Source organism: Crotalus tigris, unplaced genomic scaffold, assembly GCF_016545835.1.
Source record: "Crotalus tigris isolate CLP2741 ecotype Arizona unplaced genomic scaffold, ASM1654583v1 scf7180000017658.5313226, whole genome shotgun sequence".
NCBI lineage: Eukaryota > Metazoa > Chordata > Lepidosauria > Squamata > Viperidae > Crotalus > Crotalus tigris.
Window position 1 is genome coordinate 4,466,503 of NW_024096545.1, and position 118,983 is coordinate 4,585,485.

Consider the following 118,983-nt stretch of genomic DNA (forward strand, 5'->3'; position numbering starts at 1 on the left):
CATAAATTCAACAGTAGTTTAATTTTCTTCCATATGTGCTTTTCCTGAATTCTTAGGAACTCAATGAAGAAAATATGACACCTCTGCTAGAATATAGACAGTCTTCAAAACTTGGAGAATAAAACCCTTAATTTAATTTAAAAATAAACAAATGAAAATGTGATATGACTGACTGCTCTCGCAAATAAAACTTCAAAATTGTATGAAGCCAATGTTGCTGTTAAAAAAATTCCCTTCTCGCCCCTGTGTGTGGTATGTGTCTTCCTCAATCCTGAGTCCTCTACCAGAGGCCTGGGACTTTGAGGGTTCTCCATCTATCTTAGCTGTTCCTAGCACTGCATCCTTCTAAACAAAGAGATCTGATGTTCCTGAAATCTGTTGGAGTCACTCTCTCAGTTTAGGAGTCACAGCTCCATGTGCTCCTACCACCATTGCAACCACTTTGATCTTTACTTTCCATATCCTCTCTACCCTATTTCTCCTAAAGTAAGCCCTCCCCGAAAGTAAGCCCTAGCTGCAGTAGGATCGTCAGCCAGATGGGGGGCATGGCCAGCTGATGTTGGGAGCACTTATGGGGGGGAGGAAGATTTCTTCACACACACCCCTTACCTTTTCCCAAAACAATTCCGCTTGGCTGTTAAGGGACCGTAGAAGGGCTAAAAGGGAAGAAAGTAAGTCCATTCTTCCCTGGATTGATTTCAGAAGCTGCTGCTGCCGCCGCCTCACTAGCACCAAGGCTGGGTTGCTGGTCCTGCTGCACCTGCTGGTGCTGGAGGCTGGTGGTGCCCAGGCCGGGCTGCTCTTCAGCCAGGCCGATGGCCTGTTGCAGGAGTAGCTCCCTGTGCAGGCCATGTAGCTGCTGTACGACTTGCCACTGCCGTACCTGACCTCAGCTCTGGTCGCAGCTCTGCTACTATTCTAGTGGCACCCACAGGCCAAACACTTGGTGCACCCCGGTCTCCACCCACCTTGCTGCTGGCCCTTCTGCTCCTAGGATACTTATCAGCTGCGGCAGGTGCCAAGCGGCTGCCTGTGCTGCTTCTGGCCTCATGGGGGTTCTTTGCCCTCCTGGCCGTGCTGCTCTGGGCTGCCCTGCTGGGCTGCTCCTGCCTGGTGCAGGGTGAGTTGGCCTAGATTTTCCGGTCAACCTCCGCTGCCCTGCCAGGGCCCTTTCACCCGTGACCATCTGTGGGACCCGTGCCTCCGCCTTTGGGCTGCTGAGTGCCAGCCTGCACATCTATTCATTGCTGCAGGCACTGGGCTATGAGCTGAACCTGGCGCTCTTCGGATCCCGGTGAGCATTGCAGCTCTCATGCTGGCTATGTGATTTTGGCCTCTAGTGGCTGCTGCTGCCGACTCACCTTCCACCTGGTCGGCTGCTGCTGCCACTCTGAGGTGGCAGGGAGTAGAACTGCTTTCCTCGCCGTGTGTTTGTGGGACTAAAAAAGTTCAATCAGACCTTCCAACTTCACAAGATCTTGTCAGAAGTTGGAAGGTCTGATTGAACTTTTTTTTTTTTTAGTTCCATAAACATGCGGCGAAGGCTGAGAAATGGAGATAGGCAATGAAGCTGAAAGGCAGGTTATGAAAAAACACTTGGGGAAGGCAAGGGCATCTGGGCAGGGTGTGTGTGCGGCAATATTACCCTACGTGGCTTCAGCAGCTGTCTGGCAGATGGAGGGAAGCAGTTCCACCCCACTGCCATCTGCTTTGCCTTACTTCATGGCGGTGGCAGCAGCTAGCTGGGCAGAAGGCGAGCTAGCAGCAGCAGCCGGTAGAAGCCAAAAGCGCACAGCTCGCATAAGAGCTGCAGTGCCCACCAGGGCCCGAAGAGTGCCAGGTTCAGCCCATAGCCCAGCGCCTGCAGCACCAAATAGGCATGCAGGTTGGCGCTCAGCAGCCCAAAAGCAGAGGGTGGGTGGCATGGTTCCACAGCGGCTGCTGGCAAAGGAACTCTGGCAGAACAGCAAGGGGAGGGCGTTCTGGAGGTTGACTGGAAAATCTGAGCTGACTTGCCCCGTGCCAGGCATGAGCAGCCCAGCAGGACAGCCCAGAGCAGTGAGGTCAGGAGGGCAAAAAGCCCCCGTGAGACCAGAAGCAGCAAGGGTAGCCATTCGGCAGCCACATGGCACCCGACATGGCTGAGAAATATCCCAGCAACAGTAGGGCCAGCAGGCAGGGCAGGAGAGGCCGGGGCTCACTGAGGGCTTGCTTTGTTGTGGCTGCAGGCAAGTAGACAGTGGGACGGAGAGGGTGGGGCCGGCAGTAGCAGCATTCCCACTGCCGTCAGCCCCCGCCTTCTCCACCTCTTGTGTATGAAAATAAGCCCTACCCCGAAAGTAAGCCCTAGTGCTTATTTCAGAGCCCAAAAGAAAGTAAGACCGGGCCTTACTTTCAGGGAAACACGGTAGTTCCTCCTTCTCCACTTCTCCAGTTTCTTATACTCTTGCTTCCGGATGTTGCTATTACTTGGCACTGCTATATCTATCACCACTGCTATCTTCTGGTGCTTGGCTATTACCACATTACCTGGTTTATTGGCCAGTACTTACCTGTTTATATGGATCTTGAAGTCTTAGAGGACTTTAGCCCCATTATTCTCCATGACTTCCTGTGGAATTTTCCTTCTGGATTTGATAGGTCTATCCCACACAATTCAAGTGTTGGCTGCAAATCTGGTTGTTCTTCTAGATCAGACATGTCAAACACAAGGCCCGCGGGCTGGATGCGGCCTGGAAAGGGCCCAGATTTGGCCCCCTGGGGCTGTCCCAGAAATGGCAAGGGACCAGCCCCCGCTACCCCAGCCCTGGCCCACCGCAACCCAGCTGGGCACCTTGGAGCACGCGCAGGAAACAGCAAGCGCTCAGGGGCTGGTGGTGTGCAGCAGTAGTTCATTTGTCTTAGCCCGCCCCTCTCCTCCCAGCTTAACCCCATCATGCCCGGCCATGCCCCACTTTGCTGGGCTTCTCGTGCGGCTCTGCTTTGCCAGGCCAGAAAGGGTGAGAAGGAAAAGAAAGCAGGAAGGGTTACTGTGTATGTGTGTGTGTATGTGAGGAAGAGAGACAGAGAGATAGAGAGAGAGAGCCAGGAGTGGAAGAGTAGGAGGCGGAGGAAGCCGAGGTGTTACAAAAAAGGAGAGCTTCCTCCATTCTTCCACCCCTTCTCTTTTTTTTTTAAACTTCCTCCCACTCCATTCAGGTGCAGCTGAGGAAAAGAGCAAGGAGGAGAAAATAGGAAGGATGTGTGTGTGTGTGTGTGTGTGTGTGTGTACAAAAAGGGGATCTCTCTGTCTCTCATACACATACACACATGCACGGGAAGGTGGTGTGCAATCAGGTGAGAGAGCAAATTTGCAGATTAGCTTTGTGCTCTATTCTTGCCTCCTCTCCTCCCTAAAATCCAGGCAATAATAAAACTCTTTGGATTGAATGGGAAGTTAGGAATTGGTGTGAGTTGAAATTAAAAGGCCGAGTCAACTTTTATAATTTAATGTAGCCTTACCCAAACTAATATATTTTGGGTGTCATGAACCACAGTTCCCATCATCCTGTGGCTATGGTGGCTAGAAACGCAATGCCTTATTTTCTCTGCAGTATGTGCCTAGGAGGCAGTAGGTCTGTGGGATTTAGATGCATTTAAACATTTGTTTCTTCTGCCTAATTTATTAAATCAATATCTAATTTGAAATTAAAAGTTTCTGAGAAATCCAGGGTGGTTTACAAGAAAACTCTCAAAGACAGCTATTGTAAAGCATCACTAGCAGTGCTTAAAACAATATTAAAAGTGTGTATTTTAAGAAAGAAAAATAGTAGTAGTAATTTACTTAGTGCTGTTTGACCATAAAATGTGTTGTTGTTTTACATATGCCTGGCTGAACAGTGTGTTTGGAGTTGCCTCTAAACGAGTGAGGGTTGCACTGTTCATATTTTCCTTGGGAGAAAGTTGTATAATGGGGGTGCTGTCTCTGAGAAGGCTCTGCTTGTGGCCAGTGTTCTATAAACCAAACCAGGGGGACCATCTGGTCTAAATGGAGGGTAAACATAGATGATTAGGGGGCTGGAGGCTAAAACATATGACAAATGTTTGTGGGAATTGGATATGTCTAGCTTAGTGAAAAGGACTAGGGGTCGTGGCATGATAGCAGTGTTCCATATTTGATGGGCTGCCGCAGAGAAGAAGGGGTCAACCTATTCTCCAAAGCATCAGAAGGCAAATAATAGATGGAAACTAATCAAGAAGAAAACCAACCTAGAACTAAGGACTTGTGAAAACAACTAACCAGTGAAAAGGCATGCCTTCAGAAGTTGTGGATGCTCCATCACTGGAGGCTTTTAGTAGAGATTGGATATTCCATTGTCTGGAATGGTATAGGTCCCCTGCTTGAGCAGGAGCTTGGACTAAAGACCTCAAAGGTCTCTTCCAACTCTTATTCTTTGAGAGAAGTGCTGCCAACCTCTCCCCCTCTCCTCATCCCTTCCTGGGCAAAGAGAGAAGGAGGGAAGGAAGGAGGGGAGGGAAACAGGAAGAAAGTAAGGGAAGGAAGGAAGGAGATGGGAATGAAAAGGAGGGAGGCAGGGAAGAAGGGGAGAGAGGGAGGAAGGAAGGAAAGAAGGAAAGAAAGAGAAGGAAGGAAGGAACAAAAGGAAGAGGAAAGTAAGGAGAGAAGGGAGGGAGGGAGGGAGGGAGGGAGGAAGGAAGGAAGGAGGGAGGGAGAATGGAATAAGAGGGAGGGAGGGAGGGTCTGAGGGAAGTCCTGCTTTAGCACTTGGCCACCAGCAGCCCTATTGCCCTTTTGCCTTCCCCTGGTGGTCTACCATCCTATTGCTGAGGATGCTTTGGTTACAAAGCCGGGTTTCCTTGCATGGAGAGGGAGTGGGCCTCCCTCTGACCCATGCATTGTCCTCCTGCACCCACCATGAGCAACCAGGCCAAGGAGAGTGAGCACAGCAGCAGCAGCATTGAGGAGGAGTTAAGTGCAACTGGGCGCCCCCTTGGGGACATGCGGCTAGGCTAGGCTAGGCTAGGCAAGGCTGTGGGGTCCTGATGCCGTGGGAGCTCAAGGGCTGGGCTGGGCGCTTGACCTCCGCTGCCCAGGGCTCTGGGCAGTCCATGCCACTGTTCAGGGCCCCCGTGCACAGCCTGAGGCTCAGTGAGGCTCCTCCAGTGGACCATGCCCTGGTGCTCGCCCCATCCCATCCATCCTTCCCCACCCTCGGATGCACCCCATTCCTGCCCAGGCCCACATAGGTGCCCCTGATGTGAGTGACATGGAGCTGGCTACGCCCACCCAGTAGGCCACACCCATGCCAGCCACACCCACCCAACCCCCCCAATGGCAACCAGGATGCTGATGCAGCCCTTAATGAGTTTGACACCCCTGTTCTAGGTCTTTTTGAGTCCAGAATGTAATGTGTAGTTGGTCTACTTAAAACTGTGAGCATAGCTGCTTCTTCACTATGTTGAGATATTGGGCAACTAGCTATTTCTCAGTGAGTGTGGATGTAGGTCTCGTGTCCATCCATAGTTCCCTCATATATTTCATATATCTCTTCTCATTAGGTCAACTGTACAGTAGTAGCATTCTATCAATTCTACTTCATTTGTTGTAAGCATGTTGATTTGTTCCAGTAGCATGGTTATCATTAGATTGTCCTAGTTCTCCGTCATTCGATGCAGTGCTTGTTAATCTGGGTGATGTACAAGTGGCATGACTTCTAGTTTATGTGAGTCTTGTATCTGAAGTAGACACTTGAAGCTTTAGGGGATCTTTGTCCAAGGATCATTACTGGTAAGAAAGGTACCAGTCAGGATTTAATAATAATAATAATAATAATAATAATAATAATAATAATAATAATAATAATAATAATAATAATAAAAATAATAATAGTAAAGTTGGAAGGGACATTGGAGGTCATCTAGTCCAACCCCCTACTCAGGCAGGAAACCCTATACCATTTCGGACAAATGGCTGGCCAGTCTCTTCTTAAAAACTTCCAGTGTTGGAGCATTTACCGCTTCTGGAGGCAGGTTGTTCCACTGATTAATTGTTCTCACTGCCAGGAAGTTTCCCCTTAGTTCTAGGTTGCTTCTCTCCTTGATTAGTTTCCACCAGTTGCTTCTTGTCCTGCCTTCAGGCACTTTGGAATATAGCTTGATTCCCTCTTCTTTGTGGCGCCCCTGAGATATTGGAAGACTGCTACCATGTCCCCCCTTGTCCTTCTCTTCATTAAACTAGACATACCCAATTCCAGCAACCGTTCCTTATATGTTTTAGCCTCCAGTCCCCTAATCATCTTTGTTGCTCTTCTCTGCACTCTTTCTAGAGTCTCAACATATTTTTTACATCGTGGTGACCAAAACTGGATGCAGTATTCCAAGTGTGGCATTACCAAGGCATTGTAAAGTCGTATTAATACTTCACGTGATCTTGATTCTATCCCTCTGTTAATGCAGCCTAACACTGTGTTGGCCTTTTTGACAGCTGCAGCACACTGCTGGCTCATATTTAGTCTACTAGGACTCCGAGGTCCCTCTCACAGTTACTACTATTGAGCAAGGTGCCACCTATGCTGTACTTGTGCATTTGATTTTTCTTGCCTAAATGTAGAACCTTGCTTTTTTCACCATTGAATTTCATTTTGTTAGATAGTGTCCAGTGTTCAAGTCTGTCCAGATCCTTCTGTATCTTAAGCCTGTCTTCTGGAGTGTTGGCTATTCCTGCCAGCTTGGTGTCATCTGCAAATTTGACGAGTTCCCCATCTATCCCTTCGTCCAAATTGTTGATGAAAATGTTGCGTCCAAATTGTTGATGAAGATGGTGCTCTCTGGGCCCAGAACAGAGCCTTGGGACACTCCACTACACACTTCCCTCCATGTAGATGCGGCTCCATTGAGGACCACTCGCTGGCGTACGGCTGGTCAGCCAGCTACGGATCCATCTGGTGGTGATTCTGTCTACCCCACATTTTTCCATCTTATCAAGTAGTAGGTTGTAATCTACTTTATCAAATGCCTTACTGAAGTCCAAGTAAATTATGTCCACAGCATTCCTCTGATCCACTAATTTTGTCACTTGGTCAAAGAATACAATAAGATTTGTCTGGCATGATCTATTTTTGACAAACCCATGTTGGCTTTTAGTAATGACTTTGTTTGCCTCTAGGTTTTTCGTTGATTCATTGTTTGATTATCTTTTCCAGGGTCTTCCCAGGTATTGAGGTCAGGCTGATAGGTCTGTAATTTCCTGGATCCATTTTTTTCCTTTTTTGAGGATGGGAACTACATCAGCTCTTTTCCAGTCCTCTGGTAGTTCCTGTGCTCCAGGATCTTTGAAAAATATAGTTCAGTGGTTCTGAGATCACATCTGCCAGTTCCTTGAGAACCTTGGGGTGTAATCCATCTGGTCCTGGCGATTTGAACTCACCTAGGCTGGACAGGTGCTCACTTACCATTTTCTTGCCTATCTTGTGTTTCTATTCGGTTTTTTATGGCACTAATTTTGATAGGTTGGTCTGCTTTTTCCCTTTGTGTAAAGACAGATGCAAAAAACGAGTTAAATAGTTCTGTTTTCTCCCTGTTGCTTGTCACCTTCTTGCCACTTTCACCCACTAATGGACCAATCATTTCCTTCACTTTTTTCTTGTTTTTTACATGTTGAAAGAAGCTTTTTTTGTTATTTTTGACTTTGGTCGCAAGCCTTAGTTCATTGTGAGTCTTGGCTTTCCTCACTTCATCTTTGCAGGCTCAGGCTATTTGCTGATATTCTGACTTAGTTATGTGTCCCTCTTTCCACTTTCTATACTTGTCCTTTTTATCTTTCAATTTGTCAGAGAGTTCTTTATGCAGCCATGCTGGTTTCTTTTGAGAGCTGTTGTTTTTCTCTTTGTTGGTATTGTGCTAGACTGTGCTTTTATTATCTCATTTTTCAAAATTTCCCAAGCTTCTTGAGTTGTTTTCCCCTTGAGGATTCTCATCCATGGAATCCTTCCCAAGCCCTCTCTAAGTTTATTGAAATTAGCTCTCTTGAAGTCCAAGACTCAGTTTGACTGTGTTCTATTGGTTGTGCTTCTATAATGTTGAATTCTAATATTGCATGATCACTTCCTCCCAGGGTTCCTATGGCTTCAACACCGTCTATCATTTCATCTCTGTTAGTGAGAATTAGATCCAAAATGGCTAATCCCCGAGTTCCCTTCTCTACTTTTTGGGAGACAAAGTTGTCTGCTAGGTTTGCCAGGAACCTGTTTGATCTTCCACTTGGTGCGGAGTTTGTCTCCCAGTTGATGTCAGGGTAGTTAAAGTCCCCCATTACTATTGTGATGTGCTTCCTACATACCTTAGTTAGCTGACTAGCAAAAAGTTCATCTATTTCCTCTGTTTGGTTGAGTGGTCTGTAGTATACACCTATGGCAATGTCATTTCCCCCCCTTTTATATTGACCCAAATGCATTCAAGACAGTTTTTATCATTGTGCTCTATTTCTGTAGAGATGTAGTTATTTCTTATATAGAGAGCAACTCTACCTCCTCTTTTATTTGGACTGTTTCTTTTAAATAATTTAAATCCCTCTAGCTGTGTGTTCCATGTGTGGGTTTCATCCCACTATGTTTCCGTAATGGCAACAATATCATATCTGCTCTCATTAACCTGAATTTCTAGTTCACCCTGTTTGCTGTTCATACTCTGTGCACTGGTGTATAAACATTTGAGTCCTTTGTGAGTGGCCCTGTGTTTACTTTCTACATAACCTGTGTGGTGCCTGAGTTCCCCTATTGTCTTACCACCTATTTGGTTAGTGCACTTTATGTGGCACTTGCTATTAGAGGCTTCATTTTGCTTGATAGCAAGGTTGGTATTCTTGTCCACACACACATCTATGCTACATGCACTGATAGCCCTATAATTTTTAGATTGTCGGGTACAGGGTTGTTCCGTATCAATTAACTCACTGTCCCCGCTTTAGTTTCCCTCATCAAAGGCTGGTGCTCTAATACTATGGATATCCAGTCACAAACACAACAGTCATTCCTACCAGGATTAGAGTCCTGTAGTAGGATGTCAAGCTATGGAAAGTGCTCAGAAAAATGGAAATCCAAGAACATCTCATTGTCCTCCTGAGAATCTTATATACAAATCAGGAAGCCATAGTAGGGACAGAAGATGGTGAAACAGACTGGCTCCATGTTGGCAAAGGAGTGAGACAAGGCTTTATATAAAGGCAATGCACCACAGGAGCTAAAATGTTGGATTACAAACTGGAAAAGCCAGCTTCCAACAATGAACTGTGAATGTTACCACGTTTGTGTCAATCACAACATCTGTTTAAGTTACTTTACTAATGAAGAATCGGCACCTACTTGATGCTTATTCAAGCAGACAAACAACCCGATTCAAACAGATTAAATTAATTAAAGAAAATGGAGGTATCTCACCCTTACAACACGATGTCTGTCCATTAAGAGCCTTACATGAAACTTCCGGGAAGAGCGAAGTTACCTTTAACAATAACACATTCAGTGGAACTTACTTTCAAGTTAACAGGTTTATTCAGTCGCGAATTTATCCTGATCTTGGTTATTGGGGAAAAAATATCATTGATTACAGTTCAGAACAGAAGGAAAATTAGTTCTTCTGGGGACAACAGGCCCACAATCTTCCGAGCAGTTAAACAGGAACGCGGGGTGCCTCCACGAGAAAATCGCGCTTCACCCAGGCCCTTCGGCGTGAGGCTAGGCGCTCTCCCAAGCTCTGCCCCTTTAAGAAGCGTCTCTTCTCGCTAAATTGCATCAGGCACGCGCGCGGCCTCCGAGCCCGGGCCCACGGCCTTTCTCCCTCCTCCTTCGAGGCGCGCTCGCTGCCGAGACGAGCGTGCACGCTCTCAGCTTTTCTAAGGCGGAGCTGGGCTGAGGGGCGCGCGCTCTCGCTGGCCAGTCGCGTGGTCTCCTTCTCCATATTGCTGCGGCGGCATCAGAGGAGACGGGGGAGGGGGGACGTCGGGGTTGGGTTTCCAGGGTGGGGGGAGGAAGCCGGTGGCTCGACCCCCCCCTCGCTTTGGGTGCAGACTTACCTGAGCACAGAATAGCGGAGGAAAAAGGAGGGATAGGACTGGGTTCGGGAAAGGGAGTCGGCAAAGTTTGGGGCGGGCGCGTGTTGTCCGGGAGAGCCTGGAGGCGGGCGAACGAGGCGGCTCTGCGGGGGTGCAGATGGCTACCCAGGTGGAAGCTCTACTGCCCGCCAACCCGCTCCTGCCTGCCGAGGAACACGGGCTGGTTATCAAGAAGCCTCAAGAGAAGGGCGAGCACCTCATGCACCAAGGAGAGAAGGCCAACGCCGATGAGGACAAGGGGGGCGGCCCCGACAGCTGCAGCAAGGAAGAAGGCGGCGGCGGCGGCAACGTGGGAGACCATCTGCGCCGAAACGGGGCCCTGCTGAAGCCCCCCAGCATCAAACAACAGAAGGAGGACAGCAACCATCAGGAAAAGGAGAACCTGCTGCACCAAAGGAGCGGCTGCATAGAGTCAAACCGGCTGCCCGGAGAAGCCAGCAGCAGCAGTAGTGGCGGCGAGGAGGGCGGCGAGCAGGGAGGAGTTGGCCGCAAGGAATTCATCGAGGCCCCTCCACCCAAGGTGAACCCTTGGACTAAGAACGCCCCGGTGGCGTTAGTCACTCTCAACGGACAGTCCCCTCCAGGTGGGTAGGTAGGATGAGTCCTTTGGCGGCTGAGGTTGGCGGGGCGGGGGTGGGTTGTGGGGTGATCGGCTTATTCTGATACGGCAACCGGGAGCCAGTCATTCGAGGTGGGGAGTCCTCCCTCTGCAATATGGTGACATGCTCTCCCCCCCTTAATAGAACTCCACCCTGTCTTTGTCCATGTACGCCCACCCGGTGCTACTTCACCCGGCACTCGGTGAGCCTCTTGGCAAAAACTGATTTCGGGGGGGGGAGGGCTAATGGAGGTCGATGAGAGCGTGCTACGGGGCATTCAAAACCAAGCATGAGATATCTTTAGACCTTGATCGCTGCAAAACGCGCCCGGTGAACTGTTCCCCGCCCCCAGCAAACCCTTCTCCCTGACCGCACGCTTGATAGGAATTTGCTTTTCCCTTGTAAAGTTACGGCCGGGGGTGTATTGGATTCGTCTATATATTCACTTCCTTCCAGTTCACAGGCGAACTCTCGGTATTGCGATATGTCGGATTGTAAATGTTTAATGAGCTTGAGCGGGAGACCCCACGCCGCTTCCTTTCCTAAATAGGCCTAGCAGAATAGCGCGGTGCTGGGTGAAGTCTAAGAATATCTGGCGATGAATGTAACGCCGTCTAAAGTAGACATGCCCGAAGTCTTTGGTCTCAGCGTGAATGGAGAAGGGAGGGGGAAAAGGGAAAAAACTAAGGGGTGGTAACTGGAGCCATCCTTTATCCTGGGCACCGAGGACTTTAAACGCGTGCTGGTGTGTGTGTGTGTAAAAAATCCTTGAATTGGGAATGGGGTGGGAAGAAGCGACGAGCTACCGACAGCTGAGCCTCCTTTGAAACGGAGGAGGGCATCCAAAGCGCGTGTAGTGGAGGAGGGCAGACCCGAGTGCTGACTTAAGCGAGGCCAAGGCGGCAGCGGCGGCGGCGGGTCATGCGGCTCAACCAGGGCGGGGCACTGGGAAAAGTGCTGCATTTCGAAGGTTCCATGGCGTTGTTGCGGCGTTGTAGGCCCCAGCGCAAAACGTGCCCCTGGCGACGGTTTGAGCGTTCCGTCGCCCAACGCCTCGCCGCCCAATGGCTAGGCGTGTGTGTGTGTCGCCCATTCGGCGTTTCCTCCCTTTCCCAGCATTCCACTGCAGTAAAGGCAACGTGGTTTTCTTTGGGTGCGAGCATGTGATTTTCCCGAACTCGCTCCGAAGCCTTGCTTTTGGACTCCCTTTCCGGCCGTGTCGTAGCACGTCTGTTTTTAGCTTGGGCTCTGGGGAGAGATTCTTATAAGGCCCCTTCGCGTAGTAGTCGCGACAGTGAAGCCTACGCCTAGGACGGAAGGCAGAAAAATAGGCCTCTCTGCACCTGTATGATTACTGTAATGTATTGTCATTTATTTGCGAAAAGGGCACTTCCCCTCACGCCTAACTTGGTGCACGCTGATGGTGCAAGAAGGTCCCTAAAGTATGTGGGGCAAAGGTCTTTCAAATGTCCACGTGTGCTTATTCCTTTCTACTGTAGTTATATTGAGTGCAGATGGGCTTTTCTGTTGTAGTGGTAGGCATTTGGGCCTTCAGTTTAATAGCTGAAATGTGATCTAACATTTATCCTGGGAGGAGACTGAAAAAAGGAAAATCGTTCATTTCCTTAACTAAATTGACTTTGGGGATGACAACTTTGTCTCCCTGGTGTGATGTAAATATATAGCATTAACAAAATTAAAAACAGTACTGCATAGTTGGACAAAAGCTATGGAAAGCTATGTGGTACATTTTCTTTGCAAACATATGGTTTTGAGTGAGATAAAAGATTTAATGTAACTATAGGTTGGTACTTACGAATTTGAAATCTGATCTTTTCAGCTTTTTGAGTAGAGAGTAAAAGACTAGCAGACAAATAATTTGGAGTAAATGTCAAGCCCTCATGGTTGTTAAAATAGCTTTTGAATATTGACTATTGTTTATTGATGAATGTATGCATATGTAGTCTAACATGAATTATTCAGTTTCATTAATATATAGATTGCGTACCATCTGGTTGGAAAAGTGCTTTCTTTCTCCCTCAAATTGGGGAAAATACATTTACATTTTATAACATAACAGCATAGTGTTAAAGTGGCTTTAAAATTACAGGAATCAGTGTACTTAAGTGTTTTATCTGATACAGTAAAACTGGAAGACATGTATTAGTGCTGAGGGAGTTTAATCTGTTCAATAGAGAGACCCAGGTTCAGGTCGACTTTAAGCCATAGAAATTAGATAATTCACCCTCAGTTCCACTTACCTCATAGGGTTGCTCTTTGGGGGAATAAAATGGAAATAATCTCCACAATAAGTTTTTGTAGCTTTTGGAGGAAAGGCAGAATATCAAGCAAACAAAGACTGCTCTGTAACCTGTTTACACGAACACAGATAGGTAGGTAGGCAGACAGGCATGTTGAGCAACTCATGTAAATCTTGGCTTTAATTGGGAATTATTTGTTTTACTTTTATCTCTCCTTTATTTTTTTTCTTAAGTCAGCCTAAATGTTCCTGTCTGTTTTCCCCACAACAACCATGTAAGGTGAGTTGGCCTAAAGAGAGTAATGGCCCAAAGTCATTCAGTTGGTTTTCGCTCCTAAGAAAGGACTAGAATTCATAGTCTTCTGATTTTTAACTCAGCATCTTAGTTCCTACAACAAATATTTAAGTTCTTTGTGGGCATTTTTGTTGAAATGTACATGTTGCTGATTATGAGAGCGCATATTTAAACCAAAGTGCAGTACTATTTATTGATAAACACTTTTCCTCTTTTTTCTATGCTAGGTTCTTTGGGATTCTAGAAGCAATATCAGAAGAAATTTTGTTTCAAGATATTTTTTAGATTTGATTAGGTTCAAACTTTTAAACTCGTGAAGGGTGATTCATAATGGAAACCTGTTCTATCATCACTGCTGTTGCCAGTTCATGTACCCATGGATAGTTACGGCAACACACTTTCCTTATTCCGTTCCTTCTTTGTCTCATACAGAGTACTCCCAATACAACTAATTTAACAATAGAGAGAAAAGAAACATGGGTGTGCTCATACATTCCCGGATTGGATTAAGCAATTGGAGATTACCAGCATGGATTAAATGGATTGAATTGATATAGTTAACCAGAACATTTTTTCTTTTTTAAAGCTTGCTGCGTTATGCTATTTATTAGCCAAAGATGTACATGGGCAAATGTGATAGGAACATTTATATTTGTGTGATACTCAACATCTGTCTCTACAGCATTGAAAACCAAAAGTGCTTTACTGTTTACGAGTTTATTCTTAAACTACAAATGTGTGTGTTACAAGAAAGCATATAATACTGAAGTTTTACTTTATATGATAAATGTTTACCAAAGTGGATTGTTGATAAAAGGGGGCATCCAGTCAGAGCCAATCTGATATCAGAGCTAAATCAGATATCTATTGTTGAGGTACAATGTTCTAATAGAATACTGGACTGAAAGTATTGGAAGTGATGATAGAGATCTCCTAGGTCCATTCCTCTGTCCAGGCAGGATTCTGTTACTGCAGCATCTGACAGATGGCCATCAAGCTTTTATTTAAATACCTGCTGTGAAGTTACCTCCTGAGGCAGTTTGTTTTCTGTTGAAATTAAGAAATTAAAATATGATACAGTAGATGTTTATTCAGTGTCTTTCAGAAGATCTGAAGTCACCTAAGGGGGAAAATTATCTTGAGATTTATTTGATAATCTACTCCTAATGCCTTCACTAACTGCATTTATACCAGTGTATATAAAAACAACTTAATTTTTCACTATATGTTACAGCAGTCTTTCATCAAGGCCCTGCTTAATTTCAACAACATTGTTGCTTCATTCTCAAGCTATGCCTTGGTTTAAGTGTCATATACTAAGCTTATGATTCTTTGACAAGGGGTGTCAATATTGTATGGATTCAGCCAATTAAAGAAACTGACTAAATATAATGCATGTACTCAGCCTATCTCCTAGTAAAATAAAACCAAATCAAGGTTTGATGCATGTTTTTTTTAATATTTCCCCCCTGGTGCTTTATTCAGTATAGCTCTTCTTAAATTTAATGTCGCCTGTTAATACAAAACTAAAATAAATTTAGAAATTAATGAATACTAGGAAAGAATGAGTTTCCTAAAAGCCAGTATGATATAGTAGTCAAAGTATTTAACTTAGAAGTGGATTAGAAGCCAGATTCAGGTCCCATTCAGTTAATTGTTCACTGACAGATATTAAGTTCCTCTCTACCTTGACCTAAAATAGGTTGCATAGCTGTTGTGAAAATAATACAGATAGTCCTTGACTTATGACCACAATTGACCCCAAAATTTTCATTGCTAAACGAGACATTTGTTAAGCTAATTGTTCCCCATTTTACAATATTTTTTGCCATAGTTGTTAAGCGAATCACTGCAGTTGTTAGGTGAATCATGTAGTTTTTCATTGACTGGCTTCCCCCATTGACTTGGTTTGTCGGAAGCCAGCTGGGAAGGTTAAAAGTGGTGATCACATGACTCCGGGACACTGCAACTGTCATGAATACACACGAGTTGCCAAGTGCCTGAAGTTTGGCAAGGGCCGTAAGTGTGAAAATAGGTCACGGGACACTTTTTTCAGTGCAGTTGTAACTTTGAATAGTCACTAAATATATGGTTGTTAAGTTGAGGACCTGGATTGGAGCTGGAGGGTGGGAAGGGAAATTTTGTAGGATATCTGTTGTAATCGGAGAAAGGTTGGATATGAATATAATGGACATCTGTTTTGTTTTTTGGGTTGTTTGTTTTTTTACTTCTGAAGCTTGATTTTTTTTTTTTCTGGTACCACAGCACAATCTCCAATACCTTTGCAGTATCACAATACAGTTACACCTGACCAAAGTTACATTAACAGATATTTGGCAATCAATTCCATTGTCTGAATAAGTAAGATTAGGGTGCATAATTTATAGTGCAAATACTGAAAGAGAGGTGGGTATCTCTGACAGGCCTGCACTAGAATATCCTTTGCTTTGTGTTACCTTTAAGGGAAATGTTAGATTAGGGCCCCCATAAAATATGAAAAAAATAGATTTCTTCAATACAGGTTAATTGTGCCAATTGTTAAAATATCCTTCATGCGCTGTTTTAAAAGTAGTCCTCAACTTACGATGGTTCATTCAATGATGTTTGATGTTACAATAATGCTGAAAAAAGTGACTTAGGATGTTCTTGCATTGATGACTGTTGCAGTATCTCTGTGGTCACATGATCAATTTTTGGGCACATGGCAATAGGCATATCTTTATGATGACTACAGATTCCCAAGGTTCTATTATTGCCATTTATGACCTTCCTAGAGATCTTCCCACAAGCAAAGTCAATGAGAAGCCAGATTTGCTTAATGACAATGGCAAAAAAGATTGTGAAATTGCATGCAACTTAATGGCTGCATCACTTAGCAACAGAAGTTCTGGTCCAAATTGTTATAAATCAAGAACTACCTGTACAACATTGACAAGATTTTGGGAAGTTAGGCCATATCTTGTCAAGTTAAATCTTAAACATTGCTGTTCTGCAAAATAACTTTTTGTGTAATTTAATTCTACAAAAGATTATGTGCAATATTTGGGATACTGTTCTTGAAAGGAATCATTAGTTCACCTGGTAATATGTGGCACTGGATGTATGAGTCTGTAATACTTGCTTAATCAGTTAGATATTAATTTTAAGATCTCATTGTTCTAATATTGTTTTTCATCATGAAGAATATTATGGTACAATTATCGCTGAAAAGAAGCTAGGCTTTTTAATACTTATAAAGCTCCAGGAGCTGAATACCTTTCCCCCCCTCAGTAGTTTTATAGGATAAAGTTCTCTTTCATAAGATGTGCACAGTGTTTCAATTTGCCTGAGTCTGTTTGCTATGATTATGCAACAGAAAAATGAGAATTGAAGAATAGTTGATAGTCCTTATTGCTCTCTGAGCTTGGTTAGCCTTGCACTGATAATGTTACCTAGTTTGGGTAATGAAATGTCTGCAAGAAAACAACCAAGAAGGAGAAAACATATCTTTTCACTGTTAGGTTGCTGTTTATGAGCTATTTGTATCTGTTGTTGCTGGGGTTAGTTTTATTCACTGCTGTTTGTGCAGTAAGGATGTTTATTACATTTAATTCCTTTTAAGGAATCATATTTAGGCTAGTTTTTCTGCAAGCTAGGTGATAAATATAATTTAGCATGTACTACTACAGCTACTTAGAACAGAAAGTGGGGGAATGAGGTTGTTTCAAATTCCCATTGTTTTGATGATGGAACACTGAAAATATTTTGAATTATGTTTTGCTGGAAGAGAACCCTTTTGGAATGTTCTGATTGAGGGTTTTGTTCCAAGTTTAAAACTATAATCATTTCCCCCTCTTCATACTTGTTAACTGCAGTTTCATTTACTTTTAGTACAAAAAGGATGATGCTTCCAAAAAAAGAGTTTTATATTATTGTCTTTTTAATTCATCGTTGTCCAAGCAAACAGTTTTTGACTTAAGGGAGATAATATCTGGAGTGATTCACATAGAGTTTTTTTATATGTTGCTTTTGTGCGAAGGCTTTTGAGGTATGTAACAAACTGATAAAACCTGTTTTACATTTTTCTTAATTCTTGTTTTATTAAATATAAAAGTATGTGTTTAAATTATTGAGTAACATTTAGTCTTCTGGAATATATGAGTAATAATATATAATAAGTCTCATATTTTAAATACTTCCCTAATTAATCCATGAAATGCTTATATAACTATTCTAATTTAAGCTTAATTTATTTGAAATGATTTTTTTATGCAATCAACAGAAAGAATCAAATTGCTTAATATTTGACACAAATAAATTCAGAATCAAATGTCATTTCCCTTCCACTTTTCCCTTAACTTTCAGATTAATTTTAGATATTTTCTTTGTGCATGAAAAATAAAGTAATATTGGATGAAAACATTAATAAGATATTGTTTGGGTTTCTTTTGTATTTTTTTCAAATTATACAAAATTTCTTAACTTAAATACACCCTTCTATTTCTGTTGTGTTCTTTATTTTGTTTTTGTAGTAAAACTGCCTTAACATTTGTATGCCAAGTTAAAATGCATATAAAAAGGAGAGAATGTGATTGCAGCTGATATATTGAAGTTGTGATTCTTATAAAAGAAAAGGCTTTAAGGACCTTCCATGTTTTCAGGAAGGATTTGAAGACTGCATAGCTGTTCTGATGACTGATTTTAAGAATTAAAAGGAAACAATAGGTAGTTGTAGAGAACTAGATATATTTGGTAAAGTTGCAGGTATAAACAATTGGGTATAAGAAGAATATGCTACGCTGGAATACTCAGTTTACTGTAGCATGATAAATTAGTTCATTCTTACTGTCAAACTGTCATTTTTATAAAAGTCTTCAATCTGCAATCTTCCTTTTAGTAACTGAAGCTAAAACAGCCCTGGAAAAATGTGGCTTAATGACCACAGTAGCATCCCTGTGGTCACATAATCAAAATTTGGAAACTTGGCAACAGAGATATATTGGGCAGTTGCAGTGTCTCATGGTCATGTGATCACTTCTGGGACCTTCTGGCAGTCAATGGGGAAGCCAGATTCACTTAACAACTGTGTTACTAATTTAACAAACTCATTTGGTAAAGAGCATCCATGTAAAATTGAAATGATGATGATGAAGAAGAAGATTGTTATTCTGTCTTCAATTTTATTTTTCCCTGCTAGTTAACACTGGAAAAAAACCTTTCTTATTCTGTAGCAGTTTATTGGCTGATTTGTAATGAATATGCTTAAAGGTACTTTAAATCAGAAGACATTTTTTATTTAGTAATGCCTAACATTATAATGTTAATAAATAAAGCCAGGCATACATAATGCATTTTCTTGAGGTAGAAAATTAGTTTAGATCACTAAAGGGTTTTGGGGAAATCAATATTTAGCATGTTTAGTATAGTATTTTAGTTTTCAGTTTTTTTTTCTGAAAACCTCTTAAACATTCCCTCTGGGTTTTCAAATTCCTGGAAAGTTTATACTTGGATATTTTATTAAACTAAAGATCAGAAGAAGGGACAGAACTTGCATTTTTATATTAAAGATGGAAATAAAGCATTCCCACCACTAGCGCACTGCTTGGGTTTAGGTATTCAGTGCAAGAGAGATTTTTGTCAACCTTTTTTGAACATCTTTTTGTTTTGCATAGAATTCAGTATTGCCTATGACCATGAAATCCACTTTTTAAATATAAAACTGGACTAGCTGCAGTTGAAAGGTTCATAATTGTGGATGCCACTCATTTTGTCTTCTCAAACTGGTTGCTAATTGGATTGTTGTATAGTATGTGGTAACTTGCAGATTTTATAAATTAAAAGGTTACACACAAAATGTTCCCATACAAAACAGTTTGGAGTGGTTTCAACTAGAAGTGAAATGAATGTTTTGTTTCAGATACAGACCAGAACACAATTGTTCTGAGAAAAAGTGTTTGTCTGTAGAAGAGCAGGAGAAAGGCAAATACATTGATGGTGATGGCAGTTGAAAAGAGGGAGGGAAGGGAAAAGAAGGTGCTTGGAAGATTGGTGAGAAACGCAGACTGGTGAAACCTGGAATATCTAAAGCATCCCTCTTCTCCCACACTGGAACCAATATTAAATGGCTCAGCAGAAATCCACTGTAAGATGGTTTGTTTAGAATTAAACCAATACATTTTCTGTTTCATGCAGAAACTGAAAATTGATTATGCTAATTGTTTTGATTCTACGTCTCCGTGCTGAGAAAAGGCGTTCAGGTAAGACAACGCCCTTTTGATCTGGTAGAATGGAAATGGCTGAAGATGCTAAATGAAGGGATTGGTGTCTAACAGCAATTGACTTTCTTAGCTTTCTGTGAAAAATTGGATATGTGATATGGCAAAATGAATGAGTAGAATCTGTTTTTTGCGTAGTTTATGAAATGTAAATCATTTCAGTTTATTCTGACTAGATATTTTGTTTTTCCACTTATCCACGTCATGGTCACAGATAAAGTATTGTTACAGTTTAAAACTTCAGGAGATCATCAGACTGTATCTTTGGTCTCATTATTTATATGAATTACTTTTGTAAGGTGGGATGACTCTAAGAGTAGAATAAAAACAGAATTGAAAAACAGTTGAGTCAAGAAAAGAACAACATTTATCTTGCACAAACAATAATCTCAAGGAACCCTCCACTCTCTAGTCCAAGACTTGGAGAAAACCAGGTCTTCAGGGCTCATTGGAAACAAGGCATGTTAGGGTCATTCGAATCTCTGGGGGAATGCTGTTTGGTTGTCACTGCTTATATGATAATGTTTTATCTATTCATGTGGTTTCAGACATGTTTCTTTGAAAGCTCAATACAAACAACGTTTATAGATTTTACATAAAATTTTATATATGCAAGATGAGTTCAAATATATCAACTCATGGCATGCTTAACTGTAAACCCTCAGGTCTGTTTCTTCACACCTCACTCTAAGCATAAGCCATATTACTAAGCACATGTTTTGAGTTCATACATGACACTAAGTCAAAGTCAGGACTTCTGGTAGAGGCGTGGCAACTAAACATGTATCCACTGAAAGTGAAGATAACGATATCAAAACCCAAAGAACTTAAGTAGACCATTTCTTTGAAACCTCTCGAGACAAGAAAAGGATGGGAGATCATTAATATGTGCTCCAGATGACTGCTCTTCATGAGGAGATTGCAGTACAGTGGTCTCCTGTGGATTTCAGTGCTGGGAGATGAGATTAATAACCAAACAACAGTGGAGCCCTTTAAAGGACACTAAATTTGCTAGCCTTACTTTTAATATTTTTGGAAATGTATTAATGCTATTAGAGGTTTTTGAAATGACAAGTTTGAAAAGCTACCTGCTAAATCTATCTTCATTTCTGAATAAAGGAACAATTAATTACAGGGACTTAAAATTAATTAAAGGGGTTTAAAGAATTCAAAAAGTGGCAAAGAGCTAAATAAAATTTTCAACCAAGAAAGTTGTAGAAGGCTCAGACAAATTTGGAATTTTGAAACTTTTACTGTAAGGTGGGTGTCAAACTGCCAGCCCGTGGGCCGGATGCGACATTCCGAAAGCATGCCCATCCCATGTCCGGCAATGGAAAAATAGTCGTGATATGTTGCGACACATCAAATGACGTTGTGAGTTTGACACCCCTGCTATAAGATTTTGGAGCTAAAAACATAAAATGGCTTTTCATGGGAACCAGAATTATTTTGTCTGCTGTATGTCCTAACAGTTTAGAGACTGTGATTTCAGTAGGACCCTACAAGGGACTAAAATCCAGGGTAAAAAAAAAAAAGCCTTTAGTTTTGATTAGAATTTGGATGTATGACATATGCAAAACATTGCAACATTTGAAATACTAAAGATCTTGGAAGAATGGAGCCAGAAATTAGTTGCCCTTATAAGAACAGTGTCTTCTGCTTCTATGGATTGACTAATTGCCCTTACAAGAACAGCGTCTTCTGCTTCTATGGATATCTGCTTCTATGGATTGACACTGTTTTAAAGGATGTTATGAAGAAATGACAGAGGTGAAACAAAACTTGCTTGATGCAGAAAAAGTGGAATTAGAAACATTGGATTAAAATATGGATCATAAGACAGATGGTATTTAAAGTAGAAATAGAAGTAACAGGCCAAGAGAATGATTTGAATGGAACTTTTTTCTGGATATGCAAAAAAACCTGGCTGAAGTTATAAAAATTAAAGCGGAAATGCAAGTGATAAATCAAAAGATAATATGTAATGTTTTTATTGGATTTACAAAAGAGTCTTGTTAAAGGCTTGAAATCTATGCAAAGGACAAAAAGAATTTAAGGGATATTTTACAACAATATTTGAACTAAAGATTAAGGTTTTCAGAGATAAACAGAAGGAATATAAAGATGGCTTATTTGATGAAGGTTAAAATAAGATGTTTTTATGAAATTCTAGGAATCCTTTACAGACTAGCTGACACCAGGATTGAAAAATTAATGTCCTTTGGATTTTCTCATATATAGGGATAGATTATGGGAAGAAGAGAGATTTGTTGGTAGTCTTGAAGAGCTCCCAAACTTGTTTATGACTAAAACATGTTGGGTTTGGTTTCTGCTTACATATGACTGATTCAATATAGTTGAGTATAATTTTTGTAACACTGTATTGAGAAACCATGCTTTATGTTTTGTGCATGTTTCTAGAAAATTGGTTGACCCTGAAACATTGCAACCATCATAAATATGAATCAATTGCCAAGTATCTGAATGTAAATCACATGACCCTGAAGATGCTATAATGGTCATAAGTAAGTTTTCAGTGCTGTTGTAACAATCTCTAAGCAAATTGTTGTAAGTCGAGAACTACTTGTACTTTATCATTTTTTTTGTTTTTTTTTTGTTTTGTCATGTTTTTGACACCTTGCTAGGTAACTGGTGGTACTCGAATATTGCCATATCCTAAAAGTGGTACAATAGGTTGAAAAGCCCTGTTCTAGATCAGTGACTTGAAGACTGGAAGATATTATCCTTTCTGACGTTCCAGGCTGTATAGTCCACAAAATACCGTAGTTATATACTATGGGAGACTACTATTTTCTGAGTCTGCTACAGGTTCTAGATTATCTTCAAAAATGGCTTTTGAGAGATTACTAAGTCTACAGCCTTATTTTCCAAGAATAGAAATCAATCATGCTAGATTAACCTAATAAAATAAAAGGAATTTCAGAAGGATGGTCTTGTTTTAATTAGACATTATGCCTTGTCAATGCTGTTGGGTACCTTCTGTAGCGATTCTGTATTTGCAAAGAAAAGGTTGCTGTTAAACCTCCACAGTTTACTTTGGTGTAAACTTTTATTTAATTAAATTATTTACTTAATGAGTAAGCTTTGGTAAGTTACTATGAAGTAAGATGTGTTCCTAATACATTTTACAGGTAAATCAGCTATATAGCTTCTATAAAATTGGTAAGTATGATTTCTTTGCAAAAATGGCTGATTTTGAGCAAACCATTTTTAGAGACAAGGGGATAAACAAGTGTATTAAACCACTGCAAAACATAAGCTTTCAGCAAAAGAATTTTGCAGTCTTCATGCTCCACAAAAGAGTAAATTGTTTTGACCTTACCAGCCATGCTCCATGTGGTCTTTCAAGGTAAATTCTTTTGACTGCATCCCTGTTGGAAAAAGGTTCCCCCTTACCAAACATTTCCATTGTGTGGGAGTGAATTTTTCCTGGGAACTCAGTTTATCAATTTTATGATAGACTAAATGTCCTCAGGGTATTCGTTATCCTGTTAATATGAGAAGAAAAAGCATCTGGTGGAACTAGTACTTGGTACAGCAATATCTAGGAACATACAGTACACTTCATGTGCATCCAGTATAAAGTTAGGGTGGTATTGGCACTGAATGAGCTACTCTGCTTGTTTCTTTTCTTTTACCTTATGATATTTTTATAATGAGAAGAACATGAATACAAGACAAAACACTGGAAGGTTAGTGAGCTGGCACAGTCATGAAAGAAAATAACGTTTTTTCTTTGTAACTGGAGCTCTTAAAATATAAGCAATGCAAAAATAATTTTTCTTGTTTGAATTCATTGCCATACTATCGGTAGGTTTAGTTTAAACCAGTGGTTCTCAACCTTTTTAATGCCGTGACCCCCCCCCCCAACTGGTCATAAGTCGAGGACTAAACCGGTCGTAAGTCAAGGACTACCCAACCGGTTGTAAGTTGAGGACTTTCCCTGCCCGGGAGCGCCGCGCATGCGTGGTGCCGCCCCCTGCGCCGGCCGAGGCGTAGCTGGCAAGCGGCAGAGAGAGAGCAGGCCGACCACTGGCTGGGCCACCAGCTGGCCCAGCCCAAGGGAGGTAAGGCACCCGCCAGAAAAGAGGAAAAAAATGGCGGACAGTTTTGCTTGGCGACCCCTGTGAAATGGTCGATCGACCCCAAATGGGGTCACGATCCATAGGTTGAGAACCGCTGGTTTAAACTCTTTGACAAGCTTGTTGTCTTTTTGTATCTTACAGTATCTATGGTTGATAAGGTTTTTTGATAGGCAAGCAGTGGCAGTATTTAGTTCTGGCAGAGTGGGTGTACTCCAGTTCCCCCTTCTCTGGAACAGCATCTCCCCAGAGATAAGGATTTTGCCCTTTTTCTAGAGTTACGGAAAGCTTTGAAAACAATGCCTTGGTCCCAGGCTTGGGATTGATATTTTATTATTTGGCTAAGGTTTTTTGTTTATTTGAATCTGGACTGTCTGTCTTATTTGATGTTTTTATGTTTTTTCTAGTTTTGTATGCTGCCCAAAGTCCATTGGACATGGACAGCAAATAAATTCTCCAGCATCAGAGATGGAGAATCCACCAATGGGTTAGCTTTGTCTTCCTGCCCATTAGACCAAGTCAGCCAAACTTGCCGCGCCTGTCCTGGGCTGGCCACACCCAGTCTTGACTTGGTCTATAGCCCAAACAGACGTGACAAGCTTGGTTCCCAGTCTAAGACAGGAAATAGAGCTAATTCCATTGTTGGATTCTAATTTCTTCGACATCCACAGCCATTTCAACAGCGCTGGGATCAGCACTGTGTGAAATAGTCTGCTGGAGGCTCGAGGGGGGGGTGGTTTACCCCCCCAGTTCTCTGGGGCTATCGCTGAGGCTTCAGCTCCCTCCCAAGGGAAAGCCCTTTCAGCTGTTCAGCGCTGCAGCCAGACTTTATCCAAACCTCCCGAGAAGGGGGTGGAGATTCCTCCCTCACTTCTTTTCCTTAATTTGAGGAACCAACTAGGTTCTCCATCCGTTGGATCAGCGGCTGCTACTCTTTCAGGCCTCCTGGGGGGGGGGATCCCGAAGGCCGAAGCTACAGGCTTTCCCCTGCCAGAGCTCCCTCTCAGCACCCCTGAGACAGCTCATCTCAGGATGGAGGACTTGACGATGTCTCAACCCAAGAACACCGCCTCCCCATCCACCAGACACAAAAGGCAAAAATCCTCCAAACAGGAGGCGGCAGGTAGGATCAAAGCCATGGCCAAGACCATTTCAAGAAGGAAGACTTACAAGTTGGCATAGAAACAGGCTAGCAGAAGGCACCAGACTTTGGAGAAAGAATTGTCCAAAGTGCAGAAGCAGGCCAGGGCAAAGGTGGGGCAAACAGAGGACACGCCCTTTGATCTCCCTTTGGGGCCCTCCTCTTCTACCCAAAGGGTCTGGTTCCCAGAGGGGAATCTCCCTTCTTCTGGGGTGGATCAAGTTCAAGCTATCAACCAACCTTCATTGGCACCGAGGTCCCTCATTCGATCCCAGAGGCCACCTTTGCCCCCACGGTGGCAGGGCTCGGGGGGGCTGAGCCCGAGGGCACCCCCTCTGAGGATCATCTCCAAACCCTAATCGCTCAGGTGGTTGACAAGGCGCTTGCTGCTAGGTCCCACCAAGGGCTCAGACCCGAATCAGTGGCTTCCATAACCCCACCTTTCTTTCAGCCGGGTATACCCAAGTACCAGGGCTCCTCCTCTCTGCCCCGGTCCTATCATAGCAGGGCCTCATCTCCCAGGAGGACAACCAACCCGACATGTCTTGGTGAGAGGAGGAAGACCCCCCAGACCCTCCCCCATTTGGATGGCTATTCAACCTGGCCCTTTTCCTGTCACTGCTTCGTAGAGCCAGTTCCACGGCCAACATAGGTTCTGATCAGATCCCGCTGCCAGACCCACCGCCCACTTCAGATTCGAACCCGGTATTCTTCAAGCCCATCGTGACTCAGCACCACGTCCCTTACCCAGCACTCTTTTGGAACGCGATCCGGAAGCAATGGGCATCACCTGGCACCTTTCCCCCCCTGGGGGGAACAGACAGGAAACTGTTCAGTGCAGCGCCAGACCTGGCACAGGATCTCGAGGTGCCAACGATGGATGAACCCTTTAGCCCCCTCTTGTACTCATTTACAGTGTCGGGGGAGACATGTTAGAGGTGCTAAAGGCCGAGGACAGGAGATAGGAATTGGCATTCTGCAGGACTCACCAGGCAGCAGTGTGGGCGGCAAGAGCCGCCACCTGTGCATCCTTCTTTGCCAGGACCTCCCTTCTCTGGCTTTGCCAACGACAAGACAGGCTTCCCCGGAGGAGATACGTACTCAGCAAGACCCGAGCAAGCTTGTTGCAGCATCTGAGTACGTTTCGGATGCCACGCTACATGTGGCCAGGTTCTCATCTAGGACCATAGCATCCAACGTCTCAGCACATAGAATGCTATGGCTCAGACATTGGCAAGCTGACCCAAAGTCCATGTGGCGTCTAGCGATGCCCCCTTATCGGTGGTCAGCTGTTTGACTGAAAATAAAGACTAGCGAAAGGTGTTGGCCCACCTCACCAGACAGGCCGACAGGTGGGCTAACCCGTACACCTGTAGGCAGTCCTTTTCGGCCAAAAATGGGCGTGGGCTTCTTTCAGCCCCCCTGCCCTTCACGGCCAGACAGGATCAGCTGTCAGACAGGACTGGCCCCGCCCCAGACCCAGACAAAATTCTAGAGCAAGCGGCCCTTTCGAGGCCGGGGGTCGCCCCATAGAAGATCCAAGTGAGTCTCGAGCTGTTCTCCCCATAAGTGGCAGGCTGGCGCTCTTTGCCCACCAGTGGGAAGCCACCACCACAGACTCCTGGGTCCTTCAGACCATTCGATACGGTCTATCCCTGGAATTTGTGTCCAGTCCCCCAGGGCGCTTCATTTCTTGCCCCCAATCAAAGAACCCTGTCAAAAGCGGTTTTATGCAAGAGGCCATCCAACACCTCTTGGAGATAAAGGCCATAGAATAGGTGCCGGCCGGTCAACAGGGACGGGGATTTTACTCCATCCTCTTCATGGTTCCCAAAGTCTTGGGAGGATGGAGAGTGATTCTAGATCTCAGATGTTTGAACTACCATATCGCATATCGAAAATTCAAGATGCAGACCCTTCAGTCTATCTTGGGCAGCGTAAGGAACGGAGATTTCCTGACGTCCATAGATCTCACGGAAGCATATCTCCACATCCCCATCTCCCCCGACCACTGGCAGTTCCTCAGGTTCTGCTACGCGGGCCATCACTACCAATACAGGGCCCTTCCATTCGGCCTCTCATCAGCTCCAAGGGTGTTCACCAAAGTCCTGGTGGTCTTGGCTGCACACCTCCGAAAGTACCGTTGCATGTCCATTGTTATCTGGACGACATGCTCATCCAGTCATCCTCCCTTCAAGCCGCCCGATCAGACCTGATGTTGTTGATCAGGGTCCTTCAGGAGCATGGGTTCTAGGGGAACTTTCAGAAAAGTCAGACTGTTCCCTCCACCTGACTCCTACACCTGGGTGCCGTCATAGACACCCTCAACTGCCAGGTATACCTGTCACAGGAACGTCGGGACAGCATCCGGACTTTGGTCCCCAGGGTACTCAGGGAACACGTAGTACCACTGGTCCTACTTTCCCAGCTCCTGGAAAAGATGGTCTTGTGCATCGCGATAGTGCCCTGGGCCAGACTGCATTCCAGGAACCTCCAATGGTTCCTCCTGCCTTTCCAAAGGTTGGGCACCAGCTCCTCCAACCAACGGGTAAGGGTGCCCCCTCAGACCCTGTAGTCTCTCCGGTGGTGGTCCTCACCAGCAGTAGCCAGAGGGTCATATTTCAAGGAACCAGCCCGGCTCACGTTTACAACAGACACCAGTCTGATTGGCTGGGGAGCACACCTGCTGTCTCAATTGGCTCAGGGACAATGGTCCCAAGCTCACCTGAAATAGAATATCAATTGGTTGGAGCTCAGAGCCATACACCTGGTCCTCCGCCACTTCCGCAACAGGGTGGTGAGGCAACAAGTACTAGTCCTTACGGACAACGTGGTGGCAAAGGCCAACGTGTACTGGCAAGGGGGTACCCAATCCAGGTCCCTCATGACCGAGGGCCAGGCATTGGGTTCCTAGACAGACCAACCTGTCCTCCCTCAGGGCCGAACACATCTCGGGGGAGGCAAACTAACAAGCGGATTTTCTAAGTAGGTCGACTGTGGACCATTCCAAATGGCGCCTGCACCCAGATCTTTTTGCGGAGATAATGCAGAGGTTTGGACAACCAGTTGTAGACTAGTTTGCTTCTTCGGCGAATTCCCAACTCCCGAGGTTCTTCTCCCAGTTCCCATCTCTGGGGGCGGAGGGAGTGGACACTCTCCGATGCCCATGGTCAGGGGAACTGCTTTACGTGTTTTCCCCTCTCCCTCTGATTCCGGCGATCATCCGCAGGACGTAGCAGGAATGGGCGGAGATTATACTCGTGACCCTGTATTGGCCACAAAGGCCGTGGTTTGCCGACCTAGTGAATCTCTCCAGATTCCCCCCCATGGAGGATTCCCCTGGGTCGTGTGTCTCTCAGCCAGGGAGTTCTACAACACCCACAACCCCAGTGGATGCAGTTAGCCGCCTGGCACTTGAACGCTGGATCTTGAGCAGGGAATCATACTCTACAAGAGTGATTTCCACGATTCAGACCTGTTGGCCGACGACAAATCACATCTATGACTCCACATGGAGGAATTTTTGCAATTGGTGTGAGAGGCGGCTACTAGACGTTTTGGACTTGACAGTCCCGAGCATACTGGAATACTTGCTTGAGGGCCTCGACGGGTTTAGCACCCAATACTATCTGCAGGCAGGTTGCGGCACTGTCCACCTTACTTGCGCCAATTCAACCCCTTTAGCCCAACATCCCAGGATACGCTCCTTTCTCAAGGGCGCCACCAACACAAAACCACCCGTGGTACATAGGTATCCTTCCTGGGAATTGCCATGGGTCCTTTGGGCCCTCACCAAATTGCTGTTTGAGCCTATCAGAACTTATACTTTAAGGTCTTTGTCTCTCAAGGTCATCTTTCTGGTCTATCACGTCAGCCAGGCGCATCTCTGAGCTCGCGGCACTGTAGGTCAGGGAGGACATCTGCACCTTTCACCAAAACTGGGTGGTTCTCCGATTGGACCCTACCTTCATTCCTAAGGTCAACATCCTTTTTCATAGGGCCCAAGAAATCGTTTTACCGGATTTTTGCCCTAATCTGTCCCATGCCTTGGAATGGCAGTGGCATACACTGGATGTTCGCAGGGCGTTATGCTACTATATCAAGCAAATGGCGCCTTTCCGCAAGTCTGAAGCTCTTTTTGTTTCCTTTCACCGTGCCTCTAGTGGACAAAAGGCAGGTGGATCAAGGTTTGCATTGGGGAGGCGTATCGGTCACACTTCCTTCCAGTGCCACGTCATGTCACAGCACATTCTATTCGCAGTGCTGTGACTTCTGCGACATGAGCCGCATAGGCCTCTATCGAGGAGGTTTGGTTGGCTGCAACATGGTCTTCGCCTTCCCCATTTGTACGGTATTATAAGATAGACTGATTTGCATCTGCGGACGCTTCCTTTGGAAAAAGGGTCCTTCAGCAGGTGGCTGCTGGGGACGTGGCTCCGGCCTCCCCTGTTTCCCCCCCATTGGGACAGCGAAGCTTTGGTATGTCCCATTGGTGGATTCTCCATATCCGATGCTGGAGAAGGGGCGTTGTCTTACCTGAACGCCTTTTTTCAATACGGAGATGGAGAATCCACTCCCACCCTTAAGGTCAGTTAGGCCATATTAGGGGTCTGGGAACCAACATGTCGGATTGTCGTCAGCTGCTTTCGCCCTTGTCAAGACTGGGTGTGGCTAGCCCAGGACTGGTGTGGCAAGTTTGGCTGACTTGGTCTAATGGGCAGAAAGACAGAGCTAACCCATTGGTGGATTCTCCATCTCCGTGCTGAGAAAAGACGTTCAGGTAAGACAACGCCCCTTCAAATGAATAAATAAAAGAAAATTTGTTCTTTTAATGTAATAGTTGAAAACTATTACATGCCAATAGCTATCTTGTATTTTTAAGTGATTATTCATAATATAAGCTTTTGAACTATTTCCTAGCTATCTTAATTTCCTGGAATTTTTTAGCTGGTTTTTAAACTGCAGTTTTTTTTCTTCTTCTTTATCAAATTCTGTCATATACGTATTATAATGCATAATATTTAAGCCCTGTGCTAAGATGGGTGGCTAAATTTTACAAATAAAAATATGTGATATGGGGTAGATCAGTGATGGCGAACCTTTTAGAGACCGAGTGCCCAAACTGCAACCCAAAACCCGCTTATGCATCATCTGGTGCCGGGTAGGTGTGGCCCATTGGGTGGATGTGGCCCATTAGGTGGGTGTGGCCCATTGGGTTGGTGTGGCTGCGATGGTAATGGCAGACTGGGTGGGACTAAAAAGTTCAATCAATTCCAACTTTGCAAGATCTTTTTTTTCCCTGCAAGAAGTTGAAATTGACTGATTGATCGAACCCTTTTTTTTTTTGCACACGGCAGCAGAGGCCTAAAGCAAAAAGATTTTATAAAACCCAGTTGAAGGCCTAGGACTGAGGCGATGATGCGCGTGCCCACAGAGAGGGCTCTAAGTGCCGCCTCTGGCACCCATGCCATAGGTTTGTCATCACTGGGTTAGATCATTTGGACATTCTCTGTAGACTCTGAATATGAAATCAATGGGTAAATGATGTTACAGTTAGGAAAGAACAAAACTGCTTATCAAGTGGTATTCATTTAAACAGATCTTGACCGAAGAAGATTGAAATCACAGTCAAGATACTTTATTAAAAATTGTTAAAAAAATTAAAAATTATTCCTATCAAAATAATTTTCTGATGATTGTGGCAGTGACATCCAAAATGATACCATGCTTCCAATTTAATATTGTCTTCTAAATCATGTGTCTATCTTGCCATATTTCATGTTTAAATATGAATAATAATATTATAGAAAAGCAGGCAGAGCTGAGGGGTAGAGTTAAATACATCATTAGCTTAGAGCAGGGGTGTCAACTCAATTTCATTGAGGGCCGCATCAGCATTGCGGTTGCCTTTGGGGGGGCGGGGTGTGTGGCCAGGATGGGTGCGGCCTTCTGGGTGGATGTGGATGGAGTGGGTGTGGCCTACTGGGTGGGCATGGCCAGATCTCCATTGTTCGCATCAAGGGTACCTGTGTGGGCCTCGGCAGGAGTGGGACAGATCTGAGGGCCTCTGGCAGAAGGGTGGGACCAGGGCAAGTGCCAAGGCATGGTCCACTGGAGGAGCCTCACTGTTTCTCTCAGGCCATACGGGGGGGCTGGATAGTGGTGCGGGCTGCCCAGAGCCCTGGGCAACAGAGGTCAAATGCCCAGCCTGGCCCTCGAGTACCTGTGGCACCAAGCCTAGCCCCACTTTCCCAAGGGGGCGCCCAGCTGCACTTACCTCCTCCTCAAGGCTTACCTCCTCAAGAGCTGCTACTGTGCTTGCTCTTCTTAGCCAAGTTGCTCATGATGGGTTCGAGGGCAAAGTCAGAGGGAGGCCCATTCCCTCTCCATGGGAGGAGACCTGGCTTTGTATCCAAAGCTTCCTTAGCAATAGGATGGGAGACTCCCAGGATAGGCCAGGAGGAGGGGGCAAGGGGATGATGAAAAGGCAGCATGGCAGGACTTCCCTCAGGCCCTCCCTCTCCTTCTCTCCTTCTCTCCTTCTTTCCTTCCTTCCTAAGTACAGAGTGATGGGAAAATATTTGAGATGAGGGAGGGAGAAAAACAGGCAAGAAACGCAGCTGGGGAGGTGTCACCTTTCGTGAGGAATGAAGAAATGCACCATCACCTGGAAGTGGCCAACACATGGCCCTCACCTACTTCATATATCCGGCTTGGTGGGCTCTAGGGGAAGGGATGCCATAAGCAACGTGAGAGTTGATGTTACCTGCGCAATACTGCCCAGCCCCCAGCCTGCCCGGTTTTGGCAGGCAGCGAGGCGCTCTCCTCACAGCGCCGAGAGGCAGAGCCAGGTGGCGCGAATCTGAAAAGCACGATGCCGCCCAGCCCCCAGCCTGCCTGGTTTTGGCAGGCAGTGGGGCACTCTCCTCACAGCACTGAGAGATTGAACTGGGCGGTGCAAAACCAAAAAGAAGCATGATGCCACCCAGCCAGCCCGGTTTCGGCAGTGGGGCACTCCTCACAGCGCCGAGAAGTTGAGCCGGGCGATGCGAAGCTCGCCGCTTGGCACCTTGCTGCCTGCTGAAACTGAGCAGGCTGGGGACTAGGCAGCATTGCACTTCTCATCAGATTCGCGTCACCCGCCTCAGCTCTTGGTGCTGTGAAGAGAGCACCCTGCTGCCTGCCAAAACCGCTCCCCCAGAGCCCATCAAGCCAGATATGTGAAGTAGGCGAGGGCCATTTGCTGGCCACTTCCAGATGATGGTGCATTTCTTCATTCCTCACAAAGGGTGACACCTTCCCAGCATGCAACCAGGGGATGGGGCTGACGCGACGGGCTGGTTCCTCGCTGTTTCTAGACGGCGTTGTGGAGCTAAGACTGAATGCATTTCAGCATAGATGGCCACCACAAAATTGTACATTGTCTTCTGGCCAGCCAGGGCCAAGGCAGCGGGGGGCGTTCCCTCACTGTTTCCAGGATGTCTTCGTGGACCGTATCCGGCCCCTGGGCCTTATGTTTGACATGTCTTGCTTAGAGTCATTATATTCCAACAAACAGTCCAAGTCCATCCGTTCCTGAATTCTGTTGATTCTTATCTGGTGCCAATTCAATGTTAAAGCTTAGTCGACTAGATTGTTGTGTATAGCAGGCATGTCAAACTGCTGCCCCACGGGCCGGATGTGTCACGCCAAAAATGTGCCCATCCCATTGCCGGCAATGGGGGAAAAATAATGATACATCACGTCATGAGTTTGACATGCCTGGTGTATAGGGTTGAATAAATCTGTGCTACAACTTAATAGATGGTCCTGATCTTTTGCGCTTGACAATTATAGTTTTTAGATAACATATTTTTCTCTGCATTATCATTGTTTCAAATATTGTAATTCTTAAATGCCTGATTTTATATATTTCTCCTACTGTAGATAATCTTATGAGCCTCTAATGTTACCTATTAAGTTTTAAAATCTATCCCCTTCCAAAAAAAGGAAGCTCCATAAAGTTGCAGTTTATTTTGTGTAATTTCAAAGTTTAATTAGCACATTCCTTTTCTCCATCAGCTCCATTGCATGATGAAATTGTTAGTGACCTATGGCTATCAGGTTAGTTAGTATTAGCCTTGGAGCTCTGTAGGATTATTAAACAATAAACCTTATTAGAGCTATTTTGTATTGTTAATTATACATGAGCTAGAATTGGCATCTTGTAATTTATGTTGTGTTTTCCTATGCTATTTTCATCTGTTTCCAAAGACTTCTCTCTCATTTCCTTTCATAAATGTCAGACCCGTTTTTTTTTTTGTTTTGTTTTTCACAATCAATTATGGAACAAGGTAACACTGACATTAATATATTACCATGTTGTATTGGTTGATTTGTTGCCATGTTCTTCATTGCAATATATTTCTCTTCTACAGTCAGTTTCACTGCAAGTGGCAAACAATATGATATGTTAAATATGTAGAAGGCAGTCTGTTAATATAAATACGATCTGGGTAGTAAAAGACATGTTTGTTACATTGGAATAACAGAAGTAGAATGAGGCTTAATGCTGAATTAATTTTTTCTTTTCTGATTGTGTGTAATCAAGCTGTGTAATGAATTTGGTATTACTGGGAGTATTTGTCTGATTGTATACAGTTATGTTTTAAAATGGAGCAGTTGTAATTGTAAATTATTCCTATTGTGAATGTTATGGGGGAGGTCCAAAATGAAAAAAAAAGTTTAATTAATAAACAAAAAGAAAAAAAAACAGATTATTTTATACTGAATTCCAAAAGCAAGAGAAATGGGGTTCTGGGATAAAAATACATGTAGTCCATTACAGGTGGTCCTCAAGTTACGATCACATTTGAGCCCAACATTTCCATTGGTAAGTAAGTCAGTTTTTAAACGAATTATGCCCCATTTTATGATCTTTTTTGCCACAGTGTTAAGCGAATCACTGCAGTTGTTACGTGAATCATGTGGTTAATCTAGCTCCCTCATTGACTTGGCTTATAAGAAGCTGGCTGGGAAGATTGCTATTGGTGATCACATGATCCTAGGACAGTACAACCATCATAAATACATATTAGTTGTCAAGTGTCTGAATTTTGATCATGTGACCATGGGAATGCTACAATGATTGTAAATGTGTGAACCATTCATAAGTCACTTTTTTCAATGCTGTTTTAACTTTGAATGGTCACTGAATGAATGGTTGTAAGTAGAGGACTACTTATAAGTAAATTCCTCCAAAAGTTTTTACTTACATCATTTCAGGGATTGTTCCGGATTTTCCCTCTGTTTGCTTTTCTATTTTTCCTTTAGTTATGATAGTTCTAAGAGAAAGTGCTATCTCATATAGAATATTGCAGTTGTTGGTACTTAGGAAACTAATTTTATAATCTTACCCTTGCAGGGGTTGTTTTGTGAAGGTGTGTCCTAGTTTTTGAACAAAAAAAAACTGTTCGGGCTATATTTATTTATGAAGTGGAAGTATCTTATTAACTTAAACTTAATATCACTGGATTCTAGACTTGAACTTGTTTATTTCTGTAGCATTTTCAAGACTCCTAATCGGAGTATTTTAATTTCTCTTTTGGAACTGGGAAAAAAGTTCTGGGAAGAATTTAGAGTTGCTGGAAATGAACTGAGAAATAGGAATGCTGTATGATGTAGGATTGATATTTGTATCTCCTTTATCTTTGCTTTTGCAAATGTAATAACTTACTAATGTGTTCTTTTAATTCTTCATCTCAGATGGTGTGAAAATTAAAACTGTACTAGCCTTGGTAAAAATATGAATATTTGATTTCCCAGTTCTTAAGAAGAGAAAGAAATATAGGTCAAAATACAAACTGGAAATGCACACCAGAGTGATCTTGAAATAACCTAGTTTACATTTCTTTGCCAGTTATGTCAAAGCTTTTATTTCGAAGTAAGATACTAGGTTAAATAGCATGGCTGCAATGGCAAGTTTATTCCAATAAGAAGTCATTGTAGGTCATATTGGTTGCTACTGTTAAGAATCAGAGTTAAAAATAATCACTAGAGTACAGATCCGCATTTAGCAATTCAAATATAAAATGGAACAATATTTTAAATTCTAAGTACTATTTAATTCTGGATAACCAATATACATAAAATAATTATCCTTATTCTAGAGCAGGTCATGAATGTACAGATAGTCCTCGGGATACAATAGCAGTTGGCACTGGAAATTCCATCTCTAAGTGACATGAGCAAAAACTATGATGTCTCATGACCTTGTTACTTACCAATGGCAATTCTATCAGTCCCAGTTGCTGCTGTTAAATGAGGACCAGACAGGTTGTTAAGGTCTCCTGTGATCATGGCTTTCTTATTAATTTTGCTGTGGGAAGTCAAGCAGGGAATGCCAGAAATCGCAATCACATGACCACAGACATTAATGGCAGGAATTATGAGGAACTATTGTAAGTGCTCCTTGTTCAATGCCATGATAATATTGAATAGTCACCGAAAGCACAGATATAACTTGTGGGCCACCTACAAAGTGATTGAAATTCCCATGGAAATTCCCATGAATACCCATGAAGAGAAAAGGGATTCTCATTAATAGGCTCTATCACTTGTGTTATCCTACCCCAAATTGACTGAAATATTACAAGGTTGAAAAGTTCTGCAAGATTTCACTGCAAAGAATTGAAAATTCTTGACAAGAATTACAAATGTTTAAATGATTTGTGCCATTATTATGATGCCAATTCTTATTTAAAATTAGAGTGCAATAGATGCTCTTGCATTTTTGGTGATAGGCTGTTGATTGTTTCTGACAAGAATATTTTTAGTGCTATACGTGAGTTTGTTACAAGGGATCAGAACATTGCATAACTCCTTTCTCCAGCATGATGAGTGGAGAATCCACAGATGGGTTGATCTTGTCTTCCTGCCCCAGAGACTAAGTCAATCAACCTTTGCCACGCCTCTCTCCTTAGGCTAGGAAACCCCAGTCATGACTTAGTCTTTGCCCAAGAGAGACGTGGTAAACTTAGCTCTTAGTCTCTAGTGCAGAAGCCCATCGCGGATCAGGTTGTATTTTTCCTTTTCTTTCAATTCCCCTCACTGTGTTGAATTCAATGCGGCGCTAAACTGCTCGGATTCCCAGCATCTCTACATCCAGCCCCTTGCAATGTTCGACAAGCTAAACAAACAGCTCGCCATTTTGGACTCCCTCAGCCTGGGGGGGGGGGATCCTCCCTTAGCAGGCCATCCAGCAAATTTTCAGCAAAAATTTCAGCCTTTTCGGCAATTGCAGCGGCGGCCAAGCTAAGCCGGCCACAATTCAGGCTGGCAAATTAAGCTGTGATCTTGTGGCCACCATTTTTGTAGGCCGGGAAATTCAAATGGATCAGGCAGAAGCAGCAATCGCTGTGGGCCGCTCAGTCAGCTGGCCACATAGGAATAACCGCAACTTCCCTAACGCCAGTATCAGCCTCAGGAACATCTCGCTTCACATCAGTCACCGAAAGCGCGGATATAACTTGTGGGCCACCTACAAAGTGATTGAAATTCCCATGGAAATTCCCATAAATACCCAACAATTTCATTGTTCTTGGCCGTGATTCTGAGTGAGTTGTAGACCTTTGTGCAGGATCTTAAATGGTGGCTGTTGGATTGGGCCTAGTCACGGCCAGAGGTGACTGGGGTTTCCTAGCCTAAGGAGAGAGGCGTGGCAAAGGTTGATTGACTTAGTCTCTAGGGCAGGAAGACGAGATCAACCCATCTGTGGATTCTCCATCGTCATGCTGAGAAAAGGCATTCAGGTAAGACAATGCCCCTTTCATGTTAAGTTCTGATTAGTTCTTACTATAATTCTAGTATAGTATCTGTCTGTATATTATACCCAAGAGAGAGAAAATGAACATTGTTGAATTGCTTTTTAATCTCACATATTATGAACAGATAACTTTTTGGCTCCAATATTATACAAATTACTGGAGGGGGAAAATTACACGTATATATAGCTTTAGCTTGATTGAAATAAAATACATAGCTAGAATCACAAATATTTTAAACAAAAAAAACCAAAACATGAGGTATATTTTAATATAGGAAAATATGGTTTTATCTTGTGCCAAGCCATGATATGGCTTCTTTCATTTTGTTTTAGATTTATGAAATCAGCCAGTGACTTATAAAATATAATTTATGACATCACAAGTTGGCAATTCAGCCAATTGCAGCTTATTCAACATCTACTGCTTAGCATAATTGGTAAACCGTAATATTTGAAAATTTGTAATTAGCCATTATATTATTTTGATGCATCACTATATTTGTTGTGCCAGTTTGTTTTTCCACAGATAATTTGCTGCAAGCAACAGTATAATGGAAACATTTTTTCAAGTTACAAATTGCAATTTGAAAAAAAAAATAGCTATGCAATAACAGTGGAAGCATAATAAAGATTAAGGAAGTGAAGTTTCACTCACCTGTAATTCTGTCATGAACAATATTAATTTAACTTTCCATTTTTGACTACTGTAAATGATAAGAACTGATCAGCTCTCAGATAGTCAAGTTCAACAGTCAAGTAATGCTTTTAAATTTTTCCTTCAACCATGGGGTGGATACATTATATTGATCATACATGCACCCAAATGCCTTCACACTTAATTTTTTTTTCCTTCCTAGTGACCCATTGTAGATTACTGGACTTTACTGTTGGTTGAAACAGAAAGCTAGTATCTTGCCATCTAGCTAAACAGGTTCTTATGTTCAAGCATAATTTTTCTGCTAGACATCTTATTTTGCTGGTAAGTGAGCAAGGGAGATTACCAACATGCGTTGTTTACGAAAAATCTAAATGTGTTCTACTATATAAAAGTTTAGAAAATGCAGTGTATAAGAAAATTTGATCTAGTACTTTGCACAAAGGATCTTCATCTTTACATGTTCCATTCTTTATGGACAACTTGGGCTGCTTATAAATTCAAATAAATAAAATTGTTCTCATAAAGAGATTCTGTTACTATTGTTAAAAAGATGTAAGAGATGATCAGGCTGATGTTTCAATTGTATCATCAATTTGAAGTCCCTTTGCACCCACAAGATATATAAATCCAGCCCCCTTGAATTCTTTGACTCTTAATCTACCACCAATTTGCCTTGACTGCTAGTAGTTTAGATTCTTGTTTAAAGGTAGCCTGGAAGGATCATTTGAATAACCCTGGTTCTTGATTTCTTGTGCCTGACAAAAGTAATAATATATTCCATATGGTTTTAGCAATAATAACATATTTTCTTGTTATACTGTATTTAAACATTCCCAGTAAATATTTGATATAGAAAGTGAAATAGAAATGCATTAACCCTAGTTGATTATGCATTTTGACTTTTAATGAAAAGCCTGAAACTGTTTTGACTTCAAGTGGCCACTGAGTTACATGAAGGAAAATTAAATGGGGGTGGGGGGAGTTAAAATATGGCTATAGGTTTTCTGTTATGTGATAAAAATCCAGGTGTAAGTAATGATCCTTCGAGATATGTTTAAATTAAATTAATGTTTATCTTTGGAAATCAATGCTGCCATTAAAGGAGGGTAAGATGAACTTTATGGAAGTGCCTTACTGATTTTAGACAGTAAAAAATGAGTTCTTTTTAAATGAATTCTAAAACTTGCATTAATCCATACCTTTTTATTTCTAGTACATTGTTGCATGTAATTGATAAATAATGTATACCTTAGCATAAATTATTCCAGAAGGATAGGCCTGTTAATCTACAACAACAGCATTCTTATGGACTTAACATATCTCCTCTGGAATATGGCTTTTTGGACAATTTGCAAACAATATTGTAATTAAAGCAATTATTAATTTATATTAGGACAAGTTAGTTTGGTTCTCTCCTTCTGAAATTGTTGCAGTGAAAACATTTTGAAATCCATTTTTCAGGAAAATATTACTAGCATATATATGTTGACTGTTTATTTTTTAAGCTAAATGGTAGCAAGTTTAAAGACAAAATATCTGGGCAGCATTATTAGATACATTAAATCAGGAGCATATAATTATTTTTTGCCTTTAGTGATGGTGCCAAGCTTCAAAGGCTATTTTATTTACTTGCATTCTTTGTAAAAGCTTTTGAGGGTCAAATATAAGACAATGACTATGAATAGTTTTGAGATCCCAGGTTGTATGTTATTCTACAACTATTTTTGAATGCATGAAAGGGTTCAGTTAACATTCATGAAAGCAACCACATCTTTGTCTTTTTCAGATTTATATGGAGGCCTGAAAGATGTGTCTGATTTGAATAAAAGTGCTTTCGATATTTTGAAAGATCTTAGGAATCGTTTAGAAGTGTGCACATACAATTTAATATTGCTGTGGATAAACAAACTGAGATACAATAGAAGAACTTGACTGACATTTTAAAACATATTTTTATTACCTTGTATTGAGTAAATCTAGAACTGATTATGGAACATTTAAAGCTAGTTCAAAGGAGTAACATAGGCAATACAAATACTGTTTAATGCACTCAATAATACTTAATATTGGGAGTTTGCTTTGAGGTCAGAAAAAGTTGATCAAATCCATTGAGATTAAAACAGCTCTTTAACATAAGTTTTATGCATTTACATTTCATATGCATTTTAGTTCTAAGAATGAATAGAATGAGTAACATGGGACAAATAAATCATAAATAATGTCTCATCTCATTCCTGCAATCCTGGAATTGCTTGGCCTTCATCTACCTGCTTGCAAGAAGCACTGTGACTGAGAAACATTGTAAATATAGTCTCTAATGCCAGACACAAAATCTGCATCTTCCAAGGATGAAATACTTTCTCTGTCATGTACACAGAAAGATATGCTGGCCTTTTTGTCTGACAAAAAAAAAATTTTCAATTATTTTAAATCCTGAGGAAGACCTGGAGAAGGAACAGATGAATACCAAAAGAATGCTGGGATTTATCATCTCCTCAATGGGTTCAAAATTGAAGCATACTGGAATTCTCTGGAAGCAGGAAGCCCAGGAAAAGTGAAGCAGGGGACAGATGCTTCAGGTAGATTTTTGAAGAAGTTGGTAAAATACAAAGTCTAGTAAGAATTTATGTTAGGTGGTCTAGTCTTGCAATTAGGTTTTGATCTTTTAACTGCTAGAAAGGCTAGGCAGACTACTAGAGACTTGTCTCTCGCACATTGCAGGGGTAAATGAAAGAGCCAAATCAAGTGTCCCCTAGAAAATAGGTTGTGACAACAGGAACTGCTGAGTTGTTGGTGACAGCCAGGACCAGGGTATGAAGAACCAAAATTTGACAGGGAAGGCTATCCTGCAAAATAGTAGTTATTTATTAAATGAAATGTACTATTCTCTTTATCATTTTCACTGGATTTGTAAAAATCTGCTTCTCCAGCATGATAGATGTAGCATCCACTGATGGGTAATCAAAGCCTTCCTGCTCAGTTTTAGACTAAGACCAAACTTTAGCCACGCCTCCCTTGGGCGCTCCTTTCCCAGTTTTGTCTTAGTCTCGGCTCAGTAGGACACAACTTTGATTGCTCCTCAGATAGTTTACTTTTAGATAGTCAGAATTAGGATAGAAGGTTAGGTATTTTCTTTTGGTTTATGTTTAGTTAATCCGATTTAGCTAATAAGTGCACTAGGACTAGATTGACTTTATTTCAAGAGAGTTAGATCCACGGGCCTGCCTGGCCTCGTGGATCGCCAGGAGCTACGCCGCGGAGCAGCGGTTCAGCTCTATCAGCTGTTTGATGCTGTGGCGGGGGTTCCCTGAGCACCCGGGAGCCTTTTTTTCTTCGTTGGCCTCCGGAAGATCGGGTTCAACGGCCGAGCCACCTCATTCTTGCCTCGTGGCCACGAGGCTCCAGACGATCGGGCTGCAGACTGCCTGCGCAGCAGAAGCGCAAATCCTTGGGTGCCTTATAAATTAAGGGGGAGAGAGAACACTGGTTATAGGATCCCTTGGGCTCCCTGAAAGGGGTAAAAAAAGGGATTTGCGGAGTTTCAATTTCACATCGGTTCTGTGGCGTCGCCATTTTAGGCAGCAAGGTGACTTGCGGCCGCCATTTTGGATACGGAGCTGGGTGTGGTCACCATCTTGGAGAGGCCTACATTTAGGGCCGATCTCAGACCAATTACTCAGAGTAGCTTTCTGTGTAAGGCTCCCTAGGGGGTGCATCTGGCATTTTCTACCATTTGTCACAAGGTTTTCACAGAAGGGAGGTGCACTCCTTTAATTGGATTCTGGTTAAATCAGCTCATTCAATTTCATTAACAGATCAGTTCTGTGGGAGAATTTATCAGACCTGTTCATTTAGCGGGCGGCGCTGTGTTGCAGGGCCTGAGCGGACAATTCTAGTGAGCTGTCCAGCTGCTTGTCATTGCGGTTGTTCAGGGAGCAGGAAGCTTCCCTTTCAGACAACTTGATCGGCGTGCTTTTACCCCCACTCCTGGGCTTCTCCTATCTGGAAGGTCTAGTGCGCAGTGGCAGACAGTGATACTCCTCAGACATCGCAGAGTTCTGATGCTCCCCCCGCACAATCTAAACGCAGATCCTCAGAATTGAGCATGGAGGGAAAGAAGAAGGCCAAGACCAAACATTTGGTCACCAAAGAACCCTCCAAGGCTGCTGAGCGAGAGGCCTCGAGGAGATATCTGGCACTGGAGAGAGAATTCTCCAAAGTTCAACGGCTCAGGTCCAGTGAAACTGAAGTGGTTCCCCCTGCTTCACTGGACAACTCACCATTTGAGCCTTCACTTGTGCCATCTTATCAGGTTCCCAGAGCTTGGTCTCCTCAAGGGGGAACTGAACAGATCGGTCTCCCTCCTCCTCCTAATATTCCTTCTCCTCCATCTCCTTATCCTGATCCTTCTGTTCAGTCTGCTTCCACCAACCCACAGGCTTCTCAAGCCACTGCGGCTGGTGCTGGTTCAGCAGAACATTATGGGCACAACAGTTCCAGACCTTTATGCACCAGGCCTTTGACCAGTTTATGTCATATTCCCTGGCACAGGGGGGTCCACAGGTATCGCCTCCTCCACACCTGTCCGTTGGCCGCACTGGACATACCCAGTCGGCGGGCTCTGGTATTTCTGAGACGTCATCTCAGCTTGCAGAGGCTGATTCTGACCTGGAGACAACCGATATCCCTATGTCTGAGGATGAAGAGGTGGCTCCGGATGCAACCCCGACATCGGGTCTCTTTGATCCTTCTCTATTTAGGTCCCTTTTGTTAAAGGCATGCACCACGGCAAATATGGTTACAGAGCAGGAGCCTAAACCCTCTACCTCCACTGCACCGGAGTCAAATCCTTTGTTTGCGATGAAGGTCGTGGAGGAAAAACAGGTTCCTTACCCAGCTATTTTCCGCACTATGGTAGAGAAACAGTGGTCTTCATTAGCCACTTTGCCTCCACCCAGTAGCACGGAAAAAAAATTGCTTAATGTCTCATCCTCATTTTCTTCCCTCCTAGAGGTACCTACAGTAGACACTCCTTTGACCTCACTGTTCTCCACATCCACAATTCCTGGAGATATGGCGGAGGCCCTCAAGGCGGAGGATAAAAGGTTCAAGTTTTCTCTCCGCAGGGCTCATCAGGCTTCAGCCTGGGCAATCAGAGCTGCAACGTCCTCGTCCTTTTTCGTGAGGACTTCCATTATGTGGCTCCATGAGTTACAGGCTCAAATCCCTCCAGATCAGGTGCGTGCTCAACAAACCTTAGGTAAGCTGGTAGCGGCAGCGGAATATATGGCAGATGCATCCCTCCACTCGACCAAGTATTCAGCTAGATCTATAGTGGCCACAGTAACATCACTCAGATTGTTATGGCTAAAGCAGTGGAGGGCTGACCTGAAGTCAAGGTGGCATCTAGCTACAGACACCTATAGTGGTACCCATTTGTTTGGTCCGGTCCTGGAACCGTACCTAATAGAAGGGAAGGACAAGTGAAAGATCTTGGCTCACCCTTCTAAGAAGGCGGATAGGAAACCCCAACAAGAATTTTGCAGGCAGTCCTTTCGGGCTGGAAGTTTTTGGGAATGGAGACAGCCCTTTCGATCAAGGCAGTCCTGGGATTGGCCCAGAGGTTCCCGATCCTTTTCCCCCAGACAGGATCGCCAACGGGACCACCAAAGTTCAGGAACCTGGGGTCAATCCCAATACAAACGTCCTTCAGAGGAGCTGGGGGCCGTCCATTCAGGAAGTCTAAGTGACGCCAAATCGGATCTTCCTCTAGGTGGTCACTTAGCTCTATTCAGTGACACCTGGGAGGTCACCACCAACGATACCTGGGTAAGGGAGACCATAAAATTCGGTCTAGCCCTAGAATTCAAATCCATTCCCCCAGACCGCTTCATCCAGTGTCCACCCTCAAGACATGCAAGTAAGACCAAGCTAGTATCCATGGCCGTATCCCACTTGTTAGATATAGAGGCCATAGAACCAGTACCTCCGGACCAAAGGGGAAAGGGGTTCTACTTCATCCTCTTTGTGGTCCCCAAGGCCTCGGGGGGTTGGAGGGCGATTTTGGATCTAAAGGGACTCAACTACTTCCTAATTTACAGGAGGTTCAAGATGCAGTCCCTCAGGTCCATTCTGGCCAGCATCAGAAGGGGAGATTACCCCTCCATAGATCTTCATGTCCCAATCCGACCCCATCATCGCAGATTCCTCCAGTTCTGCCATGTGCGCAGACATTATCAGTACAGGGCCCTTCCCTTCGGTCTATCTTCGGCTCCTCGAGTGTTCACAAAGCTACTGGCAGTATTAGCGGCCCATCTCAGGCTGATGCCAGTGAGAGTACAATGCTATCTGGACGATAAAATTATCCAATCCAGTTCATTCCGCTCTGCACAGATAGATCTACAGACCACAATAGATACACTCCAGAGGCACGGCTTTTCTGTGAATTTCAAAAAGAGCCACACCACCCCTACCACTCGGATCTTACATCTAGGGGCGGTGATAGATTCAAACCTATGCAAGGTTTATCTCTCCCAGGAACGCAAGGACAGCATCAGATCTCTAGTTCATAGGATCCAGAGAGAGAAGGTAGTTCCACTTGTTCAGCTGTCTCAGCTGTTGGGGAAGATGATCTCATGTCTGGGAATAGTGCCGTGGGCAAGACTTCACTCCAGACATCTCCAATGGTTCCTACTCCCTTTCCAGAAGCAGAACATGAGTGCTTCCACACGGAAGGTGAGGATTCCACATCACACACTGCTGTCACTCCAATGGTGGGAGTTGGCAGCCATACACAAGGGGTCACTTTTCAGGGAGCCTCACAGACTCATCCTGACCACGGACGCCAGTCTGTTCAGTTGGGGTGCGCCCATACAGACACACATGGCATAGGGGCAATGGTCCAAGTCCGACCTCACACACAACATAAATTGGCTAGAACTCAGGGCAATACACTTGGCGCTTCGCCAATTCTCCAACATAGTAACAGGGAATCACGTCCTGATAATGACGGACAATGTTGCAGCCAAGGCTAATGTCAACAGGCAGGGAGGGACCACGTTTTGGTCCCTCATGCAGGAGGCCCTGGCACTGGGTCTGTGGGCAGAGTCCAATCTGGAATCCATTAGTGCAGAACACATTTCCGGGGAGGCGAATCGTCAAGCCGATTTTCTGAGCACGGCAACGGTGGACCACTCTTCAGGGAGATATCGAAGAGGTAACACTCTGAAGATTGACCCGCTGGCTGTGACCATCCCTATCATATTAGACTACCTTTTAGAGCAGTGGTTCTCAACCTTTCTAATGCCGTGACCCCATAATACAGTTCCCCATGTTGTGGTGACCCCCAAGTGGGTGTGGCCACCAATAAGAGGGAGTAGGACAGCTAGGGAAAAGGGAAAAAAATGGCGGACAGCATGGTTTGGCGACCCCCGTGAAATGGTCATTCAACCCCAAATGGGGTCCCGACCCACAGGTTGAGAACCACTGTTTTAGAGGGACTGAACAAGGGACTGTCTCATAATACCAGTCGCAGACAAATTGCAGCATTATCCATTGTTCTCACTTGTGAGAATCAAGTCCAGTTATCTCATCATCCAGCAGTTACGGCCTTTTTTAAGGGTGCCGTTAACACTGGTCCCCCTGTGGTACATAGATATCCCACATGGGATTTGCCAAAGGTGCTACAGGTCCTTACTGGGTCACCGTTTGAGCCCATTAGATCTTGTTCTCTACACCTTCTTTCCTTGAAGGTAGCCTTTTTGGTAGCCATTACTGCGGCTAGATGCATTTCGGAACTAGCCGTACTCTCGGTCAGGAGTGACCTGTGCACTTTTCTGGATGACAGAGTGATCCTCAAATTGGATCCTTCTTTCATTTCGAAAGTCAATACCTGGTTCCATAGGTCCCAGGATCTGGTTCTTCTGGACTTTTGTCCACGACTGTCTCATCGCCTGGAAAGGTTGTGGCACACATTAGACATGCACAGAGCTTTGCATCACTATCTGAAGCGAATGGCAACATTTCACAGAATGGGGGAACTGTTCGTGTCTTTCCAACCTTCTTCCATGGGTCTGAAGGTGTCATCTTTGACCATTGGAAGATGGATTAGGGCATGCATCTTTTATGCATATAAGGCTCAATTTCTCCCTGTTCCGGCCAACATCACGGCTCATTCTACACATAGCGCGACCACGTCTGCGGCCTGGTCTACCCAGGCTTCGGTTGAAGAGATTTGTAGGGCAGCCACCTGGGCTTCCCCCTCTTCATTTATAAGGTATTACAAGCTTGATAGGTTCACTGCGCCAGACGCATCCTTCGGCAGAAGGGTCTTGCAGCAAGTAGTTTCTACTCACAAATCACAAGCCTAGACTTCCCTCCCAACAGGGACATGGGTGGCTTTGGTATGTCCCATCGGTGGATGCTACATCTATCATGCTGGAGAAGGGGCGTTGTCTTACCTGAACGCCTTTTCTCAGCATGAAGATGTAGCATCCACACCCACCCTTAACAATTAGTCTAGGCAGATTTCTTACAGGAGGTGCTATTGTGTCAGACCTAGTGAACGCTTCGCCTCGAGAAAACTGGGAAAGGAACGCCCAAGGGATGCGTGGCTAAAGTTTGGTCTTAGTCTAAAACTGAGCAGGAAGGCTTTGATTACCCATCGGTGGATGCTACATCTTCATGTTGAGAAAAGGCATTCAGGTAAGATAACGCCCCTTCTCTAACAATTGGCATTTGCAGGGCTCTATATATCCTGGAATCCAGCTATATAAATGTCATCCACTCCAGGGTACTTCCTTAATTATTACTCAGAAACATTGACTCAGATCAGAAAAGTAAATGTAATCCACATACTTTATTAAATCACCTTTTAACTAAAATTTTCTGTGTTCTTCTGTACCTATGGCTAATTTAAACTTTGCAATCTCCTATCTTTTTGGCTGCTCCTTAAGCTGAAGTTTTTTTGTGGCTACATCCATATGACCAGCTTTATTATGTTGTGGAATAACTGGCTTAAATAATCTGATGTCAATTTTAAATACATTTCTGATATTCCAGTTTATGTATTTAACATAGATTTGTGTAATAGGCTGTTTTAAATCAGCTAACAAGGTGTTAACTAAATATAGTGAGAAATATTTCATTTATACTGTAAGAATAAATTATTTTTGTCATGGCTTTGTGCCAGTATGAAATTATTAAAGTTTTTTGTATTTTATATCATCTGAAAGACAATTGTAATTTAAAATAATGTGTTTCAGACTGTACCCTAGCTGGACTTTGTTCGTTTTGCTGAAATTTAGCCTGTGAACAATTCTTCGTTGTATTTATATGAGAAAATATTTCTTCCTTACTTTTATGCAAGGAATATACTGTGTAATATGCAAAGTAGATGTGCCCCTTGTCATTTTTCTTTCCCAGAAAACAGAACAGTGCCAATACCAGTTTAACTAATAACTGGTTTAAATATACTTTTAGTTCTCTGGGAAAAAGCACCTTGTTTATACAGGTGAACTGATCAATCAATTATATTAGGATTGGATTTTAAAATATCACACACTTTCTTATTTCTAGATCTTTTTTCCTCCATTCTTCTTAGCATGCACCAATATTAACCTGAACTTTGTATTGTATGCTTCAATAACTGACCCTTTGAGTTTTGTTTGGTCAGAATTTTTGAAAATCAATTAACACTGAAAGAAAAGACTGGTCAAAAAATGCAAGTTTGTAATAGTTGCAGCGTACTGTTTTTCTACAGCTAGTCTTATTAAGCAGTATTTTGAAAGCTCACAGTAAATGGATTCTGGTTAATACCATTCTTAAAATTATTTCCGTCACTTTGTAGAGCAATTTTTCTGCTGTCTTCTAAACTAGCTCAGTGTGGTGATTAACTTGGATTGGGACAATGTTCAAGTTTTTATTGCAATTACAAAACTCGCCTGGAGACTTTGGCCCAATGGTGCTCTCTCAACCCAACTTAATTTACAAGATTCACAAAGTATGGTATAATAATTTATTGTAGTTAATTAATAAAAATAATAATGAAAATAGTTTAAGTTTTGTTGTGTTACATCCCAATCCAAGCTTCAATTTGAATACTGCCTGAATAATTGTAAGAAAGTAAACATTAATGGGATTTGAATTTCCTTTTAATTTAAGGAAAAAATATTCTAATTTGGATTATGAGAAAAATATATTGTGGGTTGTTGTTGTTTTTTGCTTCTTTTAAAAGGGGGCTTTTTTTGTCTTGAAATTAAATTTCCAGTGGAAAACAGCCTAATTAGGACACCTTGTTGCCAAGTCAGATCCAAATGGTTGGAAAACTTTAGAAAATGATCTTTTCTCCAGCATGAGGATGGAGAATCCACGAATGGGTTTACTTCATCTTCCTGCCCAATAGACTTAAGTCTGACAAAGTTGCCATGCCTCCTGCTGGGCCAGTTACGACTTAGTCTAGTCTCTTGCCCAGCAGGACGCATAGTTGTTGACTCCATTGTCAGACTCTGCAGGTTGTATGAACTTTCCCATTCATGGACTTTCCAAACCTTTTCATCGCGATAATCCTCCCAGCTGCATTCTTTCCCTCCCCACACATTGCAGACATAGCTGCCTCAGGCTGTTGTCAATGGCTAAAATTCAAGCCGCTCTGATGAAGATTTCTAACCGACTGACTTCAGAACCGGTGACTTGAGAAAACGCTTAGGGAGGGCTGTCCGCAGCACAGCTGAGCAGTGGCAGTCACGGGGTGCACCGTGGCCATCTGCAGGACAGCTGGCATTTGGCCCGAAGCCTCAGCTGCCGTCCTAATTTTGGTACGCTCGTCGCGGCCACCATTTTGCGTGCCACGACGACAACCCCCCCCTTTCAATTTAAAGCATGTTTCTCTGTTCCCTTTCTCCAGCACTGGAGATGGATAATCCATGCAGTGGGTTGAGACTGTATTCCTGGCCAATCAGATCAGTCAGCCAAAGTTGCCACGCCCAGTCCTGGACCATGATTCTTCAGTCTTGACTGATCTGGCCATACAGAAAGACCGACAATCTTTGGCTCCTGGGCAGGTATAGTTCCTTTCCATTGGGGGGGATTTCTTCTAGTAGCTGAAATTGCTTAGTTTAAAAGTTAATTAGAGATAATTTAATTCAATGTAATTGATTACTCAAAATTGCCTGGCTATATTGTAAGACTCAGGAAGTCACATTCCCTACAGGGGAAACCACCCCCACTTAAAAGGGGGAAATCCCTATCTCCCCTCCCTAACCCAAACCCCAACCACCTTCCAGCAGCCGGCAGCAGCCTTAAACAAACGGGGAGGCTCGGGAGATTAATTAAGGGAAACAGCTGGCGTGCGAAGGAGCAGTTTCTTTCACTAACCAGGCTGCTCAGGATTTTTTAAACGAGGCGCCATTGTCTGCACAGCTGTGAGCACGCGCGGCTCTTTGTTACAACCGCACGTGGCACAGGCAGCCTTTTTAGCACAGGCGCAATAATCTCCTGCTCCTTTTAACACATGCGCAGTAGTCTCCTGGCAGCGGCGGCCATATTTTTGTCCAAACGGGATCTAAGGCTCCCTGAGGAAGCTAGGTTCAGCCGCTGGAGTGAATTTAATAGGCAAGCAGTACTGGGGTACTAAAGCATCTATTATTCATTCAGAGACATTCAAATCAGACACATAGCTGCTGGTTCCAGGACTTGGTGTCTTCTACCTAAAGTAAATAAGAACCTTTCATAACTAACTGTGTTTAGTTGCCTTTGGCTCCTTCCGGACCTCGGGTCCCCATTAGTGGCCCGTACGCTTCTGTATTTAGTGGTGGGTTCCAGGCATCCCCAGTCGCGTGCCTGTCCTTACCCACCATAGTCAAGCCGGGTTCCAGGCATTCCCATTAGCGTGCCTGTTCTTATCCGTGCACAGTGACTAACTCTGACAATTTTGCAGAGTCTGCTCCTGAGTTCCAGACGCCCCCAGTAGTGCGCCTGTCCTTACTCAAAGTTGGAGCTCTCCTACTACCTGGGTCCCCCCTATCGCGGCCCGGCGTTAGTGGAGAATGGAGGAAGCAATCATTCCCTCCATTGGAGCCCTGCCTTCATCCTCTGGAGCACCCGCATCAGAGGATTTGGAATCCTCTGCAGCCCCTAGAAAGGCTGCAAGGAAGTCATCAAAGAAGGCTGACAAACAGGCAATCAGAAGACACCAAGCCCTAGAAAAAGAGTTCGACAGAGCCCAGAAAAGGGCCAGAATTGAAAATAGGCAGAATGGGGGGATAGGCCCTGATCTACCGCTGGGTCTCCCTTCATCCCCACGGGCCATTTGGTCATTAGGGAACTCATCACAGTCCCAAACAGAGGGTGGGGTAGGCGAATTCTCATTGCTCTCCCGATCCCCCTCCCCACGGAGGTTACAGGAAACCCCGAGGACCATACTAACCACAGCACCTGCAGGGTCGCAGGCAATGGTTACTCCTCCTGCATTGACGGGGGATCTGCTAGCTACCCTAATAGCACAGGCAGTGGACCGTGCATTTGAGGCCAGGGCTCAAACTTCAAAAGCCAAGCCTCTAGGACTTAGAACGAGGCATCGGGAGGAAACGGAGGACCATCAGGACCTCTCCTCCTTCTCAGACTCGTCGGTCTCTGAGGAAGCTTACCTGGACCAGCCAGGTACGTCACAAGGGATTCAAATGTCTGAGGAAGAGGAGGACACCTCACCTCAAGAGCCGTCCTTCAGCGGCCTGTTTAACCCTTCTCTTTTTGTTACCATTCTGCACAAGGCTGAGGCCACAGCCCATCTGGGGCATGGGACACCAGCGGAGCCTGTCACAGTTGACACAGAGGCTGAGCCAACGTTCGCCGAAAAGGTAACCACTCAACACCGCATACCATGCCCGACCATGTTCCTAAACACAATAAGGAAACAGTGGGCAGCGCCAACCTCCCTACCGCTTCCTAGCAATGCGGAGAGGAAGCTATTTAACGTAGCAAGGGAGCTAGAGGGAACATTGGAGGTGCCGGTGGTGGACGAACCCATAGGTCCCCTGATATCGGACACGGCCATATCAGGAGATTTTGCTGAGGCTCTTAAAGCCGAGGACCGAAAGAGTGAGTCCAACTGCAGGAGAACGCACCAGGCAATAGCTTGGGCTACCAGGGCGACTACCTCCGCGTCCTTTTTCACCAGAGCCACACTTTGTTGGCTCCGTGAGTTACAGGGCCGGGTTCCCATGGAGGATATGCGCCCTCACCAGGAACTCAGCAAAATGGTAGCGGCCACGGAATATGCGTCGGATGCAACACTTTTAGCGACCAAGTTTTCAGCCAAGGCAATGGCGGCAAACAACACGAGCAGGCGCATCCTCTGGCTAAAGAACTGGCAGGCGGATACCAAATCCAAGTGGAAATTGGCTTCGGCTCCGTACCAAGGGGCAAAGCTGTTTGGTGAGGCACTAACGCCATACCTGACAGAGAACAAGGACAAGCGCAAGGTCCTTAAACACATGCTTAAAAGGCAGGACAAAAGACCCGGCTCCTGGGGAAGGAAACAATCCTTTCGTGCGGAAGCCAGGGTCAACTACTTTCAAAATTCCCAACCCTTCCAAGCTAGACAGGATAGGGAAAGACAGGGGGACAGACAGAATACAAGACATAGGCAAACGCAGGGAAGACGGCCCTTTCGGGGGAACAACCGCCCCTTCCGCCGTACCAGATGACTCCCACCCAGACCTTCCCATAGGGGGCAGACTAGCAGGGTTTGCTCCCCAGTGGGAAGAGACCACCACGGACGTATGGGTCAGGAACACCATACGTCATGGTCTATCTCTAGAATTTCTCTCAAAGCCCCCGAACCGCTTCCGCCCGTGCCCCTGTCCCACAAACCCAACAAAGAGAAGGCTCATGAACGAGGCCGTTCAGCACCTTCTAAACATACGGGCCGTAGAGCCGGTGCCTATGAACCAGAGAGACCAGGGGTTTTATTCTATCCTCTTCGTGGTCCCAAAACCCTCGGGGGGTTGGAGAGCCGTTTTGGATTTGAAAAGGCTAAATTTCTACATAAAATACCGCAAATTCAAAATGCAGACACTACGCTCCATCCTTGGAAGCGTAAGGAAAGGGGATTTTCTGGCATCGATCGACCTCACGGAGGCATACTTGCACATCCCTATCTCTCTGGCTCACCGCCGCTTTCTACGGTTTGCCTACAGGGGGCACCATTTTCAATACAGGGCACTTCCATTCGGCCTGTCATCAGTGCCCAGGGTGTTCACCAAGATTCTGGCGGTTCTGGCAGCACACCTAAGAAACGTACCAGTCAGAGTCCAGTGCTACCTGGACGATATTCTAATCCAGTCATCGTCCGCCCAGCAGTCTCGGGCGGACCTACAGTTAGTGATAAAACTGCTGCAGGACCACGGCTTCTCGCTGAACTTTCCAAAGAGCCATCTAACTCCAACTACGAGAATACTCCATCTGGGAGCGGTCATAGACACAAGGGAGTGCAAGGTGTTCCTATCACAGGAATGCCTCAGCAGCATAAAGAAAGCCGTAAAACAGGTAAGCCGCGGTCAGTTAGTGACGCTGGTCTGCCTCTCCCAGCTGCTAGGGAAGATGATATCGACCATAGCAATAGTTCCTTGGGCAAGGCTGCACTCAAGAGAACTGCAGTGGTTCATGCTCCCGTTTCAGAGACAGCAAATCAGTGCATCCCGGAAGAGGGTAGGCATACCTCTGAGAGTACGACACTCCTCAGGTGGTGGCTATCTTCAGCTCTCCTCAGGGGGTCCCCCTTCAGGGAACCAGACAGAGTAGTAGTCACAACGGATGCGAGCTTATTCGGCTGGGGAGGCCACTTGGGGACCAAGTGGACACAGGGCCGCTGGTCAGCGGGGGGAGGGAAACATCCAAGCAGATCTGTTGAGCAGATCAACAATAGATCACTCGGAGTGGCAACTACACCCGAGGATCTTCAGGGAGATCTGTCACCGCTTCGGGCTTCCCCAGGTGGACCTTTTTGCCTCTCCTTCCAATGCCCACCTAACTCGCTTCTTCTCCCGATTCCCATCCAAGGGAGCAGAGCAGACGGACGCGTTATGGAGCCCATGGCCAAAGGGACTCCTGTACGCGTTTCCACCCTTACCTCTCCTTGCGGCGGTAGTACGCAAGATTCTGCGGGAAAGGGCCGAGGTAATCCTTGTGGCCCCTTATTGGTCAAGGAGACCTTGGTTCGCAGACTTGAGGAGTCTCTCCCGCACGAATCCATGGCGGATTCCTCCGGAGAGGATCTCCCTCAAGCAGGGGGAGATCTCCCACCCAGAGCCACAATGGCTACAACTAGCCGTCTGGCTCTTGAACGGTCAATTTTAGCCAAGGGGGCTTGCTCACAGGGTGTAATTAGGGTCATACAGGCATCAAGGCGCCCCTCCACGAACCGTATCTACGAGGCCACGTGGAGAAGCTTCCAATCATGGTGCTCTAAACAGGAATTGTTACTCGAAGGGATCACAATTCCCAAGATCCTAGAATTTTTACTAGATGGCCTAGAGAGGGACCTCTCGCCAAACACGCTGCGCAGGCAAATCGCCGCCCTCTCAACTATACTTTCTGCCAGCCCCGGTGAATCCTTGGGCAAGCATCCCTTAATACGATCCTTCCTCAAGGGGGCTGCGAACATCAGACCGCCAACCGTGCACAGGTATCCATCGTGGGAACTACCACGAGTACTACAAGCTCTTACCAGAGCGCCATTCGGACCACTCAAAACATGTGACATTCGCTACCTGACCCATAAGGTAGCATTCTTAGTAGCTATCACGTCAGCTCGACGGATATCCGAGTTAGCTTCTCTCTCAACGAGGAAGGACCTGTGTCATTTTCACAGGGACAAGGTACTCCTAAGAATAGACCCTTCATTCATTCCAAAGGTCAACTCCTTTTTTCACAGATCACAGGAAATAGTCCTACCAGACTTCTGTCCAAACCCAGCTCATCCCCTGGAGCAACAATGGCACACCTTGGACGTACGAAGGGCACTAAGACATTACATTTCGCGCACAGCGGAATTCCGTCGCTCGGAAGCGCTTTTCATATCCTTCCACCCCGCTACTAGGGGCCGGAAGGTCTCATCCTCTACCATCGGTAGGTGGATTAGGGCATGCATCACTGGGGCATACCAGGCGGAGTCCTTGCAAGTCCCCAAGCATATCACGGCCCACTCCACAAGGAGTGCTGCCACCTCAGCAGCATGGGCCATGCAGGCTTCTATTGAAGAGGTATGCAGGGCAGCCACTTGGGCCTCGCCCTCTCCATTCATTCGTCATTACAAAATCGACAAGTACTCCTCTGCAGACGCCTCCTTCGGTAGGAGAGTTCTCCAGCAGGTTCTAGACCAAAGTTACACACGGGACCAGTCTATTCCCCAACCCAAGGGACAATAGGCTTTGGTATGTCCCACTGCGTGGATTATCCATCTCCAGTGCTGGAGAAGGGGCGTTGACTTACCTGAACGCCTTTTCTCAGCACGGAGATGGATAATCCACACCCACCCTTATAGACTAGGATAATAGGGTATATTTAGTGGAGCCAAAACGTCTTACTGTCAGTCAATGGCTGCGCTCGAGTCAAGACTGAAGAATCATGGTCCAGGACTGGGCGTGGCAACTTTGGCTGACTGATCTGATTGGCCAGGAATACAGTCTCAACCCACTGCGTGGATTATCCATCTCCGTGCTGAGAAAAGGCGTTCAGGTAAGTCAACGCCCCTTCACTTCACCGGCAGCTCAATTAAGGCCAAGGCTCATACTGCCTATTGCATCAGGTATCCTACTATTATTTAAGCAGGCCTGTCTCTGGAATTCTTGTCCTGACTGATACCACATTCCTGAGGAGGCAGGGTGCTCCCAAGAGCCCTCAGTAAGCGGACGCCATTTTAGATCATTGGCTTGCTGGGTGATTTGACAACGGAGGGATTCAATTTCACTGCCAGGCCACAGCAAGCCTTATTCCTCAGGGACTCGAGGCCTACTGTTGCCTCAAAGGAATACATGAGAAATTAAGTCAGAGGCCTCTCCTTTGTCTTTTATCCTTTTGCCACCTACAGCAACCCTCAGCCTAGGCCTGCATTTCTGTACTGGTTGAGATCAGAGTCTAACAAAAATTATTAAACCTCTTTTAAATCTCACCACACGAAGTGGCTGGCCTGCCTTTGGCACTGCCGCCACCACCTATGCCAGTGCGCAGGCACTTATCACTCAGGTGATTTGCCGCCACTAAGAGAGTGACGTGTGTGCTGGCACTCGCCATTTGTGGTTTTGGCCACCACCGTCAGCCTGACCACTGCGCCATCAGTGCGCTCTCAGGCATTTGATAGCCATCAGGAGCATTCTGGTGTGTGAGAGGCCAACATTTGGTCCAGCAGCCACCATTGTCTGGAGCAATTACTGGCTCTTTCCAGTATCTGGGATAATAACCACCCAGTGCTCAGCTCCTATACCTGAGGGATCTCTACCGTGATGGCAGACAATGCAGTTCCTCAGACTATGCACGGTGCTCCTGGCACTCCCGCCAAAAAGAAGCGCAAGTCCTCCAAACTGGAGGCTGCAGAGAAGCTTAAGGCCAAAGCCAAGGCTTTCTCAAGCAAAACATCCTCTAAGGCAGCTGAGAAGGAGGCCAGTAGGAGGCACCTTGCCTTGGAAAGACAATTCTCCTAGGCTCAAAAACAAAATGCAAGCGGTACGGTCCAGGCCTCCCCGGAACGAGCATGGTCTCTGGAAGGGGAGACCGGACAGGGGGAGGTCACACCCCTCAACCAGGGACCATGCCCTCAATGGGGTGGCTCCTTTGCCTAGGACTCGGGGCCGGAAGCCACATTTACGTCCACAGCAGCTGGACCCTGTCCCTTTGACTCTCACGGGGTGTGGCCAGAACAGTTTCAAGCCTTAATTGCCCAAGCTTTTACTCAGGGCATGGCCTCCTCATTTCACCAGAGGCCCAGGCCCGAATCTGCGCCACCAATGACAACATCTTATTACCAAACAGACCCCATTCCAGAATATCCGGGTTCTGTTTCCTCCAACCGGTCTTCTCAGGACAAAGAGTCATACTCGGGAGTTTAATTTAATTTGCAAATAAATTCTTTCCAAATCAGACAATGTGATTGTCTGGATTTGTTTTCTCATTTTGTCTCATAGTTGAGATCTACCTATGATGACAATTACAGGCCTCATCTTTTTAAGTGGGAGAACTTGCACAATTGGTGGCTAACTAAATACTTTTTTGCCCCACTATAACTGGGTAATACTGGCCCAGCAGGAGGCATGGCAACTTTGTCAGACTTAGTCTATTGGACAGGAAGATGAAGTAAAATCATTCATGGATTCTCCATCATGCTGAGAAAAGGCGTTCAGGTAAGACGACGCCCCTTTTCATTCAACAAGCTATGGAGCTACTTAGGAAAGAAAGATACCTGCAGCACGTAATCATCCCTAGCCAAAATAAAATATCCAGAGACGTTGCATTTTGACATAGAGAAATTTTGATATTTTAATTTTTTTTCAAGGATTTTAGTAATAGTAATAGTAGTAAAGTTGGAAGGGACCTTGGAGGTCATCTAGTCCAACCCCCTGCTCGGGCAGGAAACCCTACGCTATTTCGGACAAATGGCTGTCCAGTCTCTTCTTAAAAACTTCCAGTGTTGGAGCATTTACTGCTTCTGGAGGCAAGCTGTTCCACTGATTAATTGTTCTCACTGTCAGGAAGTTTCTCCTTAGTTCTAGGTTGCTTCTCTCCTTGATTAGTTTCCACCCGTTGCTTCTTGTCCTGCCTTCAGGTGCTTTGGAAAATAGCTTAATTCCCTCTTCTTTATGGCAGCCCCTGAGATATTGGAATACTGCTATCATGTCCCCCCTTGTCCTTCTCTTCGTTAAACTAGACATACCCAATTCTAGCAACCGTTCCTTATATGTTTTAGCCTCCAGTCCCCTAATCATCTTTGTTGCTCTTCTCTGTACTCTTTCTAGAGTCTCAACATCTTTTTTACATCGTGGTGACCAAAACTGGATGCAGTATTCCAAGTGTGGCCTTACCAAGGCATTGAAGAGTGGTATTAATACTTCACGTGATCTTGATTCTATCCCTCTGTTAATGCAGCCTAGCACTGTGTTGGCCTTTTTGGCAGCTGCAGCACACTGCTGGCTCATATTTAAGTGATTGTCTACTAGGACTCCGAGGTCCCTCTCACAGTTACTACTATTGAGCATGGTGCCACCTATGCTGTACTTGTGCATTTGGTTTTTCTTGCCTAAATGTAGAACCTTGCTTTTTTCACCATTGAATTTCATTTTGTTAGTTAGTGCCCAGTGTTCAAGTCTGTCCAGATCCTTCTGTATCTGAAGCCTGTCTTCTGGAGTGTTGGCTATTCCTGCCAGCTTGGTGTCATCTGCAAATTTGATGAGTTCCCCATCTATCCCTTCATCCAAATCGTTGATGAAGATGTTGAAGAGTACTGGGCCCAGAACAGAGCCCTGGGGCACCCCACTACACACTTCCCTCCATATAGATGCAGTTCCATTGAGGACCACTCGCTGAGTACGGCCGGTCAGCCAGCTACGGATCCATCTGGTGGTGGTTCTGTCTACCCCACATTTTTCTATCTTGTCAAGTAGTAGGTTGTGATCTACTTTATCAAATGCCTTACTGAAGTCCAAGTAAATTATGTCCACAGCATTCCTCTGATCCACTAATTTTGTCACTTGGTCAAAGAATGCAATAAGATTTGTCTGGCATGATCTATTTTTGACAAACCCATGTTGGCTTTTAGTAATGACTTTGTTTGCCTCTAGGTGTTCGTTGATTCGTTGTTTGATTATCTTTTCCAGGATCTTCCCAGGTATTGAGGTCAGGCTGATAGGTCTGTAATTTCCTGGATCCATTTTTTTTCCTTTTTTGAGGATGGGAACTACATCAGCTCTTTTCCAGTCCTCTGGTAGTTCCCCTGTGTTCCAGGATCTTTGAAAAATATAGTTCAGTGGCTCCGATATCACATCTGCCAGTTCCTTGAGAACTCTGGGGTGTAATCCGTCTGGTCCTGGCGATTTGAACTCATCTAGGCTGGACAGGTGCTCACTAACGATTTTCTTGCCTATCTTAACTTGTGTTTCTGTTTTGTTTTTTGTGGCACTATTTTTGATAGGTTGGTCTGTTTTTTCCCTTTGTGTAAAGACAGATGCAAAAAATGAGTTAAATAGTTCTGCTTTCTCCCTGTTGCTTGTCACCTTCTTGCCACTTCCACCCACTAATGGACCAATCATTTCCTTCACTTTTTTCTTGTTTTTTACATGTTGAAAGAAGCTTTTTTTGTTATTTTTGACTTTGGTCGCAAGCCTTAGTTCATTTTGAGCCTTGGCTTTCTTCACTTCATCTTTGCAGGCTCGGGCTATTTGCTGATATTCTGACTTAGTTATGTTCCCCTCTTTCCACTTTCTATACTTGTCCTTTTTATCTTTCAATTTGTCAGAGAGTTCTTTATGCAGCCATGCTGGTTTCTTTTGAGAGCTGTTATTTTTCCTCTTTGTTGGTATTGTGCTAGACTGTGCTTTTATTATCTCATTTTTCAAAATTTCCCAAGCTTCTTGAGTTGTTTTCCCCTTGAGGATTCTCATCCATGGAATCCTTCCCAAGCCCTCTCTAAGTTTATTGAAATTAGCTCTCTTGAAGTCCAAGACTCTAGTTTGACTGTGTTCTATTGGTTGTGCTTCTATAATGTTGAATTCTAATATTGCATGATCACTTCCTCCCAGGGTTCCTATGGCTCCAACACCGTCTATCATTTCATCTCTGTTAGTGAGAATTAGATCCAAAATGGCTAATCCCCTAGTTCCATTCTCTACTTTTTGGGAGACAAAGTTGTCTGCTAGGTTTGCCAGGAACCTGTTTGATCTTCCACTTGGTGCGGAGTTTGTCTCCCAGTTGATGTCAGGGTAGTTAAAGTCCCCCATTACTATTGTGATGTGCTTCCTACATACCTTAGTTAGCTGACTAGCAAAAAGTTCATCTATTTCCTCTGTTTGGTTGGGTGGTCTGTAGTATACACCTATGGCAATGATTTTACTTTAAAAACGTGGAAAAATTGCACCTTTGTAGAATGACTGCAATCTGTATATGCATATTGCTTTAATGCAATTTTTAGCTTTTAGTTTTTAATCAGAGATACAATACAACTTAAGTGTAGTTGATCATTTAACTGCTATTCTGACATAGACATGGTCATTTCTATTTAGTTACACCTATAAGAGTTACATGGGAAAAAGGATCAAAGAAAGTATTACTCTAATTTTGCTTTTCTAATTTCTGTATTGTTCCTGTTGATTAAATTGATACAATTTAATATTGCACTTATTTTTTCAATTGTTTGAACTGTTCTGAAACAAATATGCCATACTTCTCAGACAAGGCTAAATGCAGTAATTATTATTCAAGGAATTGCATGGCCTTGGTTCTCTGAATTTCAGTATTTTTAAAATCCTAATAGTGTAGTAATTGATACTTTTCATCTAACAGCTTACAGAAAGTTTCTTATGAAATACAATCTACATTGGCTTGTGTATATTTTTTATGAGAATTGATTTTACTTGGTTGAAGATATTTGGATTCTGATTCTGCATGCTTCACGTGATGTTTGCGCGCAGTGTTGTTGAATCTGAATATTTTCCTTGGCATGGAATGGTTGTGCATTATAACTTCGGTCTCTAAGGATAGAAACATTTCACTAAAAGCCCCCAAATAAAATATTAAATTTATTGATACAATGGTGAAACAGTATGTATACTTGGCCTTGAATTAGGTATTTGAATATAGTGTTTGCTTACAGATGATTCGTTATCCAACTAGGTAAGGGCATGATGTCACACTAATATTATATAATTGGAGAACAGCAAACAACCAAACTCAGAGAGCACCAAGGACCCCACAATTCAGGCCCGAGCTACAGTGCATTTAGAAAGTATTCAGACCCACTTCACTTTTGTCAATTTTGTTATGCTGCAGCCTGATTCTACAGTTACTGAAATTCATTTTTTCTCATTAATCTATACTTAGTACTGCATAATAACAAATGAAAACAGAATTTTAAAAATGTCTGTAAATTTATTAAAAAGAAAAAATTGAAATATCACTTAGGCATAAGTATTCAGACCCTTCACAGTATTTTGTTGAAGCAACAAGCTTTGAACACCTGGATTGGGGGATTTTCTGCCATTCTTCCTTGCAAATCCTCTCAAGCTCAATCAGGTTGGGTGATGACTGTTGATGAACAGCCATTTTTATGTCCCTCCAAAGATCTTCAATAGGGTTCACGTCAGGGCTGTGGCTGGGCCATTCGAGGACATTCACAGAGTTGTGTTGTTCTTGCCTGTGTGTTTAGGATAGTTATCATGTTGAAAAGTGAACCTTTGGCCCAGTCTGAGATCCTGAGCGCTGTGGAATGGATTTTCATTGAGGATATCCCTATATTTTGCTCCATTCAGCTTTCCCCCAGCCCTGACCAGTCTCTCAGTCCCTGCTGCTAAAAAAAATCACCATACTTCACTGTTGGTATGATATTGGGCAGGTGATGAGTGGTACCTGGCTTCCTTTAGACATAGCTTTTAGAAATGAGGCCAAACAGTTCAATCTTAGTTTCATCAGACCAGAGAATCTTGTTTCTCGCAGTCTGAGAGTCCTTCACATGCTTTTCTACAAACTCCAAGTGGACTTTCATGCGTTTTGCACTTAGAAGCTTCTGTCTAGCCGCTCTGCCGTATAGCCCAGCTTGGTGGAGGGCTGTCCCATCGCCACACAGGATGTCTGGATATCAGAGTGAGTTCTTGGTCACCTCTATTACTAAGACCCTGCTATCTGATTGCTCACATTTTCGCTGAGTGCCCAAAATGTGATCATGTGACTGGGGAGGCAGCTGCCAGAACTTCAAATCGAGGTCATAAGTACCTTTTGGACGGTCCATCAGTACTTTGAATAATAATAATAATAATAATAATAATAATAATAATAATAATAATAATAATAATAATAATAAACTTTATTGTCATTGTATGTGTATACAGTATACACATACAACGAAATTTACATGACACCCAAAGACCAGGTCCCACACACATAATCCCCAAACACACTCCCACCCACCACAATTCCCTAGCCCTAAAACCGCCCAAACATCCACCCAACAGACCAAGTAATACTGTCCAACAGCTCACTGATGGTGGTCCTTTAGTTCATTATTAAGTGCAATCATAGCTCTGGGATAAAAACTATTCAGAAAACGTGTGGTCCGAGTTTGGTTGTTAAATGACATTCAAAAGTTGAAAATTGCTGTATTTAACTTTCATGACTGTCCAACTCAGATTGATTCAGGACAACATGCAATGTCCAAATTAAAAGTTACTAAAATACATATCAAAATCATAGAATAAATTTGGGTTCTGAACAGAATTTTTATAAATGAAATTTTGGTGTATTCATCTCTACTCATAGGCACACCCACCCACCCACAAATATGCATACTAATCTGCGTGTTGCTCTCAATCTGGCCTCCTGAAGATCACATTGCTCTGATTTCCATTGTAGTTTGTCACTCAATTGAAACTTTGCATTTTCTGCACAGTTGTGCAGTTGCACCTTAGTAGAGATGCAAGATGTCTAGTGAAAAGAAGATTTCTCCGGTAGAGATTGGTGGTTGTCATGGAAGAAAGAGCAGAAATGAAGCATTATTAGCATTCTGATATAGTTGACTCTGTTTTAATGGAGAAAGATCGTTCTTGGCTTTCCTTGACTGCCAGTCTGTTCAGAGATCATGTATTTGAATAGGTAATAATTAACTGTTAACAAGTTTTTCATTAGAGGCCAAGCTGCATATGTGCACGAAAACAGAGCCAGGATTGTAGGAAGAGATTTTGTTTACTTTTTTTCTTAAAAAATAGTGTTCTTAGGCCAGCGGTTCTCAACCTGTGGGTCGGGACCCCATTTGGGGTCGAACATCCATTTCACAGGGGTCGCCAAACAACGCAGTCTGCCATTTTTCCCCCCTTTTCTTTAGCTGTGCTATTCCCTTTTATTCTATTGGCTTTTGAAAGCCAATAGAATACACTCTCTTGAATAGAGTCTAATTCTATTGGCTTTCAAAAGCCAATAGGAATTGTCCAGGCTATCTCTGCCCTGCTGAGCCCGCCAAAAGTCCCATTCTGCAAACGGTGCTGCAAGCTGTCTGCAGCGAAGGCGAGCTGTCTGGAAGTTTCCACCCCTTCCTGCTGAGCAACTACTAAAACTGTAAGGAAAAGAGGGCCAGGGGTGGGAGGTGGGAGGCTGGCAGGCGCCGGGAGGGTTGCTGGCATGCGTGGGGCCTGGCGGGTGCCTTACCTCCCTTGGGCTGTGCCAGCTGGTGGCCCAGCCGGTGGTCTGCCTACGCTGTTTCTGCCATTTGCCAGCTACGCCTCGGCCGGCGCAGGGGGCGGCAGCATGCATGCGCGGCGCTCCCGGGCAGGGAAAGTCCTCAACTTACGACCGGTTGGGTAGTCCTTGACTTACGACTGGTTGGATAGTCCTCGACTTACAACCGGTTGGGGGTCGCGGCATTAAAAAGGTTGAGAACCACTGTCTTAGGCAGTAGTAATTTCTTTTGGATATTTTAGACTTTATTCTATCACCAAATAGTATTGATTCAGTTATTCCTGTATTGCAGCATTATTTGAAGTACTGTACCTGTATAGCAATTAATGAGACTTCTTTTTTTTTTTCTTATCAGTACAGTAGCCTGTGAGGGGAAAATACTAACGTGCATGGTTTGCATGCAGAATGCTTCAGTCCCACATTGTTTCAGATAACACAGGGATTGTAAACACAATGTGCCTAAACCTGTGGAAATGCTGTCAATTATTTTGCAGACTATTAAACTAGATGAAACAAAAAGTCTGATTCTATAGAAGTTAAGTTTTTATGGCTTTATGTGATACCTAAATTGAGACATTGCTCAAGTTACATATAAAGACATTTTTTGACAATTTTTTTAGGTACTTTTCAGGGCGGCAAGGTAGTACAACTATTAGTGTTCTCGATTCAAAACATTAGGGCTCTGTATTTCTCTGCATGGTACCAAGGAAAGTTGTTTCTTTAAAAGGTACAACATTTATATTTCTGCATGCTTTGAAATGAATTGCATAGCTCAACTTCCATTTTTGCTTAAAGTTCTGGGCAGATGCTCCCATAAAGTTAAATTTTCAGAAGGTGGTTTGCTTTATGTTCCTGGAAATGCCTTGTGACAGCTGAAAAAAAAATATGTAGATTTTCTCAAGAGTTCTAATCCAAGGTTATGATAGACAAACACAGGTGGAAGGATTAATATGGCATTCAGCTGGGAACTCTTTTCAAAAACCAGCCCACTCCTGAGTGTACTTTTCCTCCTCCCCCTTTCTTCTGTTAATAATTCTTTTACTTTTGACTGTATGCTTGAGATTGGATTAGAAACTTGGACACTTAAAAGCTAAGTGTTCATCTGAGCTGCCAACTGATTATTTTACATATAGCTTTCTTAAAAGGCAGTCAACTTTTGGATTTTCCCGAGAATCCTTTTCAGTTTCACATACTACAAATGAGGAGGTACAGTTAAGATTTCTTTTTTTCTCTCTCTCTTCTCTTGTCTTTGGAGTGGTTGGAAAGACAGAGTGACCTAGCTGTTTGTGTTTCTTTAAAACGGGAACTGGGATGCCCTTTGAATTAGAATGAGAAGTATAATCTTTTGAACAAATGACCTTGAACATGTAAATCATTACTTTGCTCTTCTCCGTATCCAGCACAAAAAGCATTTGTAGTATACAATATTAGATGCATTCTGTACTATTTATACTAATACCAAATTTATAGAGAGAATTATGACTATTCTTATTTTTTTTTAAAAAAATAAATGTGACATGTTTAACATGGGATTTATGCAGGAATAAGAAGGGTAATAGTAGATATTTTTCTGTTAGTTGATAAATCCTTAATTGAAAGATCGTATTTTCACTGCGTGCTAAAGTTTTAGAATGGTGGTAATACTGCAATACTTTAAAAAAAAGAATTCTCATTTTGCAGAAACCGGATTGTAGAGTTACTTATATTGCAGGATAAAGAACTTTCAACTTCTTTTATAAAATGCCCTCTTATTTACAGTTTTAGCACTCTATAAATACTCTGTATGTATATTCTTCTGTACTAGAATTCTGTAAGTTTTGATCCTCCAAACATACTAGAATTACAATTCCAGCATTCTATAGGGCTCCCATCAAGATGGTTTTTCCAACATATGCTGCAGGTCAGCAGTGGGATTCTGAAACTGGAACAAAATAGGAATCTTAATTATAATTAGCCCTATGTCTTGTTTCCATTTGTGGTTGCATCTGATATCTTATGAAGCATCTTGTTTTTATATTTTTATGTAATTACATGTATTATACACTATATCTTGAAGCTTGATTTTTTTTAAAAAAATGAATAACTTTTCATGGGAAAAAGCAAATGAAATTTACTCTTACACAAAAAGGTATTCTATGGGTTAGAAGATAAATTGCAATTAAAACGATAAAAACTAACGCAAAGTAACAAAAATGAATATACGTCACCTTCTCTTAAAACACAACAATCTGTCCTTCCCATACCTCATCTTATATCTAAACAAGCAATCTTGATGCCTTAGAACTTGATTTCATTTCATTTTATCTTTGTACCTTCTCACAAATTCCTCAAAGCTTTAACAAGTCTTTTTTTGTAATAATGGAAAGTTATCCAGGTCACTCTTTGCTAAAAAAAGTTGTAACATGAGACAAACCTCACTTAACAACAGTTTCGCTTGCCAACAAAAATTTTGGGCTCAATTGTGGTTGTAAGTTGAAGACTACCTGTATTATTATGTTGATTGACCTCTTCCAACTTCTGGGCACTGTATTGTTCTCCAGCATGACGAGTGGAGAATCCACCAATGGGTTTTGCTTTGTCTTCTGCCCATAGACTAACTCAGCCAAATTGCCATGCCCCCTCTTCTTGGGACCTCCTCCCAGTCTCGACTTAGTCTAGCCCAGTGGTTCTCAACCTGTGGGTCGGGACCCCATTTGGGGTCGAACAACCATTTCACAGGGGTCGCCAAACAACGCAGTCCGCCTTTTTTTCCCCTTTTCCTTAGCTGTGCTACTCCTTTTTATTCTATTGGCTTTTGAAAGCCAATAGAATAGACTCTCTTGAGTAGTCCTCAACTTATGACCGGTGGGGGGTCGCGGCATTAAAAAGGTTGAGAACCACTGGTCTAGTCCAAGAGGACACACATTCAGCTTGACTCCAGATCAGGTCGGATTTTTCTGTATTTTTCTTGCCGCTTTTAAGGGGAGGGGGTTGCAAAACAAACAGCTGTGCTGATCTATCCTCTGGTACTAGAGGTTCTTGTAAGTAGTATCTTGAATGTTAACATTTCTATAGTAAAGAATGTTATTATGCTGTTTAATCTTTGTTTGATCTTCTTTGAATCTTTGTATTAGTGTTGATGTCCTTTAGCATATCAGTTTGAGGCTGGAAGCTCCTTCTGAGTTCAGAGTTCTTTTAAAAGAGTTTTCTTTTTTCTTTTTCTATATCTATTTTCATCTTCGGTGTTCTAACAGTGAACTCTGAAATTCTTTATTAAGTTCCTTCTTGCAATCTTTGTCTTTCTTGGCTTTGTCTTCTGTTCTCTTTTTGGCAATTTCTGTAGTTTAGTCTGACACCCAATTTGCTTTTTTCTGTTTTGTGCTCTTTGGCAGTCCCATTTCACATTTATCCTTAACAGTTTCTTTGAGTTCATTCCACAATTTCTCTAATTCCCTGTCATGAAGTTTAGTACTTCAAAACAATTCCTGCGGTTCTCCATGAAAATGAGTATATGTTCAAGATCATATTGCAGAAGGCTGTTGACATTCTTTAGCTGAACTTGGAAGTTGCACATGAGCAATTTGAGATCTGTTCTGCAATCAGCCTCCGGTTAGGTCTTTGCTAATATAACTGAGCTTTTCCCCCCCTTGTACATAATATAGTTAGTTTGACTTTTGTGTACTCCATATGGTGATCTTATATGGCCATCATATTAGTTTTTGAAGGTTGTTAAAGTGGAGAAATCATTTAATTGGCAGAAATTAATAAGTCATTATCCTGCTTCACTTGGTTTCACTTGGTACAATTTAACTACATTTTTCTCCTTAATATTTCCAATTTTTGCATTTCAATCTCCAACATCTTGATTGCAGTTCTGTTGATTTCAAATTGCATTTGATCATTTCTAAATGTGATATATGAATAAATAAATTATAAAATGCAACCACCTCTTCCTCTTCTACATCAATACTTGGAACGTAAACTTGGATAGTTTTATTATTAAAAGGTTGTCCACAAAATCTAATTCATATCATTTGGTCATTAAATGCATAAAGTATTTTTTTTATTATCCTTCCTAACTAAAGAAAGCAGTGTTGTTCCTCCCCCCCCCTATTTTAAGCAATAGACAACATGATCTTTAACTGAAAGTGACGAATTTCAGTCTGCTGAATTTGCTAATGCCTATTACGCCAGTGTCTGGTTGGTTCAGTTCTTATTCCAATATGTTGAACTTTCCCACATTCATATTTCATAGGTTCCACTTTCTCATTATAATTGTCTTTGCAGCTTCAAATTTTATTTTCCTGCATAATAACAGCAGCAAATTAGATGTTCAAAGGCTTTATCTACTTTTGTAATAAACACTAAGATCTTCCTCAGTAGCATGTTGAATGACTTCTAACCTGGGCGACCCTTCATCTGCAATGTATCGTCAGTCATATTATGCTTTCTATCCAGCAGCTTTCTTGGTAAAATACAGGAGTAAGGTTTACTGTTACCTTCTCCCATGTAAAATGAAATTATGGCTTTGTCATTGTTGCTAAAGTGACTGTCGACCTCAAGCATCTTCCTGTATCACTGATAAATACCTGGTTGTTTTAGCTGATGTCATCTGAGATGACCTTCTTGCCTTGGGTGACCCTGCTGTGATTAAATATTCTTGGCATACACTGTCAGTGTTCTTTGTCTCCCCCCTCACACCATGATGAGGTAGCAAGCAGAACTGGGGGAGGGGAAGCAGATCTGTTATTAATATTAGACCAGCTATTATTTTTTATTGTCTTATGTAGAGTTTCCTTCTTTTATGGTATTAATCCAAAATTGGGACGGCACTAATGGTATTTAGTCTTCTACTTATAAATGCCTTTATACTAATTTTTAGTGAGAAATGTTTTATTGATTGGCCCCAAATTAGACAGTCATCAACAAAACTTAGCAAATAAACATTCAGAGGAACCACCGGGAAGATAGCAACAACCACTGCCTGTTGTTTCAAGACATAAATAAAAGGTTTTTGCTTTTCTGGAATCCTTGAGAGAGTTGCATGCTTATAACAAACTTGGGTTGTTGTCCTGTGTTGCTAGATAAATAATTTATGTATTGTCCGTATCAGCAAAAAGTACTCCTATAATGTAGACATTCTATGGCAATTCTGTTTTTCAGTTGCACATTCTTTGCTATTGTTACTGTAGTTCTAGATTTATCATATTAGTTTGTTGTTTTCTGCAGTTTGATCTCTTTTGGGTGTTGATGTTATCTTACTAACCTTTTTTAAAAAAAATAAATAATTGTAAGCATTTAGCAGAAGATTCTGACACATACTGAGTATATGTTTATGGAATACATGGCGACAAAAAATTATATCACAGATTGTTAGGACTGCAGAAAAATCCTGATTAGATTTATTAATATTCATTATATGATCGTCCTAAACAGAAGTAAGACAGCATGTAGTATCTATAGTGTGGAACAGCTTAACACTCTGTCCAGAATTGCTGAAGTGCAATGGGCAGTCTTGTGACCCAGAATTGGATTGGGTTATATTTTAAGATGCACAGTTGCCTGCTGCAAAGCAGATTTTAGACATGCTTCATATCAAGGAGCTGTCCTTAGCTTCTGCCATTTGGATACAGTAAAGTTTCCTACATCTCTTCTGAGAGGATATCTTTTGTAATATGGTTCCATGTGGTGCAAAACTTAAAGGGATGCATATAAAGTAATGAAGTTGTGAGTGAAAAGGTTGGGGGAAGAGAGATTGACGTAATTTACATGTGAGAAAAGTAGACAATTTTGGAAATGGTGTGTGTGTGTGTGTGTGTGTGTGTGTGTGTATACATACCTACATACCTACATGCACTTTCTGTTTTCAGATTCAGCTTTTTATTAACCTCATCTCATAGTGTCATCCATGATATTATTTAAATATTTCTCTGCTCATTGGAAATAACTTCTTCCCAAACTTGAAGCAAATAAATCCCCCATATGTCATTATTCCACTTTTAAATATCCCTTCAAAACTGCATGGCACTTCTATAATGCGCTTTTCCAAAATAGATTGTGTGTTGGGCATATTCCTTTTTGGCACACTGTTTCATTAAAAGAAGACAGAGGAAGTCCATGAACTATTGAATAAAATGAATTCAAGTACTCCTTTAGCAGCACTTGAAGTTCTGTTATTTTGACAGAGCATTTACTATTTGATTCCATCAGGAGTTTTTCTTCAGAATTCTGGTGAATACAGAGTACTTGCTTTGGGTTTTGAACATTGTGAGGCTTAAGTCTAACCTTTGGAACATGAGCAACTGACAGGGAGAGGCGAGATAATATTAGCAATGAACATGTTAGTGAGTTTTGAGATACTGTATGTGCATGTGCTAAGTGGCATTTGAGTTTTTATCTAAAGTCCATATAAATAAGCAGTACAAGAAAAATTATTGCTAAACTTATATATGATCTGTTGAGAATATCGTTACAGTATAAATGCCTTAATTACATAGGCTTAAACTGACATGTTTTGCAGTTAAAAACAAGCTCTCTCTAGAAATGAGTAAAATTCTCTTAGTTATGGCTTTGAATATAACTGTTCTAGATCTGTAAGTAGTACTAATTTGAATGTGTTACTTTAGCTATCTGGCTGGAATTGATAGAAAAATAGATATGTTTCAAATATATTACTATAGGCGATGCAAACATACTGAAATGCAGTTAAAGTTGAATAGTCTCAGCTTTTTCTATGACAACTGCACATTAGTTCAAGTACAGTGTATTTGAGATTCTTATGATCAGTACAGAGAAGTTAGGAAGAAAATCATATCTTGTAGATGACATTCTACATCAAGAAATCTATGAAAAATATGGGTGTTCTCTTTTTTTAAAACCCTACTATTTGTGACATTATAAATAGCTGTAGCATTGTAATTTATAAGCTATTTCATAATGATCATATCTTATCTAGCAAGATTGTTAGAACAATTATTATTCTAAACTGATAGTCAAATATGAAAATGATAGCACATTCAACTGGTTGTGTGTTATCATGCCTGAAACCATGTGATAGCTGTTTTACAATTTTATTAACAGTTGTGAACCCTGTTCTGGACCTTCTATTCTTTTCTGTTGGTGAACAAAGTATATTGTTCAACTTTTCCTTGCATAGTCAGGTATACTGTAACAGAATGCTTTTGAAACGGAGAAGAAAACTTAAGAAAATATTCTGAAGTTTGCAGCATGATTTGATTTTGGATTTTGCCTTAGGTTGATGGGGACTGCATTAGATCTAGATATATATTAAATTCTAAAATTGTTTCTGTATTTAGTATCTGTAGAGGCTCAAATTATCAGCTTCACTGGTAGTTTCTGCCAAGAAAAGATGGTATATAAGCGTGCCTGGCTGAGGAATTCTGGGAGTTGAAGTCAATGAGTCATAAAAGGGGCAAGACCCCTGCATTAAAGTATCTCCCCCCACAATCTACCAGAAGACACACTTTTTGGAGAAAGACTTTAATGAGCCTAAACTCAGAAAACATGCTAACTCTCCAGAAACAGTCTTGCCCCCCCCCCCCTTTTTTTTTTTTTCAGTGAACAGATGCAATTTATAGCCTGGACTGTTTATCCAATCCCAGTGGATATGCAGTTGTACACATTCACTTTGGTAGAAGTTGAAGCATGACATTAAGTTTTCTTATTTTGGGGTGGACTAAAGAAGAGATATAAACCTTGCATCATGTATAACTGTCAATTCTGAAATGTGATTAGGTACATGATTCAATCAGAAATGGAAACTGCATTTTCTGTACAGAAATCTATATTATTTCAGTAATGAAATTGGTGTTCTAATGTTTGACTTTTCTCCATTTTTATTAGAACATTCAACTCCAGCCAAAGTGGTGAAAGCAGCAAACCTAAGGCAGCGGAAAGGAACCAAGGTATGTACTAACATGTTATTTTATGCAATGATACATACATTTGAGGGGTGGGGGTAGGCATGGTATATCTGAATGAACCTAGTTAGTTCCAGACAGCTCAGAAGCTAATTTGACATCAGAATTTTTAATGCATCACTTTACATTTGCTTAAATTGAATCACCTTCTTAAAGCACATTTGCAATTTAACAGTCACTCTTAGTTTTCAAAATCTTGGCTATTCTCCAGTACAGGAGATGGATAATCCACGGATGGGTTTTCTCTGTCTGCCTGCTCTTGAGACCAAGTAGCCAAAGCTTGACACGCCCCCACTTCCTGTGGAGTCCATTCTTAACTTGGTCTCTGCTCGAGAAGACTCGTTTTGGCGTGGCTCTCAGCTTATCAGGTTAGACAAGAAATCCATTGATTGATTATCCCTTGATAATTGGCTTCCCCTTCCAAAAAAATTGCCACCTATAGGAATTTAACCACAAAATTTTCTGGGGATCAGTCCTGATCTCAAACCTAAAATTAAAAAGGGGATTGGTGGGGAGGGAAACTTCCCCACAGATATCAGCCAGCCCCAGGGCTCTGGGGGGTGGAAAGGGGGGGAAGAAGGCATCAGCAGAGACTACTTGCTGAACCTTTTCCCCAACCACTAAGTTTTCCTTGGGATCATCCCTGATCCTATATTAAAATTGAAAAAGGGGGTGTGGGGGGGGGAAACTCCCCACGGATCCCAGCCAGCCCCAGGGCTCTGGAGGTGGAAAAGGGGGGGAAAAAGGCATCAGCAGAGACCACTTGCTGAGCTTTTCTCCCCAACCTTCCAAGGGATTTTTTCCTCAAATTGGGGGAAAAAATAACAATCTCCAGGTCCGGATTCAAACTTGAATTTGGATCATCGGAGATTCCCTAGCAGCCCAGGGCAACCGCGGGCGCCATTTTAGTTGCCGTTTTCAGGCAACAAAGGCAATCCCTGACTGGGATTCCCTTAAAACGTCACCAGCGCGCCAAATTTAAATCCCCGGGCACAAGCAGCTTCTGGGAGGCTGCAGAGCTTATATTCAGAGGGAAACGAGCCGTGGCCACCCTCCTTTTTAAAAAGCCGAAGCACAGGAAGGGAGTAAGCCCCAACCAAGAAACGGAGGCTAGAGAAACCTCCTGGGATCCGCAAAGCCCATTTTCAGGGAGAAACGAGCTGCGGCTGCCATCTCTTGCCAGAGGAAGGCAAACCGAGCTTAAGGAAGCTCTACATCATATCTGGAAGCACTGATAGAGGCGGAATAGGAGCGCACAGCCAGCGCTCCACCCCCGATACACACATATAATAATAGGACAAAATATAATAATAATAAAAATAAATAAATAAATTTTAAAAATAATAATAATAAAAAAAAATTTTTTTTAAAGCTAAAAATTAAGCAACTGCAGGGCCAACAGGCCTAAAGGCAGAACACACAATATTATCATCATCACCATTATTGTTGTTGTTGTTGTTATTATTATTTTATTATTATTGTTGTTCCTATTATTAGTATAATAGTAATAATATTAATAAGAATAAATTCCGCTCTAGGTGACCACCATTTGATACCTTGTTGTGTATTAAGTCAGGCCTACAGACCCTTTTGAGGTCGCCACTGATATTTTTTGCCTCCCTTTTCATTTTTCTATTGGTGCACGTTGCCTGGTCACCTAAGGCCTCCGGGCGGAACCCAAAGAGTGGTTCCAAACGTGCCTTCGGTACCTCCCTCAGCTACCGTGACCTTAGCCCAGAGAGAATATTTTTGTTGGGTCGGGTGATCACGGGAACAGTCCTGGTACTTGTTCCAATTTCGCTCCTGCCAATACTTGCCTGCCTGAGCGTCTTCTCAGTTTTTCTGGGACTGCTCAAGCGGAATGGAGGGACCCTCATTGCCTCAATCCATGAGCACGACCCCTCCATCTCCCAATTATGGCTGCAACACACCTTCTGACCAGAAGGCGGCAGGCAAGTGCAAAGCGAAGACAAAACACTCGCTCAAGACGCCCTCCAAGTTGGCGGAAAAGCAAGCCAGCCGTAGGCACCAGGCCCTGGAGAAGGAGTTCTCCAGAACGCAGGGGCAGGCCCAATTGGAATTGGTTCAAATAGCGGCCACCGAGATGGAATTACCATTGGGTCCATCCACATCAACCCAGAGCGCATGGTCCATTCCAGGAACACCACAACCACTGGATCCGCCATCTACATCAGCCCAACAAACAACCACGGCGGCAGGCACAACCACTGAGTCCAACTCTCCACCTGCGGTCACCACACCCAAAGGTAATGACATAGGGGACATCTGGGCAGATGGACGGCTAGAGGCCCTATTAACCAAAGTGGTGGACCGAGCCCTAGCACAGCGCTCCGCCCACCACGACCAGGGGCCCTCCACCTCAGCCATGCCACACTCGGAACTCCCCTCAGAGTCCTCAGGCATTCAGGAACCCGTCTCCCCGGCCCAGTCCTCCATGAGTGGTTATTCTTCACCACAAGAGGAGTATCAACCTGGGATCTCTATGTCAGAGGATGAGGAACTTTCCCCTGAGCCCCCCTCAGGGGGATTATTTAATCACAACCGCTTCCTCACGTTACTACACAAGGCCACAGCCATTGCGGACATGGGGACGGATCAGTTTTCTCAGCCGCAAGCGACAACGGCCACCACATCCAGACCCGTATTCGTAGAAAAGGTGACAACGCAACACCATATACCTTGCCCCGCCATTTTCCTGAAAGGGATCAAGAAGCCATGGGACTCTCCCGCTTCCTTCCCATCAGTGAGTGGTACGGACAAAAAATTATACAGCACTGCCACAGACCTCAATGAGGCCTTAGAAATACCTAAAGTAGATGAAGCCTGGACCCCCTTGGTCTCCCAGACAGCCATGGCTGGGGACCTAGTGGAGGCCCTTAAGGCAGATGACAAAAAGTGGGAACAAGCCTTTCGCAAAACCCACCAGACAGCGGCATGGGCCATCAAAGCAGCCACCTCGGCCTCCTTTTTTGTCCGGGCCACCCTCATCTGGTTGCAACAACTACAAACCATAGTTCCTATGGAGGACATACGAACACACCAGGACCTGGCTAAGATGGTAGCAGCCACGGAATACGCTGCAGACGCAACACTCCAATCGGCCATTTTTTCATCCAGATCCATAGCATCCAACATAATTGCCAGGAGAATGCTATGGCTAAAACACTGGCAAGCTGACACCAAGGCTAAGTGGCGGCTAGCGACCGCCCCTTACTCAAGCAACGGTCTGTTTGGGGAGGCCTTGGACCCCTATCTTGTAGAGAACAAAGACAAGCGGAAGGTCATGGCACACTTGAACAAAAGGTCAGACAAACGTACCACACCTTACTTTCGTAGGCAGTCCTTTCGCCAACTGACAACCACGCCTATCAGTCAGGCACCCAAGCCATTCACTCCCAAGCAGAACAAACCGTACGGCCGCCCCTACGACAGACCGGGGTTCCAGCCCAGACAACAAAACCAGTCGAGACGACCCTTTCGTGGAACGGGTCGTCCGTACCAGAAGACAAAATGACTCCTACATAGACCTACCCATTGGAGGAAGACTAGCTCACTTCTTCCACCAGTGGGAGCAGACCTCCACGGACAACTGGGTACTACAAACCATCCAGTCCGGGCTGTCCCTGGAGTTTCTGGTCACACCCCCAGACCGACTCATCAGCTCTCCCCTTCGGTCTATCTTCGGCACCCAGGGTATTTACCAAGATACTAGAAGTGGTAGCCGCCAAACTGAAAAAAATCCCAATACGCGTCCAATGTTACCTAGACGACATACTAATCCAAGCAACATCCCTACAGACAGCTCAGGCGGACGTAAGGACCGTCATTCACGTCCTCCAATTACACGGATTCTCAGTAAACTTTCAGAAGAGCCAGACAGTTCCCTCGTCCAGGCTGCTGCATCTGGGGGCCATGATAGACACAACCAACTGTATGGTCTATCTCTCCCAAGACCGGGTGGCCGGCATCAGGGAACTGGCTCGCTGGGTTCACAGGCAACGTTCAGTTCCGATACTAACACTTTCCCAATTATTGGGCAAGATGGTATCGGCCATAGCCATTGTACCCTGGGCCAGGCTCCACCTACGGGAACTACAGTGGTTTCTGCTCCCGTACCAACGGCAGAACACCAGCGCATCCAACCACCTAGTCAGGGTCACGGCACAAATCCGCAGGGCGCTACGCTGGTGGTGCTCTCGGGCCGTGACCAAGGGGTCACCCTTCAAGGAACCAGTCAGAGTTACCATCACTACAGACGCCAGTCTGTATGGTTGGGGAGCCCATCTGGACTCCCAGTTTGTACAGGGACGTTGGTCCGCCACGGATCTGAGAAACAACATCAACTGGCTAGAACTCAGGGCTATCCACCTAGCCTTGCAACAATTCAAAGACAGAATCAGAGGCCACCACGTTCTAGTCCTAACAGACAACGTAGCAGCCAAGGCGCACATCAATCGGCAGGGGGGGACCAGATCAAAAACCCTGATGACAGAGTCACGACTCCTATTCAGCTGGGTAGAGCCCAATCTGAAGTCACTAAAAGCGGAACACATATCGGGGGTCAACAACCAGCAAGCGGACTTCCTAAGCCGCACCACAGTGGACCCTTCGGAGTGGGGGCTACACCCGAACTTGTTCCTAGACATCTCCCGCAAGTTCGGGTACCCGATCCTCGATCTGTTCACATCATCAGACAATGCCCAGCTCCCCAGATTTTACTCTCGTTACTTCAACCCGCGAGCAGAGGGGACGGACGCTCTGAGAACTCAGTGGCCTCAGGGTCTGCTTTATGCCTTTCCCCCACTACCACTCATACCGGCGGTCATCCGCAAGCTGATTCAGGAGCGGGCAGAAGTGATCCTAGTAGCACCATATTGGCCACAGAGACCGTGGTTCGCCGACCTGATGAACCTGTCTCAGTCGCCCCCATGGAACATTCCCCCTCATCAAGTGTCCCTACACCAGGGAACCATCAGTCACCCGGAACCCCAATGGTTACAACTGACCGCCTGGCACTTGAGCGCCAGATAATGGCACAGGAACTATTCTCTCCCGGGGCCATTACCATAATTCAAGCTTCACGCCGTCCGGCAACAAACCGCATTTATGACTCCACTTGGAAAAATTTTTGCCTTTGGTGCAGGGAACGGCAGTTTGACTTACACAAACTCTACATCCCTCAGATAGTAGATTACCTCTTGGAGGGACTAGACAGAGGCCTCGCCCCCGCGACCATCCGCAGGCAAGTGGCGGCCTTGTCCACCCTCCTCACCTGCACGGATTCGGTTCCCTTAGCTCACCACCCCAGGATCCGCGCCTTTATCAAGGGCGCCTATAACACCAGACCTCCAGTAATTCACAGGTACCCGTCCTGGAAACTACCGCGAGTCCTTCACGCACTCATTCGGTCACCATTTGAACCATTGGCGACCGTTTCCTTGCGACACCTGTTGCTAAAGGTGGCGTTCCTGATTGCCATCACATCGGCCAGACGAATTTCGGAACTGGCCGCACTGTCAGTCAGAAACGACCTATGCATTTTCCACAAGGACAGGGTGGTCCTTAGGTTAGATCCTGCCTTCATACCGAAGATGAATTCACTCTTTCACAGGACACAGGAAGTAATTCTCCCAAACTTCTGTCCAAATCCAGCACATGACCGGGAGCGGCAGTGGCATACATTGGACGTCCGCAGAGCCTTGCGGCGTTATATAAAGCGTACAGACCCTTTCCGCAAATCGGAGGCCCTATTTGTGTCCTTCCAAGCGGGCACCTTGGGGCAGAAAGTTTCCGCGGGCACCATTGGAAGATGGATACGAAGTGGTATCGCAGAAGCTTACAATGTATCATCCCTGCCGCCCCCAAGTCATCTCACGGCCCATTCCACCCGAAGCGCTGCAACTTCGGCGGCATGGGCTACCCAGGCGTCAATCGAGGAAGTTTGCAGGGCCGCGACATGGTCCTCGCCTTCCCCGTTTATACAACACTACAAGATAGACCGCTTTGCATCGGCGGACGCCTCCTTTGGTAGGAGGGTCCTCCAGCAAGTTGTCTCAGAGATCAATCTACCGGCCTTATCTGTTTCCCACCCCTTGGGACAGTGAGGCTTTGGTACGTCCCATCCGTGGATTATCCATCTCCTGTACTGGAGAAGGGGCGTTGGTCTTACCTGAACGCCTTTTCTCAGTACGGAGATGGATAATCCACACCCACCCCAAGGCCAGCAGGCCGCTAGTAGGGAGCTGAGAGCCAATACCTCGTCAATCATCAGCCAATTCGCCGTCGTTAAGAATGGACTCCACAGGAAGTGGGGGCGTGTCAAGCTTTGGCTACTTGGTCTCAAGAGCAGGCAGACAGAGAAAACCCATCCGTGGATTATCCATCTCCGTACTGAGAAAAGGCGTTCAGGTAAGACCAACGCCCCTTTTAGTATAATCCATAAAGACCAACTGTCTGCTTTACCCCTGAGTCATTTATCAAAAGCTTAAAAACACTGCTATGACTTGGTTCTTTAAGGGAACTTTTTTCTTCCTTTCATTGATAAAATTGCCCATTCTTATTCTTGTGCTTTCTGTCTTTTTAACTATTTAGGAATTGGTATTAGGAAAGATCTTATTACATGGTCACCATTTATTCAAAGGTAGAGAAAAAAGAACTTTGTCAAAAACTCTTTAAAAGTTCAAGTATGCAGTATCAACAGGCTCTTCTTGATCCATGTTGATACTCTCAAAAATCTGTAGAAGATTTGTGGGACAGTATTTACCCTTCCAGAATCTGTGCTGATTTCTATGGTGTGTTTTAATATTAGTTTTTTTAAATTACTATTTCTAACAACTTATTTAGAGCAGATATTGATGACTGACATATAACTTCATGAATCTCCCCAAATCCTTTGTAAAAGTTGGTGTTGCATTTAGTATCTTTGGGGTTCACAATTTAGTTCTAATAACTCTGGTAAATACTGCCCAGAGCCCCTCTCTGAGGGAGATGGGCAGTTAAGAAATCTGAAATATAAATAAATTAGATCAGCGTCTAGGGTTTATCAATCTAGTTCTAATGTCTCTCTGACACAAAAAGCAGACCTTTGCTTCTACAGGATTCCCTGCCTTTATTTTAATGCTGTATTATTTTATTTATATATCATATTTAAAGACCATCTATCTGAAATATAAATAAATCAGATCAGCGTCTGGAGATTTGTCTCTCGAGATGTCCAAAAACATCTTGTAACAGTTTTCTTAGTTGATTGGATTCCTTACCTGAGAAGAGTCAGTATGGGTACATACATTTATCCCAGATCTTTTATAATGAAGACCAACTGGAAAAAAATTTGTTTACTTCCTCTGTAATCTCTGCATCATGCTTGAATATTTCTTACACTTTGGGATATCCAACAACCCAACCTGGCCAGATTTTTGTTCCAATTATTTTTTTAAATACATTCTTACTGCCTCCTGTTATTTTTTCCTTTGCTTTCCTCAAAAGATCATGATGATGTTCCTTTTCCTTCTGCATTGCTTGTTAAAATTTGACATCTCTTAAGGCAAAGTTTGTGCCTTTGCATTCTCCTTCAAGATTTTTATTTTTTGAAGGAAGTTTTGCCACAGTCTGGGTATGGTAGTGCTAGAGAGCATTGCTGGCTTCTTTCTGTACTTAATTGACCTTTTCTGACATTGTGAGTTACTTTCCAATTAAAATATAAGCCATTGTGCTTTTGAAGAACATCCAAACATTATGAAAAGATATAATCTTCTTGGCTCTTCCTTTCAATGTCTCTTTTCAATGTTCCCCTAATTTAGAAGTTTCCCCTTTCATACGCATACTTGACTGTTGGATGCTGTTTCCTATTTGCATTTATGCTAAATGTAATAGTACTTTGGTTATTTCCAATTACCTTTTGTTTCCTCAAACATTTTGTATCAGATGATGGAATTAAATCATAGATTTAGATTAAATGAAATTATTCTCCCGTCTAGTTCCTCCAGGACCGTCTGAAATATTTAGGAATTTGGACTTGTGGCCTGAACATCAATTATTATAAAAACATAGCCTTTGTTATTATAAAATTGTATCCTTTTGCATGGTTGATTTTTTTTCATCATCTCACAGTTAGCTAAGAGGGATGAAATTCTTTTCATTAGCTTTATTTTACTAGTTTCTTTTTAAATACCTGCTGAAAAGTTGACACACTTGTTAGTTTCTTCAAATCCTATCCTTTTCTGCTAGTTATTTCATGATAAGTATAGGACATGGTTTCTTTTAAGGACCTGGTAAATAATTAGAATCGCTAATTAATGGAGCAAAAATCTGGCCAGGTTGGATTGTTGGATATCCCAAAGTGTAAGAAATATTCAAGCATGATGCAGAGATTACAGAGGAAGTAAACAAATTTTTTTCCAGTTGGTCTTCATTATAAAAGATCTGGGATAAATGTATGTACCCATACTGACTCTTCTCAGGTAAGGAATCCAATCAACTAAGAAAACTGTTACAAGAGATTTTTGGACATCTCGAGAGACAAATCTCCAGACGCTGATCTGATTTATTTATATTTCAGATAGATGGTCTCTAAATATGATATATAAATAAAATAATACAGCATTAAAATAAAGGCAGGGAATCCTGTAGGAGCAAAGGTCTGCTTTTTGTGTCAGAGAGACATTAGAACTAGATTGATAAACCCTAAAATTCCTAGCAACTGTATCTGATAACACCACAGTGTTCCCATATTTAGCCAAAATTGTACAACTGTACTTCTGTTATTTTGACTGTGCCCATTCAGCTTCCCTCTCCACTTCTAATCACTAATTCTGTAAAATCAGTTCCCTCTTCAGCACAGCAGGACCTGTATTTATGCTGAAGTCACCCTTTAGAGATACTACCTACTATGGATCCAGTTTTTAGTCAGGAGGACTTCTGGTCTTCTAAAGAATTATTATTTTTTCATCTGAACAGTGAAAAATTTAGAGAGGGCATAGTGCCTTACCTCTTTATATTTATTAATTATATGATTTATATGGCCTCCCAATCAAAATGCAACTCTAGGTGATTAATATTAAAAGAAAATACATTCTACTTTCCACCCAGTCCCTTAAAAAAAGTAATAATCACACTGAGATAAGTTCAGTGCTCAAGGAAAAATTTGGCTCTTTAAACACTGCACAAAAGGGCATCAAGGTCAGGGCCATCCAAATTTTGTAGGATATGCTGTTCCCTAAGCCAGGTACTATGACAGAAAAAGTACACTCCCATTAAATGACATGGTTTAATAGATGGGACTAGATTATGGCCACATTGCTAGATAGAGTTTGCTGGATGAAGGGAAGACATTGGAGACTGGTCTTGCAAATACAATGGCAATTTGCTGTGAAAAGAGAGATATATAATAAGATGTTAACCAGCACCTTGAATTGTACCTGGAAGTCCACTAAGAGCCAGTGCAGCTCACAGAAGAGAGGTGATATTTGGGTAAACTGACTCACACCTATAATTCGGAATTCTGAACCAGGTGCCGCTTTGGAATGGTCTTTAAAGGCAATACCATATATTGCAGTAGTCCAGATGGAAACAATCAATCAAGATATGAGTGATAGTAAATAGGGCCTCCTAATTTAAGAGGAGCAATTGGCACAAAGATACATCTGTGCAACAGTTCTCTTAGCCATAGCTGTTACTATTTCTTGAAAGAGAGTAAGATGACCTCCAAGAACATAGGAGGACTAGCTCTGTTAAGGGATACTACCCTGTTCAGAGCTAAAGGTGTTAAGTTCTTAATTCAGTTTTACCAGAGTTCAAGTTGTAACTATTCCTTTTTATCCATGCTCCCACAACCTCCAGACATTGAAAAAGCATTTTGATACATCACTTTGTTCAGCCAGGGTGGAGATGTATAGTTGAGTCTCATCAGTATATGGATGGTATCTGGACCCTTGATGTTGGATGATCTCATCCAACAGCTTATAGATCAGTGGTTCTCAACCTTCCTAATGCCGTGACCCTTTAATACAGTTTCTCATGTTGTGGTGACCCCCAACCATAAAATTATTTTCGTTGCTATTTCATAACTGTAATTTTGCTACTGTTATGAATCATAATGTAAATAGATGACATGCAGGATGTATTTTCATTGTTACAAATTGAACATTATTAAAGCATAGTGATTAATCACAAAAACAATATGTAATTATAAATTGTGAAATATTTATTTCTAATTACAAATAAATGAAATTTTGTCTTGAAGCATGGATGCCGAATCACACCTTCAGCTGCTCCACTTATGGCTCTGAAGGAGACCTGACCTTTTCTCTTCTCCCCTTGCCCTACAACACACACACACATACACAAACACATTTTCCAGGGTCATGTGATCGCCTTTTGCAACCTGACTAGCAAAGTTAGTGGGGAAACCAGATTCACTTAAGAACCATGTTACTAATTTAATCTCTCTCTCTCTTCTTTTTTTCTCTCTCTCCCTCTCTCCCTTTTTCTCTCTCCCTCTCCTTCTATTTCTCTCTCTTTCCCCCCCTCTCTTTCTCTCTCTCCCCCCCCTCTTTCTCTTTTTCCCTCTTTCTTTCTCCCTCTCTTTCTCTCTCCTTCTCTTCCTCCCTCCCTCTCTGTCCGATCGGAGATTGATTTGGAGGGGCGGAACTTTTGACCAGTTCCGACCCTCTGTTGTGGAGGTTATTGACTGGGTATGAGCAGTCTGGGAGGTTTGGGCGACCCAGCCAGCCTACAAAGGTTGGAGGAGAACCTGGGATGGAAGTTCACGAAAGCCCCGAGCCTCTCTAGCTGCCAAGTAAAGCAAGCGTGAGCAGGCTGGCTGGCTGGCCGGCTGGTGCGAGCAAGCAAGCGGGTGGCACACCCGCCTCTTAAGCACGCCAGCTTCCCCGGGCAAGTGGCAGCTCTCACCTGCTGCTTTCTTCAGTCGGTGGCAATAAAGGTGGGGGCGGGGATTGGTCTCTCTCCCCCAGTGGCATTAAAAGGCAGAATCGTCGCCGGGGAGCGAAAAGGGCGAGGCTGGCTCACCAAGCTCGGAGGGAAGGAGGCTCCCTCACTTGCTCCGCACAGCCTCGCTGCCCTCTCGGCCCAGCGCGAGGGGAAGCAGCGAGGGGAAGTAGCGGGCGTCACTGCCGCGGGGGAAGCAGCTGGAGGAGGCGGGTGCTGACGGGGCCCTGGGATCAGTTGGAGGGCGTCGCGGTCATTCCCGGAAGCCTGCTGGAGTGGTGAGCTACCGAGGGCCGCTCAGCAGAGAGACGCGAGGGCTGGGACGGGAGCCCCCTCCCCCAATATCCTGCCTTTGGATTGGTGCGACTGGGAGCGCTTCGGGGCAGAGTCACCCCACCTGCCCTCCAGCGGTCAGTGAGAAGCTCCCGTCCCAGTGTAGTCCGGACAATGGGGAGGGGGCTTGGCGACCCCTGTGAAAGGGTCGTTCGACCCCCAAAAGGGCCGCGACCCACAGATTGAGAACTGCTGTTATAGATAGTGGTGAAAGCTGCTGGGAGATCAAGAAGCACTTCTTTGAAACTAGCAAGTTGAAATTCAGTTTTATTTGACAGATGCCTAAAAGTTCCTTGAGCAGTCTTGCAGGTGTTTATCCAGGCTCTCTCTCCCCAAGAGGGGTTAATTCACCTTAAACAGAGCTACTGTTTGGCAATTTGCAGATATGATGCAAGCGAATAAGCAGTTACATTTTGTCACTCTTAGCACCCCTTGGGTAATCTTTAATAAAACCCATGTTGAATCAGATTTACTCCTTATCTTTCTCCAACAGTAAGTAGGCGTTTCTTTTGTTTTTATTTTCAAAACCCAAAGGACTATCTAGGATCTAAAAGCAGCCACACAGTACAATCTGATCCAAAGCCCATTGTTTTGTTCCAGGTTATGAATAAGTTGTTCCAAGTTCTAAGACCTCAGTCATCTGAAGTACTAGAATGTTAGGGAAACCCCAGTGCAATGGACTGAGGAAATGGATCCTACCTGCTTGAGTTAGGAGATAGCCCAGAAGTACTCAGACACAGAAAGTGATCTCACTATGACAAGGAATTACATACATTTACTCCATAATCAGATTGTATCACATCGCCTCTGCCCTGAGACAAAAAAATAAATAAATAATAGATTCATGATCACAGCTGTGGGTCAGGCCTATTGCCATCATGATGGTCATGAATGCTGAGCCATGTTCAATTTCATACCTAGAGAAGCCAAGTTGAAGTGTCTCAAGTCTATGAATTTAGAAAATTCCACTGCCAACCTGGCCGCAGAATCAAGCAGCTGCATCAGGGAAGCAATAATCCCAAGTTGATCCTTCAGGCCCAATTTTACAAGTAGGGTTTTTCATCCAGATGATGCAGCATCCCTGAAGCCACAGGGTTCTCCCTGATACTGATAGCCACTCTTCCATCCATACCATGGGATCACATCTGATGCCACACTTGAATCCCACAGGGCCTAATTTCTGAGTTGGGAGGATTCCATCTCCATGCTTAACCAGGTTTTGGTTATACATGCTAGCTTGGCTCTTTCACTCACGATTGAATTTATGTAATGAGAGAAGTTTTATTACAGGCATTATTAGTGGTGCAAGCGTTCTGCCTATATGAGAAACTGCTTATCCACCAATATTTAACTGTGATTATCATTGTTGTGCTCTTGCATTCTTTGCCACAATTTTTCCCTGCGTTCTCATTTCCTGATACACTGGAAACTTTTGCAGTGTTCTGTAGGACAAGGTTCATTCTCTTCAGTTTTTTTTTTTTTTTTTGGGTGATGCTGTCATGTTAAGGATCTACTTAGTTCTTTTCATTTTTGAAAATTTTCTTTTCCTCCTGATGCAAGTCATGAAGTATTTGTAAATAAACTGGTGGCTCCCATTAAACTCTACCCACCCAGCTGTGTGTGTAAGAAATATTCAGAGAGGGAAAAGTAAATGAATCAGACAGGAAAATACACCGAAGTTAAACTATATATTCAGGAAGCTGGTCTCAGTTTTGAGGTCTGCTGCATTGGTTTTGAGTACTGAACAGGAACAGTGGGATCTTTTCTCCTTGTGTATAAGCAATAATGATACAGAATCTGTGTCACTAAGGATTCTGTCAGATAACTTATAATTACATAAAAGCCATCTGATTTTTCCTAATCTCTGGAAAATAATTAAGCCTTTCTTGTTTTGAAATGTAACTCAAAATGACTTGGAAGATTCTCTATTGCTATTGTGTAAATTTCATCATGCTCACCAGATGGCACTGTGTATGAAAAAAAAATGAATTTATTAAATGTATTTTATGATGTTTCCCATGGAGTCATCGGTAAGTTGTGCACAAATACTAGAATAAAAAATTAAAATACAGCATTACAATAACATAAAAAAGCTTTTAATAAAAAAAGTCTGCAATAAAATAGAAACACCCCTACACACAGAAACATAGGCATATACAGAATCATCCATAAGGCTCATGAGGGAGAAACCAGTTTTGGCTTCACTCACTTTTTCAAAATAATCAGCTAAGTGACATCTCACAAAAAAGGAAATTAAAATTAGAAACCAATGAAGGAGAAGTTACATACGTTTCAGGTAACTTTCAAGTTGAAAAATAAATAAGCTCTACGTGAAGCAGAAGTGTAAGTAAAGTAAATAAAGTGCTTGACTTACTACCAGCCCTGAAGTGGAAAGACATTTGTGGAGGAGCTGGGGTCTTGCGAAGGGATGGGGAATTACCTTTCATAATTTTAAAATTAAAAACTCTTGACATTCTGTGTCACAGAATATCAAATAAAGCATATATACCACAAAGGTGTCTACCTGGTTGGAATGTTCTGTTATGGTATTACGCATCTGAACTGCCACTAGAAAGAATAGAAATAGTAGGCACTTAAATCTGGACTTGTATAGAGGGTCAAAAGTTGAACTTGATTCTCTATTATCTGTTTGCTGTATCAGGTTGGTGACTTTGGGGATGCCACAAATTGGCCAACGCCAGGAGAAATAGCTCACAAGAGTATACAGGTAAGAATATATTCTGACTCAGGGGGAAAAAAAATCACATCTGTTTGGTCTATCTGTGAATTGATGTGAATGAAGAATATTCCCCAACTCAGTAAATTCTGTTGTTTAGCAGGAGTGTTCCTTATCCATGAAGCGGCTTGTTATAATAATATAATAACACCCCGTGTTATTCTCCTTTCTATCCATCCAGTATGATGCATGGGAAGGAGGATAGAAAGGAGAATAACACGGGGTGGAGAGAGGAATCCACAGTGCGTCCTCAAGGGACGAATAGACAGGATCGAAGTGGGCTCGTGACTCAGGGGGATATTGGAGGCAATCTAGATACACCCTCACCCCTTAGGGGCGACCGTATTACGGGGGAGGGGGGAACACCTTGGCCCCGAATTCACCTAATCCCGAAGCTGCTGATAGAGTAGTGTGCGAGGGAATGCAAATCAGGAACAAAAAAAGAATGTGTATTAAAGGAGGTACGCTTGGGTTACATCCTGAACAGCTGGGACCGATGACGCGCTCTAGGAGCTGGAAGCAGACGCTTGACAATGGTATATAGATCTCCTCTCACTACTTGCCTTTTAACCCTGACGATGTCAAGTGCATTTTGATGAAAGCTAGGTTGATTAAAATTTTAATGGTTGATTAAATTTTATTCTCTTAAAATACTCTCTTGGTGATCATTATTCTAGTAGCATGGACATTCCCAAGAGTTGCATTTTTACTTTTATTCTTAATATATACATATATATACACACACATACAATACATGTATGTATGTATGTATTTAAGAAGTTTATATGGCAACCATGGGCAGTTAATACCAAATTCCTATAATAATGTAAACACCTCTCTTCACACATACACAAATTAAAAACATCATACTCTAATCAGGCACCATAACAATCTCACAGCACTACACAGGTGCTGAACTCAACTCCTTTCTGGGTTGACTCTTGGGTGAAGCACAAGATTTTTATGGCTTTCTGGAAGGCTAAGAGGCATCTACAGTCGCTAAGTAAAAAAAAAAAGGCTCACATCATAAGAGCTTAAGATGAAATGAAGAGGCCTATCATCCTGTGTACCATTCTTTTTTCAACATTTTTTTTGTTTGTTCTTCCCTTAATCGTTTTTTCTTTAAAATAAATAACACTTTTTACTTGGACTTTCCTGTTTTTTATTGTAAACTATTTTGTGATGCCCGTGCTGAGTCTGTTTTTCTTGTGTATATGTAAGTGCTTGTCACTCATATATCCAAAAAAGAAACCACCACTAGGGGTCCTCACTGCTTGAATAACTTTTTTTAATCCAATGTGTTTTTTTGTTCATATAATTTGGATATAATTGGATCATATTCCAACCTTTCATTTGCATATTGCCTATATGAAACTTCTTTGGGATATAAAAGCCTTCAATGTTCTTTTAGAGAATTTCCAAATATTATGTCACAAAAGGAAGATACCAGTTGAACTTAAAAAAAACAACCCTTTTATTCCTATTAAAATCAATTTGCAGAAAGTTGGGGTTTAGAAAACTGTACATATGTGAGTACATATATATGTATTGACGGAAGAGAGGAACAAAATAGCTACATTCCACATTTTACTGACCTAGATTCTTGCTGATCTTCATGTATGCATCATTGTTATATCAAAAGTAGCATAATTAGATAATTTCAAAAATTATCCATTTAAATTTAGTCAGAGATTACCCAGGCATGCGTGTGTGGAGGGAGGAGAGAATGAACAGAAACTGCAGGAATCTCTCTTCATGCTTTCAATATAGACACTGTTTTTTTCCCTATTACAGAACTTAGTCTGAGCAACACTTTTGGGGGGCGGGGTGCTAGCTCTATGCTTAGGAGAAGGCCAGGAATAGCTCATTACAGGTTCCAGGCAGAGGATTTCCTTTTAGGGTTTCCCTGCCCACCATCATCCCTAGCTCAGCAATGCTATTCTGGGACAGAAGCCTGGAACTCATTCTAAAACCTAGCCAAAGTGAAGAGAAGATGATGTACTTAACGATGTGGCAATGTTAAGATTGCGGTCAAAAATGTGGTAATAATACAACAGTGGTTAAGAAACTGTCTTAAACTGTCTTAAACTGTCAATATGCTCTTAGCTTATTCTCTCTTCAGTGTGGATGCGACAAATACCCAGAAGTAGAGCATGAATACAAAAATGCTTCAAGCATATTTCTGCTTTGGACTTCCCTCTGTTTTGGCAGCGGAGTGTCAGCTGTACAACTTTGTAAAATGCCTTTCTTTGTCTTCGTCTCCTGCCCTTGTTTTCATTCACGAAATGTGACTGTTATTAGGTTTCAAAACGATTCAGAAACTATGGGGAAAGCCTGCTGCTATGTTATTTGCAATTATCTTTTCCTCCACCTCAAATATCTCATCTATCATTTTCAGCAGCTGTCACAAAAGTCCCAATCTCTACGGAAACTTCACATTAAGAAAAACATGAGGGAGCAGGAAAAAGGGGAAGGAAGTGATGGTAAAGAGAACATGAAAACTCGATCTGATGAATCAGGAGAAGAGAAGAATGGAGATGATGACAACCAGAAATCGGCTCAGAAGAAAAAGGGTGAGAAAAGGCTGTCCAGGGGTCTTAGCAGGTGTGCTAGTATGGCAACTTTGGACTTTTCTATCAGCATTACTGTTGGCAAGGCTCTGTATTGATAAAGAGGACTGTACTTCCAGTGAATTAGGAATTAATGACTATATAATTCAGGGGTCTTCAAACTTGGCCCTTTTATGACTTGAGGACTTCAACTCCCAGAATTCCTCAGCCAGGCATGTTGGCTGAGTAGTTCTGGGAGTTGAAGTCCACAAGTCATAAAAGGGCCAAGTTTGAAGACTCCTGGGCTGGAACTTTGAGGACCAGTCTCAAGCACCATTCATTCAGTGCTATTGTAAGTTCAGCCAGTCACTGAATAAGTGGGTTATTAATCGAGGACCCCCTGTAGTATAGAGAAACAGTTTTCTATTATCTTGAAACAATATAATTTAAAATCTTATCAGAGAATGTAAACTACAGTCTATTAGAAATATATAACTTTGCCATTTCCCCCCATGCTGATTCATTATCTTGTAGCTTAGTCAATATCAGTGTACTATAGCAAACATTATTTTTTCTCATTGTAAGCAAAGGTACAGGACAAAAGTAAATCTCTGCCCTCAGAAAAGACATGAATTTATGAACTGAAGCTTGAACAATATTGTGGTTCAGTCTTTCATTTTAATATATTCCTCAGCAGGCACTGTTTTCAGGACTCACAGTAGAACAGCAGTAACAGATTGTGTTATTTCTAGGCCAGCGTTCTTATCTCCTTATCATAACTGTTTTTTGAAATCTCAAGTTATTCATTGCTGTTCTGGGAGTCTGAAATATTTTGATAGTTGGTGTCTCAGGTTGTTTAGAATTATGTTGCTTTGGTGTAGAATAATACATTCCTTTGAAGATTAGTCAGGCAGTAATTTCTGTATTGTAGGCAGCAGACACAAATGGGTACCCCTGCAAATAGATATGAAGTCTGAAGTGCCAAGGGATAAAACCGCTTCTCGTAACAACAGGCAGAATGAGCAGCATCGGCATCCTTCCAACAACCGAAGTGAATCAAAAGGTATGAGTTGAATATCTTTGAAAGCAGTAAAATTAACACACACAAACACACACACACACACACATAGTTGTGTTTTGTATTGTTTATATTATAACATTCTTTTACCTTCCCTGTACACAAATGAGCAAAACATTTCTATTTTGAAATAGGCGACTTTGAGTATTCTGACAAAAATAAGTTTTCTCTTCAGTAGTGATGACCTGGTAAAGTCATTAGAGATAGTCCTTGCTTACCAACTGCCTTTTTTAGTGACCATTCAAAGTTACAATGGTTAGAAAAAACAGGTCTCATATTTACAGCCATCATAGCATCCCACGGGCACGTGATCACCATTTGCAACCTTCACAACCAGCTATGAACAAGCAGAATTAATAGAGAATGTGATTGCAGTCCCATGATGTCTCATTTATTACTGTGATGATTCACTTAATGACAGAAATGAAAGTGTAAGGCTAATAGTCACATGATTTTCTCATTTACTGACTGTGTTGATTCACTTAACAACAGAAATGGAAATGATATTGTAAGATTGGCACTATCAGGAGTTTTGGCTTAGTGACAGAATTGCCAGTCCCAGTTCTAGTTGGTAAGCAAAGATTACCTATAGCCAGTAAAGTAGCAGATACGGGTTTTTATTTTACTCCCATTGGCTGAAATTAGTTGAAGGGAAATACGTAGGTTCGAGGTACAGTTGATTAAGCGTATACTAGAGTCAATTTTGATCCAAAAACCTATAAGACTGATAAGTGAGCTTTATTGCTGGCTTTAAAGTGTTGTGGAGAGAAGTAATAGCAATGTTGCTGTCCTTGTGTTTTAAGATTTCAGATTGTAAATCAAAGTGTATTGGTTTCTTCGTTGAGCCTTACAGGCATATTGCCTAATGCAGTCATACATTTTGCTTATCCATTAAACAGAAGCCTTAAGCTAATAAGTACCTACTTGAATTTTTATGCTTGTTTTTCCGGGCAATAAGGATTTTATAGGGAAAATCAGTTGTTGATCTGTTAGTTGGTTGTTCAACTTGGTTCAGTGGATATTTTCATGAAGACCAAACTACAAAAGTTTTGTTTAATTGCTGATTCCATGATTTGCTATGGGCATTATACATATGTTTTAACTGTGGGTTAATTTTTTTAAAATCATCCTTTTGAACATGGATTCCTACTTCCATGTTTTTGCAAACCTGTTCCATATTGCAAACCAGTTGAAATGTTTTGGCTTTTCAGTCTTTTGGAATACAGAACATCAACCCTCTTTGAATTTTTTTTTTGATTTTGAGGATTTTTCTCCCCATTTGGCACACCCCTGCACCCATTGATTGTTCTAAACTGACACATGGTTTATAGCAGTGGTGGCGAACCTATGGCACCCGTGCCAGAGGCGGCACTCAGAGCCCTCTCTGTGGGCACCTGCGCCATGCCCCGGAGATGGCAACCATCCCTCTTCAAGCAGCTGCCTGCTAACTCACCAAGGTCCCACGTGGCCAGATGCATTCCAGCATGGCTGGTTTCCCTCCCCCCCTCGTCCCATCCCTCCTGGCCTCACATGCTCTCCTTTTCCCAGGCATGACCCACTGCATCGCCTCTTCAGCTGTTGGTTATCGGTCCAGCTCAGAGGCGGCTTCTCTGAACTGCTGGCGGCAGGCTGCGGAGCCCCAGAGTGTGCTGGTCGAGGGGCCGGCAGGCTATGGCTGCCGACAGACATTGTCGGCCCCCATGCGCTTGCTGGCCTCTGTGTGGGGGGCGATGGTGTCAGGCACCAGCCGCCCCGGCCCCTGCCTCGCCTTGCCCTGCAACAATGGCACCCCTGCCCTGCCTTGCCTTGCCTCACCCCGCAGGACGAGCCTCCTGCCCACCGTCCCACCTGTCAGAGACCCCCTGGATCTCCCCCAACCCTGCCCGCCCCCCACAGGCGTCCCTCCCCACAAGCAACATCGAGGTGACCACACCTTGGCCACACCCACCCAGTCTGCCCTGACCACAGCCATGCCCACCCAGTGGGCCACGCCCACCCAGTGGGCCATGCCCACCCGGCACCCGGCGATAAATAAGTGGGTTTTGGGTTTCAGTTTGGCACTCGGTCTCTAAAAGGTTCGCCATCACTAGTTTATAGTATAGTCTAAAATAGGGGTTTTCAAACTTGGTCCTTTTATGACTTGTGGACTTCAACTCCCAGAATTCCTCATCCAGGCATGCTGGCTGAGGAATTCTGGGAGTTGAAGTCCACAAGTCATAAAAAGGCCAAGTTTGAAGACCCCTGATCTAAAAGCTGCTAATTAGGATATTCCTTTTTATATGGCAAAGTTTCTGTTTGTGGCTAGGAATGAGAATAACAAGTAAGAAATTTGGGGTTTTCAATGTTGCTGTGTCTAGTTTAGCCCCCTTCAAACAGTGTTGCTGTGTCTAGCTAAGCCTCCCTCATCTGTATGTATTGATAGAAGTAGATTGATTCTTTTAACCTACTTGATTGTTTAAAGATGCCTGAACATGCCAGTTCACAGTCATTTTAGTGTTTTAATCTCAGTCATGTTTTCTCTTTCTGTTTATTTTGTTGCAGGATGGCATGTAGATAACAAGCATGAGCGGAATTGGCCTGACCATGATGAAACTTCTAGTGTTAAAAGCGACGGGGCAACTGTTCGTGGTGCTTTCAGGGGCAGAGGACGTGGCCGGGGACGAGGGAGAGGTAGAGGAAGAGGAGGTACTCGCTGTACGTATAATATATTCATAACCATTCTCCCATCTATAGAATATTGGTGATGCTGCAGATAAAGAACTGGCAAGCAACATTTTATTTCCACTATGAATGTCAGTAATTGAGGATAACTGATTTGTTTGTGCAGCTAAACTATAACTGACTATAGTTGGAATCAAGGTGAAAGAATTTAAAAACTTTTCCAAAACTGTCTTGGTTTTTATTGAATTGTAAGTTCCTTTTTAAACTAAGGAATAATAGAAGTAAAAATAATACACAAATATTAATACACAGTAAAAACACAATTACACGAAGTGTAATTAAAAATTAAATAATTGATACGCTGCGGTGATTATGTATTAGAGTAGGGTTGGGGAGACCCAGGTTCAATTCTACTGTCCTATCTAGAAGCTCACTAGGCATTTTTGGGCTGGTCATTAACATCAGTGTCTATTAATTACAAAAAGAAAGCTTAAAATGATTGATTCTTGCATACCCTTTTGAAAAATCAAGACAAGTAGGCAGTTCTAAAATAAACTTTCCTGTGTTTGTGGGGGGGGAGGGGGTAGAAGTTTCTTACAGTATCTTAAGTGTTTCAGTCTTTAATGTGCTTCAAGAGTCTTTCAGTTTTATTTGCAAATGATTAATAATTAAAAGTAAAGTGTACTTCAAGGGTGGCATTTAAAAAAAACATACTATAAAAGGACTTTGCAAATTGAGAATTGTAATAAAAAGAGATTCTTCTACAGATAGAAAACCTTTGATCCTCAGACAACAAATGTTTGACCTATGACGTTAGAAAAATTGTGAGGCAGATAAGACAGCTTTGTTTGGGTGTGATGTGGCACTGGTTCACAGCTTACCTGCCATGTTTTGTATCACTTGGCATCCCCCGGTACCTTTCAAGAATTTTCACAGATTGAGTGCATTGACATTTGACCAAGACATCTGGGACTGTTAGCAGATACAGCTGATTCAGAAGCAGTCATAGCTGGCACACTGAACATAAAGGTGCAAATTTGCTTATTATTGCATTATTGAATTTGGGAGTGCAGACATTCCCAAAGAATACATCAGATTTTTCAGAGGTTTAGGGGAATCCTCTTTATTCTGAATCTCAAGTCTTGTGTCTTTAACTTCCTACTGACTAGCAGCACATTTGTCATTTTTCATTGTCAATTCAGCCTCCTCCTTCACACCTTACTATTACTGAATTCTGGTAACATTATGAGTATGTACCATATTCTTGGGAGTTATGTGATAAGCTATCAGCAGAATATCATATTGGTGACACCTTATTCCAACCTCAGGGTGACCTTTCCCAACATTTTAGTTTTGATGAAGAAAGGAATGTGGGAGAAAATATAGAACCGCGTAGATCAAGAGAGGTCGTGGCTATGGTATCAAACAGTAGTCCCCTGCCTGGCTATTATATTTCATCTTGATTGTGTTTGACCAGTGCAATACAGATTTTGTTTGAGAAGGCAAGGTTTTAAAAAGGATTTTTTTCTCTTTTTCCTTGTACAGCTCACTTTGATTATCATTATGGGTATCGGAAATTTGATGCTTCTGATGGCACGCGTGCACAGAAATATACTAGTAATATCACTTACTACTTTGACAACATCAGTAGCACTGAACTCTACAGTGTTGACCAAGAATTGCTCAAAGACTACATCAAACGACAGATGTATGTATTAGTTTTGATTCTAGGAGTAGTTTTTCAGTATTTCAAAAACCATGTCAGATATTTGACAAAGCATTTTATTTCTTTGACAGAAAACTGATTTTATTCGTTAAGAAATTGCTAAATAGTCTCTTATTTATTTCTTTGTTCCTAGATATACTGTGCTGCCCTTTCCAAAATGAGTAAAATGGCAATTATTGCAGCAGCACCACAGCCTATAATAATAAGCCCTACTTATCAAATTGTTCAGGAGTAGGCAACTGAAAACATTCAAAATAATGATTGGTTCTTAAAGTGGTGGTGGCAGCAGAAGACAAGGTTATGCCCAACAGCCACTTGAGAATATAGAAGGAAAAATAATATATTTAAATGTAAGACTGTTTTAAATTGGGACCAATTTCAAAAATGATGGATATGATAGAGTAATAGTTATTATTATGCTTGAGATAAACTTTTCTGAAGTGATATTACTGTAATTTGGCATATGACACGAATAACTACTTCAGTTTCCATTACTTGCTGTTTTTAGAGAATACTACTTCAGTGTTGACAACTTGGAAAGAGACTTTTTCTTGAGGCGGAAAATGGACACTGAAGGCTTCCTTCCCATCACTCTCATTGCCAGTTTCCATCGGGTACAGGCCCTAACCACAGATGTTGGCCTTATCATTAAGGTAAGGGATAATCTGTTCACCTGGCTACCTACCGTGTTTCCCCGAAAATAAGATCCGGTGTTATATATTTTTTTGCCTCCAAAAGAGGCACCAGGTCTTACTTTTGGGGGATGTCTTACCCGCTTACCTTAGGACTGCTGCAGCCAGGCCTCCCATGTCCTGACACCTGTCACGCTGCTGCCCGAATTCTTCTGTGGCCGCTTGTGGCTGGACGCCATGTGGCACATTGTGCTGGTGCTACCGCTCACAGCCGAATGTTGTGTGGCTCATTGCGGCGATGCTGCCACTCACAGCAACAGGCTGCATTAGAACTCTGGCAGTGACGCGACAGGTGTCGGGGTGTGGGGGGCCTGGCTGCAGCGGTCCTAAGGTAAGCTGGTGTGGGGTGCTTGGGGCGCTCCACACCCCCGCCCTGGCTTGATTTTTACCAGTGGGCCTCGATCTAACACTAAGGCTTATTTTGGGGGGTAGGGCTTATATTAGGCACACACGTAAAAATCAAACTAAGTCTTATTTTTGGGATAGGTCTTATTTTGGGGAAAACATGGTATGTATTAGAGTGTGTTGTCATTTCACTTTTGGTTATACCATACTATCTCATTCAAACTTGCACTAAAAATCTCTTCCATTGTGATGAATTGGGCACCTGCAGGAACATTGAGGGAGGATTTTAATAACACAGAGCTTTCTCAGAAAAATGCCTGGATTGAGAGACTGCATAGTCCCAAGCTGTGCTTGGTAAAAGGTTCAGGGTAGCCACACCTTAACATCTCTCGGGATATATGTATTAAGATATTGGCCATTGGAATGAGTGGGAGAACATTTAAGCACATTTAAGGAGGACAGGAAAGGCCAAAACTGTTTAGAGAAAAAAAAAAGCGACGATTTCCTCACTTTCAGCTATGTTAGCGTGGCACGGTGAAATATAATTTCTTCATATGAAAATAATTTTATATACTTCCTGACTCCTAAATGACTGCAATATATTGGATTATTTTTAAATTATTTAATATTCAATATTCTTTTAGATGTGTTTAAAACTCTTTAGATGTGTTTAAAACACTATTAGATAATAGGTGTCTGTAGGGTACCTTTTTTTGGCAGTACCCCTCCTTGACTTGTTTTGATATATTGATGCTGAAAATGAGGGTTTGTTTTCCAGGCATTAAAAGACAGCAAAGTGGTGGAGATTATAGACCAGAAAATCAGGAGAAAAGAAGAACCAGAGAAGTGGCCTTTGCCTGGCCCTCCCATGACAGACTATGCACAAACAGACTTCTCTCAGCTAATCAACTGCCCAGAATTTGTGCCCAGGCAGAATTTCCAAAAAGAGACAGGTCAGTACAGATGGAAAATATGAAAATCAAATATGTTCCACCAAATATGTTGATTTTTGTTGTTTCTACATAATTTGAGATCAAGCCAAACATTTATTTTACAAAACAGCAGCATTACCAAATGACATTTCAGTATTTTATCCAGAGTCCCTGGGTTATTAAAGATAATAATTTAACGTTTAGTGTTGCTCAAGGTCAGCCTCTAATAATATGGGATTTGATCCTGTATGACAAGGGTGTCAAACTCGCAACGTCATGTGACGTGTTGCAACATATCGAGACTTTTTTTGCCATTGCCAGCCATGGGGTGGGCGTGGTTTCGCTATGATGCATCCGCCCGCAGGCCGGCAGTTTGACACCCCTGCTGTATGAGAAGGTAAACCTGGCATATATTACTGAGACCCCGCCGAGCAAAGAAGAGGAAATGCATCTCTTGGAAATATGCCCAGTGGGATTTTGCAGATGGCATTAGCCGCAACTTCGTGTATGTGTGTGTGCTATTGTCTGTCGGGATTCTGAAGGTTGCCAGAGGCACTACCTCTCAGATAACCACATGTGAGACCCTGCTTGCAAGGTTGGGCCAGAAAATCAGTTGGAGTTCAGCTATTGTACCAGCCTCCCTGCTGCATAGCAGCTTCCTTGCCTACTATGTTTGAGGCTGTCTTTGGCCTGGCAGTGGAACTTCCAAGATTTATGATTCTAGGGGAACTTCAATCTGCTATCTTACGGGGGCAGACCCAAAGACTGCATGGAAGCTCATGGCCACCATGACAACCATGAACCTGACTCTTTGTTGCAGGTCTGATCTGAGGGAGTGGGGGGCACACGATAGACCTGACTTTTGTTTTGGGGCACTGGCTGTGTGATTTGGACTTGGGCAAAATTATATCCCTTGTCATGCACAGCCCACTACCTTGTGATCCTGTAGTTAGTCTTAGCTCTGAAAGAAGTGGTGGTGTGCCCTCTCTTAAAGAACCTGGAGGTGCTCCTGCTCAAAAAGCTGGGGGCAGCTGTGGCCAGGAGACTTTTTATGCCTATTCCCAGGCTGGGAAGTCCTGCTTCTTAGTTACTTATCCTTGGTCACCTCTCAATTGGACTGTTACACACAGTTGTACAGGAGGCTGCCCTTGAAAATCATCTGGAAGTTTCCATTGGTCCAGAATGCAGCAGCATGGATATCTGTCAATATATCTCATTGTGCCCATGTAACACCGCTGCTCTGCAAGCTGATAGACTTCCAATTGTAGTTGAAGTTGCTGATGATTGTCTTTAAAATCCTACAATACATAGTACTAGTTTACTTGGGGAACCACCTTCTCCCAAGACTGACTACCTGCTCCACATGCTCCCAGGTTAGTTCTTGTAAGTTGTTGTAAGTTTCTTTTATTTAACTCTTGTCATCTTATGGGAACTAGGACCTTTTCTGTGGTTGCCTATGCTGTCTGGAATAATTTCCCCTCCCTGACATATGTCAGGCCCCAAATCTTGCATGAGCTGAGCATCCCTATAAACCTTGAAATAAATAAACTTTGATTATTTCATAGCAGCAGATTTATTTGAACGTTCTATGAAACCTCTTAGAATAAAATGTTGTGCATTGAGTAAGAATAGGATAGGATAGGATAGAATAGAATAGAATAGAATAGAATAGAATAGAATAGAATAGAATAGAATAGAATAGAGCTGGAAGGGACCTTGGAGGTCTTCTAGTCCAGCCCCCTGCTCAAGCAGGAGAACCTATACCGTCTCAGACAGGTGATTATCTAGTCTCTTCTTAAAAATCTCCAGTGATGGAACGCACACGATTTCTGGAGGCAAGCTGTTCCCCTGGTTGATTGTCTTCACTGTCAGGAAGTTTCTCCTTAATTCCAGATTGCTTCTCTCTGATCAGTTTCCAACTATTGTTTCTCATTCTTCTCTCTGGTGCTCTGGTGAATAAAGTGACCCCCTTTTCCTTGTGGTAGCCCCTCAAATACTGGACTACTGCTATCATGTCTCCTCTATTTTTTCTTTTCTTTAGACTAGCCAAACCCAAGTCCCGCAACCGTTCTTCGTATGTTTTAGTCTCCAGGCCTTTGATCATCTTAGTTGTTTTTCTCTGAATTTTTCCAAACTCTCAACATCTTTTTTTGTGATATGGTGTGGTCTTACTAGGGTTTTATAAAGCGGTACTAATACTTTGCGTGAACTTAATTCTGTGCCTCTGTTTATACAACCCAGAATTGTATTAGCTTTTTTGATTGCTACTGCACACTGCTGGCTCATAGTCATGTGATCGTCCAAGGTCCCTCTCACAGTTACTGTTTTTAAGCCAGGTCTTGCCCAGTCTGTACTTGTACCTTTGATTTTTCCTGCCTAAATGTAAAACTTTGCTTTTCTCCCCATTGAAATTCATTTTGATTGATGAGGCCCATTGTTCAAGTTTATCTAGATATTTTTGGACCCTGAGTTTGTCTTCTGGGGTGTTGGCTACTCCTGTCAGTTTGGTGTCATCTGCAAATTAAATGAGTTTCTTTTCAATTCCCTCATCTAAGTCATTGATGAAGATATTGGGCCTAAGACAGAACCTTGTGGTACCCCACTACTTACTTCTCTCCATGTGGATGTAGTGCCATTGAGAACTACTCGTTGAGCATGGTTTCTCTGCCAGCTACAGATCCGTCTTGATATGCAGGTCATCAGTCTGGTGGTGATGTTGTCTATTTTACCTTTTTCTAGTTTACCAAGGAGTAGGTTGTGGTCTACTTTATCAAATGCCTTACTGAAATCTAAGTATACTACATACACAGCATTTTGCCAGTCTACTAGTTTAGTCACTTTATCAAATAATGAAATAAGATTGGTTTGGCATGATCTGTTTTTAACAAACCCGTGCTGGCTACTGGTTTTGACTTTGTTTGCTTCTAGTTGTTCGCAGGTCTGTTTTTTGATTATCTTTTCTAGGATCTAATAGATTGTGAGTACAACTAGATTGCCTTGCTCATGCAAGTTATTGTTCCATTTGGCTTCAATTATCTGTTGCCATCACCTAAGCATGTATTCTGGATAAAGAATATTTCAAGGGCATTTTTGTTTGTCTTTGAAAGCTCCCCATTTTGAAATCCTTACATTGGGATGTACAAACTTGCTCCCTATGCTCATGTTATGCAGATTTTGTAATGATCAAACAGGTTTGTCTGTTTCATAATATGTCTTCTAGTTGTATTTTTCTGATGGTAAAAGCATTAAGATAGGGTTGGATTGGTGCTGTATGATGTGTCTGGGGATTATATTAGAAAAGTGGATTAAAAAAAAAGGTTAAGGAACCAAGAGTGGTAGAAATAAAGAAAAAATAAATAAAATATTAAATTTATAAAAATGAAAGGCCAAGTAAAACTCTTGACAAAAATTACATGATATAACCTATATGTTTTATACATAGTTAATGCAAATTAGAATTAAAATATGTAAATGACATCTTCTTGTCCATTTGTCTTAAAACTAAAAGTTGGCTCTCCCGTAGGAGTGCTACATCTTTATTTCCTTTTCATCCAAGGCTAATTTATGTTACGGAGTTATTTTTGTGGATATTTTGTAAAACAAGCATTTTGCCTGTACAGATACTTTATTTAAATACATGTTACAGAATCTGCTCCTGGTTCTCCCCGCTCTGCCAGTCCCATGCCAAGCAAGACAGAGGAAGTTACTAATTTGAAGACACTGCCAAAAGGTCTTTCTGCCAGCCTGCCTGACTTGGACTCTGAGGCATGGATTGAAGTGAAGAAGAGGCCTAGGCCATCTCCTATCAGACCCAAGGTAACCAGTGAATTGCATTGGAGGCAGTCTTTCTACAGGATTTAATAACATATAGAAGATACAGTAGATACAGAAGACGGGCTTAAAAGTCAGTCACGACTAGCGGGATAAAACCTGCAGGGATAACTTTTATCTTTTTTTTTAACCTTATAGAAGATAAAACATTTTCAAGAGACTGACTAATGTAACATTCTAACTTTAATTGCATTAAATGTGCTAGATAGGGATATACTCTACCCTTGGAGATCAGGGTTGAATTCAAAACTGAATAAGTCTATGTTTGAAATTGGAACCATTTTGTGCAACTCCATTGGTGGGACATTTTTTTTTTTTAACTTCAGACAGAGAAACTCTGACAAAGACACAAAAATAAAAAAGGGATGACAAATAGTCCACAGTGTTGTTGATGTGTTTTACAAGGGTATGGGTTGGTTGGCTTGTTTTAATGCAACTTTTGACTGCCAAAAGTACATACAGGTAATCCTTGGTTAATGATGGTAAGTTGGACTGAAATTTCTATCACTAAGTGATCTGTAGCAAAATGTGATGACATGGGACCCCATCATTTAGCAATGGCAATCCCTGGTGCTGTCATTCACTGAATTCCATCAGTCATTAGCAAGAACCCAACTGAATTCAAGCCATTCCTGGCTTGATCCCTCTGAGCCTTGGTAAGTTAAGGGACTGCCTCCTCTGCCCTTTTGGTTGCTTGTTGCCCCTGCCTGCCTTCATACCTTCCACATTGCATTACTACTTACTGGTCAGGGCCTTCTTTCATACCATCTTCTTCCATGGCAGTGCACCTGGGGCGCTTCCCTCTCACCTTGCCCTGGACTTCTGTTTGTTCACCAACAGGAGCCTCTGTTCCTGCCCCACCCAGGACCTTCTTTCATGCAAACAAGGATCATGGATAAGGCACAAAAGAAGGCCCCTGCCAGGTGATGGGGGCAACTAGTGGCAGTTAGCAAGTGAGTGGCCAAAGACGTTTAAAAACCTGGATGGGCCTGAAATTTGTTCGTGAGACCACAAGGGCACTGCAATGATCAGAATTTTGAAGAGCAGTCACAAGGTCCCTTCATTCACTACTGTCCTCACTTTAAATATTTGTTGAATGGATGGACATTAAGCAAGGACTACCTGTACAGTTCTGCCCTTCTCTTAGTCTTCCTCTGTGGGCAGGTGTGTAATGTGATGCAGGATTAAATGAAATGGACTTTGTTTTCAAGTCAGGTATTGCAGGTGAAGCTTTGAGTTATTTATCTTGAGGATGAAACTGAGAATCCATTGTAATTTTCCTGTGAGTGTTGTAGTATAGCTTAGTGCTCCACAGCTCCAATTTTAATAACATTATCTCACTTTTTTCCAGAAAACAGAAGAGTCTAGAACACCACTGAAGCAGAAGGATCAGGATGAACCAGAGGAGTTGGACTTTCTTTTTGACGAGGAAATGGAACAGATGGATGGTCGTAAAAACACCTTCACTGATTGGTCAGATGAGGATTCAGACTATGAGATTGATGACAGGGACGTAAATAAAATTTTGATTGTAACACAGACACCCCCCTATCTGCGCCGTCATCCAGGGGGAGACAGAACAGGCAACCACACTTCCAGGGCAAAGATGAGCTCAGAATTGGCCAAAGTGATCAATGATGGACTATATTATTATGAACAGGACTTATGGACAGAACAGTTTGAACCAGAATATTCTCAGATAAAGGTGAGAATCAGGTTTTATTATTCTATTCCACATGAAATTAATGTATTGTAGATGGGACTAAGCAAAGGTCCTGAGTGTATTATTAGAACTTGAACCAATATACTAATACAAAAACATTTTACTCACCTACCTGTGTGAACATGTGCATCAAGAAAACTTAACCAAGTGGTAGATTCAGAAAGCAGATGTTAACCTTGAGTCCATAACTGACTTCAGGCATTTCTTTGGGGCTCCTTTAAACATCGATTAACTTCCTCACATATATCTTAATACCTTGCAATTCTTTACCTTTTATCTTATCAGATATCATGAGTCAGGAATTGATTATAAATGGATTTATGAATATCAAATTATCTGCAGTTATGCTTCTATTTTGGGTGCAATTTCCTTTTGATTAGAGCTGTTTTATGTAAAAGCCAATATATCTCAGATGGTGCAATGGCTCAGTGGTTAAAGATGCTGGCTTTGTCAGTGGTTAAAGATGCTGACAGTCCTGGTTCGAGACATGAATGCTGCGCAACGAGGTGAGCGTCTGTCCTTGTCCCAGCTGCTGCCCATCTAGCAGTTCGAAAGCATGCAAATGTGATTAGATAGTTCGAAACTGAAGAAGCTTCTTGGATGAGAAGGGAAACATCTTTAGGGAAAACAAAGTCCAGTTGCCTTTTGAAAAAGCACCTTTGGGAAAACCTTGACCTGAATGATTGAGAATCTCCATGGACAGATAAATAGGTACCACTTCAGTGGGAAGGTAACAGTGTTCTGTGTGACTCAGCGTGTAGTCATGCTGGCCTCATGACCATGGAAGTGTCTTTGCACAACACTGGCTCCCTTATCTAAAAAATGGAAATGAGTGGCCAAAAATGTGGAAACTGTTTGGGAAAAAGTGTATTTTTGAGGTTTGATAGCTAATAACACCACTTTTGGGGGAGGAATAGTGCCATACAATTATATATCAATGTAAAGATAATTTAATCAAGAATGTAATGCAACATGGTTTATTCAATTATCTGAACCGTATTCCAAGAAAAGTTATAGCCAAATAACCAGAAAAAGGAAGCACAGCTTGCTTACTTGATATCAGGTAGCTTTCCTTCATCTGATTGTAGCCAGTGAGCATGAATGTTTAGAGAGCCAATCAGGTGTCATCTTGTTTTGGCAATGAGCCAATCAGATCACAGTAGGATTCAGTTATTGATGTCATGTATTGAAGCTGAGAGGAGGACATTTGTCTGTGTTATGTGATCACTATCAAGTTGGTTGGGGTTTTTTTTGTGTTCTTTCATTTAGTGAGCTTGTAAAACGTAACAAAATTAAAGTAATGGTGCAAAGAGTTGACTGGTTGCCCAGAAAGCGATGTAAAATAGTATTATTAAGTGAACAAGGCTACAGTTATAAAGAAATTAGAAGAAAAATTGGTGGAAACTTAACCAAAGGTGGCATTTCTACTGTACATTTTTCCCAAAAGGTTTCCACAATTTTGGCCACTACTGTAGAGTTGGAAAAGACAGGGGAAACCTTTACCTTTATACTCTTAGATATGTGCATGTATTTTTTTGAATGTAGTGTCTGACAAGCCAGCAGTTAATTGTATTTGCAGAGTGCTTTGGAGAGGAAGTTCTACCAATTGTTTCCTACTACCATATAGATTATGATCTCAAGCACACTAGCTACCTGATCACTCTTGGTTACAGAATATTTTTCTTATCTTTTCTAGGCATGAATGAGAGTTAAATGCCTTTTATTACCACTGCATATTAGTGGACAAATATTTCTTTGGGTTTGTTACAGTGCCTTCTTTCATGTAGTTATTAGGCTGTTATTTCGGCTTATATATTGACTTTATTGTACACCTATAGGATGTGAGGTGTTAGAAATAGTACAGTTAGTAGGCTGAGTTGAGGAAGATTCTATATTCTGATCCAGAAAATGTGAGGACAGTGTTGCTACATTTATCTCATGTCACTGGGGATGAAATTAGCCAGCTTCTGGTTATAAATTTTAAATAACAAAAGTTAGCATAACTTATGTTCTATAACAGAATGCTATTACCTTAAATTGATCCCTTTCAACAAGGGAGCATGTCAAACACATACCTTTCCTTTTTGTCACTTAGATCTTTTAAATGTGATGTTTAGTTTGTATTTGTTGAAGGATTGGTATAAATCATCTTCACCCATTCCCTACAACCTAGACTGATGACGTTTGTTCTTGTATATATCAGCATTCTAATATATGTTCGAGCAAAAATGATTTTTTATACAGTGCATTCAGAAAGTATTCAAATCCCCTTCACTTTTGTCAGTTTTGTTATCCTGCAGCCTGATTTTGCAGTTGTTGAAATTTATTTTTTTCTTCATTAATCTACACTCAAGTACCCTATAATGACAAGGAGAAAACAGAATTTTAAAAATGTCTGTAAATTTAATAAAAAGAAAAAATTAAAACATTACATTGGCATAAGTATTCAGACCCTTCACTTAGTACTTTGTTGAAGCACCTTTGGCAGCAATTACAGCCTTGAGTTTTTTTCAGTATGACGTGACAAGCTTTGCACACCTGGATTGGGGGATTTTCTGCCACTCTTTCTTGCAAATCCTCTCAAGCTCATTCAGGTTGGATGGCGACAATTAGTGGAGAGCCATTTTTAGGTTTCTCCAGAGATATTGAATAGGGTTCAAGTCAAGGCTCTGGCTGGGCCACTCGAGGACATTCACAGAGTTGTCCCTAAGCCACTCCTGTGTTGTCTTGGCTGTGTGTTTAGAATCATTGTCATGTTGGAAAGGGAACCTTTGGCCCAGTCTGAGATCCTGAGTGCTGTGGAATGGGTTTTCATTGAGGATATCCTTATACTTGATTCCATTCACCTTTCCCTCAACCCTGACCAGTCTCCCAATCCCTGCTGCTGAAAAACATCCTCACAGCATGATACTGCCACCATCATGCTTCACTGTTGGGATGATATGGGGCAGGTTATGACAGTGCCTGGTTTCTTCCAGCACATAATATTTAGAATTGAGGACAAACAGTTCAATCTTGATTTCATCAGATAAACTGTTCAATCTTGATTTCATCAGACCAAAGAATCTTGTTCCTCACAGTCTGAGAGCCCTTTACAGGCTTTTTTTTTTTTCCCCCAAAACTCCAAGTGTTTTGCTTTCATGTGTTTTGCACTGAGGAGAAGCCTCTGCCATAAAGCCTAGATCGGTGGAAGGCTGCACTAATGATTGTCCTTCTGGAAGTCTGTCCCATCACCACACAGGATCTCTGGAGCTCAGAGTGAGTTCTTGGTCACCTCTATTACTAAGGCCCTGCTACCCGATTGCTCTGTGTGACTGGGTGACCAGCTTTTGAGTCCTGGTTGCGCCAAACATCTTCCATTTGAGAATTATGGAGGCCACTGTGCTCTTAGGAACCTTCAATGCAGCAGAAATTGTATTGTAGCCTTCCCCAGATCTATTCCTTGCAATAATCCTGTCTCTGAGTTCTGCGGGCAGTTCCTTTGACTTCATGGCTTTTGCTCTGCTTCATTGTGCATTGTCCGCTGTGAGGCCATCCACAAAGAGGTGTGTGCTTTTCCAAATCATGTCCAATCAATTTAATTTAATTGACTCCAATCAAGGTGGAGAAACATATCAGCAACTATCATGAGAAATGGGAGGCACCTGAGCTAAATTTCAAGTGTTGTTGCAAAGGGTCTGAATATTTGTGCCATTGTGATATTTCCATTTTTTCTTTTTAATAAATTTATAGACCTTTCTAAAATTCTGTTTTCACTTTGTCCATTACTTCTACCTTGACAAAAGAAAATTCAGTGGCGAATACAGGAAGATTGGTACAGTACTTTGTGACATATTATTAAAATGTAATACAGAATCATTTAGATAGCTGTGGGCTCAATAAAACATAATTGGATAATTGTATTTAATCTGTTCATATATAGAATGGATGAGAAAAAGGCATTAAATTGTCCATTTTGGATGTCATCTCCCCATAGTCAGTTGCTCTTGAAATTTCTCAGTTCTGAATGTGACTAAAAATGAGCTGTCTGAGCATGGGGAAAAAAAAGTTAAAATAATGTGAACAGGAAGTCAGAATGTTACTTTCATGAGCTCCTTTTATTAACTTTGTAACCTGTCTCTGTTGAATGTGAATGGGAGGCAGACATACAGAAAAGAGCATTTATCACAATTACATTGATTTTAGTCTTCTGCGGAATTCCTAACTAAACTGTACACAAAAGCTTTGTTTTGTAATTCTGATGATTTGTCTTACATTGAGATGGTGAGGTATATCACTGTATTTTGAAACAGTTATTCTTGATAAGTCACCTGTTTAGGGACCCACTTTCTATGTCCCCAATTTACTGGGATTCTTGTGAGGTTTTGGTGCTGCCCTGACACGATAGACATAAAGTGTAAATCTCTTCTAGTCACGTATTTTAATTTTCATTTGTGATCTTTTGAAATGTAGCAAGAAGTAGAAAACTTCAAGAAGGTGAATATGATCAGCAGAGAACAGTTTGACACACTTACCCCTGAGCCTCCTGTTGATCCAAATCAAGAAGTTCCCCCAGGACCACCCAGGTTCCAGCAAGGTAAGGGTTTTCAGAGATTCAGTAGGAGTCTTCCACATAGGATCTTTTGACCATTCTGTCTGCACTGTTGTATTTTTAATCTGCTGTTCTCTGGTTTTCTGGGGTTATTTTTTCTTGCATGTAAAGCATCTAGAAAGGTCTTCCTGTTTTATTTTATTGTTTATCAAATTGATATGCCCGCCCATCTTACACAAGGTGACCCTAAGCAGCATATATTAAAAATCTTACATTTATTCCAGTGCCCAAATCCATCATTTTATGCTTGCTTTTTAAAACTTTGTTGCTTTCACTTCTTTTTATTTTTAATATTTTATTGATTTTTAACAATTACAATCTTTAGTGCTTAGTAAACAACATGTTATCTGGGTTCACATATTTTAAGAGTAACTTCTTCAATGTAAATCTGTTCAGTACTGCACAATCCAGTGTTTTTTTCCCCCTGATCCTCCTTTCTTCCCCATATTTTTTCCATTTCCCCCTCATTACACAGTTATGTTGATGCATACAAAGTTAAATATAAACATCATCATATTTAACTAATACTATACAAATAATATCAATTCATAAACCAATACCGTTTTTCATGCTCTTGTTAAAGTTTGATTTCCCATCAAGATTTGAAATATCTTTGTCAATTATGATTTTCGCAGTATTAATTACATTTATATAGCTAAGAATTTTATTCATACCAGCTATCCTCTTATTTTCATGTTTTCCATATCAAAAAAAGAAAAAAAATGCTATTTTAACTCTAAATCATATTTTTCATTATGAAAGTCTAATTATATCTAAGGGTCATCCATTCTTTTAATCATATTCAAACATATTTAATCATATAATGCGCCCTCTAATAGGTCAAATCTTCTATTTTTTTTAAGTCTAACTCGCTTTCTTTCTTTGCCAAGTAGCTTTCCAGGCCAAGGCAATTAAATCACCCAGGAATTTTCTTTCTATTTTTGTAAAAGTTGCTTGGAATGTGGAAGACAATTTATGTAGAGTATTTTGGGGCTGGGAGAATTCCATCCATTTATATTCCCAAAGCAATTCCCATTTTCCTTCTCCCTCAATTTCTCTTTTCATTTTTTGTCTCCCAAGTTGTGACATTTCCCCTGACAGCTCTATATTCCATTTTTAAAAATCTTCTTCCTTATCATCAGGTATATTTTGCAGACCTAAGGGATAAAACACCTTTTCCATTTTCGTTGTTATGACTTAAGTCTTGCAGTATTTTATTTGTATATGGTAGTTTATATTTCCCTTCTTTTATCTCTTCCGTCTCTGGGTCAATGTCCTCTGCTTCAACTTCTAATTTCTGGTTTATTTGTTCATACTTTGTAGTTATTGTCTGGGAATTTTCTAGTTATAGATTTAATTTGGAGAATTGCTCATTTATATTATCTAAATCAGTGGTTCTCAACCTGTGGGTCGGGACCTCATTTGGGGTCGAACGTCCATTTCACGGGGGTCGCCAAACAACGCAGTCCGCCATTTTTTCCCCCTTTTCCTTAGCTGTGCTACTCCCTTTTATTCTATTGGCTTTTGAAAGCCAATAGAATAGACTCTCTTGAATAGAGTCTAATTCTATTGGCTTTCAAAAGCCAATAGGAATTGTCCAGGCTGTCTCTGCCCTGCTGAGCTCGCCAAAAGTCCCATTCTGCAAACGGTGCTGCACCAGTTGAGTAGTCCTCGACTTATGACCGGTTGGGGGGTCGCGGCATTAAAAAGGTTGAGAACCACTGATCTAAATTGTTTTTAGTCTCATTATGGTTTCTTTCTGTGTTCTCTTTGTGTGTGACAATTGTTTGATGAATTAGTTGTGGCATAGAGTATATTTCCTTCTGAAAAATGTTTATTTTTTTCTCGAGGCATCATTCCTGGAGATCCTTGATTATTAGTCTGGGTGGGGGCTTCAAATGGAGGTGCAAGGTATATTTTCTTACCACTTTTAGCTGGGTGTAAAACATCCATTTTGTTTCCTCCCTCCAGATAATCTGTCAAAACTTTTATGTTCTCCAAATACAAGTCTTGTCTAGCATCACCAAGTAGAACAAAGTTTCATCTAATTTTCTAGTCTTTATGTGTAGCTTTTATAATCCAATAGGTTCCAGAATGTGGGTCCAATCCTAAAAGCAACATTTTGAAATGATCCTTTGTCTCAGGCATCCAAGAATTGTTGGTCAGGCAAGGTTGTAATCCACAATATTTAAACTGTTCAAAATGTTCAGCCACCCTGAATACAGTTCAAAAGTCTCTCGCAGCCAGACGTAGTCAAAAGTCATTTTTTTCTTTCTTTCCCAGTAGTTCTTGAGAACAGAGGTCCAAGCTCAATAGATGTTTGTAATCCAAGAATGTCAGGTTGATAAGTATGCCAAAATATTTTTCTTTATTACCAGCTGTTTTCCATTAAGTTAGGAGTCACCAAGCAGCCTGGAAGCTAGTTGTAGTGCTATACTCAAATCCACCACTAGATGTCATTCAAAATCCACTTTCCATCTTAAGACAAAGGGCTGGTTTCTCATATTTCACCTGAATGGGTTCCCCCCCCCCCAAAAAAAGAGAAAATCTTAACAATTATCTCAGTTCTCAAATTTATTCAAACTGTAGGTTTATGTTACTTCCACTTCAGTATTATATATTTCTGTTCCCCATAAAAGAAATTAAAACGCTGCTTCCGTTCCTCTGGAAGGGTGGGGCTACAATCCCCTTCCTTCTCATGTTTGGAGGTTTTTAGCTTCTTGGGAGTCATTCCCAGGAAATTCAGTTGTGAAATAGTTAAGAAAGAATCAATATTCTCACCCAGTTCCAAACATGCTGTTTACAATCTGCTAATTGGTGCTTTTCTTCTGTTGTCAGTGGCTAATGGCTGGCCACAGGAATGTAGCCAGTCTTTCCTCTACTGGTTTGGAGGGCTTTCCTGGGATCCAACGGAAAGACCGAAAGACCACTGTCTCTCCGTGATCAACGAGGCACCCCTCCTTCATCGCCTCTTTGGGGCGACTTTAGGTCCCTTTAGGGCACCCAGCAGGGAGAAATCTGGCCTAGAAGGCAGAGCCCTGATTTCCTGCGTCCATCTCATCGCGATGCCAAACCAGAAGTTAGCTGCTTTCATTTCTTTTCCTTAAAGGGAATCGGAAAACACAGTTTCTGAGCATGGATGTTGATGTTTTTATTTTTTGTGTATAAACAGCATAGTTTAATTGCTACTATTTTTTTTTCATTGTAGTTCCAACTGATGCTCTGGCAAATAAACTCTTTGGTGTACCCGAACCTTCAACCATTGCCCGATCTCTGCCAACAACTGTGCCAGAATCCCCAAACTACCGCAATGCAAGAACTCCTCGGACCCCCCGTACACCTCAGTTGAAAGACCCCACACAGACGCCCCGGTTTTATCCAGTGGTTAAGGAAGGCAGATTGATAGATGCCAAGGTAAGGCCTGCGCATCAGCTCCTTCTACGTGCCTATAGATATTGGGTATCTCTTGACTCAGCTAGAATTCTTTGTGAACCTTTAATGTTCATAGAGAACCTCTTATATGTTCCTTCTGTTTCTTATAGACACCACGGAAAAGGAAAACACGGCACAGTTCAAATCCCCCAATGGAATGTCACGTTGGTTGGGTGATGGATTCTCGGGAGCATAGACCTCGAACAGCATCCATCAGGTACTAGAAGGCATAATGATTTCTATGAAGAACAAAAGATTGAGAGACCCTGTTGAAGAAACTGTATGAGTTCTCTTCTTCCTCATAAGTCAGTGCCCTTTTTACTCAAAATAATTCCTTAATTAGCATTTAAGACTTTCTCAGAAGAAGCTTGTCAGATTAAAATCTAATTTAATGTGTCTATATCTACTTCTGAACATTTGAGCAATTGGTTCCTATACTGACATAATTTTTTTAAAATTTATTTATCTAGTTCCAGTCCTTCAGAAGGCACCCCGGCTATAGGCAGCTATGGCTGCACCCCACAGTCATTGCCTAAGTTCCAGCATCCTTCCCACGAACTCCTGAAAGAAAATGGCTTCACACAACATGTCTACCACAAGTATCGCCGGCGCTGCCTTAATGGTGAATTGTATAGATACTGCTGAAGTTGTCATGTATTTGATTTTTGTGCAGGCTATAGTGAATGGAACAGATAGTTTGCCTAATATTTTGGCCAGATTTACCTTCTTGGAAGTGATATTCTTTGCAAACCTTCATTATTGTTTGAAGTAGTAATGTGTAGACTAGATCTGCATGTAGTGCAATGAGCAGGGCTTATTGTGAATTGGACAAAAAAGCTGCTCTGTTCTGCTAGGTTATGTGTTCAGTTGTATAAAGCTATATGTGAGGTTGTAGTTGAATCACTTCTAATTGGTGTGGGCAGTTTTGAAGATAAAGTTTTCTTTCATTTAAAGCCAGTCTTTTTCCATTCATGATATCATTTAAGATTGCAATCCTTTGGCTGCTCTATGGCATTGCTACAGAAATCTCTCTATCTGGCTTCAAGATCCAAAGGCCCAGGCATTCAGCAGATTCTTAATTCTGTGTATAACAGAAACATAATGAAGGGGATTGTGTGTATTTTGTCATGAGGATGAAGTGAAGTATTTTTAATTGGCATGGACTTTAAAATAGGTCTTAAAGAGTTTTTCCTCTTTGTTTTTATCCAGAACGGAAACGACTGGGCATAGGCCAGTCCCAGGAAATGAATACTCTCTTTAGATTCTGGTCATTTTTCCTTCGGGATCACTTTAATAAGAAAATGTATGAGGAATTTAAGCAACTGGCTCTGGAGGATGGAAAGGAAGGGTACAGGTAGGTCCAAACCTATTTATTGCATCATCATAGTTGGCATTTTAAATACGGAAAGGGGGACACATGGATTGATCTTGGCTTTAGTAACAAATATGGTGATAGCCCTCAAAGAGGTATTATACAGATAATTTGTCTGACTTGATCAAATAAACTCTTGTAAGAAAAATTAGAGCATCTGAAATTACAGATATATGGTCTTGCAGATATGGACTGGAGTGCCTCTTCAGATATTACAGTTATGGACTGGAGAAAAAATTCCGACTTGACATATTTAAAGATTTCCAAGAAGAAACTATAAAAGATTTTGAGGCTGGTAAGTGATTTTTTTTCCGATAGCACATATAGCGGCTGATATTTCAGGGAATAATTATGTAATCTTTCTTTAGAATAAATAGTTGGAGTTTTGATTATTCTCTGATTCCAAAACTATAGTATGAAAGGATGTTTTGAGTACTGCGCATAGGAAAAACTCTCAAAAAGACATGAATACTGGGAGAAGCTCCTGCGTTCTGAGGCCAAGATTATCTTTAGCTTTTTGCTGTTTTCTCTTCTGCAAAGAGAGGGCCAGCTGCTTTCTTGTCCCCTCTGTCTCTTACCCCCTCCAATGTGTGTGCAGCTAATTAAAAGTTTGTTCACATAAGTTGCCAATTTTTTGCCACTATTGGCTGAAATGAAATTGTTATGGTTTCCTACATCTATGTTAAATGAGACTTATTTTTCGTTTTTTGTCTCTTGTTAATAGGCCAGCTTTATGGGCTTGAAAAGTTTTGGGCCTTCTTAAAATATTCCAAAGCCAAAAATTTGGACATTGACTGCAAATTGCAAGAATACCTCAGCAAATTCCGCCGCCTTGAAGACTTCAGAGTTGATGTGAGTACAAATAACTGTTTCTTCCTTGTAATACAATATTTCTAATGATTGTGTTTTCTTCAACTTTTATGGCTATATCAGGCAGAGTCAGTTAATAATAACGTGTTTGAAATAATATGAAATGATAGGGAAATTCTGCTTGCAAATTAATTGCAAACACTGGCTGGGTGACTTTGGCCCTGACACATTCTCTCAGCCACTTTAAGATGGTTGCTCTGAGGAAAAAAGGTGAAATTAGATTTTACTGCTAGTTGGCAGGGAAGGTCACAAGTCACGGATACATGATGTCTGCCTTAACAGTGATTCACTTAATGATTGGCAAAAATTTGTAAAATCATGTGGTGGTCGCATGATATCTCACTGAACTGTCATGAAAAAAGCCAACCCTTCACTTGCATGAAAATGCTAAGCAGAAAAAAATAATAAAAATATACTTTTTAAAAAAAATAGCCCAGTCATATATGAAAATCTTCAGATAATTATGGATGAAGGTATGGATATCAAGACTTGGGAATTAGAATTGAAAGCCATATTTTGAAGTGGACTATCACTCCTAAGGGCTCGTTCTAGTTTGTCCAGTTCAGACATGGCAAAGTTAAATGCTGCAGGTCACCATCCTCTTTGATTTTCTCTTAAAGTTTTTTACTAAATGACTATAAAATCTTCCCCTTGATATTTCAAATGAAAAGATTTTTAAAATCTCAGTTTTGAGAGTGTGGACCAAGCAGCAAGTACTAAAGAAAGGAGGGACTTTGAGGTACTATCACTTTTAAAAAATACTGTAACAAAGAAAGCTCTGTATATTTCTCTTCCCCCTCCTCCCTCCCTCTCCCTCTCTCTCTCTCCCCCCCCCTCTCTCTCTCTCTGTGTGTGTAAGTAAATTATGCTTGAAACAGTATTGAGGTGCTATATAAATCGGTCTAATGGCTTTTTTCTGTTTCAGCCTCCTATAGGGGAAGAAGGTAGCCACAAGAGATATGCAGCAACCGTAGGAGTAGATGGAAGGAAGCGATACCCATCTCAGTCTTCTAGCAAGACTGTCAGCCATACTCCATCCAATCAAATGTCTGCCTCATCCAGCCAAGTCCCCAACTCACCAAGCCAGGAAGATGCCAAAAACCTGAGCCAGCCACATGCAGTTTCCACAGCCACAGTGGAAACCCAAACAATGGGGAAGTAGACAGGCTAGAACCACCAGTGGAAAAGGGGGCAGGGAGTTGGAATGTAGAAACCCAAGGCCAGGCTGCTTTCAGGAGGTGGGGGCTATACAGCGCATATGATTTTTCTTGTTGGCTGGAAAAACAAGATGATCCAAGTTGAATGCATCTTTTTCCTCGCTGTGATTAAGTCATTGATTGGAGCCAGACCTTCACATTTTCATGTCTTAGCGCCTTTCAGGGGTTAGGTTGGGTTGGGAAAGGGGAGATTTTTATAAATATAAATATATTATATATATATATTATATATATATATATATATCAAGTTTTAAATTATTGATAGAAGCTTGTTTGGATAAACCAAAATTACTCTGCATCATGCAGCCTCACAATCCAGCTCCTTCTCCTCCCTCTGAACACTTAACAACTATGCAGCCCACTTGGTAAGCTGGAAGTTTGGACCGAACAATGTAGTGTTATTTGGAGAACTAGCCTTTGGCTTTCCAAGTTCAGCAGGCATCGCCCCTTTTGGATATAGCAATGCACAAGAGGAGTCTCTGCTACTATCAGGTGTACCACCACTACTTCTGTCGTGGCTCCCTCTATGCTGCTCTTCTTTTCCATCAGACACCTACGACTGGAAATGAACCAAAGGACCCTGGCTGAAAGTGGGCCCACTTGCATTGGGCTTGCCCAGTTCTTTTGCGTGATGGGTAGAACATAAACTTGCACAGTGTCTCCCCTCGCATAGGAATGCTAAGACTTGGCTAAAACAGCTTTCACTTAAAAAAAAAAAAACACAAAACACAAAAAAACTTGTTTTAAAAAAAATCTGTTTCTTTTGCTTCCTTCCTTCAAAATAATAAGTTGCCTTATTGTGGAGTTGGGAACTTGTAGGCATCCCTGACTTGAGCATTTTGGGAAAATGGCATCTCTTTGGGAATCAGCCAGACTGTGATATATTTCTGTTTCCTGTTCAGTGACTCTTGTCTGCAGTAGCTGATGACTGTCTTCCCTTTAACCCAGCTGTGATCCGCATCAACTGGAACAATACTGTTGAGACCTAGCTGAATGTTGGTTCACACCACAGGAACAGCTTCTCTCCAGAGCAGGGGGATACTGGGGCACTTCAGCCTGCAACTTCTGCTATTGTGTAGTTGATGCTGATGTATGTGTATCAACTGTTTTAGTGTCCTTTCTGCTACAACTGCATCTGCCATTGCTTCACTTAGACTTCCAGGTGCGCCACCATTTTTTTCTTTCACCAGGACAGGCCAGGAACTCATTTGTTCTTTCATGAAATCTTCCTATTCCAGGATAGGCAGGCAGTTGCACCAGGAAAAGAGTAAAACACAAGAGTGTGGATCTAAAGGCATACATCCTTGCTTTTCATCCATGTGGTTGAAGAATATGTGCACAGGAAAACAGCTTTATCCTAAGCAAAGTAGGATTTTTATGTCCAATCATTTCTGAATTTGAGGTAGCTTTCTAGTACTGATTACTTGCACAGGATTCCCTTTTTGTATTCTTTCTAATAATAGCTATGATAATCTGCCTCCCTTCCCTGAAATGACCATGTAGCCAAGGATGCTGCTGTTTAGACTGTTGGCTAGTTGCAGGCATCACTTTGATGTTCTTGCATCACACGTACAGACAAAAAAAAAATCACTTCATGAATTGGAACCACATTGGCTGTGTCACACCACTTTATACAAAACACCAAGCTTAGCTTGGCTGCTATTGGGCTAATTGCTGGAATTTTCAGAGGCTATTTGCATGGCTGAAATTAGGTAGAAAACAACTGTCCTGAACTATAGGGGTAAATAGCAGAAAAGGAAATACATGCTACATTATGTTTCTGACAACCTTTTGTTAACTTTCCTAATGTGCTGTGTTCTGCAGGAAAATCAGCAGGGGGAGGAAGTTCATCATGCCATCCTTAACATATAGCTCCAAAGGGGATAAATGGTAATGAAAGGGTGCGATGCTGTTTATGTAGTCCTATGTACTATGGCTTAAGTTAAAACAGTCCTCTTCTTCCCCCTCCTCAGTAAAGCATTTGCAGAGGGCCCTTCTGTAATGCTGAGAATTGATTCCTCCATTTTCTGCACCTCATACCCCTAGAAAAAGTGGGGCAAGGCATACTACATCTTTTTTTTGCCGATTCTTCTGCTAGAACTGTCAGGTGTCTTGGCTACTTCCACATTTTAGAGTTCGTGTTTCAGGTGCATCCTTGATATTAATATGCTGGAAAGTACTTTTGTGAGACAATAACAGACATTAAGTCCCGCAGTTAGTCATTTGGAGCAGATAAGTGTTAATTTAGTGTTTCAGGGAGTGTGATATTAGGACAGTTCATTGATTTATAACCTCTTGTGGATGGTTTGGTACTAAATACGTAGATAATTTAAGGAGATGGGACTTTCTGCCCAGGATTAGTGCTGCCTGATGCTACTGTTTTTAGCTGTATCAAGCTTGCTTTAATGGGAGTTTGCCACAAGAGTATTCACGAGTGATAGTGCAATGATCATACAAAGCACACCCCTATATAGTTCTAGCATGGCTGAAGAGCATCAGGGTATTGCTTGCTTTCTTTGCTGTGTCACTTGTTATAACAAAACTTCATCTTGTCATTAAAGCATGATAAATGAAAACGAGCATTCCAATGTTTCACCAGGCTCAATTACATTGTGTTATTGTGGAGTATGCTGCATTAAGAGAACTATTCTAAAACGGAACTTTGGGGAATATCGTGGCCATTTTATGAATTGGCTGAAATCCTTATTATCCCAGGATTTCAGTTAGTAGTTAGGCAGATGGACTGGAATGCCTATATTTTCATTAGAACTACTGCAACTACAAGATAGGCTGCCATGTAGTGGTCATCAGTATTTTTTTTGCCATGCAAACCTAAATATCATAGTTGCAACGTGAAATAAAGCATATATTTGTGAACCATGAGATAGAAGCGAGTGCTTATGTGTTTAAAATCAATGGACACTTGTTCAAAAGCATTCTTAGAAGCAATTCTGGAAATTTGTTCTACTTAACTTTACCTGAAGAATTGGGCTTTTCTGAATGCGAATGCTGCTATGTGTCATGCAAATGTCATTTTTGCAAATTTAAGATGAGCACTAAAGGCAGTAGTAGATTGTAGGAGAAGAAGACAACTGATTAAAAACCTGCGATGCCTGTAACAATGCCAATGATTTTTATCAATCTGACAATGTTGCAGGGTTAGACTGGTTTACTGGTTGAAAGAAGTTACTTGCCACTGAAAAGTTTGGAAGGATTTACTGATGACTCTTGCACCAGCTTAGAAAGACATCGGTAGAATATGTTTTAGGCATGTAATTATAGGCTAGCCGTAATCAGAAGGCATCACACCAATCCTATAAATAGAAGAAATTTCTTTGGCAAAAATAGGCTTGAATGCCTTGTTGGGGAAGCGAGTGCATGTTAATAAAATTGTCAGTATCCTATGCTCTGATAATATGTGAAAGTACTTTCTGGGAACAGAGGCTTTCAGTTGGGATTTAGAAGCTTTCTGTGGTTCCCTAATATCTTGAGATTACTAAATCAGAGAAAGTTTCTGTTTCCCAGTGCAAAGCAAAAGGTATTTTAAAAACAACTTTGGTCATTCTGAATAGGTCTAAACTTTTATGGCCAAGTAGAAGAGGAAGTTTGAAATCTGGTTTAGATTAGACAGGAAAGTAAGTGACCTTTATCACGTGTTGGTGCTGTCATGTCTCTACCCCTTTTTGTTCCTCCTCACAATTTTCCAGTTACAGTGCGAAGATTTGTATTTGCCTTTCTTGCTCCTGGTAGCTTGATTGTACTATTAATACACAACAACATAACCTTAGAGTGCTGCCATGCATTTTTTTTTTGTTTGTTTACTTGTTTAAACAGGGCTGGGATGGGAGTTATTTATGCCTTGCATATTTTCTTTTGTTAAGCAATCAAATCTGTTAATACAACAAATTCTGGTCTCTTGTCTATCCATATCAATCTTCTAAAACTTGGATTTGTCTAACAATTAGAAAGGCTTAAGAGGGAATGTGTAGTTAACATTGTTAGATGCCTCCATTTAAAAAAATCAGTTTCAAATGAGTGGTTTATTGGGGGTGGGAGAGTTCATCTCAGCAACATGGGTTCGGATGCTTTTTTAAGAAAATCTACAGATAACCTTTTCTGCTAGTTTACATTTTCACTTTCTGAAGACACTTGAACATAGGACCGACTTATCTGTGATGAGCATATTCTATGACTGGATACATGAAAAGGGCATGGGCTTGACCATTCCTGTTTGGTTTTACAGATTTTGTTCTTCCAAGTCTGGCCCTCTAAAACCCTCCTTTTCTCTGGTGACATTATTTTTGCATGTATTCAACTTCACAGAAATAACTCACGTTTTGGTTATTGCTATTCTCTTTTCCACATTCTGCATCATGGTACAAGAAAGTGGCTTGGGCCACTGAGATCCCACAGTTAAGGATATGATGTTCTTGGTAGGAGCTTTTGCCCTCCAAGACCACTTTCTGATAACAGCATTTATGTGGCATGCCTGGAACAGGCATATGGCCAAATCTTTCCCCTCAAAATTGTTAGCTTGGTTCCTGCAGTAGTGCACAACTATGATGTTTGAAGTTTCATCGGTGTGAAATCTGTATTAAGCTGCTGAAAATGTTGGATGAACAATCTGGAAAATGCGCCATGATTGTTTTGTACACAGGTGAAACTGTCACAGTAGAAAAGAAAGTCTGGTATACCTGCTTTCTATGAGCAGGATGTGTACGTGTGTGTGCTTGCTGCTAAAGACAAACGAAATAAGAGTTTGTATTCACTTTCAGCTATATTTATTCTTGGAAAAAAACTTTAAAAACAACTGTTACCATATATCACCTGGGAGGAAAAGATCTTAATATAGCCTACCATGCACAATCCCATCTCCTGTTAATAGTATATAATTCTTGACCCATGTGCTAGGATCATCACATTGGGGAGGGGGGAAAGGAAGAGGAAAAATTGTAAAATACTTGAATGAGAACCTGTATTATAAACAGTAATATTATTCAGAGTATCTGCTTTATAGGCTGATGTGACTCATTATTCTAGTAGTGCTTTTAGTCCTTTGTAATTTGTGGTAATTATGCTTTTTCCTTTTTAATACAAAAATGTATAAAAATAAAAAGCTCAAAAGACCATGTAGTTTTGTTTTCATTGCTTTGACTGCATTCACTGTTCTGTGCCCATTATGGAAATCCAATCCTTTCTTCCATCCTTCTGATGTTATATTCCATAGGGTAGGACCACTTAATACGGTGTTGTCAGGTAAGAAATTACAATTTGATTTTAATAGTTCTTGGTTGAATGTCCCTATGTACCCTTGCTGCAGAATGAATCTTGATTGCCAGAAGTTACTTCAATTATTTTCAAAATGGCCAAAATTTGTGGCCAGCCAGAGACTCTCAAAACTTTTTAAAAATGGTGAAGAGTACTAAGAAAGAGCATTTCTCTTCAGATAATTCATAATAAAATAAATCTCAGTATATCGGGTTCTCTATAAAGATGACAACAGGTCCTAGTAATACACAGCTACTCCAGATTTGACTGTCCAACAAGCAAAAATAAATTCTACCAGGGTCCAATTATCTGGAGTATGCCAATCTAATAGGCCAGGGGCGTGAAACTTCCAGCCCACGGGGCCAGATGCATCATAGCGAAACAGCTCCCACCCCATTGCCAGCAATGGCAAAAAGGTGGTGATATGCCGCAACACGTCACGTGATGTTGCAAAGTTTGACACGTAATAGGCCCAAATACTCTGCAAAAAAAATGGCAGCATTAGCTGAAAAGCAATTTCAGCAATCTGACCATAAGAAAGGGCTGATGGTAATTTTCAGGTTAGTCATTTGCTTCGAGACAAAAAATAGATCTAATGTCTGACCCCAAGTGTGGATCAGGCCCTCACACAGGTAGTCCTCAATTTACAACCATTCATTTAGTGGCCATTAGAAATGATAACATTTCTAAAGGCTTAGGACATTTTCCAGAGAATTTGCAGCGTTCTCATGGTCGTGATCAAAATTCAGATTCTTGGCAACTGGCATGTGTTTATGACTAGCAATGTCTTGGTGTCATGTGGTCACCTTTTGCAACCTGACAATTTCAATGGGGAAGCAAGATTAACAACTGTGTTACTAAATTAATTGCACTGATTCATTTAACAGCTGGCAAGAAAAGTCATAAAATGGGACAAAGCTGTCTTGCTTGGGCTCAGTTGTGGTCATAAATTGAAGACTACAAAATACAAGGTTGCTATGAAATGAGCCCCTCCAGATTTACATCTCCAAAATCTAGCAGCCTTGCAGCAATGGAATCAAGCAACTTAGGTAGGGATGTCCTTGAGCAGCAGGGAAGCCAGTGCAACAATTAACTTGCCCTAGGGACCAGCTTCAACCACAGGGTCTCCTATCCAATTATCTGATTGTGTATTAACATGCACTTGTTGAGTACAATTGTTTAATCTGCTCTGATTCCATCTAAAATAGCATAGTCCACTTCGTATTTTCCCATCTTTCTACTGAACTCTCATAAGAGAATTTATTAATGTCAAGGTACACTGTATTCACTGCATTCCTGTGGTCAACTAAATTGATCAATCTGTCACTATCAAACTGGTTTGACAAGATTTACTGTTCATAAATCATGCTGGCTGTTACAAGCAATCTATTATTTTTTAAATGCTTACAAACCAAATGTACAATAAGGTATTCCGCTGATGTGCTGTGGATAATGAGCTGATTGGTACTTAGTTACCCAATTCCTCCTCCCCTTTTAAAAATAATATTTGCTCTTCTCAGTCATCTGGTAGTCCACCTGGATTATCCCACTTTCAGATCAGGGATGAAGTTGAAAGGGTTACTACAAATTGTTTTGTTTTACGTTGATTGTAAGTATTTATAATAGGCTGAGAGCTATGTTGATTGTAGCTTATAAAAATAGTATCTGCTGCTGCTAACAGTTATTTTCTTGGGAAGAAGGCCCTTGCTCAAGGAATTTATTATTTTCTATAAATTTCTTTTCCTCCCTAGGTGGTTTGTTTACACACATACTACTTTCTGAAACATTTTCACCTCTGAGCACTGCAAAGCACTGCATGAGTCTATCTGTATCAGTTATTTGAAAGTGTACCCATATACAAAGTAAATTGGAATAATACAGAGTGACTGAGGTGGGGGGAACAGACGGGACAGCAGGTTACTCTCTTCAACTTGGTGCTCTGTAACAGCACACTCCCCAGTATACCTGCTTTATGACCAGCAAGGTGCACCACCCAGACACCATTTTGTGAGCATGACCACACTATGTTCTCAAAATTGCTGATCATCAGCCCCCCAAATCTGTGGGTTCTGGGTAGAAATTCTATTTTTCCCAATAATTTTATTAAAAATTACATTAAACAATACAAGAACCTAATAAAAATGTTAAGTGTGGAAGAACCCTCCAGAAGGACATAGTAAGAAAAAGAATCTTTCCCCTTCATTCACAGCAAGTATATTTAACATTAACTTTTTGCTGTCTCTTAAAATACAAATAACACCTTCATTCCATGCCATACCACATTTGCTATAAACGGATCTCTAAATCTTCAGTTCTCATTAACCAGCAAAGGTCCAGTAAAAATGAACAGAAATACCCAACAATGTACAGTGCATTCAGAAAGTGTTCAGACTCCCTTCACTTTTGTCAATGTTGTTATATGTTGCAGTCTGATTCTGTAGTTGTTGAAATTCATTTTTTTCTCATTAATCTAAGTGCCTCATAATGAAAAAATGAAAATTTTAGAAATGTCTGTAAATTTATTAAAAATGAAATACCACATTGGCATAAGTACTCAGACCCTTCACTCAGTACTTTGTTGAAGCACCTTTGACAGCAATTACAGCCTTCTTGGGTATGACGCAACAAGCTTTGCACACCTGGATTGGGGGATTTTCTGCCATTCTTTCTTGCAAATCCTCTCACGCTCACTCAGATTGGATGGTGACCATCGGTGGACAGCCACCGTCAGGTTTCTCCAGAGATGTTCAATAGGATTCAAGTCAGGGCTCTGGCTGGGCATTCACAGAGTTGTCCCTAAGCCACTCCTGTGTTGTCTTGCCTGTGTGCTTAGGATAGGTGTCATGTTGGAAAGGGAACCTGAGATCCTGAGCGCTGTGGAATGGGTTTTTATTGAGGATATTCCTACACTTTGCTCCGTTCAATTTCCTTTCAATCCTGGCCAGTCTTCTAGCCCCTGCTGCTGAAAAACATCCTCACAGCATGGTGCTGCTGCCACTCTTCACTGTTGGGATGATATGGGGCAGGTTCTGAACAGTGCCTGGTTTTTCAGACATAACATTTAGAATTGAGGCCAAACAATTCAATCTTGATTTTAT

General features: G+C 42.3%; 1 protein-coding gene across 5 annotated transcripts; it reads left to right on the forward strand.

Moving 5' to 3' along the window:
* The first annotated feature begins 9,924 nt into the window (after positions 1-9,924).
* LARP1 (La ribonucleoprotein 1, translational regulator) lies at positions 9,925-115,744 on the forward strand. Of its 5 annotated transcripts, none has more exons than XM_039335773.1 (19): positions 9,925-10,692; positions 69,487-69,548; positions 83,524-83,589; positions 85,997-86,171; positions 87,079-87,210; positions 89,767-89,910; positions 91,432-91,594; positions 92,121-92,265; positions 93,428-93,602; positions 97,228-97,397; positions 98,764-99,117; positions 103,588-103,711; positions 106,935-107,140; positions 107,269-107,375; positions 107,629-107,780; positions 108,368-108,512; positions 108,716-108,825; positions 109,255-109,382; positions 110,326-115,744. In XM_039335773.1, the coding sequence occupies exons 1-19, from the start codon at positions 10,206-10,208 to the stop codon at positions 110,560-110,562; spliced, it is 3,282 nt and encodes a 1,093-aa protein (XP_039191707.1). In that variant the 5' UTR covers positions 9,925-10,205; the 3' UTR covers positions 110,563-115,744. The 5 variants fall into 5 exon arrangements, with proteins under 5 accessions (XP_039191707.1, XP_039191704.1, XP_039191706.1 ...); XM_039335770.1 differs by having other exon boundaries at positions 9,991-10,692; positions 89,767-89,919; XM_039335772.1 differs by having other exon boundaries at positions 9,991-10,692; positions 86,000-86,171; positions 89,767-89,919.
* Positions 115,745-118,983: the final 3,239 nt, after the last annotated feature.

Excerpts from the sequence above, each read along its gene's own strand:
- LARP1 (XM_039335770.1), top strand. The coding sequence starts at position 10,206 with ATGGCTACCCAGGTGGAAGCTCTACTGCCCGCCAACCCGCTCCTGCCT. Across the intron at positions 108,513-108,715 it reads GATGGAAAGGAAGGGTACAG|ATATGGACTGGAGTGCCTCT; the intron begins GTAGGTCCAAAC and ends ATGGTCTTGCAG. Across the intron at positions 109,383-110,325 it reads TTGAAGACTTCAGAGTTGAT|CCTCCTATAGGGGAAGAAGG; the intron begins GTGAGTACAAAT and ends TTTCTGTTTCAG.